The sequence below is a fragment of the Delphinus delphis genome, chromosome 4, assembly GCF_949987515.2.
Source record: "Delphinus delphis chromosome 4, mDelDel1.2, whole genome shotgun sequence".
Classification (NCBI taxonomy): domain Eukaryota; kingdom Metazoa; phylum Chordata; class Mammalia; order Artiodactyla; family Delphinidae; genus Delphinus; species Delphinus delphis.
The window spans coordinates 124,555,562-124,699,740 of NC_082686.1; the positions used below are offsets into that span (position 1 = coordinate 124,555,562).

The window sequence follows — 144,179 nt, forward strand, 5'->3', positions numbered from 1 at the left end:
GTCTGAGTTATTTGACCATCCTAGAGCCAACCAATGAGGTCACTTCACTAGGACCACATAGACTGAGATAATAACAAAGGCACTTTTTCCGAAGTAATATCAGAAAAGAAAATGACTGCCAAGTAAGTAAGAACAGAAGACTCCAAATACAACTTTGAAAAAAAAAATGTCTTTATTTATCTTGCAAGAGATGACTTTATCAGGCAATAGGCCCGTATAATCAGCTTGGTTGTGACTACAGTTGTCCTTAACGTGTAAATTTGGGATCCATCTATATCTCTGCTCCTCGCTATAAAATTCTTATCATTTAGTATATAAAGGAATAAAATTCACACACTGGAAAACCTCAAGTTCATGTGTTCCAAATCCTACGTCTTAGAAATAAAAGAGCTAAAGCACAGAGTGACTGATTCATCAAAGTCATAAACATCATGGCATGATAGAAACTAAATCCGGCTTCCTCCATGCTGGATTCTTCCAAGTGAGTTAAATGGCATTTAACGTGAATTCCAATGACTGTAATACAATGATGAAAACAACAAGCTCCATTAGAAAGGCACAAATACAGTGCTCTGAGAATTCAAATACAGTAATCATCTTTGGAAAGGAGGCAGGCCACGCATTTCATCTGGATAGCTCAAACTTACCCCTTTGGATGCTCAAACCTACTTTTTATATCATTTTATGTAAATTTTTGAAAACTTGATTAAATTCTTCCCTGCCTTTTTAAAATAGCAACTGATGGACATGATTTGGCCTTTTTGAGAACTGTGTCATCATAATGAAACACTATCACTGCATAATTCTGTAAAACACACACAGTTCTGTGTCTATGTTCTTAATTTTCTGCTTCCCCCTTCCTTATTTAACATCTGTCACTTCATTACTGCCAGTTTACTTGCCTCTAACATTCCCTCCCCCCTTTCTAATTTGTTACTTATAATCTACTTTGAGCTGGGAAGCCAGAAAACCCACTGTTATTACCACTTCGGTTAAGCAAGAATAAACAATCTCTGAGCAAAAGCACATAAGCCTTTAAGAAGGGAAGTCCATGGTTTTAGTCTGGGGATGTGGAAGCTATTTTGGGTACTCAAGGATCTTTTTGGCTTATTTCTGAGTTTGCATTCCAGAAAACAGAGGGTGCTGGGAGTCTGACCTCTGGTCAAGGAGAACTCTACCGTGGATAAACTTTGTAGAGATCTACTAACAAGGGGTTTCACAAGGATGCCAGATTACTGTGCTGCCAGGTGAGTATGGCTGGTGTGGCAACCCGCTCATGCAGAAACACCTTCCAGAACACTCCAGGAAAGCTCCTAGAATATTGGCCATGGTTTAAGCTTTTTAAACTCTGAGCCTAGAGTTGTTTTACATCCCAGTTTCTATTGGCAAGAACATAACTCTCAGTCTAGATCCCCCAAAGTGCTAAATCATTCTGACAGTTTCTGAGATTAAAATCAGGAGTCTCTTCCCTACCACGAGGGTCACCCAAAATGCCTGCAGGCCAACTTCATTGTTGTAAGCCCACAAAAACTACAAGCCAGGCCAAAATTTCCATCTCATCTTACCACAAAATATAGATTTCTGCTTAAACTCCATATTCCTGGGCTTCATCAAAGAATAGAATCACAGTAAAAATTGTAACTCACATTTCACTGGCTCTGGCCTTCGAACCTTCAACACCTTCAGTACCCTACAAAACCCCTGTCAAATATTTGTGAGGGTCCCCAAGAGTTGCCTCAAAAACAAGAATACTCCTACAGGGCACCCCAGTCTCTAACAAGCTGTGATACGGTTCTTCCATCTTTCACCAGGAACCAAACTTGCCAACTGATGTCCCCAGTTTCAAATAACCATCATCCTGAAGCACCTGAGGGCTCACAAGGTACTTGTCCCCCTTCCTGCTTCACTAAATTAGAGGCATCTCTAATGCTGTAAAAGCTGTGCTATTTGTGTTCCAACAACTTACAAAGCTTTCAGGTCACTGGGTCTCTAATCTGTATAGGACTCGCCCAAGAGTCACGGTTAGGGATGCTTGAACCAGAAGATAAAGCTGAGTGGCAATTACAGTGTTCTACTCAAAAAGACTTTCTCTCTCATTCAATGTCTAGATACAGGTGCCTTTTTCTTCAGGGCAAGGGCTTCCCAAAGGAGAATCGTCATCCACCATGAACAAAGGCTTGCTTCTGGTGAGTTTGTCCAATTTGTAACATGTTCCCAAAAAAGTCTCAGAATTTAGCTCTGGAGGTTGGAAGGAAAGAATGTATGTGAACTGAAATTCTGGTAATCAATATTTTTTTCCTTCCCCACCATTATTGTAATTGATCTTCATCCACTTGTGGTCCCTAAATTTTAACTTCAAAAGTCATTTTTTCCCTCGTGTGTCAAGTAAATCAATGATCACTGCACGCAATCACCTTGACTTTTAAAAGAATTCCTTGCTGAACTGATTTTATAAAAAGAAAAACTAATTTACTGTAGTACAATTCACCCCTTACTTTGTTTCCCGCTCAACTATTCCCATGATCCATTTTCTAAAAGTGGCAGCCCCATGCACACGATCTCTACTGCTGCTTTGAATCCCAAGTGGCAAAAATAGGTACATAGTAAATGACTAAAAGACGTATTTGTACTCTGGGGAAATGTGTAAAAGTTGCATGCTGTAAATAGTTCATATTTTCTAGAAGAGTACATTCCTATCAAAAAGATAAGTTCATTCAGATATAGCCCCCATTAATTTTCATGTTTTCAAAGCAGATACTATCGTTTTCCCTGTTCCAGCTAAGAGATAAAGCATCCTTCCAGGAAGAGGCAGGGACTAGGTAAATAAACCAGCTGTGTCAAATGGTTGGATACCAAGATATCTCAGGTACTGATATTTCCTTTATAACAGAGTTGGAAATATGTTATAGGCATCCTCAGAATTTTGGAGATTGGATAGCCAAATAGCAGAGGGGTTTGGGGGAGTGAGAAAAGACATTTTCTCAGCCTATGGGGCAAAGCCCCACAGGCCTGACAGACCTGTCCACAGTCTTCTCAGAGAATACAGAACCCAATCTGTAGGCCCCTGCCACCCTGAGGTCAGGCGCCCACTCAGCATTCTGGAAGAGGAAGCTGAGGGCTAGAATGACTGAGCAAAGATTGCATAGGCACTTTCATGGGGCCTCAGTGCACCCTCATGTACACAGAGGTGCTCGCACACATAGTATCTGACCATTGCATGCATATGATTCTAGGTGAGGATGCTTCACTTGAAAAGACAGCAGTCTTCTCCCACTGTTTCTTCTTTTATTCCTCCATTTCACTTCCCCTTTCTCCTTTTACTCCTTCTACTTCCTCCTTGCCTGCTTTCCCTTCGGGCATGCCTCCCCCTCCCCTTTCTTCCATAGTCCCTATCACATTTTCCCTCTTTAGCTTCTGACAGGGCTGTAGAGACAACGTCCTGAGTGTGTGGGAACTCTTCTCTGGACTTCCTACATTCATTCCACAGCTAATAAAGTTTCTCAAAACCAAGGATGTTGTTGGAATACAGTCCCCTCATGAACAGCACAATTACTGCCTTGAGTCAAAGGCAGAGCATAGAGGAGAAATTAGGTGTCCCGGGTCATCCATGGTCCCTTACAGACACAAAGTCATCCTGCCTCCCTCGGGCTCTCATCTCATGCTTTCCCCAGGCCTCGGACCATTCCCTGCGGATGGCACTCAAGCCTCAGGAAGTCTCCTCAGATCTTAAAATCTAATCTGGTCCCAGAGCCACACTATGATTTCACACATTTCCATTATTGCTTTATCCCTGTGTCAACACAACATATTTTTCAGCAGCCTCTTGCTGTTTTAATCGGCATTTCGAGGAAGAGAAAGATGTATAGAGGGTTCCGTTTGGAGAACAGGTAATTTAGTTCAATATTGCCAGGGGTAAGGTGAGCCTCAAATGTCCATTTGTCACTCGCATAAACTACTAAAATTATTCTACTGAAATAGCTATTCAAATGTTTGAAAAATATGTTAAAAATGAATCTATAAACACCTGAACCCTGCACCTCTTCTCACATATATAAAAGGAATGCAAGACTTTTTAAACGCCTCTTTTTGCTTTAGTTCTTTTAGGCATTGAACTGCATGTTCTTTTATAGATCATTCTTATTTCTCTTCTGAGAACAGGAAAATGGGAGACACTTTAAGAGATTTTTTTCAATTAAAATGAGTTGCAGAAAAGTAAGAAATGTAACACTTCATTAGCAAGCATTTAATTTCCTAGCTTTTTATTTTTAAGGAAATTAAAAACCGTATGCTCTCTGGTACCATTTGTGTTTTTCAACTGAAGTATACATTATAACCTAGAAAGGGAACTTTTGATAAATATGATGTATTAACAAAAGACTTCAACCAGAATTATTAACCGTGATTTCTGCCATTTAATGCTGATGAGTATAAGCTGTTTTTGCTTGAAGAAGCAAGAATGATTAAAAAGCATATATTAGAAACTGCACACACTATTGATGTAATGTTTTAGTGTGCTGCCTTAAAATGGTGGATGTCTAACTACAGTTACTTATTTAAGGTACCTCTAGGTAAGTAAAAATAAAATGCTTATTTTTAATATATTTTTAAAAGTAATATTTGTAACAATGCCCTCTATATTATAAAAGCTTACCCAATCACAAAACATTTTGCTTTTAGATAGCAGTTTTAGAGATCATAATACGATGCAGTCAGTTCTAATGCATTCAGAATGGCTGAAGATAGTTAACAATTTTTTGATAAGCTGAGAGATTTCATGTTATATACATTTCATGTTATATATTACATGTTTATATATATTCAAAATTCTTACAGGATTCAAGTCCAGTCAAAATATAAAGCCACTCAGGAACAAAATTTAATTTTTTCATGATGATGGTTCAAAAATCATTTGAAGATCTGGTAGTTTGTGGGTTATTGCTATGTACAGCCATTTTCATTGTACAATACATGCATTTCAAGTCTATCTGCTGGGGTTTTCCTGGTGGCACAGTGGTTGAGAGTCCGCCTGCCGATGCAGGGGACACGAGTTCGTGCCCCGGTCCGGGAGGATCCCACGTGCCGCGGAGCGGCTGGGCCCGTGAGCCATGGCCACTGAGCCTGCGCGTCTGGAGCCTGTGCTCCGCAACGGGAAAGGCCACAACAGCGAGAGGCCCGCATACCGCAAAACAAATAAACAAACAAACAAGTATATCAAGTCTATCTGCTGGGCATTTTACAGAGTACAATATGTTTGAATTCTGCATAAAGGGAAGTTTAACATAAATTCAAATTCTGCAACACGCTATCTCCTGGCTTTTGGATGTCAAGCCATTGTCCCAACATTAAGCATCTAAGAAACAGCCCCACAAGAAAAATAAAAACTATTAATAAATGTCAAAGATTGTAATGCAGTATCCTGGAACTAAATTAATATCTCTGCATTCTCTCCTAAAGAGAACAATATAAACTCTATCCTCTTATCCTCACTTCCTTTTCTTTCTTCTGGTCTTTATTTTTTTATTTTTTATTTTTTTCGGTACGCGGGCCTCTCACTGCCGTGGCCTCTCCCGTTGCGGAGCACAGGCTCCGGACGCGCAGGCTCAGCGGCCATGGCTCACGGGCCCAGCCGCTCCGCGGCATGTGGGATCTTCCCGGACCGGGGCACGAACCCGTGCCCCCTGCATCAGCAGGCAGACCCTCAACCACTGCGCCACCAGGGAAGCCCTCTTTCTTCTGGTCTTTAGATCAGACCAAAATTCTAGTATATTCTATCTGCATTTTGATCTTTGAATGTGACATCTAAGTATTAACAACTTTTTGTACATGGCATTACATTCACTTATAATTGCACATATAATCACCACACGTTAACCAGCATAACTCCTGATCGAAGTAAGCCACTTACACATGATCTCAAAAGCTTCCTGAACTACTTCATCGAGGCCCCTTTCAAATGAGCCTCTCAAAATTACTTTTAATTAAAAAAAAAAAAAAATCTACAGCTCCTCTCCAGGTCGTGTTAGTCACAGTTCGGCATTTTTTTTCTCTTTTTTTCTTTTTCTGTTTAATTGCCAGGAGAATGCCTATCTTCTATCAACTCATTCATAGTCTATTACCAATGCTAAAGATTTTTAAATACACATTCCTGAAAAATTCACAGGTCTCTTACTCAATGTTTCCTGCCTTTATTTCCTTTAAATAAAATATTTTCCATTTCACAAGTCTAAGCAAATATAATGAGCAATTTGTGACAAAGGGTGACAATCTAGAGACAGAGTATATGCATTTTACATGCTGACTACAAAAAAGATGGAAATTTCAGCTGAGCTCTTTATCTGCCACTTACCATTCTTAGAATAATGGCTGATAATGACAGAAATCACACTGGCTAATAGCACTATTAACATCTTCCATGTTAGCTTACACTCTTGCTATATATGAGTTCCTTTTGTAAATTTTTAAAGTTCTATCTGGATTTTCTATGGAAAAAAAAAAAAGAAACATGACAATTTGGGGAATTTAATTCATAAGCCACAAACATTCACCAGCTTGCAAGATGCCCTCCATCTTTAGTGTTCCATTGTTAAAACCAGAAGATTTGACTTTGTATTCAAACCATAATTTTGTTTTTCACAATTCTTTGAACCTGATCTATAAAAATCTCTTATGGATCTAGTGGGTCATTAAGTGGTACAATAATCATTAGATGTATTTATCTTTCTGAACCAACGTGAGGCACAGGGTGACAGTGATGCATATGTCTTTCCAGAAGGCTGCAATTTCACAGACTCTCTGGGCATTATTTTCTAGTATTGACGTGAATATACATGCATTTTTTTTTTTTTTTTTGGGGCCGCATGGCTTGTGGGATCCTAGTTCCCCAACCAGGGATTGAACCCAGCCCCTGGCAGTGAAAGCACGGAGTCCCAATCACCAGACCGCCAGGGAATTCCCCAGAGGATCCTTTTATTTATTTTTATTTTTTAGTAGATTTTTATTGGAGTATAATTGCTTCACAAGTATAATTGCTTCACAATTGTTAGTTTCTGTGGTACAACAAAGTGAAATCAGCCATATGCAGAAGGAGGGGATACACATACATTTTTATTAAAGATACAAAACCATCATGAACAAAATGTCCTAAGTAAAATGTTGTAGTTTTCGTTTACTTGTTTGCTGTGTTTTGTTTTTGTGACTTAAAAGAACACAATGAACTTATAGAAAGAACACCAACTGGAAAATCCACAATTAGTTATGTAGCTCTTTCCCCTGAGGAATCTTTGCACAATTTATTTTGGCTTGTTTCTCTTTCTTATGAATCAAAGGGCCTTTGCAGAGAGAAAAGAACAAAACACCTAGGTCTTTTGAGCTAAGATGATTACAGCGGAAAAGAGTGGATTCATTTCTTGAAGATGGGGTAAGTTAAGAACACAGTTGTCATAGCTTGACTAGAAAGGGATTTTGCTGCCTCAAAGATATGGCATGTTTGCTTTCTGTAATTGTGGACACAAATAATCCATTTGCAGCAACATTTCTCAATTTATTGTTTATAAACCAGCTTCAATTTAAATCAACAGAATAAGTTCCAACAGTGCATTTGTTAATTAGTGATTGGGAGCTCAGACTGTATTTTACCGTAGATGAAATGTTATGAATATTGTGTAGGCAGCTAAGCAAGACCACAAAACTTCTTTCATATTTTCCATCATTTTGATGTGTTTATCAAGCACCAATCAGTCACAACGTAAGAAACTGGGGATGCTGATATAATAGAGAAGGCCCACCTCCCCAAGATGCTCCGGATTTATACCAGGGAGACATACCCAGCTTTTTCAACAATGATCTATATGAACTGTCTCCCCTCTCAAAAAATATATATATTTAGGCAAATAACTCAACGTAAAGAAAATATCTCTTTAAAAGTACACAGTCAAGTATATCGACTTATCTTCTATTACTATAGAAATTGAACTAAGTTCATTTGCATGCTTCATGCAGCAGTGAAACAAGTGGAGCTGCAGGCAGATTTCCCAGTGCTGCTGGTTTTCTGGTTTGTGCTGTCTGGGTTATTCGAGCAAGCTGAGGCTCCAGGCTGCGGGGTTGCCCCCGGCCTGCACGGGAGTCAGGGTACAGTGAGACAGGAAGGGCTATATAGTTAGAGTTACCTCCCCTGGCAATCCTAGTGTTACGGGGTGCTTGAGTTTATGCAAGGAAAGCATGCATTCCTGAAGATCCCCCATAACTGCCTTATTCAAGATTAATTTCCCCTTGGGCTTCCCTGGTGGAGCAGTGGTTAAGAATCCGCCTGCCAGTGCAGAGGCACAGGTTCAATCCCTGGTCCAGGAAGATCCCACAGGCCGCGGAGCAACTAAGCCTGTGAGCCACAACTGGTGAGCCTGCGTGCTGCAACTACTGAAGCCCGTGTGCCTAGAGCCCATGCACCACAATGAAGAGTAGCCCCTGCTCGTCACAACTAGAGAAAGCCAGTGAGCAGCAACGAAGACCCAATGCAGCCAAAAATAAATAAACTAAATTTTTTTTAAAAAAGATTAATTTTCCCAATGAAATAAACAGAAAGTGTGGAAGACACATCCTGGCCTGAATAAATCTACAATCTTTAGAATGTATTTTTGTTTAAGACTGCTTTTTAAATTTTCTCAACATTATCGCAGATATTTTACAAAGCGCTCCCTCCTAAATAAGTGTGGCAGTAGTTTTCTGACATCTAACTTTGGTTCCAGAGTTACTGGCACTCAAGTGAGTTGTCCGGCACTAGCTCTATCTCCACCTCAAAGTATAATGACCATGAAGGTTAAAAGAGAGTAAAATAGCAAACGAACCCCTTCCTCCAAGAAGTACCAGTCTCTGTAAGACTGTGACGTGGTTAGCTGTCATATCTGTTTACTAGCTATAGAAATAGCCTAGTTTGCCATTTACTGGGCCTGTCAGCACCATACAGGTCTTGATTTTGTTGGTTCTGTTTTTGTTTTTAATTTGGAGCATAGGTGGAAACTCTCTGGATCTAGATTTTCAGCATAAATGCAGAACATGCAAGCAGGACCGTAGGTTCCTCCTAAACTTTTGGGTTGTGAGAAAGAGGTGTGAATTGGGAGATTGGGATTGACATATATACATTAATATGTATAAAATGGATAAGTAATAAGAACCTGCTGCATAAAAAAATGAATTAAATTAAATTAAAAAAAAAAGAAAGAGGTGCGAGAAAAGTTACCACAGTGATGTCACTCGATTTTCTAATTTGATGTAACAGTAAGATTTCATTAATATTTTAAGTCATATTTCAAATTATCATAATTCATAGTTGTATAAAATATGGTCAGTTCCAGGAGTCCTCACAGAACAAGTACCCTGTTTTTACTCTGAATGGTATGGTCTATGATATGGGGGTTACACCTTGGACTTCACACGAGGGAAGGAGTTGGTTTTGAAAGAGGAGGAAGAGGAAGTGATAGCAAGGGTCGGAGGGAAGGAAAGGTTTGTGCCCTGAAGCCTGACTGGCTTGATTCGGCAAGCGTTCTCACCTAGGCCTCTGCCCAGTAAGCTGAAACTAAGGCCAGGCTCTCATTCTGGAGAGTCCAACATGCCTGGGAAACCTGGGCCTGATGAAAGTGATAGGAAAACACGCAACAGAATGATAAACTTGTAAGTTCAGCACCACTTACATGCTTAAGAGCCTCTTTATTCAGTCAAGTTAGTTTTGTTTGGAGAGAGTCCAATGTTCAAATCAGTGTAATACAACATTGAAGAAAGGGTATTTATAAAAATAAGAGAAATTTGAAAATGTGATTTTTAAAGAGCGATCCCTAGAAAAGTACTGATTTGTGACCTAAACCTTTTCTTTAAGCCTTGATTGTGACTGGTACTCTTTTGTGTATCTCCTTTTCAGTAAATCTTAGATTTTTATCACTTTGGTATGGCATTCTGTTTTTCAAAGCTTTATCATTTCTCTACTTTAAAGTAAAAGAACGTGTATGTGGCTTTCTCTACATAATCCCAGTGACATTTAAAAAAAATCCTTTTATAATTCCCTCTACTTAAACTTGATGCTTTTATCAGTGCCTCTCGGAATTGTTCAGGGGGGTTATTGCTATGAAAACCTATGCAGAAACTTTTATGTTCTTGTCTACCAGTACCCAGAGATCCTTTTTCTCCTGAACGTTTTGCAGCACATGGCTACTGACAGCACATTCCTTTTGAATTTAGTATCTGAGATGATTACCTTACATTTCTATATATTGAATTACAGATACCACTTCTTTACATATTCCCTTTCTAGTCAGCCAATTTCCTCAGTTTTATGGCATCCTTTACACCTAGCTTCCCCCACCATCATTTCATGTCATTTGCACACTTCATCATGTCAATTCACGTTTCATTTTGCAAGTGATTGCTCCATTTATATATTTTAATTGTCTTTAATGCTTCATGTGAGGTTCTACAAGATGCTTTTATAAAGCAGAAGTTAAAATTTTAACTAGGTGAAACTTTTATTTTTTAAATCTCTTCAGTATTTTTCATTACAGTAAAAATATATACCAAGTCTCCTGAAAGTGTTAGCTTTGGGGTCTTTTAATGATTTTAATGATTTTAAATGATTACATTTTAATGATTAGGTACATTTTAAATGATTACCTTTTAATGATTAGGTACATTTTTGGCAACTAGAGTTTAGATTTTTGTCCAAGATAAAGCTGCTTTAGGGAGTAACCATTGTATTTAGAACATGGCATTTACCTAATTGTATTTGGAATCCCAAGAAAACAAATTACATTATTCACTGTAACTTTTCTGTGCAGAATTTTCTGATAAAAAGATTAGTATTCAATTTCCCCTATACTTTAAAATAGTTCTAAATTATGACATTTTCCTGGTTAAAATCAAGTATAATTCTATAGTGATATGGATTTCTTAGACTTTTATCATCTGGACATTCTAAACCAGGGCACGAAAATGTTTAAATTGCAGTTTTTCCAATTTCTAAATTCCTTTGTTCTTATGTTCTTATTTTATTCTGTGATTACATTTCTAAGTTACACAATTAAAAGGTAACACTAGGAGATCCTCATTAGACTGTGGACTCCTAGAGGGAAGAGATTCCATCTTATTTATCTTTGTAACTCTGGTACCCTTTTGGAGAATAGCCCTGCTAGCCATATAAAACAGATTTATCAAACTGATTTTTTAATGCATTAATTTTTTTCCCAAACAGTTTTAGTGCATTCTTAATTTCCTATTAAATTCACTGCCATCCTCAGGTTTTTCTCATTCTGTTCTCCTATTGCATTTTGTATCACATTCTCCATTGTAGAATCAAACATATTTTACTATTTTAAATTAAATTTTATTATACAATATATACTCAAAGTAGAAAAGTTAGGAAATACAAAACCAAAATGTCTCTGAATTCCTCACCCAGAGACAGACATCCTGATTTAAGTGAATATAATGCAAGCCTTTTCCCCCTGCATACAAATACAACAAATATATGCTGTATGCATGTACAAAAATAGGGATCATATTACCTATGCTACTCTGCAACATCTGGAGCATCTCTATAGGTCAATAAAGATGCAATTATAGCATCATTTTTAGTAATGGCATTTTGTTCCACTACAGATTTTCATATAAGTTATTTGCTAAAATGCTGTATACTGGCAGCCCATAACTCAGGGCCTACAATTACTTTGATTTTTCCTGCACATAATTAAAAAAATTGGAAAACAGCTTACAAAAATATGGATTTCCAGTTTATTTTGATAAATCAAAAACTCTGGTAAGCCTGAGCCAACACCCCTACAAGAGCAACCATCTGCTAGAGCTGCCTGCATGGTTTACCACACTCCCAATTCACCACCAATCCCTATTGTCCTACACCCAGCTTACTTCACTAATTTCAGTTACCTTTCACTGGCTAATTTCCTCTGAGTAAATAACTCCCTATCTGGGGGGATTTTTCACTACTACAAAAGCCTTATGATGAAGAACCATTTTTATACATTCATCTTTGCACATTCTTCTGATTTTTTTCCCATAGGATGAGTTCCTAGTTGTGGACCTGCTGAGCTAAAGAATGTTTTTAAGTCTTGATTCCGCTCATCAAATTAGTCTCCAAAAAGTTTTTACAGTTGTACATTCCTATCATCAGATCCTGTGAACACGTTTCAACCCACTAGCCCTCCTCTCCTCTGTTCACATGGGCCACAGTATTCTACTTATGCTTTATTGATCTAGAAAGGATAAACAAAATGATAATACTGTCTGTCCACAAGGGTGAGGCAGAGGGGGGCCATCCCATACTTGCATAAATCAGTATGTCTCTGGCAGACTGCCTGAATTATAAGTATTCACATACTTCTCCCCTATTAGAGGATAGTTGCTAAAACATTGTTAGACGTGGAATTTTCAGTCTATTCATCTTCATTAATCATAACACAAAACTACACATTTGCACAGATTCCCTGGCTGTACTTCTATTCTGTTAATCTTCTTATGTAACTGAGGAAACTTAAAGAAGAAGACTAAGCTAAGGATATTTTGCCTTTTAATCCCTTAGCTGAAACCATATGGTGAGTTTACTTTATGTGAGAAATTCAGTTTGCATGTTATTGTCCTTTGAGGGAAGACTTCCTAATTCCATGAGTCTGGTTGATTTCTACACATCCTAGGCTATTAAAATAGTTCTGACAATGAGAGAGAAAACAATGAGGAAAAACCACTGCAATGTGTTAGATTCTGATTTATTTTCATACAGATTATGGAAGCCCCATAATTAAGCCCAGTCCTAAACTGTCACTTTCTGAGGGACTGGGAACCGCAGATTTCTTCTGCATTTCACTACACACACCCCTCTCCCATACTCACCTTCTAGACTTATAGATGATGTTCAATACATATTCGTTAAATCCAACGAATTTCACAGTTAAACAAATTAGTTCTCTTAAAAGAAAAAACTTTCCTGGCGTTTTACCCAAGTTTCCCCTTAATGACAATTAGGTCCATAATTGCTCATGTGTTCAATCAATTCTGAATCTCATCACAAGAGAAAAGATTTCAGTTTTGAAATAATAGAAGAAAGGGTGTGTGAGAGATAATGTTCTTTAGTTTTAAAAAAGACTAATAATTCAAATAATTTCAAATAATTGTTCAAATAATTTCATCAGCTATATCTATACACACATATATATTTTATATACATTTACACACAACCACATATATATATAATCACTTAAGTCATAGATAGAACTATAGTATACTCCCTGCTTTTGCAGACAATACTATTTGTAAAAGATTGTCATAGTTAACAATAAATAGCTCAAAATATCACACATCCATGAAAATTCCTAAAGAGAATAAACTTTCCATGGGCAAAATATATCTTTGGGGGTGATTATATTTCTCCTTCCCCAGTAAATTCTGGAAGCCATGGCAACTTCCAAACATCAAGAGAGACATCAAGGAGACTAATTTCTTTTCTACCATAAGAAGATATTGATGGGGCTTCCCTGGTGGCGCAGTGGTTGAGAGTCCGCCTGCCGATGCAGGGGACACGGGTTCATGTCCCGGTCCGGGAAGATCCCACATGCCGCGGAGCGGCTGGGCCCGTGAGCCTGCGCGTCCGGAGCCTGTGCTCCGCAACGGGAGAGGCCACAACAGTGAGAGGCCCGCGTACCACAAAAAAAATAAATAAAAATAAATAAATAAATAAAAGAAGATATTGATGAAAGATGCTCACATCACCATACACTGCAGCACTATCACCAATGGAAGTTTTTTTCCTAAGAAATAACAGAAATAGAGATGAGCTAGGGTTGCTTTATAAATCATATTTTGAATTGTGAATTTTTTCAGGTGACTAAACTGAAGGGTAGAAGATGGGAAGCCATTTGCCATTTAATCCATTTCATTTAAAGGATCACTAGCTATATTTAATGACATCCAAAAGTAAACTCTTCAGAAGCTGAAATACTAGGCTAGGAAGGCAAGCAGTAGAACCAGGAAGGTTATTCTAGTTTTATTTCATTTTGTTGAAGGGCAAAGGAGCTTTTCATTCATAATAAGAAAGTGACCCCAAAGTGACAGAAGGTAAAAACTATTCCAGGCTCAAGGAACCCGAGTTGACAATTGATATCTATCCACAATAGCAGCAAATTGTTTCCTTCTATAAACATTCAAGACAGAGCCTCTGCCTTATGAAGATAGAAACTGTAGAGGTTATTAATTCACCTAAATAATGTGAGAGAGTTTTATGTAGCAAAATATTAGCAGACCAGGTACTTGATTTTGTGCAAACAGTTCTTAGAGATTATATAATGCACACTTTTCAAAGGACCTGGGACTCACCATGGGCCTATTTCATTGAACATTTCCAATACCCACTGTAATTGGGCCTTTTTATTCAAGAGTAGCTCAATTGCATGAGCATTGTCGAACTGCATAAGAACATCAAATTCTAAAACTTTTTCCTTGTATCTTTGTATCTTAAATTTGCATACTAGTATATTTTTTTCCTTTAATTTCAGGTGAAAAAATATACGCAGATATCAAAAAGCTGTGTTTAGTAATTAGGTAGCTATTGCACAGTTGGGTGGTTTAGCTAGCATTAGTAGGTAATATTTTTAAAACAATTCTTTATTGGGCTATAACTGTCTTTGTTACAATACTGTATGTCCTATTGCCTTTTCTTTTGTATTTCCTATTGCCTTTTCTTTTTCCTAGAGCCCTTCTTCCTAACTGCTAAGATTTCTGGCTTACTCATGTGGAACACCTTCAGTCTTACTGAGGTAGTAGCTGAATCTGAGAATCAGTCATTATCAGTGGGACACAAGACAGGGGCATGACCTGCCAAAGACCACCCTTAGTTCTTTGTCAAGCTGCATGTAGAGACATCCATCACTGGAGGTTTGGCATTGTTTCCCCTGGCAGGTGGGAATGGGAGAGAACTGCATAGCCTTCAGGTTGAAAATCAGTGCCACACAGAGCCACTGTTGTTGACCATGAATATGTGGTATCCCTCACGTACACTTGCATAGAAAAAGTTGAGAGCTACTCTTCTAAATTCCACCCACCCAGAGGTATACTTACAGCTCTATCCCTCTTCAAGAACCATGTGCAGTATGTAATGTGTTCAAGAAATACTGTTGAATAAATGAGTGAATCAGTGCACAGATGAATGCAAGCTTTTCACATCAACTTGAAACTTAAACATTTGATTGAGCCTAAAATTCATGAAATCATTGTGGGACAGGTGATTTCACAATAAACACTGCTCCTAAATAAAACAATCTGAGATCTCCATAAGTGAACTAGTAAAATGAACATTAATTCTTTGACGTCTCAATTAAATCAGGACTCAAATTAATCACAGGTTATAACCTTGTTGGGAGAACAAGATAGCTGTCCTTTCCACCCTTTCTGAAGCCCCTAATTTTTCCAGAGCAAGTGTGGATCCATTGAAGGGAAAATCAATTCAGAAGATGCATAAAAATGACCCTTCAATGGATCACCACTTGCTGTAGAAAAATTAGGGGTTTCAGGAAGGGTGGAAAGGACAACTATCCTTCTACCATCCATGATCCCTCTACCAGCTACCATACTTCTTCAGCTCTAGTTTCAGCCTTTAATTAAGCTGATCGCTGAGAAGTCAACATGGCTAAAGGCAAAAGTGGTTCCTCGTGGCTGAGACAGCTAGCTGTCACCACACTGGGTGTTCCTTCCTTCCATAATATAAGTTGTCGTTAAGAAGTGGCTGCCCAGCCAGAGACTACATTTTCTGGTTCTCCGTGCATCTAGGTGGGGGCAATGCAACTAGTTCTTGCTAATGGGCTGTCAACAGAAGTAAGCTGTGTCACTTGAGAGCTAAAATATTTGAAAAAGTAAATGTGCCTTCTCCTCCCTCCCTCCTTCCTCTTTTGCCAGCTGGACTCAAGAGTGACAGAGTCTTAGGGGATGGCAGAACCACAAGATGGAAAGAGTCTGGATCCTTGAATCATTGCATGGGCACAGAAGAAAGGCACTTCCAATCAGAAATACACTTACTGGCCCCTTAAGTGAATAAGAAACAAACCTGTGTTCTGTTAAGCCACTGAAACTTGGAGAACTACTTATTACAGCAGCAAGGATTATACTAATAAATACAGTCCCCTTCCAACTGCACTTTATGCCTCAGCAATAACAACCTATGTGCAGTCTCCCAGATGGACCATGCAGGTTCATGTTTCCCTGTGTGTATAACGTTGAACCTTCTGCTTATAATACCTCATTTTCTCCACCTACTCTTTCTCCTTTCTGGCCCTTTGTTCTTGATCAAGTTATATTAATCCTTAGAAACCCAGCTCCTATGGTTCAGTGAAGCATTATTCTGTCAATGGGCTCCATTCCTGCCATGTGCTTCCTTAGTTTGTACATAATTCCACTTTTGCACATGTCACAATACTTTAGAATTCTCTGTTTGAAGTATATCAACCATACAATATACACATTTGTCATGTTTCTACACTCTAAAGGTTCTAGTAAGGTGGTGCTACAGAAGAGCACTATATGCTAGGTTCCTATCTAATTAGAACTTTGTTTATTTTAAGTTAGTCTGATCCATGGAGGATCAGAAACAGAATCTGTTAGCCACTGGAAGATGGGGACAGCAATGAAGGGAAGGAACCCTGGTGTGTACCGCTGTTACTGAATAAGTAACACAAGCTTGCAAATAAGAAAACAAGAGATAAAGACACAGACCTACTAGAGCATGGACTTGAGGATATGGGGAGGGGGAAGGGTAAGCTGGGACAAAGTGAGAGAGTGGCATGGACATATATACACTACCAAACATAAAATAGATAGCTAGTGGGAAGCAGCCGCATAGCACAGGGAGATCAGCTCGGTGCTTTGTGACCGCCTAGAGGGGTGGGATAGGGAGGGTGGGAGGGAGGGAGACACAAGAGGGAAGAGATATGGGAACATACGTATATGTATAACTGATTCACTTTGTTATAAAGCACAAACTAACACACCATTGTAAAGCAATTATACTCCAATAAAGATGTAAAAAAAAAAGAATGAATGAAAGAATGCATATGGCTGATTCACTTCAGTGTGCAACAGAAACGAACACGGTATTGTGAAGCAATTATACTCCAATAAAGATCTATTAACAAAAAAAAAAGAAAACGAGAAAATCACATGCACTTCTACAAATTTCTAAATTTGGCAGAAGTTCAAGGGAAACAGGATCCTGATACAGCAGCAAGGTCTGATTCACATAAGGCCTTTACGGCATGCAGTATTTGTATCTTAATATGTAAATTGTTAATTTAAAAGATGTAATCTTGGCTGTTGCTGGAATTTTTTAAGGATTAAATGAGGTAATACATGTGAAAGCATCTAGAATAGGACCTGAAAGATAGTGAGTATCCAGTAAATGTTGGGTAGATGTACCTACAGAATGATGTCAATGACTAAAACAATCGCTATTTTTGAAGCCAAATCCATGTGGTTTTATAACCTAAGTGTTGTCCTGATTTTTCCTCCTCTTCATCCTTTTTAGAGGCAGGGTTGGAGGATGATACATGAGAGGAGCATAAGAAGCACTGTGGACAGTCGTAAGACATTACAAGGTGAGGGAGCCTATTTACAAACTTCTCGGCAGCCTTCATTTGGCGCAAATTTGAGACAAGTTGTTTTTCAATTTAGCAACAGAATCTCTCGTTGAATGTTTCTTTTTAAATTATATTTTATTCTAGTGACTAGTTTTACACTGGTCCCCATAAAATGTACATTATTAAAAAAATACAAAACCTCATTTGATAAGCCTATTACCTTATGCTCATGGCTGCCAGCTTTATTCTATTGAATTCAGATTTGCCTGTGGCAGTGCTTCGTATCTAATTTGTGACTTTTACAAGGTGAACCTTGCATCATTTTCCTTTGCCTCTGCTTTCATTTATCTAAATGAAAACAGTTTCTCTTAATGCATAGGTTTGCTTGATAAGCCATTAATACCACAGACGGGCCCTGAAATGCTCATAAAAAAAGCATCACGATAAATATTTATTGTTGTTTCACCCAGACGCACAAACCCCACATATCTTTAATATGGCTGGCTACTTGATTTCTCTTTTAATAGAGCTTATTTACTTGATTTCATTTTCTCAAATAATTGTTCCTCCTCTGAGGGTTATTTGAGGGGAAGGGGTGGGAGAAGGGGTGGAACAAATACTGAAACATGTGGGAGTTAGGCTAGTGGTACATTCAATTGATTAGAAGAATGAAATGAAATGAAGGCCAAGTGTTTTGAGCTTACATGGATGAACTTGTATGGAATTTATCTAACTCAGAAAAATATCTGTGTTAAACACAGCATTTCACAAACACAGCTTAGGGAAAAACAAACAGACTTCTTAGCTTACGAAATTTCACAGAGAATAATTCTCAATGGGAAAAACAAATCATGGGGAAGCTAGTGGTGTTTTCTTTAGCTTCTATATCATTTATGGTTGGTGCCCAGTGTATTTTTCAATCATATTTACATTCCAAATAACTTCTACTGTGTCACGAGCAATATTTGCACAACTTTGAAAAAAATCCTTAGGATTTATTTAAAACAATAAATTTCATTAAACAACATGAAACTACTTCAAAAATTCCGTATTTGTTGGCAGAACCCTGTGAAGGGTACCTCACTAGTCACATAGTACCTGAGGGTCCAGAGCCCATGGTTTCACAGAAAAAGCCACACATCAAAGCACCAAGAACACAAAGAGGGGGAAGTCGGTCCAGTGTGGGTATCAGAGGGGCTTTCTTGGATGAGATGGCAATTAAACTGGGCTTAAAGAATGTGGCAGTAGTGGGCAAAAAGGAACCTGGAGAAAAAGAGCTATATAAGAGGGTAAAACATGAACCAAGTTTGCCAGGTACGACAGAGCAACATGTACAAGGGAGACTACAACTAATTCTATATTGCTAGAACATGTTTTAACTTCCTTTCCTTGATGGCATTTAAAGACACTGTTTCCTGGAATTATATTTCTTTTACTACTAGTTCTTAGGCTGGAAGTTACTCGGTTAAATCATGATTTTTTTTAAGTACATATAATTTCGAGGATGAAAATATGGAAAACTCTAATGCCCCTTGTTGCAGAAGGAAGCCTAATCTATCTATCTATATATATATATATATATAAAATTATATACACATATATAACTTTAAAATATTAAATATTTGATATTAAAATATTTACTACATATACGACTGAGGCATCTGATCAATTGTGAAAGCTGTAAAAAGAAAAAGGAGCATACTGAAAAAACTAAGGTTTACTTTAAAAAAAATTAATCATCAAAACTAAGAAAACTTTTTTTTATTTGGAAGCATTTTACTGAGCTTTTTGTAATTAAGGGAGAACTTGGTGTGAGTGCAGAATCTTTATTTAAAAGGATGACTTTAAAGAAAGTTATTTGAAGACACTGTAAATAAACGTATATTTAATCTATTTAAGCTTAGATTTAAGAAATCCCTGGTGCATCATTTGAGCCAAATGAAAATTACCTCCTATAGATTCCTCTAGATATTTCCCTGGAAATAGCATCTCCTGGGAACCAAAAGAGATATGACTAATACTGGGAAAGCATACCCCTACTACAGAGAAAATTTAGTTTGTATTTCCATGGGGTTTTCCATGCTGATTGTATAATATTTACTTGTTAACAGAAGAGGTTCATTTCTTATTTCCTCATTTTTAATCCACTCAATTTCAGGAATTATATGCATTTTGCATTTATTCCAATTCTTAGCAAGTGATTTTTTTTTTTTTTTTTTTTTTTTTTTGCGGTACGCGGGCCTCTCACTGCTGTGGCCTCCCCCGTTGCGGAGCACAGGCTCCAGATGCGCAGGCTCAGCGGCCATGGCTCATGGGCCCAGCCGCTCCGCGGCATGTGGGATCTTCCTGGACCGGGGCACGAACCCGTGTCCCCTGCATCGGCAGGCGGACTCTCAACCACTGCGCCACCAGGGAAGCCCCTTAGCAAGTGATAAAAATGTGGCTCTTCTAATTAAAGCTGCCTAAACTGCAGAAGAAAATAATTTACATTTTGTCAGAGGAGTTGAGAATCTGCAAAGGATTCTAGTTTTATACATGGAACATAGTATTCATCTTGCAAAAGCAGATTTCGAAAATCTCATTTCTCTGACCAGAGTAATGTTGGGTGAGCTCAAAAGTACTCAGAAAATTCTTTTATGATGAACTGTAGCAGGCGATCTACTTAACAGACACTTCAGTAACCTTTCCTTATGTATAGATATTGATTTCATAATTGGATTGTGAACTCCTTGAAGGTAGGAATTACTGTGGTATCTACCACTCAGAAACTGACTTTTCCTCTGAAATCCATATTTCCAATTTTTGTATTGTCAACAAATGCTGGCTACTGTCCAGTTTTTTTTTTTATTAAGACTACCTTTTTAGAGCAGTTTAAGGTTTACAGCAAAACTGAGATTTCTCACATACCCCCTGCTCCCACGCATGTGCCGACTCCCCCATTATCAACATCGCCCACCAGAGGGGTATATTTCATACCAATTGATGAACCTACCTTGACACATCATAGTCACCCGAAGCATAGTTTACACTCTTGTTGTAGATTCTATGGGTTTGGACAAATTTATAATAACATGTATCCATCATTACGGTATTATACAAAGTACTTTCACTGTCCTAGAAATCCTCCGTGCTCCACCTATTTGTTTCTTCCCTTCCCATCCCCAAACACTGGCAACCACTCATCTTTTTACCATCTCCATAATTTTGCCTGAGAAGAATGTTATATAGTTGGAATCATATAGCATGCAGATGTTTCACACTGGCTTCTTTCATTTATTAATATGCTTTGAAAGTTCTTCCATGTCTTTTCATGGCTTGATAGCTCATTTCTTTTTCAGCCCTGAAAAATATTCCAGTGTCTTGATGTACCACAGTTTATTTATCCATTCACCTTCGGAAGAATATCTTAGTTGCTTCCAACTCTGGGCAATTATGAATAAAGCTGCTATAAACATCCATATGCAGGTTTTTGTGTGGACATAAGTTTTCAAATTCTTCAGGAAAATCCAAGTAGCATCATTGCTGAATCTTATGGTAAGAGTATGTTTAGTTTGGAAAGAAACTACCACACTGCCTCCCAAAGTGGCTGCACCACTTTGCATTCCCACCAGCAATGGATGAGTTCCTGCTGATCCACATCCTTGTCAGCATTTGGTGTTGTCAGTGTCTGGATTTTGGCCATTCTAAACGGCATGCAGTGGTATCACAATGTTGTCTTAATTTGCATTTCCCTGATGACATATGATGTGGAGCATTTTTTCATATGCTTACCCACCACCTATATTTCTTTTTGGGTGAGGTATCTATTACGGTCTTTGGCCCATTTTCGATACACATTTGTTTTCTTATTGTTGAGTTTTAAGAGTTTCCAATTTTTTCATTTAAAAAATAAATCTTTTTCAGAAAAAAAATATAAAAAAATCTTTAGAGTATTAGTATGAATTAGATGACTAATTCTCAAACACAGAAACTATAAACTGAAGCAAAAGCAATATCGCATAAGAAAGGAATATGCAACACTAAGCAAATATGTATAGCAGTGATTCCTCAGATTCTCCCCTGAAAGGTCTTACAGCCGCTTACTCAGGTATCCATACACTGAGGAAAGGGAATACAGATCTTCCTCGACTTATTGTTTGGATTATGTCTTGATAAACCCATCACAGGTTTAAAATATCATAAGTCAAAGACGTATTTAATACATCAAACCTATTAACGTTATAGCTTAGCCTAGCCTACCTTAAACATGCTCGGAACACTTAAATCAGTCTACAGTGGTGCAAAATCATTTAACACAAAGCCTATTTTATAATAAAGTATTGAATACCTCGTGTAATTTATTGAATATTGTACTGACAGTGAAAAGACAGAATGGTTATATGGGTACAGAATGGTTGTAAGTGTACTGGTTATTCACCCTGTGATTATGCAGGCTGACAGAGCTGAGGCTTGCTGCCTCTACCCAGCATCTTGAGAGAGTATTGTACAGCAATCACTAGGCTTGGAAGAGATCAAAATTCAAAATTTGAAGTACAGTTTCTACTGAATGTGTATCACATTCACACCATTGTAACGTGGAAAAGCCATTAAGTCAAACCACCCTAAGTTGGGAACCGTCTGTACTTGCTGATTGCAGGGTCCAAGTTAATGCTGATTTAGGCATCTAATGTACCATTATGCTTCCTCTGTTAAAGCAGGGACACGGGTGTCAAGTGATCACTAGAGTCCTGGTCTACATCTGCCTCACAGAGAGGATCCATTTTTGTGGTCATTTTACCACTTCTCAAATAAATAATTGGAATGGATATGCTAAGCATTGGTAGGATCTTTACACTGATTCTTTGACCTATAGAATCAAGAGTTATTATAGTAAGAAATCCCAAGTAGAAGCCCGCGAGACTACTCTTCTACTCCACCAAGATAGTAAAAAAAAAAACAACTTGCAGGCTTCCCTGGTGGCACAGTGGTTGAGAGTCCGCCTGCCGATGCGGGGGATACGGGTTCATGCCCCGGTCCGGGAAGATCCCACATGCTGCGGAGCGGCTGGGCCCGTGAGCCATGGCCGCTGAGCCTCCGCGTCCGAAGCCTGTGCTCCGCGACGGGAGAGGCCACAACAGTGAGAGGCCCGCGTACCGCAAAAAAACCCCAAAAACTTGCAACCCAGGGGAAGAGCAGAGATTAGTGCCATCTTCAAGAACCTAAAAGGTGTAGAGGTTGCCATCTCCGCATTATCACTACCTGCTTCACCAGTCTGGCTTTGCAGAAACCATATATATCACAATGGATGACAGTGCACTACCACAAACTTAACCAAGTTATAGCTCCAGTTGCAACTACTGTGCTGAGTATGGATGGTATCTTTATTGGAGGAGATTAACACAGCCTCAGGTACACGATATGGAGTTGCTGAAATGGCAAAAGCATGTTTCCATAACTACTGGAAAGGAGGATGAGAAGCAGTTTGAGTGCATTTGAAATGGATAGCAGTGCATATTCATGGTTTTGCCCTAGATCTATGTTAATCATCATAATAGTCCACAGGGAACTGTATGATTTGATCATGATATAGAATATCACTTTGGTCCACTCTATTGAGGAATCATGTTCATCCAGACCTAATAAGCAAGAAATAGCAAGCACTCTGGTTGCCTTGGTAAGACACACAAGTTTTAGAGGGTAAAAGAAAAATCCTATGATGATCAAGTACCTTCAATATAAGTGAGGTTTTTAGGCATCCAGTGGTCTGAAGCATGCTGGAATATACTCTTTAAAGTAATAAATACCTCCTACCACTAAGGAAAAAGGCATAATACTTGGTGAGTCTCTTTGATTTTAGGAATAGCACATTCCACACTTGGAAATACTACAATGACTCTTAACTGGATTATACAGAAAGCGAGTTACTTTGAATGGGGACCAGAGTAAAATAGAGCTTTGCAACAGATCTAGGCAATGGCAAAGGAACCATTGTAGGAAGTCTTTGGCATTCTGGCAGAGCTGCAGTGAAGACTTCTAGGTTTCTGGAGCAATGCCAGGTCACTCCATAGCAGAGAAAAATATATCATTCAAAAATATATCACTGGTCCTGCCTCCTACTGGGCCCTGATAGAAACTGAGCATATAACCATGGGACCTCAAGTGACCATGGAGACAGAACTGTCTATCATGAGCTCCTTTCTATCAAAACACTAGAGTCGTAAAACTGGGAGAGCAGTAGCAATCCATTATTAAATGGAAGAGCTAGGGTCTGGTGCTAGGGTCTGATTGTGTCTCAAAAAATGCATATGTTGAAATTGTAACCCCCAAAAAGATGGTATTAAGAAGTGGGGCCTTTGGTCATGAGAGTAGAGTCTTCATGTATGGGATCAGTGTTCTTATAAAAGAGACCCCACAGAGATCCCTTGCCCCTCCAACACTGAGCACGTGGAAAGAAGGCTCTGCCTATGATCCAGAAATCAGGCCCTTATCAAACACCGAATCTGCTGGAGCCATGACCCTGGACTTCCCAGCCTCCATACTGTGAGAAAGAAATTTCTGTTGTTTTTAAGCCACCCAGTCTATGGTATTTTGTTATAGTGGCCCAAACGGACTGGTTTTGGAATTAAGTTCAGAGGGCAAAAGACAGCTGAAATAACAGGTGTCCCACATCTCACGTCACCTACCATTGTTACACCGACATCACTTCTTTAGCTCACTCCTGTGACCAGCAGATGAAGAAGGAAAAAGCCTGAGCTTAGTTTATGAATGGATTGGCTTGGTAAATAATACAGGACAAAAGTGGACTGGTGCTGCACTACAGCCCCATTCAGGGGTGGTCCTGAAAGACAGTGGTGAGGGGAAGTCCTCCCAATGGACAACACATCTGATCTTTCACTTTGTATGGAGAGGGAAGTAGCCCAAAGTAAGAATCCACACGGATTCATGGACAGTGTAGAATGGCTTGGGTGGTTGGTCAGAGGCCTGGAAGAAATGAGACTGAAAATCTAAAATGGACCTATGAGAGTGACCACAAAGTGTGAAGATACTCTTATTGCAATTAATGCCCACCAAAGAGCATCCACTATAAAAGAGGTGCTGAACAACCAAGTGGACTCAGTCCATAGATGTCAGCCAGCCTCTGTCCATGGCTATCCCAGTGTTTGCATATTTATCTCAAGAAAAGAGTAGCCATGGTGGCAGAGCTGGAGGTGCTGCCTGGTCCCAAGAGCTTTAGTCTTGCTATCACCAAAGCTGATCTAGCTACTGCCACAAACGACCTCAGCAACAGAGACCAACCCTGAACTCCCTATCTGGGTACCATCCCTCACTGGAAACATCCAGACACTTGGTGGCAAGTTGATTACATTGAGCCCCTTGTACCCTGGTTTCATGTTGACAAAGAATAATATGTATTTTAGGTATGGGTGCCTTCCTGCCCGCAGTGCCTCAGCCAGCACCACCATCTAAGGCATCATAAAGTATCTGCTCTACCTTCATGGAATCTCACATAACAATATTTTCAACCAAGAGACTCATTTTTAAAGCAAAGGAAAGGCTGTGATGAGTAAATGAGAATGTGATTCAGTAATCCTATCACGTACCACACAATCCAGAAGCTTCCAGTCTGATCAGCAAGGATATGGCCTCCTGAAGGCACAGCTGAGTACCAGCTTGAATATGACTTCCTGTAAGGATGAGGTACCACCTTTCAGGATGTGACATGCACATTACCCAAAGCCATTATATGGTGCTGTGTCCTCGACTGTTATATACATGGGTCCAGAAACCAAGAGGTCAAAGTGGGAGTGGACTACTCACCCTTATTCCCAATGACCTCCTTGAGGAATATGTGCTTCCTGTCCCTGCGACTTTCAGCACTGTGGGACTAGAGGTCTTGATTCCCAGGAGGGGAGGTTTCCACTAGAAGCATATCCTTAAGCTTAAATCCAGCCCAGCAGAAGCGCTAACCAAAGGGAAGGGGGTTCTAGAATGAGTGATAGAGGAGGGAAATGAGAAGGATTAGTTACAGCCTGAGGATCTCCTACAGCATCAGGGCTGCCGTCCCGATAATGCTACTCTTGTACGTTTTCAGGGTGTAACCAAACAGAATCCTGGAGAAGCTGTGTCTGGAGAGAATAAAGTTAAGGTGAAGGCACGGGTTTCTGAGGGAGGTAAGAGGAAGTCTGTAGCGGACACTATTGATGACTAGCCTCGATTCCCCTTCTGTCTGGTGCACCCCTCTCCCAGCTGCTGTGGGTGTTGGCTGCTAATGGCTCACAGCTGCCCCCTTCTGGGAGCCTCCTGGTCCTGGAAACCAGTTCCCTCCCCAACATACCCAGAGTGGAAGACCTCAGCCAGTGACTGACCGGCAGGTATGTAAAAGGTCACCGCCCCCCTCACTTCAAGGTGAACCATCTCTGTAGTACAACTTGTACTTGAGAGCTTCCTTGTGGAATCAGACTGAAGCTAGTCTCTAAGGCCACATTCTTGCTTAGCTCTTCCCCTGACCCATCCCACTTCCCTCATTACCCTTCTGAAAATGTTCCCCCGGTAAATCACATGAACAAGAATTACTGTCTCTGGCTCTGCTTCCAGAGAACCCAATCTAAGACACCAGCTATATAAATTAAATATACATGTACATCAACAAGTCCACACAATTACAAGAACACACACAAATAAAAGGAAGCATATCAAACACATTAGAGTCACTGCCTTGGGGGGAAATACGTTTAAAAGTAAATGAATAAATAAACAAAAAAAAAAAGAGAGAGGGCTTTCAGGGACCAATGTAGACACTATATGACATGAATTGAAGGCTGTGATTAACTCTGCTCTATACGCCTGAAATCCAAAAATAAATAAGCAAATAAACAGACGGGTAGTTAGAAGGTCCTTTTTAGCAAATTCTATCTCAAACTATGTAAATGCATTCAGGTAAGGTCTCAAATTGTTCTTTCCTCAACGTTTATTATTTGAGTGTTCTTGTACTTCCCAAGAGGTCAACCTAAAAAGATTAAGTAAAATCCCAGATGGTTTTTATGTGTCTGGGCCAAGCTTATTTCTAGTATTCTAAACAGGAAATTTGTTAAGAGTGCTTAATTTATTACTTTAACTGGATCTTACTTTTCCTTCTCCCTGCTTGGCCCCCATCTCCCCCTGCCCATTCCCCACTTCTACCCTTTACCATGAATAATCTGAAAATCGTACCATCAACATCAAAGCTACCAGAAGCATTTCAGCCTGAGTTCTTCTGTTTTGGCAAGCCCTAAAGAGTATGTTACAACACTGCAAACACATAAGAACACAGAAACACAATTTTAGCATAGGAACTGAATAACAGCCTTCCTTCTGAATGTCTTATGTGCTTTTGATAACTCCATAATTCTACACACAACCATATGTGGCCTGCTTTACCTAATTGAATTTGCCACTATACTTTTCTCTAATTAAATTAGGTTCAACTAATAAATATTGATTAATGATCACTGCTCTTAGTTTCTACAAAAATCATTTAAGACACAGTCCATCTATTCCAGAAGTTTCTAATCAGTGTTGGAGGAGAATCTTTAAATATATTGGGTCTTTCTTCAAATTTTCAAGGGGAAGTTTTCACACTCCTAATTTCCAAAAGTATTCTCATTTCCACACTTTTAAAATTATCTCCATGCTTTGCCTGGGAAAAAGTTGAAATTATTTTCTGATACAACATTTCCTTTCAAATCTGCTTTGTAAAAGTTTTATATTATCCATAATTTCTTCCTTGCCCTGAGACAGCAATCTTTTATTTACCCATTGACTTGCTAAACTACCCAGCAAAGACCTTGACAGATTCTCAACTGTCCATAAGAACACTGCTCTTTCTCTTAATAGCAGAAGTGGGTTGAGGATGTTTGGGATGGCCAAGGGTTTCATCAGAAGAAGTCATTAGCATAAGAAGCCCTTTGGCCTCTTTGGAGACAGAAGTTACTGAATCACTGCTTGGGAATATTGGGAAGGTGTTCTGTGCTCTGCTTCTTTTTCTAGAAATCCAGAGTCTTGCCAGCTCCATAGGTATAGAAGCAACCACACTGTGATGACATCTGGTTATCTTCTTTACAAAGCATAGGCATGAAGTTCAGGGATGAAGACAGACCCCAGGACTAGACTCACAGTTGGGCTGCCAACCATCTTACTTGACTTATATTCCCAGTGTGACTTCTCTTCCCAATATTTCCAGGCGTCCCATGGTATTTCACCCCTGAATGATACTATACATACCAGTCTTCTGATGCAATGCCCTTGCCCCTTACTCTACCTGGTGAACCAGGAAAATGACTGCATGTCCACTTCCCACATCTCTTATGGTCTCAGAGCTACAAAAGTATTTGTGGGTAAGATACTGGTGTTCCAGAAAAGGTTTATTCCCACTTAGTCTACATCTGATCAACAGGACTGCCTGCACAGCCCCTCACCAAGACATCCTCAGCCCAGACAACCCAGGAAGAAATGCCCAGTGAATAAGAAACACTTTCACTTATCCCCCTCACAGCCAGGGGTACTTGTTCCTCCTCTAAATTTCAACACCAACCCCACACTCTTACCCCTCGCTCACATCATCTTTCACTTGCACATGCTTACTTCCTCCACCGTGGGAATAGAAGTGCCCACACAGGGGAATTACTGCCCTCTCAATGTTCATGTGTCATCTTCCATTCATAAGACTTACCTCTAGTCCAAGATTAACCTGCAAAGTCAATTCGCCTTTCTAAGAAATACAGAACACGGTTGAAATTCAGTCTTACAAATCAAGGGGCCTGGAATTAGCTACTTTGTCTTGCGTTCACTTTGCTTTATCTCCACAACACCCTGAAGTAAAATGTGTAAATCAAAACACTTTAACTACTAGATACAAGAGCAGTGAAGATCCTGGGATCAGCTTGATCTATACCAAGAGTTCCCAGGACAAGTGGTTCACCTCAGAAGCAGCTGACCCCTCCTGAGAGGCCTGGTCCTTCTCTCCTCTCATCAGACACCAGGAGACATCTGGGAACGCTTTGTGGAAGCAGCGAAATCCTTCATGTCTCACATCTTTCCTTTGCTAAACCCCATCGTGCACTGGGCTCCCGCCCCCACAGATCCACGCTTCCCCTCAGATCTTCCCGCTATGCCCTATGGAACATCTCTGGAATTATAAACAGAATGTCATCTGTCCTCAGATTCTTGACTGAACATCACATCTCCCGCCTCCCTGTCCAGAAACTGGCTTTTCTCATGAGACACCACGCTCTCTGTGGCTTCACAAGGGAAGACAGTGTCACCTCACTTCCCAGTGCCACCTCTACACCTCTACACCTCTAACTCGTGTAGCAAACGTCTGCCTCTTTGAGGCTCTCCCCTGCTGGCAATATCCTCCACACCACCATCACTCTGTGAAGACATTATACTATCCCTCTTGTTGCATTTCTCCACCCCTAGATCTGATGTCGTCCTGGGTGACATCAACATCCACACAAACTACTCAATACTATGTCCTTTTCCCTTGGTCTTCTCATTGCCGGGAACCCAGATATCCAGTTCACTCACAGCCACCTTGGACTCTAAATAGGCACCCCCAAAACTAAATGAAAACATCCTGCTTTGGCACCACAAACTTCACTCCCACCAGCTATCTGCTACAGTTACTCCTTCTCCAGACAGCTTAGGTTCCTTAAACTTCTGGGTTCTCCAGTCCCACAGCCCTTCCACTTTATTCCAAGCTACCAGCCCCTCCATGCTTCATCACTGTACTCTGAAGTTTAGCCTCAATATTTTGGTTCTTCAACTATCACTTGCCAATATTTTCAACACCCTTGAACATTATCTCTCCACAGCACCCAAGTGGCAAAAAATCAACTTTATTTTTACTATTTTATTCCATTTTTTAAACTTGGGATACAACATGGTATATTTATCTTACATTTGTTTAATCTGCTAGGTGTTTTACATTTTATTTTTAGATTATTTTTCCATATATTAATTATTAGAATTTTCTTATCCTTGTTCAATATGAAATGCCATGTACTTGAAAATGCTGTGCAGAGCAAAAGTCATGCTGGAGATATACAAGTAAGATAGTTCAGAGCCAGACTGCAAGTCTAACCAAAGATTCTGAACTATGCACTTCCCTTGCTTCCAGCATGGAGAAAATTAGCTTTTAACCATACATTTATAATACTGTACTTTTTAGCTTCTATAAATGAAGCAGAGGAGTTGGGGGAGAGTGCAAGGTTTGGGTGACAGTCAGCGGAAAGGGAAGTCTTCTGCTTTGTGTCCCTACACTCACCCAGTCAGCCCTCCAGGTACCTACTTCCCCCACAAGTGGTTGTGCACGTTGAAGCTCCAGTCACTCTGCCTTTACTTTCATTCACGTATCTGAAACTTTACACATAAATTCAAAGACCTTATGCATTTTTTGACATAAGGACACCTGGCAGGACGTGAGTAGGGGCTAGAACTGAGTGTGCATGCTCTGTTCTCTGACCTGTGTGCTCTGGCTTGGAGGAAGAGCGCCTTTTTCTAATTCATACAAAAAAATAATATAAACTACCCTTTCCCCATCCCTTCCAGTACTGAACCTCCAATACAAAAACATTTAAGAAAAGTTGATCCAGTCAAACTCCTGCTCACTTCACAATTCTCCCTCACTTCTCCCCTTCCCCCACTCCTTCCATTCCAGAGAAAAATTAGCAAAAGAGCCAACTATGTGTAGCGTCTGGAGTCAGACATACTTGAATTTGATCCCAGCTCAAGGACTTACAGACTAGGACCTTGGACACATTACTTGACCACTTTGAGCCTAGGTTTCCTCATTTGTTAAATGAATGGGTATTAAGTTTTTATAAAGATTAAATGAAATAAAGGTAGTGAAGCCCCTAGTACAGTGTATGGCATATGGCAGATACCCAGTAAATATTTGCAGTTAGCCAACAAACAAGCAAGATGGATGATGGATGGATGGGTGGATGGATGGAGAGATGGACAGATAAGACAAAACATAGTCTTTGGATATCTCCAGTCACTCTGCCTTTAAGAAGTGACATATGATCTACATGACTGGAGTGATAACATCGCAGGAGAGAATCCTAAGAAACTAACAAGGAAGAAATTTTCGATAAATAGCCTTTATTTCTATAATTTCCTGCATTTATTTTGCCTGGCCAAGGCAGGTTTTTATTACTGCAGGACAAGAAATGATCTGGGAAACTCTCCATCATTCAAGTATCTGAAACTTCACACGTAAATTCAAAGACCTCATGCATTTTTTGAATAAATTAAATAAATTACTAGCATTGTAGGTGGCTCAGTTTTACTGATAACTTGTTTACAGTGACATGCTAGTTCTAAGAAAACACTACTTATCCAATTTATAGACACATACTACATGCGGAAAGTATTGATAAAATGATATGACTTAATTTCAGACAGAACATATCAAAAACAAAAAAATAAATGAGTTAGTTTTTTTTTTTTAATGAGAGAAACTCTCCATGTTTATACTTGTTTCTGTGAAGGGCTTTTATAATTGCTTATTCCTTGAATTTTAAGTGCTGACTAGGTTTATATGATTAAGTTCCTAAAATCAAATACAGCAAAGGCAAGGTAGCAAAATGACTTAGCAGAAATTTGTGTTAACTATGAAATAATTATGGCTGCAGTCTCTCCTTCTCTGGTGCACATACACACACATATATACAAACATACATACACAGATGTGTACGTACATACTCAGATATACACCCACACACGGGGAACTAAAGAGAAAATGATTGAAAAAAGGGACTCCACTTTCTAAAGTAACATAATACAACGTTATTATGATTTAAAACACCTCATCAATGAAAAGAGCGTCTACTTCAATCAACAGTCTACAAAATGGCATGTTGATGCAAATAGTTATCCCTATTTAATAAAATATGCAAACGTAAATCCGTATTTAATAAAAGCAGTCAAAGACAATGTAATGCCTTAAAGGCCCTCAAAAGTTGTTAAACAGAAAAAAAGTAGACTAAATCTTTAAGGACCTTAAAATACTACAAAAACAATCAAATTTCTCTTTTTTAAAAAATTTTTGACAAGTGTATCTCACTAAGATAGTCAAAGCAGTCTCATGAAAAAAGTTATTCCACAGATACCTAGTGAGTGCACACTGTGTGCCAGGTACAGTCCTATGTCCTGGGCAAACATCAGTGAACCAGCAAGTAAAATCCCTGCTCCCATATGGCTTATATTCTAGTGGGAGGAAAATGGGCACTCTTTGTGTGGCTAACTCCTAAGCATTATGAAGAAAACACTACATAACTCTGTTAGAAAACTTTTGTTTTAATATTTTAAATGTTTTTTCAAGTTTTAAAAGAAAGAGAACCTTTTTTTTTTTAAGAAATAGGAATAAGTAAAGGCCCTTGGAGACGTACAGAAAATTAGAGGGGTTTATATAATAGTTTTATCTCATAGAAGAGAAAAGAGACAATCTGGAAGATAGTTCCCAAGGAAGACTTTCTGATTCCTCAGCCAAAACAAGTTATGCTCTATTTCCCATCTATTTATGTCCCTTGAAACAAAAATTACTTATTGAAGTCATACTATATTGGAGAAATATCGGTTGCCAAAAAGTCTAGCGTCTGGTGTGGGAGACACAGAAGTAATTGAAAATTAAAATACAGTAGGAAATGTCCATAAAAAGTACGCAAAGATCCTGGCCAATCTTAAGTGATCAAAGAAAATCAACAGAGGATTCCTGAGCTGAGTCTTAAAATTTGTAAGGAGGTGAGACATGTGATGAATTGCTAATAATTTTAGGAACATCTGGGCCTTAGGACATTTGCATGATAGTGAAGAGGGTTACAAACGGAGAGGCTTGCAGAAGACTAAATTATGAAGGTCTTTTCATGTCATGCTAAGGATGCTATAGTTCACTCTGATGTCTCCAAGGAAATACTGAAGTAGAGGAGTCTTATGAAAAAACTTGCTTTGGAAAGTTCCATTTTAGGCAATGCAAAGGATGGAATCTCATCAACTCTAGGGGTGAAAGTGGAGGCAAAGAGAGTGGTTTGGGAGCTGTGCTAGCTTCCAAGTGCTGTCAAAACAAATTACCACAAATTAGGCTTAAAAAAACAGAAATTTATTCTCTAACTGTTCTGAAGACTGAAGTCCAAAATCAGGATGTCAGAGCTACATCCTCTCTGAAGGCTCTAAGAAAGGATCCTTTCCTTGTTTCTTCCTAGCTTCCGGAGGTTGCCAGCAATCCTGCATGTCCCACGGCTTGTAAATGCATCGCTCCATTCTCTGCCTAATCTTCACACGGCGCTCTTTCTGTGTCTCTCTACCCTCACTTGGCATTCTCCTATCTATGTCTGTGTTCAGATTTCCCTCTTCTCGTAAAGACACCAGTCCTTGGATTAGGGTCTACCCTAATCTAGTATGAATTAACTTGGTTACATCCATAAAGGACCCTACTTCCAAATAAGGTTATATTCTGAGGTTCTGGGAGAGCATACATTTGGAGGGAATATTACTCATCCCAGTGCAGGAGCTATTGAAGTATAAATTTGGGGTGGGGGAACTTCCCTGGTGGCACAGTGGTTAAGAATCCTCCTGCCAACGCAGGGGACACGGGTTCGAGCCCTGGTCCGGGGAGATCCCACATGCTGCGAAGCAACTAAGCCCGTGCACCGTAGCTACTGAGCCTGCACTCTACAGCCTGCGAGCCACAACTACTGAGCCTCTGTGCCCCAACTATTGAAGCCCACACACCTAGAGCCCGTGCTCCGCAATAACAGAAGCCACTGCAATGAGAAGCCTGCGGACTGCAAGAGTAGCCCCCGCTCACCACAACTTGAGAAAGCCTGTGCGCAGCAACGAAGACCCAATGCAGCCAAAAATAAATAAATAAACAAATTTAAAAAAAAAAAAAAATTGGGGGGGAATATTATTCATCCCAGTACAGGAGCTATTGCAATATCCCAGGCAAAAGATGAGGATAGGCTAAAACTAAGGTAGTGACAGGGAACCAAAAAGGAGGAAATAGGTTCAAGAGCATTTGAGAAGGTTTAATCAATTGAGTTTAACGTCTTATTAGATATGTAGGGTGATTGATTGCATTGATGGCTCCAATTATTGGCCTTCCTGTACGTATTCTCTTTGACTTGGGCTTTTTTTTAGTCCCCTCCTACTCTGAGCTTGACTATCTTGTTACTTTTTTTTTTTTTTTTGTGGTACGCGGGCCTCTCACTGCTGTGGCCTCTCCCGTTGCGGAGCACAGGCTCCGGATGCGCAGGCTCAGCGGCCATGGCTCACGGGCCCAGCCACTCCGCGGCATGTGGGATCTTCCCGGACCGGGGCAGGAACCCGTGTCCCCTGCATCGGCAGGCGGACTCTCAACCACTGCGCCACCAGGGAAGCCCTATCTTGTTACTTTTGACAGAGAAGGAGGAATCAAAGATAATGCTCATTGGTTTTGGTGACTAGATACATAGTAGAAAATGTTAGAGAAAAACAGGAACTAGTCTGCGGCTTTACTAATGATATTCCCTCTGTTAGAATGTTATACCCCCTTGATTTTACTTCTAACTGAATGCTCAGGTACAGCTTAAATATTGCCCTTTCCGAGAAGTATTGTCCGGTGCCCACCCAAACATATGTCTCACTCTCCTTAGCATTCTTAATAAATTATTTGTGCCACACCTCACCCTCCCTGCCATCAAACCACTTCTCTGCCTCCTTTATGGAACAGAATTCTTCCAAAGAATACCATACTGTAGGTACCAAATTCTGTATTAATAAGAGTTCAATAAGAGAAGCAGAAGCACTAGAATATATATTATATGTGTGAGTTATTTTATAATTTGACCTTATGTAATTGTAGGAGTTGGTATAAAATTTTCTGTAAAGCTGTTGTCTTCACATCTGATGCTGGAGCTTAAAGTCTTCAGGGCAAGCAATTAAGAAGAAGACACATATAACATGGGGGAGAGAGAGTTATCCTCTCTTGTGGGTTACAGGGAGAGCTGTTACCCACAAGCTCAAACTGGAGCCCACAAGATAGGCTGCAACCCAATCAGACTCTCACTATCTCTGACATTGATGACATGTGTGTCTTAACCAAAAAAGGTGGTGCTCTTCATTGTGGAACTAAACACACACCTCACCTCACCCACAAGTTGAGGCAGCTGAGAGAGGATTCAGAGGAAGATGAAGCAGCTGCAGGCCTGGTTGCTGTCCCACACCAGCAACTGACAACATGAGCGAGCTGTAATAGCACCTGCACTGACCTTCTGAGCGTAAAAACAATATAGAAGCTGCTTCTTTTCCATCCTCCAAATCTTGCAAAAAACACTGCTTGTGGCCTATCCCAATTGGAAACATACAGTGAAGGAAATTCAGAGAAATGGAGTCTAGCGAGTTGACGTATGACAGGACACCATAGTCTACCCCTTGTCAACATGGCACCCATATGCCTTTAAATCATATGTAACATCCAAAAATCAAAACAATAACAAAGTCAAGCTTCTAGCTAACATGATACAACTATCCCACGTACAACTAAAATGAGGATATGAAGTCCCCTCATTATCTTTGAGGGATATTCATTCAGCTCCTGATCATGGCAGGGTAAGGTTAGACTTCCCTAGTCATTCAGCTTAAAAGTCCCCAGCCCAAGGGTTTCCTCTTAGCACTGGCAATGGCATATGATACTGCTTCGTCAGAGTCCTGGGCAACACCTCTGCAAGGGTCCCATTGCTATGAATTTCCTATAATAAATGTACCTCGCCAGGGCCCGATGTAAGCTCAGAGGGTTATTTCCCCTTGTCTGCTCGACAATGAGTTCTTTCAAAATTAACAAATGATAATGAGGCAATTAAAAATTAAAATTTCCCTAAAATTATATTGTGGATAATATTTTCATGAATGTTCACTATAAAGATCTCAAGCAATTATGAAATTTCCCCCAAACTGATACCTCTATCAATTCAAAAACTTTGCAATCTGAGTTCCTGATATTATCTTTCTGCAAACTGAATTTCTTTCTTCCTTTTCAACATATCTTTTATAGGGGAAAAAAGTTTAACTAAGTTAGTTACAGTGTTAAACTCTGGAGAGGAATTTATCCAGTGATCAAAAATCTTACCAGTCTATTTAAAATCCTATTTACCTGTTACTCATTGATTCTCATTTCCTTCTTTTTCACATGCAAAGTACAAACTACTTTACTAATCTTCACATGTTTAATTGCTCTCTCTGAAGACTAGACTCAGGCCAAAATCTGCCTGAAATTCTCTGCCAAAATCCTCTATGATTCTGGGACATGGTGCACAGCTGAGAATAAAATGAGGAATTATCATTAAGACAAATAAGGTTATAATGGTCAGTGGAGCCTAGAAATGAGAAGAATTCTAAGTAAGGATAGTTATTAGACTGATTTTTAAATAGCCATGTTCATCCTTGAGTCATCATATGTGAATGTGTTCAAGGAACTTCCTCTTTGCTTAGTTTTGACCAGTATTTCATACATTTTAATGGATGAGCTATTTTAGAATAATATTTCCTTTCTTAAAAATTACTGTTATTGTATCATTCTATTAATTATGCAATGTAACAAATATCAATTTTATAACATAAAACCATTTTGATGTCATTACCAATAGTGTTGAAAAATATATTGGTACTATGGTAGTTTCATGTAAATAACCAATTTAATCCTCACAAAATCTTTGAGGTAAGTGCTATTATTATATCTCTTCTACAGATGAGGAAAGTGGGGCCTGGAGAGGTAACTTCCCAATAAGTGGCAGAAACAGTGTAGTTCGAGTCATTCTCAACTGTTGATACTATGTTCTACCATGGAATGATAACACCTTGCATTATGTAATGCTTTGCAGTTTACAAAATGCTATCACATGATCGTCTCACCAAAGCCAAGAGAAAATATATCCATTTTCAAGCTGAAGTTGCTGAAACTCAGAAAAGTTCATCTTTCCAAAGTCAAATGGCTGAGATAAGATAAATCCAGGACAAGAACTCAAGTCTTCTCCCATTCTGTATTCTTTCTTCTCTACTCTACTTTCTATAAAATAGTTAAAAATTATCAACCTGTGAAATGCATGGCAATAGTAAAAATTCTTGTTTTCTCATCAAATCACACTGTTTCCTTTAAAATATCTAGAATTTATTTGTTACATTTAGTGCTCATTTTTGTATGTGTGTGAAAGACATTTGTACTCTAATAATGCATAGGAGTATCAATTGGGGAGTTAAAACTCCTAAGAATAGTATTTTTTTTCCTGATCTATCAAAATTCTTTTAAATTTAATTCACCATTTGATGTGTGCTAAATAACAGAGCAATGGAGAGGGAGTTAGGAAATTTGACTTGTGGTCCTAGTTTTATTAGTAACAAGTGAATTTAAATGAGTTGCTTCCATGCTCTAGGCTTCAACTTCCTCATCTATACAAGGACAGGGCACTCTGAGTTCTGTATAGCTCCCTACAGCTCTAAAAATTTGATAAATCAGTATGTCTTTACAGGAGGACACTTCCTATGTGTTTTTCTGAGTCTGTAGTGGGGAAAGAGAGAAATCTATACAAATTTCATTCAACAGGGAAGCTTTAAAGAATGTATGGGTGAATTGCAACATATCACATAGATGGGATATTATTCCAGTAAGAGAGGGGAGATGGATGTTGCTAGTAATGCATTGAGATCTCTCTATATCCCAGACTGGGATAAATGTTTTTATATGCATACTTTCTTGTTACACAGTTCTAAAGCACCCAAGAACTTTAATTAATTGATTGGGTACTGCTAAACCTGCTCCTTCTATAGTTAATGTTATTTATACTCTATTTCCACTTTGGCATCCTACCTTAGCACTGTTTTTTCTCCATGATATGAATTGGTTTCATCTTGTATTTTTCCAAGTCTTGACCACACTCAATTAAAGTAGAGCCAAGGGTCAGAAGCCAGAATCAGTAACGATGTGACTTTTAAAAAGTATATATATAAGGGCTTCCCAGGTGGCGCAGTGGTTGAGAGTCTGCCTGCCGATGCAGGGGACACGGGTTCGTGCCCCGGTCCGGGAAGATCCTACATGCCGCGGAGCGGCTGGGCCCGTGAGCCGTGGCCGCTGAGACTGCGCGTCCGGAGCCTGTGCTCCGCAACGGGAGAGGCCACAACAGTGAGAGGCCCGTGTACCGCAAAAAAAAATTAAAATTAAAATTATATATATATATATATATATACACACACACATATGTATAAATGTGTGTGTGCACACAAAACAACAGATTCATTCCAAATCCTCAGAAATTTCACTTAAGAACCTTAAGTAATTAAAAGTTAATAGAAAAGGAAAAATAATTAATTTTGAAAACTATAAAGACACTGCAGTGTCAAAGCAATGCTGAGCGTCTACCTGCATTGCAGGTAAAGCCCATTATACGCTTTTTCTTTTCCCTAGGTACAAATGTTACTGTAATGTGTTGATGCAAATTATATTTAAACTTGTTCTCTTTATTTAAAAGCCTTATGTTTTATGTCAGGAGGGGATAGTTGTAAAATTATTAACTGTACGTTAGTCTCATACTGACTTCAGAGGCTATTAAGCAATATAAACAGCATCTCCGTGGCTGGAAATTAGCCTCAAACAACAGCATATTCCATAGGAGTTCATCTCTACCATCTGTTTCATACTGCATGCAAAACACTAAACCTATAAGCAATAGAAGTGTTAGAATATCAAATGAGGCTTATATGATAATAAATATGTGGCAGGTATGAGGAATCAGAATGGATCTCTTCAGTAAATGGATAATATTTGGCTTTCTCAACAACAACATATGATCTTTATTGAGCATCTACATTGTGCCAGGCATTGTTCTGAGCTATAGGAATATCGTTGGCCATTTTATACCCTCCTTTTCCTTAGAAATAAAATACCAAGATGTCTTATATTATTTTAGATACATACTAAAGTTTATGTATTCACAAGTAGCTAACTAAAATATTTCAACAAATAAAATCTTCACCACTTCTACCTATCCAAGAGTACCATAGCATATCTGGGGCCAACTGAATAGGTAGCTTGTTATTTTTTATTTTTCTTCCCTCTGTAGGTGTGGAGCCCTTGGGTGTTTGGGTATTTGTGCTTAAACAGTCCACGCTTTTACATTCAGAAATAACATAAATGGTGCTAGAGAAAGACTTTTTATATTATGTTCAAATTAAACTATAACTTTTCTTTAAAATAACTCCTTTAGTCATTAAGGCTGGAGTTGGATAAAATCAAAATATCCAAGACAAAAACAGGTTACCAAACATAGGTGTTTGCTCAGTGTAGATTAGGAATCGGTGCCAACCTTAGAGACAGCATTAGCAACAATGCCTATAAAAGCTAAACTAGGATTATGCACTGTACTGAGCTCAACAGAGCAGGAATTCTGGAAAGGTTGTGCCTATTTTCTTCTTCTAAGATTCGGTATTGGAAAATGGAGGTATAACCTGTAGCCAGCTGAAATGTTGAAATTCCCTATTCTTTCAAAGATCCAGCCTTGTTACCATACTTGTGAGTATGACATTCTCTCTGCAGAGACCAGAACAAAAGGAAGTCAGATATAATGCAGGAGAATAGCTTAGTTGATCTTAAAGAAGAGCCTCTTGAACATACTTATAAAAGTGGGGTAAATTAGAAATCCTTGAGTATTAGAGATTTAGAAAACCAGGAATAATTTGACTAGTCACCAACTTGCAGACAGGCACATGGGCTCCAATTTGCGATCCTGGGTTAGTTCACATGCTGGATATTTCAATTCACTTTGAGGCATACCACCTGTTATTCAATTACACTAGTCAGTCTCCGGTATCTCTTTTTATATTTGGATTGTGGTTTTCAGTTTTAGCAATACTTTTCTTCTTAAACCTGAATAAAATGTGACAAATACTCAGAAAATTTGAACAGACACTGTACCTGAAGAGACACTTGCAATTTCTACTTAATTGAAATTCAAAATTCAGGTATCAGACAGGGTCCCAGTTTGAAACAGAATTCAGCCCGGGAGGATCAGTAAAGACTTTCAAAAGCCTTATAGGGGCTTCCCTGGTGGCGCAGTGGTTGAGAGTCCACCTGCCGATGCAGGGAACACGGGTTCGTGCCCCGGTCCGGGAAGATCCCACATGTCGCGGAGCGGCTGGGCCCATGAGCCATGGCCGCTGAGCCTGCGCGTCCGGAGCCTGTGCTCCGCAATGGGAGAGGCCCGCGTACTGCAAAAAAAAAAAAGAAAAAAAAAGCCTCATAGAAGGCAGGGAAGGGCTAAGGAACCAAATACAGTAGAGTAAGGTGTTCAGACACAAGCAATAGTGAGAGGCCATTACCAATCCTAGGACTAAGAAGACCGGGGGAGGAAATGGTGGTCCTGGAACTCAGCGAAAACAGGAGCCAAGAAGAATGAGCCTCCCAGAAGGAACTAGACGCAAGAAGGAGTGGAAATACTGCTAGAGACTCAATATCAAAGCTGGGAAGGAGCCAGGAAGAAATATCCCAACCTTTCACCCCTCAGATCTCCTGCCTTTGCTTCCTGTTAGCCAAACCCAACAAGATGCCTGAACCAGAATCTAAACCCAATCTCCTATAGTTCAAACCCAACCAGAAGCCAACCAGCAAGAAGACCAGGTAAAGCCCTCAGTAGGAGTCAATCCTCCAAGGAATAGAGCAGGATAGAGAAGGAGAGAGAATGGGTTTAGGAAGGAGAGGGGTGTAGATTAATCAACATACCAGAATAGCTAAGTGCCCTTTAGATTTAAGATAGGAATTGGAAAAGTAAATAGGATACTCCTTGGGTTCACCAAGTGAAAACAGCATGAAAAGAATAAAAAACTTAAATTTATTTCCTAAGAGAGTGGTTGTTTCAAAGCTATCCCAAGATGGCCAATTGAAAGCTTATGCTCCTACTACTGGGACTTTTTCTCTGCAACGAGGCATGATCCTGTCTTTTGGAGTGAAGAACAGAAGCACAAAGTTACATTTCTAAAATAATTTATACTTGAAAATTATTATTTTAACAGAGTCTGTAACGCAGTTATATACCCTTGAGAAATGTATATGTAAGTGGAGCCATGTACAAGGATGTTCATTCCAACAATACCCATGATAGCCAAAGTGTCAACCCAAATGTCTACCCACAATAGAATTCATGTGGTAGGTATATTCATACAATGAAATACTCTATCATAATGAAAATGAACAGACTAGAGCTATGCATAGCAACACAGAAACTTCTTACCAACAAGTTGACCAAAAGTAGCAAGATAGAGACAAATACATTAACAGTATGGGTCTATCTATATGAAGCTTAACATCTATATTGTCTAGAAATACATTCATATGCGGAAAAGGTATAAAGATAAACAAGGAAATGACTACCATAAAGGTCAGCATAGTGGTGACCTGTAAAAGGAATGTGATAGAAAAGAGACACACGGGGCCTTCTGACATTCTGGCCATGTTCTATTTTTTGCTTTAGATGGTATATTAATCTACTAGGGCTGCTATAACAAAATACCACAGTCTCAGTGGCTTAAACAGCAGACATCTATTTTCTCACAGTTCTGGAGGCTGGAAGTACAAGATCAAGGTGCCATCATTGATTGAGGCCTTGCTTCCTGGCTTTTAGAGGGCTGGCTTCTCAATGTGTCCTCATATGACCTTTCTTCTCTGTGCTTGTGGAATAGGAGAGAGTTCTCTTGTGTCTCTTCCTTTTCTCATAAGGATACCAGTCCAATAAGATTCAGGTCCACTCTCATGATCTCATTTAACCTTTATCACCTCCTTATAGGCCCTATCTCCAAATACAATCACATTGGGTTTAGGCTTTCAACATATGAATTTTGGGAGGACACAATTCAGTCATAACAGATGGTGTTTACATGGATGTTTGCTTTATAGTGGTTTGCCACAGTGTATGTTTATTCTTTATATTCTTCTGTATAACATTTCACAATAAAAATGTTTTCTAAATTATTACCTGAGTTTCTTTTACTTGAAAATTTTGAATTTTGCAATGAGCAGCTTCTTAGTAATTAGATAATTCCTTTCCAGGAAACTTTGAGCTTTGAAATAATTTCCTTTGGTTCCTGATCTTTAATTATAGCACTCACCAAATATAATAAATTAGAAGGCAAAATCCAAAACATTTTGTTTCTGAAACCTCTTTGGAAAAGACATCTTAGGTGTTTCTCTATTGATGAAGACAATTTGTCCCAGAACACATGTCAAGCGTCTGCCTTTAGCAGGAAATACAGCATAGAAAATATAACTGCAGGATTTGAGCTCAAAAGAGAAAAATTAGTGTATGGAAACATCATTAAATAATAATTAAAATAATATTAGTGTGCCAAAAATATATATAAAGTTGGATTCTGGGTGACTTTGGACTCAGGGATTTATCAGGGTAAGGGTCAAGGTTAGTGATTAGAAAGTGATGTCCTCAGGGATGCAGCTGCAGAAGTAGAAAGAAAGCAAGTCTAGGGCAGGAGGGAACAGGCCTAATGAAATTAAATGTAACTTAAAATAGAATCCTAATTAGAACTGAGAAATAATTCAGTCAAAGGATAATCCAGTCTTAATATAACATATTTGATTTCTATTACTTGAAATTTAGAAAAGTTCCATTATACCTTGGCATTATTTTTCTTTCATATGCAAGCACGTCAGAGACGTCACTTATCTTAAGTAATGAGAAATATTTAAAGCTTAGTGGGTTTGAGTATTATCCTTTTCTGCCAATTTTCTTTAACTTTTTTCTATTTTTAAATGAAAATGTGTTCTGAAGCTATACGAAGACTTCCTTTCTCTGTCAAACTCCTTTTCCCAACATATTTTTCTCATGACCTAAAACGTTTCCACATGCATTGTTTTTATGCTTGTTCATTTTTCCTTTTAAATGACTTTCCCTGGAGCCTCCTTGCCCTTCCTGGTTAGCACACATTAAGGACTCATAGAGGTGAAGGGTTTAGGAATTGTTCCATTGGTGGGGAAGGGGGGGAGGGGCTAGCCAAAGGAAACAGTTACTTCTTTGTCAGGTGAGGTAGCATTGTCTCCAAACTGCTGTGATCTATGGAGGCCCTAGCAAAATTCAAACTGCAGGTAGAATTTAGTGTTTAAACATCCCTGCTTGTGCTCCCTCACTATTTTTAGATTATATCTCCACAACATTCCTCAATTATTTTGAAAGTAAAGGAAAAAAGGATGGAAAAAAGAATGTGGTGAATATTAAAATTATTTCAGCATAGGTTAAATTGTCTCCATTATTTTTCAACTATTTACAAACATCCCTAAGTTTTTGGCAAATTTTTTTCACCCTCAGGAATTATCCATTTGCCTGCTATCTGTCTCATGGCTAGAAAGAACTGAGGGATAGCCATGCCAAGTTAACTGTCCTCCAAATGATGTCAGCAGAGCAGGTCCCTATGCATATATATAGGAATTACCTAATTACAGTTATGTAGCTATGAGTTATAATTCAAGTTTCCTAAAAGATCTTAACAACTAGAATCCAAAACTAAAACTCTAATCTTAAAAGAAATCAATATTCATTTACGTCAGACTTCCAGAATAGAAAACTACAGGTATATGACTCCATTTTAACATAAGCCCTTAAATCAAAAGACCTCTAAATACCGGCAAATAGATGAATGTTTCATTCAAATCTTATTTAAAATACCACCACTAAACTCTCTTGTAGGTTGCAAATTCGCTTAGAAGCCGGAAAGGAAGCAGAATACAATGGAAAGAGAATTGGAGGAAGAATTAGCATGTCTAGGTTCTAATCAGCCATCTGTGAGCTAGATGTCTCTGGATACATTTACCTCCCGATCCTTGGGTTCTTCATGTGTAAAATGTGGAATGTAACGCCAGATTTATATGTCAGACAGGATTATTTTAAGGATCAAACAGAATTCCTCTTAGCCTTCGTAGAAGCTGTTTTAAAAACACCATTCAGAACAGGGATCACAGAAACGGATATGATGGCTTAGTCCAACTTCAACCGGAGGTAATCTTCCACCTGTGCACAGAACCCTATGTCCTCCTGTCTTCCACAGGATGTTTTTCTGCCAGTGATCTCTTCTCTCCTAAACCAATAATCTCTCTTCTTTTTCACCTGGCTCCTTTACATTCAAAAAATGATCAAAGTTCCTAAATCCTAAAATAAGGAAACAAAACAAAAAAAACCTCTCTAGACATTGCATTTCCCTTTAAAAATCACCTTAATTCTATCTTTTCTTGCCAAATTTTTAAAACAGTCTCTATACTTACTCAATCAACCTCCTAATTATTCCCCCACCTATTTCAATAGGGTTTTTGCCCCTCCACCCTACTAAAACCATTTCTGCTGGGTCATCAACTACCCCGCTCTTCGCAAGATTCAGTGGTATTTTTAGGGCTTATATGTCTACATCTGACACTTAACACCCTCTTTTTCTTTAAACCAAGGGATGGCAAACCACAGCCCACTCCCTGTTTTTAATATAAACCATGAGCTTAGATTAGTTTTCCAACTTTTAAATGGTTAAAAAAGTCAAAAAAGAATATTTTTGACACACAAAAATTATATGAAATTCAAATGTCAGTGTCCATAAATAAAGGTTTGTTAGAACATAGCCACATCTATTTGCTTGTCTATGGCTGTTTTTTGGCCTCAGAGGCAGAGTTGAGTAGTTACCACAGAGACAGTATAGCCCTAAAAGCCTAAAATATTTACTACCTGGCCCTTTACAGAAAAACTTCACACATACCTACTTAAACGCCCTCCAGTCAAGGTTTCAGGATGCCTTTCCTGGAAAAGCTCCTTCTTCTCCAATAAGGCCCCCCAAGAGTTGTTGTGAAGATCACACACAAGACAACATACTCAGAGTACCTAAGACAGCATCTCTCACAGTCTGTGTTCGAATCAGTGTGAACTGTCTTGTCTGCTGACTCCTTCCCCTCTATCTATCCCTTAGATGTGTGTTCCTCAAGATTCATCTTTACTTTTTGCCTCTCTTTTCTCTTCACGCTCTTTCTTATAAACCTCATTTCCTTCCATGGCCTCAGGCATCATCTCCATACTCATGACTCCCAAAACTACAAATCCCAGCCAGCTCTTGCTTCACTTGGATGCCCTTCAAGAAAGCAAGCTGAGTACATCCAAAATTAAGTTCACCCTTCCTCTGAAAATATCTTCCCTTTTTGTATTCCTAAACTCAGTTAATAGCACTGCCATCTACCCAGTCTCCCAACCCAGAAATCTCATCCTTTCCTTTCTATTTCTCTCTCAGCCTTTATTTCCAACTAGTCAATGAATCCTTTCCACTGCATTTCAGAAGCTTGTCCCACCATTCACAGATCCATCACTTTAGTTTAAGTCCTCTTTCTTCATTTCTTATCTGGAATTTCTAACTCAAATCAGCTTGCAGTCTGGTCCCATTTGGATTTATCCTGTACATTTCCACCAGAATCACTTTTCATCTTCTTACATAACAAATGGGATCCCTGCTCAATGATGCCTGTAGCTCTTATTACTTACAGGATGAATCCAAACACTTGAACTTGGCCTTTCACAATCTTGCCCTTACCTCCATTCATTCCTTCTACAAATATTCATTGAGTTTATACTATGTCCCAAGTGTTATGCCAGACTATGGACACAGCAGTGAATAAGATCAGCATGGTCTCTGCTTGCTGGGGGATTCCAATCCAGCAAAAGAAATCAAAATTAAACAAAGTACCACTGCCATGTCTCTTATACCGATATTGGAAAAGGCACACTGTCATAGTGTCGTGACCTCTGTTTAGAATACCCTAACTTTCAAGGCAAGGCTCAACTACCTTCTCTGAGATGGGAACTTTCGGCAACTTGTGGCTCTCAGATTAATTCTGTCCTTCTTTTTATTATCTGAGCATATCTCTCTTATTTAAACACAATATTATACATCCCTGCTACTCTTACCTCATTGGATTGTGGACATCTTATATTCAGGGGTTGTGTCTTATTGATGTCCCCATTCCTAATTCAGTAGTCATTATCGGTGATTTGATTAGTTAGTTGTCTCTCTTCTGTGACTCAAGGCCAAAAACTGGCTTATATCTACACTATAATAATAAGCAATATTTGAAAAAGTTAAATAGTAAAAAATATTTAAAGACACAACATATGTTGCTCATGTATAAATAATATGAATAAAATAGTACTTTATTTGCATATTTGAGTTATAAATTTTTAACATTTGACTTTTATGCTTTGTTCATTCAGGAAAAGCCAATTTGCCAACAAAGCCATACTTAGTTGTTAATGCTTATTTTATCCTCTAAATTGTTTCTTATTTTAGTGTGTTTGAAGTATATTTTAGTGAAATAGAAATCTCTTTGCTAAGAAATATTTGAGAATATTATCCTCACAATAAGATATTTGCTTTATATGAATAATGTATGTACAGCCTGTAAACCTTCAAGTCATAAACAATGCAGAAAATAGAAAATGATGGATGGGCTGCAAAAGATTCAAGAAAACAATTATAATAATAACTATTCTAATCTTTAAGATGTGCCAAAGGGGAGATCCAGGAAATTACCAAGAAGTTAACATCAATACTGGGAAAGAAAAGAACAAATAATAATAAAATTGATCAGGAAGTACTTAGGCTAGAACAATTTAATGAGCAACTGGCAGCATGAGTTCATGTAGAAAGATCGTGGAATACAAAACCAAACAGAAAGTGACTACAAGCAGAGTCAGCCAAAGAAACCTGAATTTGTCTATTTAAAATTATACCAATAGCCACGTGAAAAACTGGTTTCAATTAAAATAATCCTATAAGAATTAGTATAAAATTAACTTTTGACTGATATATTAGAAAAGACAGCACTTAATTTAAAAAACTTGCTGTTCAGAAGATCTCTTTAACTCAACCACGCCCCCACCACTGAACTCCAAATGATGCACAGGATTACCAGTGGCATTACTTCAACATTCACACTTCATCTCCCAAAAAACAATTGATCAAACCTTGCTTATAAGTGGTTTGCAAGCCAGCCAAATATGGACGACTTCGTGAATGCCTCCAGCATGAAAACTAGTGTAGATGAAATCCTGACAAGATGACAGCTGTTAGCAATCAAGGGGTTGCATGTGAGTGTAGACAGTTTGACTTTTTTAAACATAATTTACTTATGTATAAGGAAGTATTTGGACTGCAGGGTTAACCTGAAGATTCTAAATGGGCCAGGAGAAGCTTTATACATTAGTTGCCTCTAACCAAAGGAGCTCAGATCAGCTATAAACATCTCCCCTCTGTCAAAGACATGCCTTTCACTGATCAGGGAGGAGCCTTCTGCCTGGACCAGGAATCACGCAGCTCAATCAGCAGGGCAGGAGTCTGCCCTCAGCCAGCAGGGGTGTTCTCAAGGTGGCCAGGTGCCAGAGAAGCGTCAGCCAAAGTGGACAGCTTGTTATCATGACCTCTGTAGTGAGTAAAGGACTGCCAGCATGATTGTGTGAATGAACTACTTGACAGTAAAGAAGGGACCACCCACCAAAATTGAACCAAAATAAGAAATATGGTGGAAAATATTTGAATTGTATTCTGAAGACAATGGGAATTTAAATAAAACTGGGACAACCTCATCTCCTTATCTTTCCTCAGCCAGTTAAATTCAAACACAATTTTGCAAATGTCACCCATTTTTCTAGACTTTTTAATCTGAAAGTCGGCTGAGTTCTTTATATGGGTCAAAATATACCCCTTTGCCATCCTAAATACCTACCCTTGTTCTTCCCAGATACTTTATTTCTCAGCACCTCCATTTTTTAGCATTTACCATATAAAACTTCCTTCTCTTAAAGTTAAATGTTTATGAAATTATACAACTCTTAGTATATCAGTCCCTATATAGAGCATGATGTATTTATTCAATGTTTATTAACAATGATGTTCACAGATTTGAAACACTCACATATTACAACTTTCCAGTTGGGAATTATATTTGTGTGGTAAATAAAATGTTTCATTCTTTCCTATTATCTATCAACATTTTATTGGTGAATACAGTAACCTTGCTTTTTTTAGAAAGTGAAATTAATTCTCTATGAAATTGACCCATCTTCATTTACTACATCTGACTTCATTTCTATCGTTAACAATAGCTTTATTCCTACTAGTTTTCTCCTCTTTCCTCATAAGCATTGAAGTAATATTAAAATATATAACTCATAGTTAAAGCAAAATATAACTTGAATAAATGTTTTATTCTTTTAGAGTCTTCCAAGCCTCTACAAATTTTATCACATTCACCAGCTTATTGGACAATATCTATTGAATAATATCCTTATGCTCTGGTGAGTTACAGAACCTTGCAAATATTCATTCTCCATCTTTATAAATGGGGTGATAAGAAATAGTAGAAATCCTGTCTGATTAATGATCTATGAAGTTTAGAACTGTTTTTTAAAAATCAGTTAGGTTTGTAAGACAGAAAATAAGAGGGGTAAAGCAGCTGTTTATTCACTCTACATATTAGTTTCTGCAGTATACTATATGGACAACTGAAATAAATCACCTGAGATATAGGCCCTCATTATAATACATGGCATTGTAAAACTCAGTTACACTTAATGAGGCGATGTACATGCCCCAGTCAAGAATGCTCGACAATTGTTGTTTGGTTGTCATATTCATCTCTTTATATTCCTGTAAAACTATTTAAAGCAGGGATACCAATTTTGGTAAAGTATATTGAGTAAGAAAATCCCTGTCTTATTAAAAGCATTTCTTAGAATAGTGACTGTATTTGAATATTTTGACATCATACATATGTAGAATTATTAGGGTTAATTTTTTTTAAAAAAAAGATAAAATGTATTGAGTACTAACTACAGACCAGACACTGTTCTGTTTGCTTTACATTAATTAGTTTAACCCTCACCTACACTGAATTAAGTGCTATTCATATCCACATTTAGCTGATAAGTAAGCTAAAAGATAGGAGATTAAATAACTTGCCCAAATTCACACAGCTAGTAAACAGGATATTGGAAAACCCTTATTTTAAGGAAAGATCTAGATGTCAGCTGTCTTGGCCAAGCTCCACTGATGTCTCTAGAGATAATGGAAAATGGGCTCCGGTCTCTGAATTCCTAGTTAACATATCTTCCCATAAAATCATGCTACTTTATATATTCAAAAACAGTACAGGTATAGGTGCACTCACAGTGTTGAAGCCATGGGGACTTCAAGTTTAGTGTCAGCAAAAACTGTCCACAAATGGTGCCCCCTGATGTTCCTTGATCTCCAAACAGTTCCTGTGCTAAGTTCCCCGCCTTCTTGTTCATTCTGCTAACTTTTTAATGGTGATTTAATTGTTATGTAAAATTTGGATAATACAGACAAACATAAAAATAAAATATAATTTAAAAGTATCCATAATCACTACATTCTTTTTTTTTTTTTGCGTACGCGGGCCTCTCACTGTTGTGGCCTCTCCCGTTGCGGAGCACAGGCTCCAGACACGCAGGCACAGCAGCCATGGCTCACGGGCCTAGCTGCTCCACGACACGTGGGATCTTCCCGGACCGGGGCAAGAACCCATGTCCCCTGCATCAGCAGGCGGACTCTCAACCACTGCGCCACCAGTGAAGCCCCAACATTCTTCATTCAGAAGAAACCACTGTATACATTTTGGTGAATATACATCTAATTTTTTTTCTACGCATATGCATGTGAATGTGTGTGTATACATGTGTGTGTATGTGTGTGTGTATGTTTTAGTTAATTTGGATAATAGTGTACATATTGTTCAATAAGCTGATTTTCACTAATTTACATGCCATGAATATTTTCTATATCACTAAATATCCTTGCGCATTACTTTCAATGGCTAAGTTCTATTCTAGATGTGCCATAATTTATTTAACTAACCCTTTATTTAGGGGACATTAAGATTTTTTCCAATTATGTACTATCATGCTTAACAATGTAAATAACATCCTTGTACATAAAGCTTTGAATATATCCACGATTATTACTTAGAATAAATTCCTGGTTGATGATGGTACGCAACAATCCTACAGTATCAAATATATACTTTTTTCTGCTTCTGAGAGTACCAACTTACCTACTACCTTGCAAAAATTGAATTCCGGTGTTATCTTTTTTCTTTACTCTCTGGTGATATTATAGGTGAAAAATTGCACCTTGTTGCTTTAAATTTCATTTTTCTTACTTTGAAGACTAAACATTTGTTTCATGTTTATTGGGCACTGCACTTCTTTTGCATGTCCTGTCAAATTTTTATTCCAGACTGATATTCAGAGTTGAGTCTTTCTTAGATGATCTAGAATCCGACATGAGCCAAGCCCTGGCCTCAGCAGCAGTGAGGCTCTGCATTCCGCCTTTGCTCACCTAGCATTTCAACAGCCCACTGCCCTTTCCTTCTGTGTTCCCACTTCCAGCTTCATGGTGATGGCTCACTCTGATTCTGCCTCACATGACGCATACAGAGAGGAAAGAGAGAAAAAAAGCCTACACCTTGGTCCGCTGTATCAGAAGACTTCATTTATATCAAAATTTCAAATTTTAAGTACCAGAGACAAATTTAATCCTTAGAAAGATATCAAGGAGTTTATCTCTTTTTTCAAAGCATCAAAAAGCCAATACATCCCTGACCAGTATGGAAAACTGCCAGTTCCTCACTAAAAATGACTGCCAATTACTAAGCACTTTACTATGTACCAGGCACAGTACCTGAAGCTTTTACATATATATATATATATGCTCTTTCCCTTAATCCTGACAAGAGTGTAGAGAACATTATTACCCTATATATTAAAAAATCCATATCAGAGGGTAAATTTGGGTATGAGGCTAACAAGCAGCAAAGCTGAGTTCAGCTTAAGTGTTGGGCGTTGAAACCATACTATTACTCAGCTGATTCAACACAATAATAATGATGCCATTAATTTCTTGGAAACTTGTCCTCATCTGATTGTGTCTGATGATGTAACATCCCAAGGAATGAACCCCACCCTTTTGAGAAATTTCACCCAAAACAACTGACTTTGTAACAAACTTCCAGTCTTCAAAACTATTATCATTTCTAAAATCAAGGTGAAATTTAGTACAGGTGTGACTATGGTTAATGATTTCTAGCACTAAATAGGTTTAAAAATATAAAACTCTCCTGATTCTTAAATAATAATCACAGGAGCATTTCCTAATATCACTCACAGACTCTGGAATTTGTCACCTACTTTTGGCTTTTCTACACAAAGTCTTGTGATAAATGATTCCAAATATCTGATACTATGAGGCAAGTCTTCCAACTTTGTTCTTTTTCAAGACTGTTTTGGCTCTTCTGGGTCCCTTGCACTTCCACATGAATTTTAGGATCACCTTGTTAATTTTTTCAAAAGCAGCTTGTTGGGATTTTGATACGGACTGTGTTTGCTCTGTATAATACTTGGAGATTATTGCAATACTAAATACTAAATCTTCCAATCCATGAACATGGAATGTCATTCCATTTGTTTAGGTCTAACTTAATTTCTTTCAACAATGTCTTCTGTTGTCAGAGTACAAGTTTTGCACCCTTTTGTTAAATTTATTCCCAAGTATTTTAATATTTTTGATCTATGGTAAATGCAGTTTTTTCTTAATTTCATTTTTGGATTGCTCATTGCTGATGTATAGAAATACAACTGATTTTGTATACTCTTCTTGTATCATGAAGACTTTCTGAACTCATTTATTAGCGCTAATAGCTTTTTATTGATTTCTCAGGATTTTCTAAATACAAGATCATGTCATCTGCACATAAAAATAGTTTCACTTCCTTTCTAATCTGGATGCCTTTCATTTCTTTTTCTTGCCCAATTGCCCCAGCTAGAACCTCTAGTACAATGTTTGATAGATGCGTTGAAAGCAAATAACTTTGTCTTTTTCCTGATCTTAGATGCAAACACATTATCTTTCAACATTAAGTATGATGTTAGTGAGTTTTCATAGATAGACTTCACAGTTTGAAGAAGTTCCTTTCTATTCCTAGTTTGCTGAATGATTTTATCATGAAAAAGTGTCAGATTTTGTCAAATCCTTTTCTGATTTATTAAGATGATCCTGTGGGTTTTGTCCTTTATGAATATGGTATATTACATCAATTGATTTTTGGTAAACTAATCTTGCATTACTTGGATAAATCTCACTTGGTCATAGTGTATTATCCTTTTAATATGTTACTGGATTTGATTTGTTAATATTTTGCTGAGAATTTTTATCTACACTCATATGGAAGATTTGTAGTTTTCTTTTCTCCTGACATCTCATCTGGTTTTGGAATAAGGGTGATACTGGCTTCATAGTGTGTGTTGGAAAGTGATACTTCCTCCTTTGTTTTTTTGGAAGAATTTATATTAATTCTTCCTTAAATATTTGGTCATACTTTGTTTTTTAACTTTTTCTATTTTTACATTTTAAAAAAAAATGTAACTCCAATAGCATGTCCGATAGGAGGAAATGAATGTCCACCCATTCACTCTGTAACAACCCTGAGATTAATCTATGGATCTATGATCCACAATGGTATTGTCAAAGTTTGAGTTACTCCCAGGGAAGAGAAAGAAGTCCCCTAATTAGTCCTTAGAAGTTTCCCAAGTTTAAAAAAAAAAAAAAGTAGAGGAATGATCTCGGTGTGAAAAGCTGCTCCTGCAACCGCTGCTCTCTTCCATTTCTCCACTCCTTCCCCCGATGCCGGGCTCTGGGCCTGGTACTCAGATCTAATAAGTGACAGTGGGGTGACTGTGGCATCATCCCGCTTCCGTCAGCATCTGGAGAGGAAAGGGGGTTGGGCCGAGAGGGTCTCCCGGGCGGGGCGGAGGAGGAGGGAGTTCAAAACACAGCCTCGCCCCTGGAACCCTCGAAGCAGCAACGCCCCTCGCTATAAATTTGTAGCTGCCTTCGTAGTGAATGATTCCAGCGCCTGTCAGCCAAGGGCCCCAGGCAGTGGGCGACTGAGCGCCTGGGCGGACGCAAGACTAGCAGCTCTGCCGGCCCGAGGCGGCGATCCACGGGGAGGAACCCGAGCGGACCCCGAGAGTGAGGTCGCACCCCGCACCAGCGCCACCAGCTCGGCCGGACGTGGGCGCAGCGTCCCGAGTGGCGGTGAGTGGCGCGGACTGCCCTGCCAGGCTTGGGGGCTGGGGGCGAGGGTAGTCAGTTTCCTGCCGAGGTGTGAACTGCGGGCGCTGTGCCGGGAGGCTCCCGGGGACGAAGACGAGAGCGAGCTTAGTTCCAACCGGCGCCCACCCCGAGCTGGAGGCCCTTCCCCAAATCAGAGGAGGGGCGTCTGAGTTGGGAAGAAACAATTTGAGCTTGTTTGCCGCATGCCCCAGAAATTTCATTCCGATTTGACACAACTCTATCGAGTACAAGCAAGGAATCTGCAGAAATGGGATGCAGCCAAGTAAAGTTTCTTCCCCACGCTTTTAGCTAACTCTTGTCTTTTAAATGTGACCTGTATGTGTATGACTCCGCGGGGCGTCCATTTAAAAGTTGTGCCACTTCTAAAAGTGAAGTTGAGCGTCCGTCCCCTGCCTTCCCAGGCCTCGCACCAACACAGCTCACCTCCCCCATACCCCTCTCTGCAAACCATATCGGTGGGTCCTTGGCACAGGATGCCGTGCCCACATCGAATTAATTGGGGAGGGGAAAACCCGGGGCTTCTCCACACCCCAATCCCCACAGCTTTGGCCAGGGCACGTTTGTAACTGAGGGGGATTCTAGGAGAAGCTCTTCTGCTTCCAAGACTGAACAGAACGTCTTGCTGGCCCCTTCCCTTCATCCACCTCTCTACCTAGCACCCCATTCTCCAATTCTCTTAAATATCCAGCCCAATCTCTCCAAAGTGCCAGATGCTTCGTCTCCAGAAGCATCTCCTGCCCTGACTTTGGGCGCCCATTAGAGACCTGGCTATTGAACCCATCTGGGGCCTCTGTACCTAATCTTTGTTTGCTGATGGCTTCATTAAGAATCAAACACTCACTAGTGGCCCTCTGGAGCCCTCTCTTCCTGGTGAACGTTTGGGTGCTCACTTTCCGCTGGGATCACATTTTCGACCTGCTGCGTTTACTCCCAGTGTCATTCCTGGAGGAGAAAGTAACAATGAGGCAGGGAGGAAATCTGGCGCCCTGCTTCTCTGTTTTATAACTTTTTTGAGCAACTTGTATCTCCTCTTAAAGGTGCCTCATCCCCACCATGATTCTCTTGGTAGTTACCACCCAAGGATCCTGGGTCTCCACGGTTTATTCTCCTTAGCATAAGCAGTAACACCTTTATAAGTCTTCTCAAAAAAGGAATCTGTTTCCCTTGTCCCCTGCAGTGTTTCCCTAGCTCTAAAGGCCCCACCGTGTGGATAATCTTTCCTCAGGCTGTGGTGGAGTCCACCACCCTTTTGGAAGACAGTGCAGGAGCAGGGAAGCACAGAGAGCTGGGAACGGAGACTCCCACTTAACTGGCCATGTGCTGTTAGAGTTATTTCACAACTCTGAACCTCAAGCCCCCGCCTGTAAGTTTCCCTCCAGTGATAAAATTCCTTGATTCCTTTTGTTTCCTAGTTATTGCTTAAAAAAAATAAAAGCCTAAAATAATTACCCTTTTATAGCCCATGTCTGTGGTCCTCAAAACTGTCTAAATAGCTCTCCTGGTAAATTGTCTGGAAAGTCATTAGGTCCAAGTGTCCATCCCCCAAATTAGAGTTGGCAATTCCTACAACCTGGCTTAAGGCTCAGGGAGTGGCCCCAAGTTGCTAGATCTCAACATTTGTTAAAGTTTCATGATTGTTAGTGTCAAGTCTGTTATCTACTCTTTTTCTCCCTTTTTTCCCCCTGACTTCATTGTTCTTTGTGCCCATCATGAGGCCTTGATTTCTAGCTCAGTTCTTCTTTGATCTTAAACTGAATAAACTGCTCCATCATCCAGCTCGGAAGAAAACTGGTTTTCTTCCACTGATGCCAAAGGAAGACTTGTCTTCCTTGAGTTTTATAAAGTGTCTTTCAGTCACTGTTGCTTTGGCAACGCTCTGCATCCCAAGAGCTCTGAGCTTCAATCTCTCCTATCACTCTCTCACCCTGCTTCAGTGTTCAAATTGTGACTTTGTGAATTGTTCAGGTTTCTTACTTCTTCGTTTTTTCTTTTCCTACTTTGGGTAAGAACTGTGTGGGTACACCTGTATATAATTTGGGGTGATTTTACTGCTGCTGCTGCTGCTGTTTATAACTGTTGTTGTTGTTACTATGACTAATTGCTTGCCCTATGCTAGAGGGAAAATAATGAAAGAAAATTTAATCTGCTCCTTACCCAAAGCCCAGGTAAAATACTTAGCTGAGAAGGAGTTTGAAACTCACAGTTAAAATGCGTGGTGCACGTCTCCCATAGTTTTATCTGTGCTGTCACACTGTCCTTTTCATGCAGCTGATAGTTGCTGTATTTTGCTCTCAAGTTTGTTACAGGGACCAAGATCAAGTCCCATCACACTTAGATGTTTTCGCTGCCTGACACAGGCTCCTGGTCTTCAGCCCCAAGCCGACTAGTTTACTTGGTCCTTTTCCTGCTCAGTCATGACTGAGCAATGCCAGAGATTCTCCCAAGTGGGCTAGCAAATTAAGAAATTTATTTAGAAGTTTGATGTAAATCCAAGTGTTGTGAAAATTAAAAAGCTGTCTTGAAGACAGCCTGTGGCAATAAACAAATATAGAGCCAGAGCAACAAAATATGACAAAGTATCCAAGGCTGGGTTAGGAACACTCTTCTCCCATGTTATCTAGCAAATTGGAAAAATCAGCTTTCCAACTCATCACCACTGGAACGTACTATTATTTTCTTCAAAATGCTTATAAGCTTTCTCTTTCAAAATTGCCTGAAGTCATTGGATTACATGTGTTTCTCTTCATGTAAGTGTTTATTAAAACAGTATGCTAAAGCTCCCATAAGCAAGAGTAAATTTTGTTCCATTTCCAGCCTTAATTTAGCTATCACTTTACATTTTCTATTCTTCATCATGATATGAATTTTAGCTACTAAGACTCAACTTTTCAGTGGCTTAATACACAAAGCCATCTTAAATCTAGGAGTATCTATAGGGATTTAAGGTACTATTCAAATGATGTGGCAAATGACTACCATTATCCTATTAAAGCTCTAAAATACATCTAAAATAAATCACAGCAAAAAAATTATCTAAAGAGCTATAAATTTGCCAGATGTTTTGTTCGTTGGTAGTTAATGACAAATTTGATGATTAGAAAATGAAATATATATCTATAACAATCATAAAAATGATAAGTGAATCTTAACTGTGGTTGTATTAACATTGAAAGTTTTTCTATCTGATTTTGATTCTTTCTCTTGATAGTAGATGATCACAGAGGGAAAAAAATTCCCTTGAATATGAAAACCAAAATTTCTTTCAAAATATTTTACTAACGAAGAATGCACTATATACTGTAAATGCTGTACAGTTGCTTTATACTATTGGTACATTATTTTTATAGCTCAATTTAGAAGAGTTTATTTTTGTTTGTCTGGTTCCTAAATAGGTGTATCATCTAAATGTCTTAAGTAGAAATAAGTGTCTAGAATCTGCCCATTATGGTTTGATTTTTCTTCCCATACTCAAAAATATTTTAAATTGTGTTGCCAATCTCGTATTTAATTACTTTTCTAACACAAGTTGGAAAAATGGGTAAGAAATAGACATGCTTTATTTTTCATAATCTCATTGTGCCTTCACATTCCAAGTCCCAATTCTAGGTGTCCTTAAAACTTAAAATCATAGAATTAATAATCATTCAGTTTGGGTCAACTTTTATGGGATTTCTTGTTCATTTTATATACATACACGCTGCTTTGTTCTTCAAATGATGTTAAAATCTCATTTAGATCAATGAATTAAAGTACTTTGACTAGTGAACTTCAGACTAAGAATAGTAGAGAATACACATTTGGTTCTGCACTTTTAAAGAGAGTTAATGATTGCTAATTTCCCCTCTAAGTTTTCTTTGGCTATTTCCCATTTTATATTAATCAGAGCTCCTCTTATCTACCTTGGAAAATGAAGAATTATATCTACGAAATATATCAACAGTAGTAGAAGATACTTAGAGGGAATTCAATGGATCTGAGTGATACTAGGCCCTGAGGACACACCAAAGTATAAAAATGGTCTTTGCCCTAGAGAGATGTTGGTCAAGCTAAGTACATATTTAGATATGGGTCTCTCTAATCATCTCAATGCCGCTGGGGTGGGAAGCCATTTAGAAACAACCCTCCTCCCTCCTACCTTTCAGACTAGGTGGAATGTCTAATGTGGTTACATTGTTTGGTTCTAGCCACTTCCATAATAACCACTACAACTTTCCTTTCCCCATGGGGTTATAACTCCTTTGATTGTATGCACCACACCCAATTGCATCCTTGTATTCTCTTACTAAATGCTCCACAAGTCACTTTCTTGCCTGTTTGTTTTTGGCTAAAGCTATGGAAAACATAAAATACATTTTCAGATCCCTATATTGTAGAAGAGAAATGTTAGAGAGAAACCACTTCCTATTACACACAATAAAATGACTTAAAATTGATGCTGTAGTCTTACTAATTGAGGAACTAAGTATTAATACCATTTTTTTAGTCTAAAGCTGTAATGGCAAGGGCAAGGTAGAGGAAAGAGTATGAAAAGGAGAAATGAAAAAGAATAAAAGGTTGAAATATCAAATCAGTGGTTCTTCAGGCTTTAGAGAGCAGGTAAGGCAAGCATATGACAATCACCTGGGGAGCATTTTAAATCTGTACATATTGTCTACACTTCCCTTTTTCCTCCTTTCCCCATTTCCCCCTATTGAGAACCACCACATCTATTACAAATTAGAACCAATCTTCCATAATTACCTCAAGTGTCCAGGTCCAGAGACTAGCATCATGGGCATCACCTGGAAGCTTATTAGAAATGCACACTTTCAGACCCCACCCAGACTCACTGAATTAGAATCTGCATTTTAACAAGATCCCCACGTGATTCAAATGCACATTAAAGCTAGAGAAGCACAAGTGGACAGTACCTCTGGCTTGTTCAGAATGATTACCTAGAGATTCTTTCCTTGGCTTTTTAATAAACAATTTTAATAAAGCTAACATTTATTGAGCACATACAATGTGCCAAACAATATTCAGCCTTTAAATACTGTGTTTTATTTAATCCTCACAACATCCCTATATAATAGTCACTGCCTTATCCCCATCTTATAGATTGGGATACTGAGTAATAATGAGATAAGTAACTTACCCAGATGTGGTAACTGGTAGAGTCAAGATTTAAACACAAATGTTGATTACTGTGCTCTGAGCCACCACCCACACTGTCTGCTCTACACTAGGCTGCCTGCTTTTGAAGGCCAATTAATTATTTGATAATTTATTTAAAGTTATAACTGGAAATCAAGTTCTGTTTCCCTCATAGCAAAAAACAAGATGTCCTCCATTTTGGTTAACATTTGCCTGTCATCTTACCTTTAACTGCAATAATGAAGAATTCTAGAAATTCCTTCTTTAGTTGGGAAAAAAATATGAAAACTATGATAGCCCATTATTTAAAACTTAAGGTTTGATATCTCTATTTTCCCATAACTTACCTGAAATTTACTTTTTTTCCTTACCGTTTTGTGTTCTGATGAACTTTTTTTTTTTTAAAGTACTTGAATTAAACAAGCCATTTCCTACATATATAAACTGTTCATCTTTCCAACTCAAATTATATATCACTCTTTCAGCTTTTAATATAAACACTTATTTACCTATAGGCATAGTTTACAAAACTTTAGCTGAATATAGTTACTAATCAGTCAGTCTGCAAACAAGGGTGACTTATTTCAAGCCAACGACTCCCCAGATGATTTAGTCTCTGAAAGATTTCTCCCAATGCATATAGATTGAGAGTTGTCAGTTAGATCTGGTCAAATGTCTGTTGCTTTGACAGGGCCTCACTGATGTTGGTCAAAAGTTTGAGGTGATGGGCTTCCCTGGTGGTGCAGTGGTTGAGAGTCCGCCTGCCGATGCAGGGGACACGGGTTCGTGCCCCGGTCGGGGAAGATCCCACATGCCGCAGAGCGGCTGGGCCCGTGAGCTCTGGCCGCTGAGCCTGCGCGTCCGGAGCCTGTGCTCCACAACGGGAGAGGCCACAACAGTGAGAGGCCCGCGTACCGAAAAAAAAAAAAAAAAAAAAAAAAAAGATTGAGGTGAGTCTGGGCTCCCTGTGATCATGTTTGAGTGGAGAGGTGTGTCAACGGGACTGAGCAGCCATGATTTTCTCCGTGATAAAGGGACATCCTTAGGAGACAGAATTTCACCAGCTGCTGCTTAGATCGAGAACTTCCGGCAGTGCTAACAGTACAGCGTCTCCCTTGTAAGTTATGGCTGAGGGCGAAATCAACCCAGTGGTGCCATAAAGCCAAGGAGCAAGGGAACTCGTGCCCAGGAGACATCCTGCATGTTAGCAGGCAGAGTTTCTTAGTGCTAATAAATGATAACGTCCTAGTGATTCTCTTATGACCCTTTAGAGTCCCGCTTGTCTCACTAACCCCAAATATCTGTGACTGTGGCTGAATATAATCTGCACCAGGTTTTTTCCTAAATAAATTGAAAAAAAAAATCTCACAGCATTTCTTCTAGTAAACTTCATTCATTTACAATTTTATTATCACACACACTTTTCTTCACTTTTTGACCCAAACTCTTCTTGTTATACAATTCAAGTGCATCTTACATGCTTCTGAATTATGTGGGATGCCGCTAGAACAAGAATGGTCCATTAACCCAGCTTTAATAATCTAATTCTCTTTCCATTCAAATGATGTCATGTCACATAAAACACACTGTACCATGATGTCTTCCAGCACTTAACCTTCACACAGTTAATTACTGCCACTTTATCAGGAATGGAAAAGAATCTGATGTGATTCCTACGTACTGATTTCCTGAATGTGTCCTAGTGTTTGATCTACTGGGTTAACAGAATGGATTTTTGAGAGAAATACAAAGCTACTCTTTTAAATTCCCATTACATTAAGCCATATGATGAAACATTATATAGTCATTATATATTTTTATATATTTTAAAACATTTAGTGACAAGGAAAGATAATCACAAGTAAATATAGCAACATATAAAACATAAATCGAGTGAGAGCCTGTGTCTGTGTATGTGTTTGATAGATTCCTGTCAAGGTGCCATTAAGGTCTTACTTGGGTCACTGGTATTCTAATGAAAATAGTTTAGTTATATCAGCACTGATTTGTGAGTAAATCACTGATATATTTTTTAAACGCCTGCATATTTGCGGAACAGATAAAAAATACTAGGAAAAATATATAACAAATCTTAAATGCTTTTGAGGATTATTAAGATCAAGGCTAAGATCAAAGGTGACTTTTTTCTTTCCCCCTTTTTTTTTTGCATGGGCTTTCAAAATTTCCTATAATGAACCTCTATTATACTTCATACTTGCTGTTTATCTTGGAATTTCTTTTCCTTTCCTTCCAACTCACTCTAGATTTCAGATTGTAGACGCTACTGTTAACCCTCTGGAGAATGATACTGGCAAGTCAGCCCTGTCTCTGTTTTTTTTTTTGTCCCTAAGGTACACTAGAGCCTTACAAGAATCCACAGATTTTACACCAGAGTGGTATTTTATAGGAAGAATCATCTAATGGGAAAATCTTTGCTATAACAACAAAATCACCAAAAAATTGGGATAAAAATAGATACTTCCAATGCCAAAATTCTCCTATATCTCCTGTTATCACAATGTGATAGTAAAGCTGGTGTACATTGTTGTTTAAAAAAAAAAAAAGCAACCTCTACACAGTCTTCTTGAATAACTCTTTAACTTTAAAAAATTTCCTACTTAAAAAAGTCCCCAAATCTATAATGAAAAATATTGATGAATTTGGCTACATTAAAAAAAATTGAAATGGTTGTATATTAAAAAGCACCATAAACAAAGTCAAAAGATAAACAAGAACTTGGGAAAGCTATTTGCCACACATTACATGTAAAACGCCCATTTTCAACATGAGCTCTTTAAAATGAGAAACAATGAACAACCCAATGGAAAAATGAGCAAAGGCCAAGACTGGGCAAACTAGTAGAAAAATGACTACAAAAAATAAGAAAACAAAAAGAAGCTCAACCTCATTCATAACTAAAATAATGCAAACCAAAACAAACATATACTTTTCACTTATCAGACAGAAAAAAATTTAAGATTTGATACAAGCCAGATTTTTGGTATCATAAATTCATGTAACCTTTATAGAGGACATTTTGTAAGTATCTTTCAAAAACTTAGAGTGTATAAACAATTTGCATCAACAACTATACTTGGAACTTATTCTAATGATATAATCATATAAGTACAAAAATGCATATGTATAAATATGATCATTGGGCTTTTTTTTAAGCATCCAAAAAGGGAAATTGGAAAAAAAAAAAACAACCTTACAGCCCATAATAGGGGCTGGTTAAATAAATTATCATATTTCAGTGCAATGAATGGAATACTATATAGCTATTAAGATGAATGAGTTAGATTTATGTATACTGATGTAGAAAGTTCTGCTAGCATATTATTAAGTTTAAAAAAAAAGGAAGCAAGGCACAGAACATATAATGTATAAAATGAAAAAACATGGATATACACATTTATATGCATGTATATACATTTTTTAAATTCCTAGAGGGGTACATAAGAAACTAGTAGTAGTAAGTATCTCTGGGAAGTGGATCTGGAGAGACAGAGTTAAGAGACGTGTACTTTTGTTTTATATGTTTCTGTAAGTTGACACTTATATCACATGCATCTATTACTGCAATGAAAGATTAAAACTGAAAACATCTTTTTAAAAGATTCTTTTTCAAAATTATGGTACAATAACACTTGTATAAGCTCTAGAATCATAGCAAAGTTTAAATGTAAATTCACAAGTAAAAATCTAATCTATTAGGATATTTCTTATATTTAGTAGTTATGTCTACAGAAATGCCTTAGAAGACTGCACTGTTTTTGACCCAGAAACAGTCTTTTTCTCCTTCTCTAGCGTTCATGTAAAAGGGTGTGAGGGAAGATGTCGACTATAAGCAGGAACAGGACCAGGTCAGCCACTCAGCAGAGCCCTAGTCTATATAAGGAAGAATATGTTCTTGATGTCAACCAGATGGCTTCATTACCTTCAAAAACTTTCTTAAGATGTAGTGTTAATGCTTATTTTATAAATTAGAAAATTAAAATCTGACCATATTCAGTGAATCTCATTAATCTTTTTTTTCTTTCCAGATTTAATACATGATAAATTGGTCTAAAATGGCTGAGGTTTTATCTGAATAAGCCACTGAAGCCATCCCAGAAGGTCTGCATCCAGGTAAATGTCTTACACCTATAATGCTGTGTCTGTCAGTAGTTTTCTCTAACGTGTCAACAGTGAAGGTAGCACAAAAAGTCACATATGCCATTGTCAGGTGACAGAAACAGAGGTGGCAGAAAAGAATGAAGTTCCAGTCTTACCCCATCCCTTCCAATATACAGCTTAAGAACATATATATTAATATGATTTTCAATATAAACAGTCTCAGAATTACCAAGATATTCATGTATTGATGATAAACCATGTGAGAGATGTGCAAACCCTTGGCGAGGATCTCCTCATGGTCATAGGCGATTGCTCTGAGCAGTGCGTTCCATGCTACGTAGGGCTTTAGTAGGGCCAGGAGGAAAATGACTGTGCTCTCTCATCGGCCACCAAATGGGGAATCGGGGCTCTGTGATGCCCCAGCACTCACTTCTAGAGGCGGGCATATGTCTAAACACCATAAACCTTGAAACTACCTGCTCACCTTCAGAAAACCCAAATGTCTCAGAGTCTTATTCTTACAAAAGTCTCCCTTACTCCAGTAAGATATAGGAAAAGGGGCTCTGAAATTGGATATAGAGGTACCCTTTAATTCCCATGCAGGTTAGCCCCCTGGTAGATGTGAGTCCTGTGCAGTCACACGGCGGGGCATTACACTCAGAACCTCAGAGGGCAGCTAGAGACTGCTCTGTTGGTCCAACTCCTATCACATAGGCCTGAATGATATTTTTCATAAAAAGACTCCTGGATTTACCCAGCTAGCAGGACTTTTTTCTCCTGATGTAAATTCAGCTCAAAGAACAAGCCCTCAGCTTCCCAAACTAACAGGGGAGACACTCCCTAGTTCCTCCAAGGAGAAGGAAAAGAGTAGCTTGTCCCATTCTGAATATGTTGCGATTGCATTTTATCAGAGTAGAAGGTAGATAAGATAGGTGGTGGGTTACATATGTCAGAGGCGACTAGTCTTTTTGATTGACAAGTAGGAAACACTTGCTGGAAGGCACTCCACAGTGGTGTTAGGAAACTATTTAGGACCGCTTTAATCTTGGAGACAAAACTAGTAACATTCTACAGAGTTCTGCCACTGGAAATCTTTAGGGGTTTTTTTGTGAGGTGTAGTTAAACCTAGGAAGCTGAGCTGTGCATGTTTTCAGCAAAAATCCAGCTCTGGAAAACGTACATTAAAATCTATTGAATCAGTTAGGAAGACACCAAGGCAGGAAGCTTTCTTTTGCATCCTAAGAGTACGGATCAGAAGGAACTCTTTGTCTGTAACACCCCATCAGCCTTAGGGCAGAAGAATCGGGACAGCAATATGGGGGGCTCCTACTGGAAATGATTCTTAGACCATCCTCTCTTCTCCTGTATTTTGGAAGCCCCATCGGTTTCTGATTAACATTCCCATATTTGTAGCAAAATTTTCCAAATAACTGTGACATTTTGCTTACAAATAAGAAAACACTGAACAAAAACATTGTGTAAAATTTTAAACTTTTTCAAAACTTTAAGGTTCAAATGAATGAGCAAAACATACTTAATTCTAAGACTTTTTTTTTTGTTGTTAAAGAACTAATGCCATACCAATTCTGCCACTACCTAGCAACTTTGCCTTTGGTTTCCTGTGAAAGAATCTTCAAGGCCCCATCCCAATCCATGGTCACTATATTGAAATACAAAAAGTGTTTTCCAAGGGCCTTCTGAACTTTGTATTGTCACTTTAAAACTTTCACCAACTTACAACTACAGAACTTTGATCTCTTATTGATTTAAACCAGTAATGTGTAAACAGCATTTCAGAGCTTGTTTTATTGAACCAAAAATATTTAGGTTGAAATCTACTTATGAAAAATGGGAAAACCTGGTTCGGACATAGAATAAAGAACATGTTCAGTAGCTTAAAATCTTTGGTAACCATTTGCCCCATGTGGCTATTTAAATTAATTATAACAAATGAAATTAAAAACCGAGTTCCTCAGTTGTACTAGCCACATTTCAAGTTCTCAATAGACACATGTAGTTAGTGGCTACTGTATTGAATGGCACAGATATAGAACATTTCTATCACTATGGAAAGTTCTATTAGACAATACTATCATAAACAAACTATTAATAATGCAGTGGACTTCCACTGCTACTTGGCAAGAAAGTTTTGTGCTCTTTTATACTTATTTGGAAATTTTAAAATATTTTTTAAATTCCAGTTTTCTCAGTTGTAGGTTATCTGGTGTATAGTTAGTTCTCACAAGCCCCTTTTCCTTTTTCCTATTTATTTGACTGTTAAAATATGTGGAATTAAATGTTTTACTTAAATATTTATTTAAATATTTTATGTACTCTTCTAAAGTTAGAGGTTTTCATTTCCTTAAAAATTGTGAAAAGTGGTACACACAATTATGTTGAGCTAATACATGGTTGTTGGCTTTTTTACCTGAATCATTGACATCTCCAAGTAAGAAAAAACTAGAAAAGATGTAGGATCATTTTTAAGGCCAATATTTTTTCTTTATTGTTGATATTCTGTAAGATTTTATTTTTCCTACAATGATAGATGTGTCTCAATGATACTGACTTTAAACTAAAGTTGATTTACATTTTTTCAGCAATTGGAGAGCCAAGCAAAATAACTATTAGATCATTTATTTCTTTTTATCTTTTTTTATGGAAATGTGTAGTATTTTGATTTCAAAATTGTATGTATCACAGATAACAATATTTTGTTTATCATTTTAATTAATATAATCACCCCCTTTTACAGTGTATTCTTAAACTTCTTAGTCACGATTTTTCCACTAATACGATCCTGTTATTTAACATCAGTCTCAATTACTTTCCAGTCACTTATACCTAGTAATTCAATTAAATTTGGTTCCTGGACTAACGGCTGTGCATTACACAAGGCAAGAAATTAAAAACAAGTTTATCTTTGAGTTACTGAAGTATCAAGGATTTGAGATAGCTATATAACTAGCTGTGAAAAAGGCATATAAATATCCAGCCAATATTCCCTTTACAGATTTAATAGTATCATTTTGCAGTGAAAGCATAAATAATAGAAGTTTGGACCCAGTTTGGAACTGTTAAATATGAATCCGAGTCTTACCAATGAAAAAAAGGCAAAGTAAAGGTTAGCCACTTGTGGGGCTTTTTTTTTTCTTCAATAAACCAAAAAATAGCTTTCTTTATAGAATAACAGGTTTACTCCAAGTAACCTGTTATTCACACAGTTTATCTACAGTAACATTGTTCCTAGGTTTAAATAATATAGCTAGATATGCTCAACATACAACTATTAATACTTTTAACGATTAAAAGAGCTCAGAGAATTAGCCTCTAAATTTAGAGGTTCTGTTTTGCCGGCAGGAAGAACTTTTCACTAGTACCAAAAGTGCTGTCCTCCTCTCCCTTCAACTAGCTAGTCATTCCTTTTAAGAATCTTGAGATGATTTGGATATACAGGAGTCATTTTTTTTTTAATTCTAAGAAGATCTAAGATATCTCAGAAATGTAATAGTACAGTGCAGACCTGGCAGAAGGTAACCAGTTATCTGGAACTAGGTCTTTGGCATCTTTCCAGATTTGGAACAAAATACTGGACTCTCCCTGGGCATCCGTGAGACAACAGGAGCAATGTCATACCGCAAGTCCAAAATCCAATCAGGAGCAGACTTCCTTCTCCTCTTATCCAGGCGAAGCCAAAATACTTCTGCACACGGCATGGGCCACCATAAAAAGCAAACAAAGCCACTGTAGATAAAACCAAGCAGTGGGTAAGGCTGTCTTTTGACCTAGAGTCTGAACCCTGGCTCCTCAGTGATGCTCCAGGCCAACGAACAAGAACACGATGGGCATTTTGCTGCCTCTTGGTCCCTCCAGTGCGGTCAGTGTACAGAGCAGGAGGATAAACCAACTCAGTATCTTCCTTAACAATGCAGAGAAGGAAATCCAACCTGCTTCGGCAGTGTGAAAGCAATGCAAATTTGAGTCATTGATGACCATAGCTTCTTATGTAATATAGAAGTTTATTCTGTAACACTAATGGCCCAGCCATATTTTATTCAATTCTAAACCATTAATGAATGCTCATCTTCATTTTACATAGAACATATTTATCTATACACAACTGAACAAATAGGGAATGTTGGAAATGGCCCTGTGAGAAGTACTGGCCCACAATGCATCTGCTTGGTTTGGGGCATTTGAAGTAGTTAGTGTAGGCTCCCTCTGGATTTCTGCTAAAATGTTGATTTAACTAGATCAATGAACTAGACACATAGCATCTGAATTAAAGAGTGAGAAATACAATATGAACCAATTAAGTGAAGGAAAAATTTACTATGAATAAAGTAATAAATGTCAATAAATTTAATAATTGACTTCAGTTTCCTTTATATGACAAATGTAACAGATCTAATTTGACATCTTAAAATGAAGAGATCTATGTGTAATCTATTTTGTGATTTTTATCTTCTTAGGAGTATGTTTTGATATCTTTAACCTTCATATTTAATTTTTTTTCTTTTATCAGTTTCTATGGTGTAAACATCCATCAATCCATATTGGTTGACACACACACACACACACACACACACACACACACACACACACACACACACACACACACATATATCTCAAGAGAAAGTAATGCTGCAATCCTTCTCAGCAATTTATTCTAACAATTAAGAACCCTTGGGGCTTCCCTGGTGGCGCAGTGGTTGAGAGTCCGCCTGCTGATGCGGAGGACACGGGTTCATGCCCCTGTCTGGGAAGATCCCACATGCCGCGGAGCGGCTGGGCCCATGAGCCATGGCTGCTGAGCCTGCGCGTCCGGAGCCTGTGCTCTGCAACGGGAGAGGCCACGACAGTGAGAGGCCCACATACCGCAAAAAAAAAAAAAAAAAAAGAACCCTTAAGCTAAATAGAATAATTCATTTCACAGGAAACTCTTATTCAATATGTATAATTAGTTTTAGTTAACTTTATTAATGAAATGCTGCAAATCAATTAGGTTTGCAATAATCAGCTCCCAAGGACCCAAGAGGGGCCGTTTCCCTCGCAAGAGGGGAAGGTGATATACAATTTAGTTGGGAAGCAAATGTAATTAGATTTGATCAGTTGAATATTCCTGTCCTGATGTGGAATTAGGCACATACCCAAGCCTGAGTTTATAGTTGGAAAGAGGTAGAAAAAGCAGCATGACTTAGAAAATGTCTTCATGGTCCTACTGACCACAAACTAATAGCCAAAGTGGGCCTTTGAAACCACAGGTAGACAGGTTTTCTTCCAACAGGGCTATGTTTACATTTGTTTTTCGAATCTGAATGTCTTTAAGTAGACGAGCACATGAACTCAACTATTTGTCACTCCTTAATGGCACTTCACGCATTTATCTAACTGCCTAAATCCTGATGGCATTTCAGTTTGCAACTATTGTGACCTAGAAGTTTATTATTGAACAGGGGTGGGGTAACCCTAAAGTTCCTTTCTTCTGACTCTAAAATAAGAATATCAAAGAAATGTCATGACAGTAAAAAAGTCTTCTGAATGAAAGTTATATTAAACACAAGGTATTCCTATTTAGGGCTGCAGTTTGCAACAGATTCTGCTGTTATTCACTCAATAAGTATTTTTATTGGACACCTACATGCCAGTCACTATTTTCAGCATTAAGGACAAAGTGTGAGCAAAGCAGACAAAAATCCCTACCCTCATAGAACTTACATTCTAGTGCATGTAGACAGGAAAACAAGTAAAGTATATATGTTGGATGGCATGAATAAAGGAAATAGAATGTGGAAGCAGTGAGGGAGAAGGGTGCAGTTTGTCAAGGGAGTTTAGGGAAAGCCTGCTTAGTAAGAAGGAAGGAACTATGTGGACATCTGGAGGAAGATGGCTGTATGGAGAGAGCAGAGCAAATGCAAAGGCCCTGAGGCAGCACTATACTGGCGTATTCGAGGCACAGCAAATAGGCCAGTATCCAAAAAGCCAGTATTGAAGGGTATAAACTGACAGGTAGACTAGAGACATATTTAGAATGGATGCTAGAAGAGGGGAACAAATGAAATTTTTAAACTGAAATGGTTTAAATATTGAAAATGCTTTGAAATATAGTGAAATATTTTCACACAAGAGATTTTAAAAAGAAGTCAGGTCCATGATTCAATCCCCAATGACTGGTTCAGTAGCCATCATGGTCAGGGGCTACATCTAGAACTCTAATCACTAAAAACCTGCATTTGATGTCAGTTCCTCCTGGACAACCAAATGACTTGTTTGGCACCTTTGGTATACCCCCAAAACACTTTGCCTATCACTGACCTGTAATCCCATGTCTCTGGGCCTGAAAATAAAACTCCCTGTAACAGAGTTAGTGGTGCATGACATTGCCATTAGATTATTTTTAGTGAAAGCTTTGCCTCCTGACACAAATGCACTGATGAACTTAATAATTCCTGGGGCTACCACTGAATGCAAAATGACTTCATATACTGGTTATTCCATTTAAATTATTTCATCTTCAAGTCCAACAAAAAGAAAATTCTAAATAAAAAGATACATTTGGGATTGTACATGTGGCATCCATCCACATATAACTGAAATAAAATTATTCAATGGAAAATTTCAAATTCAGCCACCTCTAAATATGTAAGATAGTCTGAATGAGAAGGAACAATTCTGACTTTGTATTATTTTTTAGTGGTAGTGTTTTCTCATAATCCCATGCCTTTTTCCTGTCCTGCTATTCTTCAAGATTTCCTAATGAGAATTAGAGAACAGGCATATTTAACAATCTGTATTTGCAGGTTGTAAACAAGAAAATGAAGACTAATAGTTTCTCTCCTGCTAATTTGATTTTCGACAGCTCCTCTCCTACCAGCTTAGGCAAAGGACTTAGTTACTATTTCCAGCAGATGGGGCCAAGGAAAAGACAATCATCTGTGATGTCATGCTTCCCCCAAATAGGCCAGCTGTCTTTCAGGCCTCGGTTAGAGACTTCTAACCGAAGAAATGAGAAGTGATCATGAACAGAACGAGGAAAAAATGCAATTTCCTTTATTCTAGAAAAACAATACTCAGTGGCTGGTTCACAATGCTACAGTAAAACATTTTCATACATTTCTCCTGTACATGTGGAGAGTTATAAGGTATGCACTTAGAAGTAGAAATGCTGATTTGATTTCCAAAGTGGTGGTGATAGAAGGAGGCTTCTAGAAACGGGGTTGTGCTGAGTTGACAGAAAGATAAAGGATTCAGTCCTTAACTGGTAATATATGACTGGCTCTCTAAACTGAAATATAACCCCAAAAGAACTTCTGGTACAATTCCAGGTCCCAGGGCTAGTTAATGGTACAAATAGTTATTTATACAGAATGTATTTCCCAGGACCCCTCTTATCATTGACATCTCATAAAATCAGCCCTGCAAAAGAACTAGAACATTCTGAGAACATACAACACGTAACTTTAAATGAGGAAATTTCCTTTTCTCATGCAAAAGCATGAAAGTTGGTTTGAATTGACATGGACTTCTGTCCAGGCCAGGGCCTGTGATTTCAGGAAGCATGTATCTCTTTTGAAACTCTAGTGTGTCCTTGGAAATGGCTGCGTAAAGGCCAAACTGCCAAAGTCTATTCCTTCTCCTCTGAGTAAAATCTTTTAGTTGTATGTCAGTAGCTGGTCTTTGTTCTCCTCAGTGCTTGTTGCAAAATACCACAATTTTCATTCTAAACCCAGTAGTATTAGGAAGACAAGTTGAGTTAAAATAATGCCTGTAATTTAATAAGTGTTCTGTCCCTAATAAAAAGCTAGTTAGTCACAGCTTCGTTCAAATCCCTCTCCCCCAGATTTTTCTCCTGGAAGGAGATACTAAACAGCATTTTAGGGAAAACAAACTTTTGTCAATCGCTAAGGATAAGGTAATAAAAGGGTTGAAAATAGCATTTTAAGCATCATGTTTTTTCTTTAAATTCCCTGAGGTTGAACAGATTCTTAAACTTCATTTTTTTAACTGCCCTGAAAATAGTTTGTCTCTCGTTGACTCTTATTCAGGGCAATGTTATATCTTCTTAATCTAGTAGAGTCACAAATTTAAGTCATCAACCTGAGCAAGTAATTGAAATGGTACAATCTTCTCACTCAAAAAAAATAAAAAATAAAAAATCCAGGAGTGAATCATCCTTAAAACTCTCCCAACTTGCAGTCTAGTTTCATGGGTGAAAACTTTGGGAGACCAGTTTGGGAAGCAACCAGAGCCTGGTAGTTTCATACACTTGATCTTATCACCTTCTCACAACAACACTTAAAAGTAACTAGGATTTAAAAAATAAACTTGTTATTTAATATGGTAATAAAGTGTTTTTATGTGGAAAAATAAATAAATAAAATAAAGTATACCTCAGTAGCCCTGAAAAAAAAAAGTAACTAGGACTATTGCCATTGTATTATATTGCTATTTTTTTTAATGCAGACACAAAGAGAATGTAATAGTTAACATCTATTAATTGGACACTTAGTTGGTCAAGAACTGGGTTAGTCACTTTATCTCCATTTTCTTAATTCACAAAAACAAAACAAAACAAAGCTGCAAGCTAGGTTTTCTTATTGGCTTCATTTTTTCACAGACAGTGAGTCTAAGGGGCCCATCTTGCTAACCAATACCAGGGCAAGAACTGGAATTTTGGACTGACTCCAAAGCCCTAGTTCTCATTTCTCTCCCAGATGTCATCCATCAAATTCTTCAAAGCCTGAGATCTTCCTTTTTTTCAATTAACTGCTACACTAGCAGCATTTTTTTTACGTATATGTATACAAGCGAACACTGTGCTAATATTTAATTATAGGTTTATACTGATGTTGGATGCAAGTATAAGCTAGCATCATCTTGAATAATAGTAGAAGAGTCAGGAGCTCTGAAAGTAATGTTCAGGATTGGGTAAAGCAGGTATTTTTCTGTCACATTTCAGTGAGAAAATTAATTCATATGCCACCAGCCATATGCAGAAATGCAACAGGAAATGACAAACTTAACTACTTTAAATAATCTGGTCTGCAATACAGACCAGATTATTCGTGTCCTTCTGCTGTAGAACTGATCATTTGGATTATATAGGCAAGTGGTGTAAGACATTACTAAAATTATCCTTGAATCCTAGCTTTGAGATCTATATAAAACACTAGGCAGTTTGCCTGAGAACACATAGAAAACACTTTTTTAAAGGATTGGGATGGGTTATTTTCCCTTCTGTTAAATATTAGCCTTTGAAATGAACTCAGCTGATCTGCTAAATAACATTTGCAAATTGTTGTGTTTTAATAAAGTGACAGACTGAGAGAGAAGCCACACTAGACCTGCTTATGCTTCTGGAGGCGTTACAGACCAGGAACATTATGCAATAATGCCTTTTAAAAGAAAGGAGCCACTTAGCTTTACACCTTGCCTGGCAACAAATGTAGACACTTACTCCAAACTCGGGGGTAATTAGAATCTATGAAAATCCAGCATCTAAATCCCAAACCCCTGGTGCAATACATACTCAGTAAATTACCGTTTTTTACCTCTAGTATTTTCAACAATTTCATTTAAGTGTGTGAATATATGAGTGTGTGGTGTTTTAGGAGGCCTGCTCTATAATGCTATGGAAAGGTTTCATCACTATTAATCAGGTATGCAGTAAATGGGACACCTCATTTTTTCCATTTCTGGAAGGCTCAGAGCCTTTGCTGCTGCTGGCAGAAGGCAGACCCCAATGCACTATGCTAGAGAAAAATCCCCGGCAAACGTGGAACCCAGTGAAAACGTGGGAGACGCAACTTGCAGTCGCTAGCACTGGCAATCATCGCCACTATTACAGCTTTAATCAGGCAAGCCCAGGCTCATGCATTGGTTTATAAAGTTGCAGCAAAGCCTTATAAATTAAGCCTGAAAGAACATTAAGTTTTAGTCTAATCTTGGACCAACAAGAAATTCTTATTTAAAAACCTTCATAAAAGTAGTCAGATTGGTGTTTTAAGAACTAAACCGAATTACACTGCTTTAACTTTTCTTTTGTTGCAATAGGAAAATAAATGCTTTAAGAATTAAAGTTAAAACACAGAAATCTTAAAATATGTTGGAGGAAAAACTACTTTACAGAAGATAAATTTGTTCCCTGGACTTGTAACTGGCTGTTGATTTCCGGGTTTCTGAGTGTGAAGGTGTACTGTCTCCTAGACAGAGCAGGGAAGACTTGGTACCCTTCTGAATGAAAGGGTGCCTATTAGCTTTTCTCCTTCATTTCCTAAAGTGTTGTGATTTTTATTCCCTGGTGTTATGTTTTTAAAAGATTTTAAATCTTAAAACATAGAAATAGGTGTTGAAATTGAGAGCTGAAAGTCTCAACCAGTTGGGTATGATTTTTTTAAATAGGTAATACAGACCTCTAGTGGTTGAACAGTTTGAAAGCCTCTGCAAGAAGAGGAAATTGTGCATCAGGTGCTTGCATTTTTTTTTTTTTTTTTTTTTTGAATTTTTGCAGTACGCGGGCCTCTCACTGTTGTGGCCTCGCCCATTGCAGAGCACAGGCTCCGGATGCGCAGGCTCAGCAGCCATGGCTCACGGGCCCAGCCGCTCCGTGGCATGTGGGATCTTCCCGGACCGGGGCACGAACCCGTGTCCCCTGCATCGGCAGGCAGACTCTCAACCACTGCGCCACCAGGGGAGCCCAGGTGCTTGCATTTTAAAGAGGAAAAACTGTTGCTAGTTACAATTACAATGCAAAATTCACATAGTTCATACAAATCAAAAAAAGGTAATACTGTGCAGCAAGGGAAGATGGAGCACTTCCCATCCTTTTAGGTGCTCTCAATTCTCCCAAGACAAGCAAGGACCCCTCCCATCAAAGTCCCAGTGAGAAGTCTGGATCTGTATTGGTTTTCCTCTGAAAGATTAATGTCCAATTCACTTGTTATATGAATGGAGCTGGCAGATATCTGCGTTATGTAAAAATAGATTTCATTTTCCTTGGCACACAGTTTTGCCTCCATGAGACTCTTCTTCCTCTAAACTCCAAGGGCTCCCCGTGAAAATGCAAGAGAATCTCACACAGCCACTGCTTGCCTGTCCTTTCCCAGGTTCTCTCCAAGGGGACAGCCACATTCCACTGGACTGGGGCTCAGTGTCTGGGGTGTTTCTCCATCTCTATGAGGTGCAAACTATTGGATCCGTGCACAAGCTTCGGTGATTATTAAATGTCTCTCTAGACCAGCGCTTCTCAAACATGAATAGCTACACGAACTACCTGGAGAATCTTGTTGACATTCAGATTCTGACTCAGTAGGTGTGGAATGGGGCCTGAGATGGCTTTACTAGAAAGCTCCCAGGTGATGCTGACGCTGGCATCCAGGACCACAGCCGGGAGGAGCGAGGAGACGCTCTAACATCTCTAATTTTTTATTACACTTTGTGTTTCACTGATTTCTTCATCTTTCTCTTCTTTTTTTACTTCAATGGCATCTCAAAATTTAATTTTTGACTTTATATAACTTTTAAAGTTCTCTTTCACTTGACTATGTACAAAAATCTCCAGGAACCTGTTATTCAAGTATTGTAAAGTTGACCTTACATTTTAAGAATGGATTCAGTGTCATCTGTTTAGTTTGGTGAGTTCATGGTGGTTGTGAGCACCTCTCTAGCACTTGAAGTAATTAGGCATTTGTAACCACAATTAAATACCTGATTAGCCATACTGGGAGAGTGCCTGAGATCGGATTTGTGCATGCTGAAAAACTACTAAGGGCCCAAGGTAACATCCACATCGTAAAATCAGGCAGAATAAAAAGCACGAGCTGAAACCCTTAAGAGTCAACAGATCAGAGTAAAATATGGGAAAAACATTTCTCAGACAAAATCCATCATCCAAATAAGTTCCCATCATGGCATGTTATCAAGCTTAATTTTGAAATCCATAATTTTAGAACTTATGTCATGGGGTAGTCTTGAAAGCCTCCTACAAACTTTTAACATCCAGTTTCAATCAAAAATAGTATATTAACAGGCTGTAGCATGGAGGGAGTACATAAATTATCATCGTTGCCCTGCACGAACAGTAATTCACAGATCTGGCTCAGACACGACTTAGATGAAATAATTAACCATGTATAGTACTTAACAGTATAAAAGTAATTAATCTAGCTGCCTCATACTGGTTTGGCCTAAATAAACATGTAATAAAAAAAGCCATAGATTTTATTATTTTTTCACTTAACGTTACTACTTTAGTAAGTTGGAATTTTAATATGGCAGAAGAAAGATATCTTTCCCTTAAAAAAATAACACTTTCTTTTCAAATGTTTAAGTACTAACTATAAGCTGAATGAGTTCTGTTTATAATTGTGCACAGATGTTCTCAATTAATAGTATTATGCATTCTGCTTCACAGGAATTTGGCGAACATGATTATTTTGAATTATGGTGTAAATAAGAAAAAAAATCGATTTTTTTAACCACAAGTCACATAGACTCTGTTGAGGTACTACAGTTGTGTGGCGGTATAGCTTTGGCAAAATGTTTCAGATAAACTTGTTTTTTGCCCCATGGGTTCTGAGAGGAGACAACTGGTCTTTGGCTTATAGACCCTTCATCAGCAGGTCCACAAGGTAAAGGGCAGGGTCATTAGTTGGTATGAGGGCAAAAAATAAGGCAAGTATCCCTTTTGGGCAAGAGAAAAGAGCTCGGGTGATTTCTGCGAGGGAGAAAGAGGTGCACCCCATGCAGGTCTTTTTTTAAAGTCCACTCTCAACGTATGGCTGCTCCTTTGCCTAATTTTTTTTTTTAATATTTATCTATTTATTTGGCTGCTCTGGGTCTTAGTTGCAGCACACGGGATCTTCATTGTGGCATATGGGATCTTTAGTTGCCGCATGTGAACTCTTAGCTGCAGCATGTGGGATCTAGTTCCCTGACCAGGGATAGAGCCCAGGTCCCCTGCATTGGGAGTGCAGAGTCTTAGCCACTGGACCACCAAGAAAGTCCCTCCTTTGCCTAATCTTATAGACTATAACATGTTCTATATGACCCCATTGCCTAATCATTAAATTATTATCCCTATTTCATAAATAGACAAAGAAGAGGAGGAAGCTAAGTAATTCTTCCAAAATTAAATAGCACACAAGATGTAGGTCAAACTCAAACCCAGAGACTTCTACTTCCAGGCAAGATGGAGTGAGAGAGATTTACTGTCTCGCCAAAAACAACTACTAAAATATTATATATATATGAATATAGAGATTTACTGTCTCGCCAAAAACAACTACTAAAATATTATATATATATGAATATATATGAATATATATATGAATATATATATATGAGAAACAATGATTTTCAAGACAGTGGACACCAGGCAACAAAGGACAGACAGTAGTCTCTGAGGGAGAAAAGACAAATGAAGTGAGCCCCAGATCACTGCCTGGAGAAAGCTCCAAGTCAGGGCTCAGAAAGGATAATCCAGAAGGAGCTCCCAGGTGTCCCTGAGCTGTGGAGACGGAGCTGGGGTCCAGAGACACAAGGAGCTAGAGATCACAGAACAGAGTACCAGGCGCTAGAGAGCTTTACAAAGAAAGAGCGTGGAAATCTGAAAGGTCCTCCCTGTGTTTCAGTGCATGTGAGTGAGTAATCACCCAGAAGGATTAGAGGGCACACTCCACAGAGATTATCCAGAGCCAGAAAATAGTTGTTGTTCCCACGAGCCTGAGGGGTAAAACTCATGATTCATGGGACATCAGGTAGCATGTTCACAAGGGTTTTGCCTCAAGAACAGGAAAAAATTAGACTAAATGCTTCTCTGGCCCCACCTAACAAAGCTTAAAAGCCAGATCTGAAGGAATCCAACTGTTTGCAAGTAATGTAACTGCTTCCCAGAACAAAGCTGGAGACTTTATATGGGAATACAAGAACATCCAATATCCAACAAGGTGAAGTTCACAGTGCTTAGCATCCATTCAAAAATTACCAGGCATGCAAAGAAGCAGGAAAATAAAATCCATAAAAAGAAAAAAAATCAATTAATAGAAACAGACCTAGTAATGACACAGATGATAGAATTCCATATGTTCAAGAAGCTAGGGGAAAGTCTGAACATATTGAAGAGACATGGACAATATTCAAATGTCTGAAATAGAATTTCTGGAGCTGAAAACTCAAACCAAGACTTCAGACACTATGACCATGTTCCTTCCACTGCCCCCACCATATTCTTCCCTGGATCATGAGTGTGATCCCAGTGGCCTCATACTTACTACCTGCTTAATACTGAAATTCCCAGATAAATACTTCCTTTCAAGAGGGGTTTAGCAGCTGAAGACAACAGACTTCCCGAAGGCGCTCCACATGGGCCCTTTCCCAACCCACTCTGACTCCCCCACCCCCGAGGCCCTTCTCTGGCTCATGGAGCAGATGGCATCACTGTCCATGGACTGACATTCCTCTCTGGCATGGACTCCTCAGTAGAGTAGCTACTGGCAGTCCTCAACGTGGCACCTTCCGAATTATAAGAAAGTTTACATCATCAGACCACCATGTTCCATCTTGATTTTCCATCTCACATGAAAACTCTATAGTTTGAAACAGCATGAAATTTGTTCTCTTCACCCAAAATACAATTAAAATGGAAGTTAGTATTGATACTTTTGAAGCTCCCCACCCTTCCCATCCAAGGCACTATGTATAAAACCATGAACTGTGTTCTTCCAGCCAATGAGGCAATTAACCAAAATGTACATGTTGTCCTTTTACAGAATTCAAAATATGCTCATGAGAATTAAACTATTTTTCCAACCAAGCTAAAAAAAAAAAATCAATTTACTTGTCTAGGAAGTTTTATTAGGGCTAGAATTCCAAGAAATGTACATGCTAGCCAAATATTACTGTTCATCAGACATGCTCCATATGCATCCAGTATTAATCCTGTGTGATTCCCTCAGTCAATGTACCCACTTAACAGCAGATATATTCTCTCTATGTATTGTGTGTGTTCCTAAACCTGCAGTGAATGAATTTAGAAAAAAAGTATCAAAAACACAAACGTAGCCTTGCAACACAAATATGTAGATAATTTCATGCTTGGAGCATCACAGTTCACTTTAGAAACACTTTACTTGACAATGAAGCTTTCAAGAATAAGTATTTTTCAGCACTTACTGAAAATATTTTAAAATCTCACCTCATCACCAGTTATATAACCAGGGCCATGTGGTCATTGTGGCTCTATGAAATGGCATCAGGCCCTTTCACTGCTGATCGTCTTTGGGGCACTAGATGACACCTTTTGAATAGATGTTAAAATAATGTGCAAGAACCGAATATCACAGATTGTGTGCTGTATTCACCCGCGTGGAGACATCACTTTAGTGAAATGCAACAACAGCTCTAGAAAACATAAGTCTCTTTACCAAAATATAAAAAGGAAAAAGGAAAGGTAAGTTGCTGGCAAGATCAAAGAAGCGGGGAGGTGCAGTACCAGCTGCCATTCTGAGACAGTTCTCAGACTCTGCACCAGGCTAGTCTCATGAGAGCAGGGGTGGGTAATACCTCATCCCATCATATCTCTTTGTTTTCCCACTACCTGCTACTCCTTGGTCATGGATTATTGTTGAATGTGGAAATGGAATGGGGGATTACTAACAACAGCACACTTCAAGTATTTAGTGTATTATAAAAACACTGGAATGGGGGTTTGCAGCATCTTGCTGGGGCTTGAAGTCTGTTTTCTATTTTTTTTTTTTTTTTTGCGATACGCGGGCCTCTCATTGTTGTGGCCTCCCCCGTTGCGGAGCACAGGCTCCGGACGCGCAGGCTCAGCGGCCATGGCTCACGGGCCCAGACGCTCGGACCGGGGCACAAACCCATGTCCCCTGCATCGGCAGGTGGACTCTCAACCACTGTGCCACTAGGGAAGCCCGAAGTCTGTTTTCTTAATTGTAAAATTAGGCCTGGATCCTGAGTTGTAAATTGGCAGCCCTTGGACCAAATTTGGTCTGCAAAAGAGTTCTGTTTACTTCCACGCAGTGTTGATTTTTTCTCATTTGCTTTAGTTGAAAATATTTCAAAATAGGATACTCCATGTAAAATTTGAAATTTCCAGCTTATCTTAAAAAATCAGCCTGTATCTTCCCCTGATCACGACTGGCACAATTAAGAATCCCCGTCCCCACCTCCTCTGAGAAAGGGGAAGTGTCCACCACCATGGTCCACCACCATACCCACTTCACCCATCTCTGTTGCTCCCAGCCCCTATTAGTATTTAAATATGTGAACCCTGAAGCATGTAATTTCTAGGGCCCATTCCAGCAGTAAAATGTTATGAATCTCTGACTCAAGTTGTCTCAATAAAAGCAAAAGACTATAGAGAATAATATTTCAACTACATTCTAGGTTAAAACAGACTTTGCTTGGGTAGCCTGACAACCAAGACCCCATTTAGAATATCGTAATTGTGTATGTTTACAGGGACAAAGGGCATACATATAGTTTGTAGGTCACCCACCCGGCGGGTATGGAATTTGATTGTATCGCGAATGTGCCCCTCCTACAGTCTCGCTGTGGCTTCTTCTTTGTCTTTGGATGTAGAATATCTTTTTTGGTAGGTTCCAGTCTTTTTTGTCAATGGTTGTTCAGCAGTTTGTTGTGATCTTGGTGCTTTCGTGAGAAGAGGTGGGCTCAAGTTCTTCCTGTCCACCATCTTGTCTCTGCCTCCCCTGGTGTCTCTAAGGGCGTACATATATATTCCTGTATTTCTCTCAAGAAGAAAAGCAATAAATATGACCCCTAAATTTCCTTCTATAGCAGAAATTTCTGTGACTTCCTGATCTACACTGAGACAAAACTACACTCCAAACCTAAATCGAAAGTCCATAGTTACAGAATGACTTTTTCTGTAAAGAGAACATCTTAATTTGTTGATGTAACATGAAGCATGTTATTTATCTAGAGAATGGCTTTTAAGCGGATCGTTGGCATGCATAGAACAATGCCTACTGAAACAGACTGATTCCTAGACATATTTTCTCTGTATCAGAACCTCTTCATATCCAAAATTATTAGCATACTATGTTATTCTCACAAAGTTCTAATGAACTGCACAAATCTGCCTGCTCTATTCTGAGTACAAAAATATTTAGCCTAACTTGTTTTTCCATTATTTTATATAGTAATAAAGTAATATCAAAAATGTTATTACCAGGGGCTTCCCTGGTGGCACAGTGGTTGGGAGTCCACCTGCCGATGCAGGGGACACGGGTTCGTGCCCCGGTCCGGGAAGATCCCACATGCCGCGGAGCGGCTGGACCCGTGAGCCATGGCCGCTGAGCCTGCGCGTCCGGAGCCTGTGCTCCACAACGGGAGAGGCCACAACAGTGAGAGGCCCGCATACAGCAAAAAAAAAAAAAATGTTATTACCAGAAATAATACAGTGTTTTATAATTATTAGAAAGTGAATCTCATGAAGTCATATTAAAAAACAACAATTACCACATGTTAAGTCAGATAATTCAAGGAAGAGACATATGAATACTAGGGGGGCTCTTGGCAAAGATATTTTTTTCTCTCAATCCTACGCTTTGAAGGAAATTTTTGCCATTTAATTAGTATAAGTAAGCTTCATCAACCAAAGGTCTATAGTATGGTATTTTCCCCCCTCCAGCTTAAAGTACTCTTAAAATCATCTACACTTCAGGTGTTCATACTTTCACTTCTTTTAAAAATGGATCCTTCCTGGATCCTTTACATTGCTTTATGGGATTAACAACAAATTGTATCACCATACTGTATTGTATTGACAGAGCTCTAACATCATGCCAATCTGTTTCTTAGCCATGTGTAATAATGTGACAACTTATACATATATATAAATTTATGGGGTAATTCACTTAGTATTTGGTGGGGACATATGAATATATATTGAGAATATATAAAATGATAGTAAAAATAGATATTTATTGAGTGTTTAATATATGGCAATCTTTTTTCCCCCATATTGTATTTAACCCTCATGTTAACAGCAAGTTTTTATCCTGTTTTAAAAGATGAGGACACTAAGGCTCAATGAGGATGAGTAAATTAGCCAGTTACAAGATTAGTCAGAGGTTGAGCCAGGATCTTACCTTTGTGACTGCAAAGCTTACGGTTTGTTTCCCATGATGCCTGCCAGCCACCAGACTCTGCTAACGTTAATTAAATTAATGTTCCCTTTTAAAATTCTAAGTACTGAATATATACCTCTTGATATATAGATTAACTTTCCACTTCAGCCATATATTAAACTTGTTTTATGGTATATAGTCTGTTCACACTGAATGAGTACAATAAATTATCTTTTGAGGAAATTATTTTAAACATAGAATCTTACAACATTCTTACAAGGGCGAGGTCGAGGCTTTATCATCTCATTCCCATTGGTCAGAGCAAGGTCCAATGAAGGTTTAATGATTTGCCTAAGGTCTCAATTTCTAGAATGGCAAAGAAAAAGCCACCAAGTCCTCCACCCCCCAGCTCCAGACTACTGTTTGTTCTCAGTCTTTTTTTTCCCTCTGTTAAACCCTGCAATCAACAGATTTCTACTCTTCAGCTTCTTAAATTATGTTGCTTTTTTACTTACCACTATTGGTTTTATATATTAAGATTCAGCATCAGCATTTACCATATCTTTTAACTTCCTAATTCTGAGTGCTTCCATCTGATTGCTTATTTTTGAACCTTATGGGCTTTTTCTTTATTTCAGTTTTATCCCAATTATCCAGGAAAGGCTGCCTGAGTCTTCTGAAAGCTCTGATGTTCTCAATGAAAAGACCTTCTGAATGACCTTGTTTGTCTCCCATGGAGTTGCATGTCACAACTTCAAATGTCCCACTAAAATGTTACCCATTTGGCATCAGTATACAGAAAAGGCTGCATTCTGTGATAAGAAGTACAGCAGTGTTTTCCTAGTGAGAGAACAGAGTCCTCAATGGTTTCGGGGAAGTATAATTTCCTCAGATTTAGCTGGTATTTCAAACACAATGGTGCTTTTCTTCTAGAACTAGTCAGTAAGAAATTTGTAGGGAAAAATACCACAGGAACCAATAAACAATTAAAATTTTGGTCATAGAACTCTATTAATATTGGTCCTTTAGAAACACTTTTTTTTTTTCAGAAATGTTCTTCGGCTACAAAAACAACTACTCATTGCCCTTATGGATCAGTAAAGCAGTTGGGCAGAAGAGACAAGTAGCAGAGACTCAAACTAAGTAACTGAAACTCTTTGGTTGACAACTGGGAGAGATTATCATTTGTAACTAGGTATGTTTATCCCTCTCTAACTAGGTATGCTTATCCCTCTCTTACTTTTCTCTACTTGGTTTAATTCTCATTAGAGCCTTGATGACAGGCTACATTCAATGTGTAGAGGAAAAAAAAGCCTAATGTGAATGCAAAGGTGAATTTACATTCAAATATTGTACAGTCAGTTTAGACACTAATGACTCAGATTGACACAGCAGTTGCCTATGGCAGTGACGCCACCAGAGGGCAGGGTTTGACTTCCGGACCTGGTGGCTGCCTTCCTCCAGAGGCAACCTTGGAGTTACTATAAGAGCCATCAAATCCTTAGAAGCCCTTATAATGAATCTAAGCTCAAATTCTCTCTTCCATTGTTCTTGTACAGAATCCTAGAATTCTGGAAAATACTTAGAGAGGATAATTTCTAGAATGAGCTGACACAACAGATATTTAGTCAACTCACAATTTTAGAGCCCCTACTAAGTATTCAGCATGACCTTGAACATTTAAAGGCTACCTGACAGAATTTTATCTTTTGAGGGATCTATAGTTTCCCTGGGAAGATATGAATATAATACCACCAATAAAACAGACTGTATAGTTAACTTACTCCACGAAAGATAAGAACTACACGTCATCAAGAATTGAAAGGGGAAAAAACAAAGTCCAGACCAGAAAGATTTCTCAACATCAGTACCACTGACATCTTAGACTAGATAATTCTTTGCTGCAGGGGTCTATCCTGTGCCTTGTAAGATGATTAGCAGTATCTTTGGTCTCTACCCACTAGATGCTAGTAACACTCCCTCCTCCCTTTCCCCCTGTTATCAGAACCAAAAATGTCTCCAGACATTGCAAAATGTCCCTGGAGGGCAAAATTACCTGATAGAGAAGCACTTAACCAGAGTATATAGAGATGACCTTACAAAAAAAAAAAAAAAAAAGAACTGAACCTCGAAACTTTAGAATGTCAGAAATGTAAGGACCTGCTCTCTAAGCCTCAGTTTCCTCATATGAAGAGTGGGAATAATGGTGCCTTCCCTCATAGGTCTTGTATTAGTTTGCTAGGACTGCCATAACAAAATAACAATAGAAATTTATTTTCTCCCAGTTCTGGAGGCTAGAAGTTCAAGATCAAGTTGCCAGCAGGGTTAGTGTCTGGTGAGACCTTTCTTTTTCACTCGAAGACAGCCACCTTCTCACTGTCTTCACATGTTTTTTTCCTCTGTGCAAGCACATTCCTGGTGTGTCTTCCTTTAATAAGGACACCAATCCTACTGGATTAGGGCCCCAACCCTGTGACCTCATTTAACCTTAATTACCTCTTTAAAGGCCCTATCTCCAAATATAGTCACATTGAGGATTTAGGCTTCAATGTATGAATTTGGGGTTGGGGGGACACAATTCAGTTCATAACAGGGCTCTTACAGAGATGAAAGCAATTAGCACAATACTTGGCATATAGTAAGCATTCAATTAATCATAAATGTTCCTATTGTTAATATTAAGCCACTATTATTATAAGTCCCCCATGTGAATCAGATACCAGCTGAAGCACTGAAGAGTATAAAACAATAAGTTTATTTGAACACTTGTGTGTAACTTTGTGCTGAAGTTGTGCAGCTAAAAAGTTTAAACTGACATTTTCCCCATTGACGTAGCTAATTATTTCAAAGATGTTCTGGCTTCCTTGATGCGAAGGTCAAAGGGCAGTAGATCCTGCATCCCCAGCATCTGATGAGTAGTAAATGACCCAGAAATAAGCTTTTAAGTGCTTTGGGGAATTTCTTTGTGTAAAGAAATTCTGTGTAAATATTTCTTGGGAGTGAGGGTGATTAAGTTCACCCTCTTAATTTGATTTATGTTTCACCTATCTCACAGGAGATAAGAACAAAAATAAACTAGGGAGGAAAAGAAATAAACAGTTTTGAACAGTTGTGGTCTTTAGTTGGAACCAAAAAACCGTGGAGATTTTGAAATTGCAAAGGAACATGGGCCTTCTTCTGCCAAAAAACTTGTTTATAAAAACTAGAGAGTGTTAGATATTTCTACCACTGGCTTATCATTTGAAATTTCTGCTGGCTCAAGTGAAAGTGTGCTGTCCGATATCCTACTGTGGGATTTCCTCCTTAACCACAGTTGCTTTCCGATCAGAGGCTTGTGACTTTGAGGACCAGAACGCAGTCGGCTTAGCCAGCCAGAAGAACAAGAGGAGAGGTTTCATATCTCATGATAAAAAGGAAGCACTAACGGGGGAAAAAATGGAGTCAACGCTGACAGTTGCTGAGTTGAACAGTTTTATTGTTGGTAATAAAAGCAGAAATTGCTTGCTGAAAGTGAAGGTGACAAAAGACAGAAATTGCTACGGCAAAGTTAAAAACAAGAGGAGATGGTGGTCTTGGTGTGGTACAGAATGTTTGAAAACATTCACCTTGTCCTTAAAGAGCTGCTGCTGTATGAGTAATGTGCCACTTCACTGCATAACCTTGTATGCAGAAATGCTATATTTCCCCTGTACAAACCAAGGGATGCATTTATTCTACGTTTAGAGGAGAAACAAACAATCGAAGGCAAAGAGGTGCATTATCTTATGCAGTTCTCTTGGAAACAGTTCATTTTTTTGTCCTGCTCAGACTGCACACAAATACTGGGAATATATTTTAATTTCAAATCTGATAGGTGACATCTGGTAACTCATTTATTGCTAATGAAGTTTTCACAGGAAGCAGCAGTCACCGGTATCTCATCGTATTTTTCAGTTGGCAAAGTGTTGTTTACCTTTTATTGGCCCAGCATCCGTGCCTCTTATCACAGGGTGATTAATTAGAGAACACAAGTAGCCCCACATAGAAATGAATGGAGAGGTAAATAATGGGAGATAGAATGGTCTAAACTTTTTTTTATTAAAATCAGTGGTGTAGTATCACTGTAATTTATATTTTAAAATTATATAGGTATTCAAGAACATGATTAGAGCTGGAAAAACTGGTCAAGAAGCTCATTAGCAGTGCCTTCAAGCCCCTCTCTGAGCCTTTCCACCCCTTTCTGGTCCTTTAGCTTCTTCTCCTTCCAGAATCACATGCAGTTTTCCAATCCTTCTTATCCATATTTGCTTGCAAGGGAAAAATTGGTCATTTATACCACAGTGGATTATAATAATACTAACAAAAGTCTTAAAGCTACAGGATCTCATAGCATCTCCACATACATGATCTCATTTGATGTTCACAATGGTATTGTGAGCCAGACTGGACAGATATTTTTTCACTTCATCATTATCATGAACTTCATTATCATTATTTTCCAGATGAATAAGATGAGTCGTAGGTTTGGTGAAAAGCTAAAAACTTCATAGCTCGTAAGAGGTAAATCGTGTACTTGATTCAGGTCTTTGGTTCCCAGCACCACGCTCTTCCACGGCCTTAACTCTGGCTCTCACCTGAGTCAGCATGTCTTCTCCTGCAGGTAGATCTTGGTTCTAATGGGGGTATAGATGTGGGTATCATCCACCCCACCCCAGTTAAAGAAATTCCAGACATCTAGGAGTAGGTGCAAGGGTTATTTGACTAGATGGCTCCTGTTCGGCTCCCCTTAGCTACTCCAATCCTGAAATACACAGTTCAATGTGTAATTCTCAAGCTGCATTTAGGAATTTGTCCTATTTCTTCAGGTTTTAATGCCTCAAAGGGGCCAAATGAAAACATTTCAGCTGATGGCACTTTTGTTGTTTGTTGTATTTGGTTTTGCCTATGAGTCATGACAGGCACAGAGCACATAAGCAAGGGTTACAGATGAAGATGCCAGTAGGGCAGTGGTTTTTAAATGTTAGCATGCATCAGAATCACCTGGAGGGCTCATTAAAATTTTGTGGGACCTCACCCACAGGGTTTCTAATTCAGTAGGTCTGTGGTGAGGCCTAAGATTTGCATTCCCAAGGGATTCCCAGGTGATGGTGACGCCGCTGTTCCAGGGACCACATTTTCAGGACCATTGCTAGAAGGGCTAGGTAGGTGACTTACATGAGGGAAGCACATGTGCTGTGCTGTCCAGTTCAGTGGCCTGCCCCAAGTGGTGACTGAGCACTCGAAGTGTGGCCAGTTTCAACTAAGATGTGCTGGAAACAAACTATACTCTGGCTTTTGAAGACTTGGTACAAAAAAAAAAAAAAAAGGACACTATCTCAATAATTGTTATATTGATTACATGTTGAAATGACAATATTTTGGGTATATTGGGTTAAATAAAATATATTACCAAAATTAATGTCACTTGTTCCTTTTTATTTTTTAATGTGGCTACTAGAAAATGTTTAATTACATATGTGGCTCACATTGTATTTCTTTTGAACAGCACTGACCTAAAGAATCAGAAAATAGAGAATGGTGGGGATTAGTGAACCACAGAGTATTCAAATCCCAAAAGCTATAAGCACTTTGGGGGCCAAAGAAAATATATCTGTCAATCAGATTTAGCCTGAGGGTCCCACGTTGTACACAAACATTTGCTGCTACAACGTAAATGTAGAAGCTATACAATATCTTATCATTTTACCTTTCAGCATTAATCAAGTACCTTGTTACAATTCTTGAAGCAAAAGCATTAGATTACAATAATCAAAAATATTTCTGCTGAATTTCTGAATGAAAAAATTCCATTAATCTTTTGAAGTTCTGAGTTTTCTTTCATGAAGTTCATTTCATTTAGCCTTGCATTATAGAAAGCTTATATTTTCAAAGTGTCTCCATACCTTCCAAAGACCTCACTTTTTAACTTTAACAATCTATGAAATAGAGGTGAGAACAGGTATTGGTATTCCCATTCCAAATACTTTGTAATATTTAAGGGATAACAAAGTAAGAGATTAAGTTACCTATGTATGATTTTAGTGACAAAACAAGCCATTGGACAGGACTCTATTCCAGTGCTTTCTCTGTCAAACCATTCTAATCTCTCTCCATTTTTATGACATTTTAATGTAAAAAGTAAAATTAAAAGTAGTATACAAAACTGTATTTGAAAAAAAATGTAACTCTGTGATAAAAATCAAATGGACATAACCCTTACAGAATTCATTTTCTTGGCACAAAAGTCCATTTAGCTCATCAAAACACTGACAATATGATACTTTGAAGTATTATTCTAAATAGTATATTACTGTGAGGTTCCTCTGCCCTCACCTCTATGTTTTATCTGGGCAACTGAACCACTCTGAGTATATGCTAAACTTTAAAAAGTTGTATTTTCCCCACAGAGAATCTGAGAATAGGTTCATTTTGAATAAGTTATTTTAACAATAACATATTGTGCCACCTTTTTCATAGGATGATATAATCTTGACTCCCTAACTGCAGGGCATACTTTTAATTTTGACTTGCAGCCATGAATCAATCTGTCTTTACCCTTTCACCTGGAATTGCCAGTGAATAACACAAGGGATGTCTGAGAGGCTCATAGTCTTTGACCATAAATGGAGTGAAAACAGCTAGTCTAGATGGCGTCCAAACCTATAATCTTGACCTCATCAACCTGGAGTCACAACCAGCTATCCAAATGCTCTGCTGGGGAAACATTTCTTTGGGTTAATAGTTAATCTAAAAAATGGGGTGGGGGGGGAACGCACTGTCACTATAACATAATGAGCTTAAGTAGAGTTTCTTTATTCATCTTCAGTAAAAGGTAAAATTCTTTTCATTTCATTTTAAATAAAAAAGAGTTTTTATATTTAATTACAGAATGTTATTAACTCATTGTGATACTAATAATATCTGTATCAATAGACAAACAAATAGCTGGCTGATTTAATGATTTATTGGGTAATTTCTACTTGTCGAGCCATTATTGTATACCTTTTGTATACCTACCTAATATATATCTTTTGTAGATTGTATACAAAAGATGTATACCTATTCAGAAGAGAGATTATGAAATTTCAGTGTTTCAGGAGATTTTCTGAAGCATGTACCAGCTCCCCGACGATACAGAAACCTAGAGAAGCTAAGTGACTGGTTCAAGGTCACCTTGCTAGTGAGTGGGAAAGCCAAAATTAGAACCCAAGTCTCCTTACACATTGTGCAGGACCAATTTGTAGACTATCATCCAAAGAATATTTCTGCTTCAATTAGGACACTGGGTAATTTGGGGAAACATGTACAATATACTGAATATTTAATCCTTCTAGCTTCATTTAAAATTTATGGTTATCTGATTTGCATAACAGTAAAAACTTTAATCTGAAATGAATTGCCATGTCATATACCATATATGGTTATATGCCATAACCTCTAACATAAAACTCATAATACATAATTCTATACTATTATCATCATTTCTTAAGGGTATAAATTAATTAGTGCATCCTTTCCTTCCCAATAACTTTTCTCATACCTCTTAAAGTGGAATTTGAAAAGAAATAAGCAGTGTCTGCTCCCGATTTAAAGTCTCAAAGAGGCAAATGTGGAGTGGCTTCACAGATGAAATCTGGGCTTTTGTTCACAAGTTGGATAAAGCAGCTGTTGTTGACTGAGATGCCCACCTAGGAGCTGCGTTTTTCATCTTTAGAAAAAGAAAAGCTTGTAAACAGTCTCCGAAAGCCATATATTTAAAATGAGGGGGCTTCCCTGGTGGCGCAGTGGTTGAGAGTCTGCCTGCCAATGCAGGGGACACGGGTTCGTGCCCCAGTCCGGGAAGATCCCACATGCCGCGGAGCGGCTGGACCCGTGAGCCATGGCCGCTGAGCCTGCGTGTCTGGAGCCTGTGCTCCGCAACGGGAGAGGCCACAACAGTGAGAGGCCCGCGTACCGCAAAAAAAAAAATAAATAAATAAAATGAGGTTTCCTCCACCTTGATGGCCAAGATACTGATCTTTCGAAATGTGGTTATGATTCCCTCAGGGAGATTCTATGAGTCCATAAATTTGAGGAAGTTGGAAGTAGTAAAGGACAGGGGTTCATGTATGTACAAGCTTTCTTCCAAGTTAGATGTTATTTTCCTTTTCTCCTAGTCTCTGGAACACTACTCTTTCTAAACTCACTGAAGAACCTTCCATTGCCTTCTATATTTAACATAAAAAGAATATTTTCTACTAACACCAGTGCGTCAAAGGAAGATTATTAAGCACCTGGTTAGACTTAATCACATATCTTTCATCCCTATCTTTCCTTTCTGAAATTTAAAAAAAAATCATACTACAGAAATAGCCAAGAGTTTAGGATAGCCATGAGTGGGAGGAAATAGCATAGGAATGAAGAGAGTTGTTTGGCGAGCTTGGGATATTCATCACAACTGACTTGTTTAAACTATAATCTATGATAAATTGGAGCTTCTCGAGTGGAGAGAAATTTAATTGTAGTTTAGTGTTATATTATTAGATATTAAAGTACTGAATAATTTCCAAGAAGCAAAAATTTAGGATTAATATTTTACTTTCCTTGAAATTTATACCCTGACTTGGAAGGAATTTCTGAATTTCCTTTCTTAAAGCTGAGTTCTTTAGGTTCTTGGGCTGTTTTGGACAAAGCAAAGGGGAGGACTGGTTGAGAATGACAGAATATTTAACCACCGTCACTACAGTTGGTTACATATGGTATGAGCAGAAATAAAAAAGTAGCTTGCGCTGTTTTCATTTCTTGTGAGGGCAGGCCACGGTGGATGACATTGACTTAGGAAGAGGGCCAGACACCACTACTTACCACGTAGACATACCACACTTGCATTCATTAAGTTTGAAGAGATTGAATCTTAAGTATGTAATTAGTATGGCATTAATAATTTTAATAAAATATCTTTTGTGTTAAGAGAAAGATTAATCTGGGAATTGCAGAGGCAAACAAAATCATCTCCAAGAAAAGTACTTAACGTAGAGAAGTTAGGCGGGAATTGCTGACCAAAAGCACTGCATTCTCCTGTGGATCTGACTTGAGAGTAATTCTGGTCACCTGCCTTATGATGCAGGCTCTTTGCCATGCTCCCTTCGTCATGGCTGCCAGCATTACGGGCCTGGAGGAAAGTGTCACCCAGAAAGGCCTGGATGCTTCATCAAAGGTCAGGATGGGGCAGGGAGCGCAAGAAGAGGGACAAGACTATACTTCAAAGCTTATTGGATCCAAGAAACTTAACCATTATCACCAAATAATGTGTAGGGCAACTTCCAGTCAAGATGAAGATAATGGATTAAGCAATCATGGATATTACCTTTTTTCTCTAAATACATAAAATTCCCATTACAGCTCCATATAAGAATTGAGACCACAGGGGCCAGAGAAGAACCAACACCAGATACACAGCTGAGATAGAGTTCTAATGACTTTACCAGAATGGAAGTAAAGGCCATTAAGCTCATGTACTGAAGGCCACGGACACTGGGTTTCCTGGTTAAAGCCAGGACTGGAAAATTACTTCCCATTGTGACCAAAGGCTAAAATCTGTAGACGGGCAAAAATTTGAGAATGGGTAGAGGGCCTAATCTGCAGTATCTGCAAAGTAAGGGGTTGGAAACTAGGCTGAGAATTGGCATTAAAACTTTTCCAGATCAAGTGAGTGTTGTATGCCCAAGCAGAAATTTTACCACCACTGCCATCCACTCAGGCCTACTAAAGAAGTTAATTCCTACTAGAGATTAACTCGCAAAGATTATGAAACCTAAAATGAAGGCAAATGCCAAGTAACAGCGTCTATAGATGAAACAAATAGAATTTATACCTGAAGAACTACAAATAGTAAAGCAATTGGATAGGGGCTTTTCACACACAGATGTTCAGAACGGTTAAGGAGATAAGGGTAGAAATAGACCCATAAAATAAGAACAGAAGGTTAAGAAATAAGAACAAGTGGATTTGAAAAAGAAACAAGTAGAAACCCTAAAAATTTGAATGCCAACTTCTATGATTCAGTGAATTCACAAATGGATACTAACAGTTGTTCCCTGTAGAATGCCTCATTCATTACTAGGGGAAGAACACACAGGAGCAGAAACAGTTGCTTTCTAATGTCTGAATTATAAGATAGGAGCAATAAAGAGAATGCCTTTTGAACAGGATGGTGTATTGAGCTGTCCAGCACTACAGGCAAATAACAAACACTGGCCTACTCTTTTTGATATTTAAGAAAGATATTTTGGGGCACAGTGGTTAAGACTCCATGCTCCCAATGCAGGGGGCCTGGGTTCGATCCCTGGGCAGGGAACTAGATCCCACGTGCATGCCGCAACTGAGAGTTCACATGCCACAACTAAGGAGCCCCAGAGCACAACTAAGGAGCCCGCCTGCTGCAACTAAGACCCAGTGCAACCAAATAAATAAATATTTTTAAAAATAAATAAAAGGAGATAATAAAATTAAAGAGAATTTTTTAAAAAAGAAAGATACTTTGATAGATTATCCTAAAATATAATTATTTGGTTGTTTAGTTCTCTCTTTATTATCATAGGAAACTTCGGGGTATTTTTTTTTCTTCAGATTGCAAACTCATTAAAAAAGGAGCTTGTAATGAACAATTTAATTAGATTGGTTTTGGCTTGCCTAAAAGCTTAAGGAGGTATTAATATTCTAATCAAAAGTCTTGGGGAAATATTCTTAGAATTAAAAAAGAAAGAAAAAAGAAAATCTTCTTTCTTAGGTTCGTTTTTAAGAACCAGGGAAGCTGTCACGGAATGAAAGGTAACTCCTACTAAAGCAAGCAGTAGATAAATGTGGTGTGGCCACCGTGAACCAACCTTGTGTTTGTAGCAGACTGAAAGTTCCCACCTGACTCATGGCATATTTATTCATCTGCTTAAGATTATTTTTTACTCATACTTTGAAAGAAAAACAGCTTGGTATTTTTAGCCTTTTAATGGCAAAAGCTTACCAATGATAAACCTTTTTTTTAAATTTCTCATGCTTTTTTGATCCACGGCTGAGTCAGCACTTGCCTTGCATTCAAAAAAATAATAGTAAAGATTCAAATAAAACACATTTATTAAACACTTACTATTTGAAAGATAGGCCCAGTACTTTCAAGTTATTGCATTTAATTACTACAATAATTAAGTGCAGTAAGAATCATTGCTCCCATTTCTTACAGATGAGGAAACTGAGGCTTATGTTCAGAGAAAAATTGGGTGACTTATCCAGAGCCACACACATTTGTACGTGGTAAAGGAAGATTCCATTACAAGCATTTTGACTCCAAATTCCATCTTGTTTACCTCAAGAGGAAATGATGTTGTGGAATTCATGTAAACCACAGAGCCTGAGTAAAAGCTACAGTGAGACCCAGAAATAGAGAGAGGTGGATCCTCCTGTGTTTCTAATCAGTATCCTACCTGCTTATAACCCTACTGGAAGAAGAAGCAGGATGAAACAGAAAAGTAGCTGCTTTCTGGGACTCAAAAGTTTGGTGTCCTAGGAGATCACATCTCTCTCTCCTTCAGCTGCTCACCAAAATAGCATACTTTCAAGCTTCAAAGAGAAAAACACCCTACTCTTTACCACTTGTTTATCATCAATCTAAGGTGACTCCAATCATAAGCGTTCCATTTTCTCTCTTTCTCAAGAACCAGGTTTCTCTAGGGAAGCCTATGAGTGGCAACAGTGCAGACTGAGAGAACAATATTTCTTACCTACCAGCATGGCCTGTGTCACCCTCCCATCCAGTACACATTCAGACCCCACACCCCTGCCTGGAAGGTTGTACAATATCTGTAAATTTACAAGAGCAGTTTCCCATAGATGAAGCTTCAGACATTTATAAGGAGGGAAAAGTTCAAGCAATAACGAAATCTCTATTCCACCTTAGCTGGCCAGGTGGTTGCCTTTAACTTCTAACCACTCTGTTTCCCATACATCCTCCAAAGTCCAAGTGCCATCTCTGGGAAATGTGCCTGATAACTCCTGGACATTCCCACCATCAAGCTGGGTCAGTGAAAAATACAGAACATTCCACATGCCTCTGGTATGGTATAGTATTCAACACAGTGGAGATAATTTTGGCTTTAAGGCTCCTGTTCCCCCAGCTAGACTCAAATCATCCAAAGCAGGAGAAGGACTGTGACTTTATTCACTTTGCATCCCTGACCCCAGCACATAGTAGGTGTTTAGTGAATATGGAACGAATGGATGACTGCCTGCTGAATACACTATTTGCATTTCTGCTTTCTTGTACTTGCTCCTGCTATTTTCATTCCCTGAAATTCCTCTCCCCGACGCCTTACTAGATAGACAGTTTTGGTCATTACTTATAGAAACATTTATATAAAATGTCCTTCCAGTTAGTATATTCAACGCTATGCCCAGAGTTTCTCAAATAATATACTCATTAAAATAATATATACCTCATTCAAACTTCCAGGGATGTTTCCCTAGGTGTTCAGAGCAACCTTTTACATTTTAAATATTAGTCAATATGGATCGATGGAAACTTAAGAAAAGGCTGACCTCAGAATGTGAAGGAACTGGAGTCCAAAACCATGTTTATAAATTGGTCCTTTCAAATGCAAATTTTTCCACTGAAATTCTTTTATAAATGATGGTTATAGTTCCAGCCTAGTCAATAAAGTTCTACCCCCTCTAGACAAAAAATGGGACCAGCAAGAGTTGTGTGCCCTCAAAGTGAGGTCAAGAGAGGAAATAGAGTTTCCTCCCTACTCTTGTGCACCCAAGCTCAGGGCACCCAAGGAATCCTAATGGATCCGGTTTATTCCTTCCTAACATTTAGTGCCCTTATGCCCAAACTGAAACAAATATTTAACTCTGCCCTATTTTCAGTTCAACCCAGGCTACTTTTAATCTTTGAGATTCTTTAACCTTGACATTTCCAATTTTTTCCTAGGCAAAATCCAACTTATCACAACTAGATGTTAGAAGGAGAGCAAATAAGTAAATTAATCCACTTTAAGGTATAAATGCCTGCTAGCTCATAGGCTTTTTAAGAAGCATTTAATTTTTAATAGAGAATATTTGTTTACCTAAATGAATTTATACTTTTAAATTGGCATGATTTCAGTAATTATGACTTTTTTAAAAACTGAAAAAATCAGGAAAGTGTAGAGAAATCCTTTTGGGTAAGGAAGAAGTAGGTCAAACCTTCCTGAGAGCCTAGCCCTAGTTTCTACTAAGTAATTCCTTATTTTTATCTTCTTCTGTTTTGTAAACTACAGATTTCTAAAAGTGCCAAGGTTTTTTTTTGGGTTTTTTTTGGTCAGTTTGGTTGGGTTTGGTTCGGGATTAGATTTGGGTTTGGGTTTTGGCTTGTTATCCAAGGTGAAGCCCAGGTTGACACTGAGTATTTTCTGTCAAATTTTCTGTCAGAATGTAAATTGATTTCATTAGCCCCTAGAAATTAGTCTCAATACTCTCTACTTGTAGCTTTAAGTTATATAATATTCACTCATTCAATTTGTCCACTTGCTCTCTTATTTACCAGACATTTATCATCTGCTTCCAGGAAGGTGTCAGGGCCTATACTAATGAACAAGATGCTTCGAACAGGCCTTACCCTCAAGCCACGGACAAACCAGTGGAGAAGACAGATATGTCAACATACCATTGTAATATATAGGTCAAAACCTACATCGAGAGTGCCAGAGCAGCACAAGAAATGGAACAGCCAGTTGCCCAGACAAGTCAGGAAGGCTCCACAGATGATGTGACATCTGCCTGTTGGCGGATGCTGATGCCCCCATGAATGGAAAGAGAAGAAAGGGATTTAGATTATATAGTCTTGAGTACAAGACGAGGGCATAGAGCCAAAAACTTGGGTAGGGAGAATAACTGCCTCCTTGGGGGAGGCAAAGAGGCCGCTTAAGAACCTCTCTTTCCCAGTGTTACCTCTTAAAATCTGGCTACTTGAGACTCATCCTTTTCATAGCACCACTTTGCACGAAGATGGACACCACCTTAAGTGCGCGAGTTCATCCAGCTCTCCTGGATGCCAAGTGCAGCTATCCTGGGCAGACTATTCACGTCTTATTCCTGCTCCTCTCCTTACCCAGGATCATCTGCTACAAGTGGAAAGCACGCCCATGCTCATTAGGGACCCACTCCTGGAGGAGCAATAGGGTCTTTACCCAACACCACTACCCTGCCTGGCCAGCCTCGCCTGTGCCTAGGGCTGGCCTTCACCTCGGAGCCTGCCTGTGCCACACACTGCCATGTTATCCTCACAGCATCTTCAGCTTCCCTTCCAAGGGTTTTTTGTTAGACTCTTGTCTAGGGCAGAATATGATGCTTTTCTAAATCACATAAATGAATGGCTTGATTGTTGATTATGTAAAATATTGGAGCCAATATTTGCAAAAGTCTCTGTGGAGCTCATTCCTGAGCATCTGATTCTTCCTAAAATCCTAAAGAACTGCTGCTATCTTGAGCCCCCCCAAAACACATGTTTTATTGATAATCCTGACCTAATCTATTTATTTGACATCCTTGTTAGACAACCGGTTAACCTCAGAGTTAACTCCAGAAATGGACTGTGGGCACAAAAGTTAGGAGATTCAGGCCCTTTTGCTAGACTGGGGTGGAAGTTAAAGAATAAGTGGTAACTGCCTGTAGTGACATGGAAAACCATAGAAAGAATGCTGTTCCCCAAAGCCTTGAGCCCTCCCTTTTATCCCCTCTTAAATCAATTCCTCAGAACCTAGAGGCAGCTATTCAGACCACTTAAGGGAGGATGCTAATAATTTTTTTACCTAAGATTGTGATATGAAAGAAATGGTTCAAAGAATAAGATATGGATGTGTCACATTTCTGAGGTTAAAGACAAATTAATTAGCCTCAGGAAAAACTCAAGTCTTTCTGAATAACTAATTTAATTCAGTAGTATTTTCTGAAATTTAGATTATGTTTTTCTAATCAATTTGGAAGCTAGGATTTACTCCTAGAAAAAAGGCAAAGGACCTAGATAAGTATTCACATAGGACCCCACGTCTACTTGTCTGAAGGATCTTTATCATTTCCTAGAAAAGCAATATGTTCTAAAACTTAATTTAAATGTACAATCTTAGGTTTTATCAGTTCACAGCTTTTCTCCAGAAAATATGATCTATTTTTTTTCCTAAAAACTAAAGTTGAGTTACTGTATTAATGATTGAGAAATAAACCTATTCATTTACAACTGGAAGTTAAAAATTTTTTACCTTTTCATTTGTATTTTTTCTAGGTGCATTTGGCATACTGTCTGAGACCCAGGAGATCAAAATGATCCTCAACTCTTCCACCGAATATGGTATTAAAAGAATCCAAGAGGACTGTCCCAAAGCTGGAAGGCACAATTACATATTTGTCATGATCCCCACTTTATATAGTATTATCTTTGTGGTGGGAATATTTGGAAACAGCTTGGTGGTGATTGTCATTTACTTTTACATGAAACTGAAGACTGTGGCCAGTGTTTTTCTTTTGAATTTAGCACTGGCTGACTTATGCTTTTTACTGACTTTGCCACTATGGGCTGTCTACACTGCTATGGAATACCACTGGCCCTTTGGCAATTACCTATGTAAGATCGCTTCAGCCAGCGTCAGCTTCAACCTCTATGCCAGTGTGTTTCTACTCACATGTCTAAGCATTGATCGCTACCTGGCTATCGTGCACCCAATGAAGTCCCGCCTTCGGCGCACAATGCTTGTGGCCAAAGTCACCTGCATCATTATTTGGCTGCTGGCTGGCTTGGCCAGTTTGCCAACTATAATCCACCGCAATGTATTTTTCATCGAGAATATCAATATCACGGTTTGTGCTTTCCATTACGAATCCCAAAATTCAACCCTCCCCGTAGGACTGGGCCTAACCAAGAATATACTGGGTTTCTTGTTTCCTTTTCTGATCATTCTTACAAGTTATACTCTTATTTGGAAGACCCTAAAGAAGGCTTATGAAATTCAGAAGAACAAACCAAGAAAAGATGATATTTTCAAGATAATTATGGCAATTGTGCTTTTCTTTTTCTTTTCCTGGGTTCCCCACCAAATATTCACTTTTCTGGATGTATTGATTCAGTTGGGCATCATACATGACTGTAAAATTTCAGATATTGTCGACACCGCCATGCCCATCACTATTTGCTTAGCTTATTTTAACAATTGCCTGAATCCTCTCTTTTATGGCTTTCTGGGGAAAAAATTTAAAAAACATTTTCTCCAGCTTCTGAAATACATTCCCCCAAAGGCCAAATCCCACTCAACCCTGTCCACAAAAATGAGCACACTTTCCTACCGCCCCTCAGAAAATGGAAGCTCATCTACCAAGAAGCCTGTCCCGTGTATTGAGGTTGAGTGACACACTTGAAACCTGTCTGTGAAGTCATCTTGTTGAAGATGGAGCAAGAGAAACATTCCTCTACAACACTTCACTACCAAATGAGCATGAGCTACTTCTCAGAATTAAGAAAGTCGATTATGTGTACTGAACTGACTTTTCTAAACAAAAGCTGAACAAAAGCTTCCCTCTCCCTTTGCAACTAAACAAAGCAAAGCCACATTTTGCATCAGATAGACGATGTCCACTCAAAGAATGATGTCGGAAACTGGATGAGTGTGTTGATTTGGAAAATTTTACTGGTAGAAATGCCATCTCCCCAGTCTGCTCTTGTTCCATTATTTTTGATTTCCACATAAAGGTACTTAGAATATGTTAAAACTTGAGAGGAGCAACAGGAGATCAGAGCTCAAGATTGCTCTGCCCAACTTCCAAAGGGCAGCAAAGCTTTTGTGCCTATTTACCTATTAGCAACTGGGGCCCACTTGTACCTGCTACTGCACACTTTATACAAAGACTTGCTAAGCAGTAGTTGTCAGGTTGCAGAAGTTTATGTGAAATTCAACCAGTGTCTTATAGATTCACACTGCCAAAACATGCCTGCTAAATGGCTTATTTGTATAATGATGTTACTAAAGTCATGTATAAAAATTAAACTACTTGTAAAGGTGTTATTCTGGTCCCAGGTAGTAGTGTCTTCCTAGTCATATTAGTTTTATTTCGTATCTGAGAAGCATATGTATTTTGTGGTAAAAAGATTATATATCATAAAATATGCCTTACTATTTTAAAAAGTATATATTCTACCTATATATGTGTATCTCTAAACTGTTGTTATTTTATTAAAATCTGGCAAAGTTATATTCACATTAAAATAATGTTACTGTAATGTATTTAATCTTCATTACTTAAAATAGATGCTGATTTATTTTTAAAACAACTGTGAATAAGTACAAACATATTTCTATTTAAATTTTGATACAACTGATAGGTTAACACTGTTGGTTTTAGATTTTATATCCTGCCATGAAAAGATAAAGAACACACTTTATTCCACTGCACAACACGGAGTAAATACACCATGTTGAATTTTCCAAAGTTTTTCATGCAACAAAGAAAAAACTCATTCCTTTTAACACTAAAATAATGTATTATTTTACACAGAATTTTTTAATAATAGGATTTTTCTATTCACATACATGATTATTGTAAGAAATACAGGAAAGCAGTTAAAAAAAATGTCATATTTAGTTCTCCTGCTCAAAAATTACCATTTTTAACACTTAGGTGCAATGTTCTACTTTTGTCTTACTAATTATACACATGTACATGTATAAATCATGATACTGGAGTCATAAAGTACGTAGTATTTTGTATACACATTTTTCACTTAATGTCATAGCACAGTAGTTTGCTACTCCATTAAATGTTTTTCTAAACATTTTAATAATTGTATAACATTACAAAATACAGACACATCATGATACAGTTAGCTAATATTCAAATTGGAACATTTAGCTTTTTTCTGATTTTTCAGTATCATAGATTGCATTGTACATGAATATTCAAGTGCATGAATCTGATAAATCCCTCATGATACACTCCTAGAAGTGGTACAAGTGCATATACAGATATGAATGTTTTTAATATTCTTAATACGTATTGCCAAATATTTTCCAGAAAACGTAACAATTTACAATACTACCAACTATGTATGACATCTCACCACAGCCTCAGCAGCATGAACTATATACTAGATTTAAGCAAAAAAGGAAAATTTACTGTACGAATTCAGGGGCCACATGCAGGAGCAAGGATGCAACTGCACTGAAGAAAGTGCTGTTGCGTTCCTGCTCCCCTCGGAGCATCCTAGATGCCTCTACTGCTTTGCTCCGCACAGGGCAGGCAGAGGTACTCATCTGACTCCATAAACAGTGGCCAAGGATTGGGGTGATGTATAAAGGAGCTGATGGGAGGCGTGAGGGAGGGGGAGCATTCAGAGAGGCCTTGGTCCACTCAAAGAATGATGTCAGACAGAATGCTGGACAGAATCTCCACAAAGCAGCCTACTATCGTTCACATTTCCAAGGATAGAGTTATTTTGTGAATAAATGTGGTTACATGTGCCTCGTTTTCCTTTTATATTATTTTGAATTCCACTGACATAAAATGCCAGCCACTAACTCCAAAGGTCCTTTACTATTTTCACAATCACCTCCAAAAAATAAATTCTAGCTTGTCTCAAATTATAGTGTAAACTTACCCTATTTGAAATCCCTCCGAGTCAGCTGTGTAACAATTCGTTTTTTTATTCAGTAATCATCTTAAGCCAAGTGATTACAAGTACTTCAAACTTGCTGAAACAATAAGTTATAGCTGATAAGATTTCTGGTAGACAATTGTACTTAGATACCCTCTATCTCATGTATTTGTTAACTGGTATGAATAACGAGCTCCAAGCCTCGTTTTCATTTGAATTTCATCAAATTATACTGTGATATTTCCCCATCCCATTTTGTGAAATAGATACTGATAACTTCATGATTAATCTTGCTTTATCAGTGAGACCAACTTAATACTGAAGTTGAGACTCTACTTACCAAAATGTTAGGATGGTATGCCATGATTTATTTGTTATTCTGTTATTCTGTTATGTTATTCTTCATGAACATATTTAGAGGTTAGGTGGATTCCTTATTTTTTGGAATATTTTTAAAATTAATCAGAAAGGAATATTTACCATGAGGATCTAGGTGCCCAACAGAACTCAAGGTCCATATATATATATATATATATATATATATATATATATATATATAATTTTTTTGATATTCCAATCCTTGTTTCCCCCATGAAAGATTCATCTTTTCAGTCAATAATTCATTAATTCATGGATTCAATAAATTTTGTATTGCTTACCCATTCTGTGCTGGAGGACTAGAGTTATGTAACATACAGCTTAAAATGCACAGTAAACTTTTCAACCAGCTGCTGTGGAGAGTATGAAAGCAAACCAAGTGAGAAATAGCTTGGCTGCCAATCCACGGAAAGGCTCACAAAGGTCTGACGCCACAGGTTCTCAGTTTTATAACTCTGTATACCAGGCCAATTTTTTTCCAACAATACATGCCAACCTGGAGGACCAAAGGTGGGAAAGTAGGTTCAGACAGGTCACAAAAGTGAGGCGAAGTGAGTGAAGAAAAGGAGTCCCAGGGAATTTTGAATACTGGTATGAAGGGTGATTTCCCTGAGAGCAGTGAAGAAAATAAATCAGGAGCAGATGAGATACAGAAGACTGAGGAGTGGTAGAGGCTGGGGGACAGCCACACACTGCCTCAAATGTCAGGGTGCAAACCCCCAGGAGAGCTGCATACAGATGTTTAGGCCCCCAGGGCCATGTTGGATCCACTAGACCCAGACCAACCAGAGGAAGAAAGAACCTAAATCCCAGGAAGAGAAGCAAGTAATAAACAGTAGACAATGGTATGTGGCAAAACTCAGCAATTTTTATATATTTCAGGTTGCATTTTGGGAAAGAAAAAGTCCTCTGAAGAACTGTCCATACTGGAGGTTTTGATGAGACTGCGCCACCAGGGAAGCCCGACCATCCTTTTTTCACATGTCTCCTTATCAAAGGGCGAGGACCAAGACATCTAGGATTGTGTGTGGTAGAGCGGAAGAGGTGTGCTGATAGCAAAGGACCCATATTTAGATGAGACTGAAGGTACTACAGTACCTACGACTGTAAATTATTACAAACTGAGAACTTCCCCTGAGGTGGTACACTGGTAAAACACTCTTCTGTTGCCCAGGAAATGATGATAAGTGTTATCTGAACCATTAAATATAAGTAAAGAGAGGTAATGAGCACCCTGCACACCCTGAGAGTTCAAATACATGGTCCACATGCTGTCTGGACCCTCCCCTCTCTCCATGACCTGGATGTTCTCTAGATCTCACAGACCTTGTGAACACTGCATCCTACCCTGCCCAAATACAACAGAAAAGGCCTTCATTCAACAAGTCCATCCACCTTACTTGAGAAATGAGATAAATGAATTTTCACAATCAGAAAGAGTCAGAATTGGATTATTGTCGTTTTTTTCAAAAGACAGTAACTTAGAATGAGAGAATTTAGCTTTATTATTATTTAATTCTGTCACTCATATACAAAGAAACTTTGTATAATAACCTCTAAGAGCTTAAATACACTGAGGTTTGCCCTTCAAACAGCATGATAGGAAAATATTTATCTATGTGCACAAGAGATGTAAATTTGATAAATAAATGATGTTAATTTTGAAACTATTAAAAACCAGTTTGCTATTATGATTACTTTGCTTCAAATATCAAAATGATGATGAGCCATATATGTCCTGGGGCCCATTTTTGGATTCGTTTCATGTATTACAAAGGTTCTTTTGAAAAACTAAACAAGAGAAATAGGAGTCCTGGCTGAACATCCCAGTGAGTTGGGCTATACCTCACAGAACTTCTTTTCCAAGCCTGATAAAGTTCTGCTATGCCATATTGGCACACAGAGTTGCTAAACGATAACTTGCAGAAAATAAGATGCACCTCAATTTCAGTCTCTGGAGATATGCAACAACAACAAAAAGAGAGAGAGAGAAAGGATTCCCAAGCACATAATCTGATGCCCTTGCAAATAAGTAACCGTTATTTTCATTCATTCATGTAGTAAATGGATAGTAGGAAAAAAAACCTTTTCACTGATATCACCTTTATAGTTGTTCCTTGAGTACCCATATCTGTTTCATCTTCCTACAGAAATAGCCCCCTGTTTCCATTTCGGTGCCCTCTCTGTCCCACATTTAGTGTAGAGTCTGGATAGGGCTCTACCCCTATTCCAAACACATGCAATGAGGGATGTGAGGAGACCTAAGCAAATGAGCCCATATATTCCCCTGACTGCAATGCAGTAGGCACATAACCTAAAAGGACCCAATCAAGGTGAATTTCCTAATTTTGCCAGGAGCCACCAGACAAAATGCTTATTCTTTCTCATCACACAGAACTTAAATGTGAGAAGCAGATGCAGCATTTGGTCACTCCAAAGGCAGAGGCAGAAATTTCCTGGTGTTTTCACAGAAAGCATAAGAGTAAAGTCAACATATGAAACTAAAATAATGAAAGGGTAGACCAAGAATTGGAGAGGAACCAAGCCTTTATGATATCATTCAAGAATTGACTTTCCGTGCCAGACTTCTCTTTTTTCTTAAGCTGGCTGAGGATGAGTTTCCTGTCAAAATTATCCACTAAAGGGAAGGCTTCCCTGGTGGCGCAGTGGTTGAGAGTCCGCCTGCCGATGCAGGGGACACGGGTTCGTGCCCCCGTCCGGGAAGATCCCACATGCCGCGGAGCGGCTAGGCCTGTGAGCCGTGGCCGCTGAGCCTGCGCGTCCAGAGCCTGTGCTCCGCATGGGAGAGGCCACAACAGTGAGAGGCCCGCATACCGAAAAAAAAAAAAAAATTATCCACTAAAATCCAATCTTCAGCAAAATCATTAGAGCCACCATTTATCAAATTCCTAATATAGGACAGAGTTCTATGCTTATATGCATTATATTATGTAATCCTCACAACAACCAATCTTATCAGTTCTATTATTATCCAATGAGACAAAATGAGGCTTAGAGATGTTGTATAACTGGTCCAAGGCAACGTGACTGACAAATGCTAGAGCTGAAATCTGAACCCAGACGTTTTGAATCCAGAATCTGTGCTCTAAGTTACTAAACCATGTTGCCCCCTTCCAAAACAACAGCATCACAAAATGTGAATCAGGGGCTTCCCTGGTGGTGCAGTGGTTAAGAATCTGCCTGCCAATGCAGGCGACACAGGTTCGAGTCCTGGTCCAGGAAGATCCCACATGCCACGGAGCAACTAAGCCCATGTGCCACAACTACTGAGCCTGTGCTCTAGATCCTGCAAGCCACGACTACTGAGCCTGCGTGCCACAACTACTGAAGCCCACGCCCCTAGAGCCTGTGCTCCGCAGCAAGAGAAGCCACCACAATGAGAAGCCCGCACAATGCAATGAAGAGTAGCCCTGGCTCACCGCAACTAGAGAAAGCCCACACACAGCAACGAAGACCCAACGCAGACAAAAATAAAATAAATTAATTTTAAAAAAAGAGAGAACCCCATTAAAAAATATATATATGAATCATGTAGGTACCTTCCAAAATACTGCCCAAGTCTATTTATTCAAAATCAACATGACTATTACTTTGGATGAGCTTATATTGGGTCTAGCAAATAAACAGGCTATGACTGCTAACTATCACAGTAATTAGTTCAATGCTCTGGTCTTTTCTGCAGCCAAGAATTTAGATAGTATTTACTAAATGGGAGAGGGAAAGAAATTCCTAAATTAATTTTTTTCATGTCAAATTGTCTTCTTACAACTTAATGGAATGATGTTCTTTTGAGAAAACACTGTGGAGAAACTATATTACATTTGAGAGATTTCCTTTTAAGTTATACAGTTCAGATTTGGCAATAAATTTAGTTGAAGAATATACCTAGAATAATGAAAACAAAAGTGTGATTTATCTCAACTGTGTCCAGCGGCCAAGAGAATAAAGGCAATAAGATCACAGCCACGAGTCCTGAGGAAAGTTCTAGCAGCATCATTGAAAATCACCTTAAAATGGATACTATTTGAAACAGTGAGAGCTAAGAAGAGAGTTGCAACAGATCAGGCAAAACATGCTCACCGCTTCACCTTTGCTTCAGGGTGCAGAAGACGTAGAAAGGAGTGGTTACACAGGAAACACTTAAAAACAAGGTGATTCAGCCATGGGCTGAGAGGATGACCATGACATGATGGAAATTCCAACAACTAATGTGAATCAGAAAGTAGTAATGGAGGAGATCGATAGAGATGGCAGAGTAGGAGGACATGGAACTCATCTCCCCCCCCTCCAATGAACACATCAAAAATACATCTACATATGGAACAATTCTCACTGAAAACTAAATAGAAACTAGCAGAAAGACTCCTGTACAGCCAAGGCTGTAAGAAAGGTCCACAAGGAACTGGGCAGGAAGGGAAGAGAAACAATCAGGTCGGGACCTGTGCCCCTGAGAGGGGACTCAGAGAAAAAAGGGAAGTTATCAATACATGGGCAAAGACGCACCCTGGGGAGTAAGCAGTTTTAGCCACAGACTGGGCGCCCCAGTTCTGGGGTCCTACACAGGGAGACGAGCCCCCTTGGCTGATTTAAGGACTGCTGAGACTAACAGGAGGGCTAAGAGAATCCTGGACTCCACTTATGTGGAGTGCCCACACACTGGTGTGGCCCCAAGGCAGGGCAGAGACAGCAGACAGGAGATGGCTCCAATGGCTGCCGGGTTTACCACAACCGACTCAGGGAGCACCGCAGCTCAAGCTGAGGGTTTGCTCCAGCCCCGCTTACTCTATGTCACAACGTGGCAATGGATCTATGGCTGCCACCACCAGGAAGAAAGCTCAGATGTCAGACACAGAGGCGACTCGGTCCTGGGGCGGCACTTGAGTAGGGCAATGGTAGCCACTGCTGGCGCTTACTCAAGCAGCACGTCGGAAGCAGCCCAGGGCTCTGACAGCTACCAGTCCAAGACTCCATGCAGGACCCCTGCCCTGCAGTGTGGCTCCACAACAAGGCAGGGGTGTCAGAGGCTGGGGGAGTGATTGGCTATGAGGGACAAAGGGGCTTGGACTCGAAGCTACAATTCAGCAGAGTGAGGTAAACAATTGCAGGCACCAGCACAGGCAGTGTACTGGAGACAGCTTTGACCTCTGTCTGTTACCAACACGAGCTGAGAGCCCACACAGCCTCCCCTTGTGTCAGCACTCTGCCACTCTGGAGCAAGGGTCTCAGTGCTTGGTGAAGGGAAAGCACACACTCAGAGGGAACAAAGCCAGCTAGCGCCCGACCCTCAGGGCTTCTCCTCCATCAACTTGGGATCAGACCCCACTCCTGATAGGGCAGTGATGTCCACTGAGCAGAGGGGAAGCCCTGCCTCGCACCTGGCTCCAGCTCTAGCCCCTCCATCTCCAGTCCCACCTCCTACCAAGATGATAGCTGAGTACAACCTGAGGAAAGACATGTCTTGTGTCAAATCCGTCTCTCCCACCAAAGGCACTGGGCTCACACAGTCTGTATAGGGACACTCCCACATAAGGTCACACCTTCAAGACCACAATAGGTAAATGTTTCACCTAAATTCATAGAGGCAGAAAAAGTTAAGCAAAATAAAAAGGCAGAAGAACTGGTCTCAACTGAAACACAGCAAAAGAAAACTCCTGAAGAAATAAATAATGAAAAAGAAATAAACAACTTACCAGATCAATAATTTAAAGCATTAGTAATAAGAATGATCACTGAATTAGGGATAGCAATAGATAAACACAGTGAGAATTTTAACAAGGAACTAGAAAATATAAAAAAGACCTAATCAGAAATGAAGAATTCAGTAACTGAAATAAAAATCACACTAGAGGGAGTGAATAGCAGACTAACTGATATAAAAGAATGAATAAGTGATCTGGAAGATAGAATAATGGAAAATCACTCAATCAGAACAGCAAAAAGAAAAACAAATTGTAAAAAATGAAGTGTTCATGAGATCTCTAGAATAACATTAAGCATACCAACACTGATATAACATGGATCCCAGCAGGAGAAAAAAGACAGAAGGGGATCAAAAATGTATTTGATGAAATTAGAGCTGTTCTAATTTAGGGATTGTTCTAATTTCATTCTTTTCCATGTAGCTGTTCAGTTTTCCCAGCACCACTTATTGAAGAGGCTGTCTTTTCTCCATTGTATATTCTTGCCTCCTCATTCAAAAATAAGGTGACCATATGTGCATGGGTTTATCTCTGGGCTTTCTATCCTGTTCCATTGATCTATATTTCTGTTTTTGTGCCAGTACCATACTGTCTTGATTACTGTAGTTTTGTGGTATAGACTGAAGTCAGGGAGCCTAATTCCTCCAGCTCCATTTTTCTTTCTCAAGATTGCTTTGGTTATTCAGGGTCTTTTAAGTCTCCATGCAAATTTTAAGATTTTTTGTTCTAGTTCTGTGAAAAATGCCATTGGTAGTTTGATAGGGACTGCATTGAATCTGTAGATTGCTTTGGGGTAGTATAGTCATTTTCACAATGTTGATTCTTCCAATCCAAGAACATGGTGTATCTTTCCATCTGTTTGAATCATCTTTAATTTCTTTCATCAGTGTCTTACAGTTTTCGGCATACAGGTCTTTTGTCTCTGTAGGTAGATTTATTCCTAGGTACTTTATTCTTTTTGTTGCAATGGAAAAATGCGAGTGTTTCCTTAATTTCTCTTTTGGATTTTTCATCATTAGTGTATAGGAATGCAAGAGATTTCTGTCCATTAATTTTGCATCCTGCTACTTTACCAAATTCATTGATTAGCTCTAGTAGTTTTCTGGTAGCATCTTTAGGATTTTCTATGTATAGTATGATGTCACCTGCAAACAGTGACAGCTTTGCTTCTTCTTTTCTGATTTGGATTCCTTTTATTTCCTTTTCTTCTCTGATTCCTGTGGCTAAATCCAAAACTATGTTGAATAATAGTGCTGAGAGTGGACAACCTTGTCTTGTTCCTGATCTTAGAGGAAATGCTTTCAGTTTTTCAACATTGAGGATGATGCTGGCTGTGGGTTTGTCATATATGGCCTTTATTATGCTGAGGTAAGTTTGCTCTATGCCTATTTTCTGGAGGGTTTTTATCATAAATGGATGTTGAATTTTGTCAAAAGCTTTTTCTGCATCTATTGAGATAATCATATGGTTTTTCTCCTTCAATTGGTTAATATGGTGTTATCACATTGATTGATTTCTGTATATTGATGAATCCTTTCATCCCTGGGATAAGTCTCACTTGGTCATGGTGTATGAACTTCTTAATGTGTTGTTGGATTCTGTTTGCTAGTATTTTGTTGAGGATTTTTAAATCTATGTTCATCAATGATACTGGCCTGTAGTTTTCTTTCTTTGTGACACGTTTGTCTGGTTATGGTATCAGGGTGATGGTGGCCTCGTAGAATGAGTTTGGGAGTGTTCCTCCCTCTGTTATATTTTGGAAGAGTTTCAGAAGGATAGGTGTTAGCTCTTCTCCAAATGTTTGATAGAATTTGCCTGTGAAGCCATCTTGTCCTGGGCTTTTGTTTCCTAGAAGATTTTTAGTCACAGTCTCAATTTCAGTGCTTGTGATTGGTCTGTTTATATTTTCTATTTCTTCCTGGTTCAGTCTCAGAAGGTTTTGCTTTTCTAAGAATTTGTCCATTTCTTCCAGGTCGTCCATTTTATTGGCATATAGTTGCTTGTAGTAATCTCTCGTGATCCTTTGTATTTCTGCAGTGTCAGTTGTTACTTCTCCTTTTTCATTTCTAATTTTGATGATTTGAGTCTTCTCCCTTTTTTTCTTGATGAGTCTGACTAATGGTTTACCAATTTTGTTTATCTTCTCAAAGAACCAGCTTTTAGTTTTATTGATCTTTGCTATTGTTTCTTTTCTTTTTCATTTATTTCTGACCTGATCTGTATGATTTCTTTCCTTCTGCTAACTTTGGGGTTTTCTATTCTTCTTTCTCTAATTGCTTTATGTGTAAGGTTAGGTTGTTTCTTTGAGATGTTTCTTGTTTCTTGAGGTAGGATTTTATTGCTATAAATTTCCCTCTTAGAACTGCTTTTGCTGCATCCCATACGTTTTGGGTCATCGTGTTTTCATTGTCATTTGTTTCTAGGTATTTTTTTGATTTCCTCTTTGATTTCTTCAGTGATCTGTTGGTTATTAAGTTGTGTATTGTTTAGTGTTCTTGTGTTTGTGTTCTTAACAGATTATTTTCTGTAACTGATATCTAGTCTCATAGCATTGTGATTGGAAAAGATACTTGATACGATTTCAATTTTCCTAAATTTACCAAGGCTTGATTTGTGACCCAAGATATGATCTATCCTGGAGAATGTTCCATGAGCACTTCAGAAGAAAGTGCATTCTGTTGTCTTTGGATGGAATGTCCTATAAATATCAATTAAGTACATCCTGTTTAATGTATCATTTAAAGCTTGTGTTTCCTTATTTATTTTCATTTTGGATGATCTGTCCATTGGTGAAAGTGGGGTGTTAAAGTCCTCTACTATGATTGCGTTACTGTCGATTTCCCCTTTTATGGCTGTTAGCATTTGCTTTATGTATTGAGGTGCTCCTATGTTGGGTGTATAAATATTTACAATTGTTATATCTTCTTCTTGATCATTATGTAGTGTCCTTCTTTGTCTCTTGTAATAGGGTTTATTTTAAAGTCTATTTTGTATGATATGAGAATTGCTACTCCAGCTTTCTTTCAATTTCCATTTGCATGGAATATCCTTTTCCATCCCCTCACTTTCTGTCTGTATGTGTCCCTAGGTCTGAAGTGGTTCTCTTGTAGACAGCATATATATGGGTCTTTTTTGTGTGTGCATTCAGCCAGTCTATGTCTTTTGGTGGGAGCATTTAATCCATTTACACTTATGGTAATTATCGATATGTATGTTCCTATTACCATTTTCTTAATTGTTCTGGGTTTGTTATTGTAGGTCAAAGGAGACCATAAACAAGACGAAAAGACAACCCTCAGAATGGGAGAAAATATTTGCAAACGAAGCAACTGGCAAAGGATTAATCTCCAAAATATAGAGGCAGCTCATGCAGCTTAGTATCACAAAAAGAAACAACTGGAAACTGTTAAGACTGAAGACACAAGGAAAGGTGCATAAATACTGTACTTAGATTGATAAAGTTGTTTCCTGTGGAGGTTAACAATTCTGAAAGTACTCTACATATATACTGAGATTGAGCAAATAAGTAAAGGCAGGACAGGTGGTGTGGTGGGAGCCAGTTTTCTCCCTGTTGGGAAAGGCGGCTACAGGCTAACAAGAGGGGCAGGCTAGAATAAACCGTGTGGGCTTGGATTAAATTTGGCGACATCAGCATGAACTCATGTCTAGCTTAATATAGATACAGACTGATAGATACATGAATAACTACAGATATGTGTGTATACATATGTGTACATGTATGTTAATACACATACATATATTTCCTATCTCTGTGCACTGAAAATGCTTAGGAGCAATGACACTCCCATAGCAACCGGTACAGCAAGGGCCCACCTGTTGCTTTCTGTACCATTCTCCAATTAAAGAACCAGTGTTCTCTGGAGAAATGGCTGATTCTAGGGCTGGGGCAGGGAATATACCAGATGAACCTGGAGTGTTTTGTAGTGCCAGAAAATAAGGAAACGCTGAAAAAATAAACGACATGTGGTCATGTCAGAGGGACACAGGAGCCAATCTGAATAGCTTCCAATGGCCAAAGCTGAAATAATTCAAGTAATAAAATAAATAATATGGTATTGGGTTATATCCCAAAATATAAAATAAATATTCAAGAGTCTGTGCTGATATAAATGAATGATTGAATAAATAAATAAATGGGAGCCCAATATCACAAAAACAAACAACCCAATCCAAAAATGGACAGAAGACCTAAATAGACATTTCTCCAAAGAAGATATACAGATTGCCAGCAAACACATGAAAGGATGCTCAACCTCACTAATCATTAGAGAAATGCAAATCAAAGCTACAATGAGGTATCTCCTCACACCAGTCAGAATAGCCATCAACAAAAAATCTACCAAAACAAATGCTGGAGAGGGTGTGGAGAAAAGGAAACCCTCTTGCACTGTTGGTGGGAATGTAAATTGATACAGCCACTGTGGAGACCAGTATGGAGGTTCCTTAAAAAACTAAAAATAGAACTACCATATGACCCAGCAATCCCACTACTGGGCATATACCCTGAGGAAACCATAATTCAAAAAGAGTCATGTACCACAATGTTCATGCAGCACTATTTACAATAACCAGGACATAGAAGCAACGGATGTGTCCATCGACAGATGAATGGATAAAGAAGATGTGGCACATATATACAATAGAATATTACTCAGCCATAAAAAGAAATGAAATTGAGTTATTTGTAGTGAGGTGGATAGACCTAGAGTCTGTCATACAGAGTGAGGTAGGTCAGAAAGAGAAAAACAAATAATGTATGCTAACACATACGTATGGAATCTAAAAAAAAAAAAAAATTGTTCTGAAGAACCTAGGGGCAGGACAGGAATAAAGACACAGATGTAGAGAATGGACTTGAGGGCACGGGGAGGGGAAGGGTAAGCTGGGACGAAGTGAGAGAATGGTATTGACATATATACACTACCAAATGTAAAACAGATAGCTAGTGGGAAACAGCTGCATAGCACAGGGAGATCAGCTCGGTGCTTTGTGACTGCACAGAGGGGTGGGATAGCGAGGGTGCGAGGGAGGCTCCAGAGGGAGGGGATATGGGGATATATGTATATGTATAGCTGATTCACTTTGTTATACAGCAGAAACTAACACAACAATGTAAAGCAATTATACTCCAATAACGTGGTTAAAAAAAAAAGAAACACACAGACTGAAAATGAGGTGATAGGAAAAGATATTTAATGCAAAAGGAAACAACAAAAAAGCAGGGGTAGCAATACTCATAACAGACAAAATACACTGTAAAACAAAGGCTCTAACAAAAGACAAGATAGTGCATTATATAATGATAAAAGTATCAATAAAAGAAGAGGATATTTCACTGATTAACATATACGCACCAAATACAGGAGCACCTGTATACAGGTGCAAATATTAACAGAAATAAAGGGAGAAATTTATGATAATACAATAATAGTAGGGGACTTTAACACCACACTTAACATCAATGGACAGATCACCAAGACAGAATATCAATAGGCAACAGTTGTAGGAAATGACACAATAGACCAGTTAGACTTAAGAGATATCTACAGGACATTCCTTCCAAAAACAGCAGAATACACATTCTTTTCAAGTGCACATGGAAATTCTCCAGGATACATCACATGCTAGGCCACAATACAAGTCTCAACAAATTTAAGAAGATAGAAATGATATCAAGCATTTTTTCTGACCCCAACAGTATGAAACTAGAAATCAACTACAGAAAGAAAAATGGGAAAAGCACAAACACGTGGTGTTTAAACAACATGCCACGGAAAAACAAATGCATCAATGAAGTAACCAAAGGGGAAATCTTAAAGTACCTTGAGACAAATAAAAATGAAAACACAATACTCCAAAATCTATGTGATACAGCAAAAGCAGTTCTAAGAGGGAAATGTATAGCAATACAGGCCTTCCTTAAGAAACAAGAAAAATCTCAAACAACCTAATATACTGTCTAAAAAAATTAGGAAAAGAAGAACAAAGAAAGCCCAAAGTCAGCAGAAGGAAGGAAATAATAAATATCAGAGAATAAATAAATAAAATAGAGACCCAAGGAAAAAAAACAATTGAAAAAATAAATAAAGCCAAGAGCTGGTTTTTTGAATAGATAAAAAAAATTGAAAAACCTTTAGCCAGGCTCACCAAAAAAAAAAAAAGACGACGACGCAAATCAACAAAATAAGAAATGAAAAAGGAGAAATAACAACTGATACCACAAAGACACAAAAAAAATCATGAGAATATAACAACCTAAAAGAAATGTACAAATTTCTAGAAACATACAACCTGCCAAGATTGAATCAAAAAGAAACAGACAATTTGAACAGACTGATCATTGATAGTGAAACTGAATTTGCAATTAAAAAAAAAAAAACTGCAAACAGAAGTCCAGGACCAGATGGCCTCACAGGAGAATTCTACTAAACATGTAAAGAAGAGCTAATACCTATCCTTCTCAAACTACTCCAAAAAAAAATGAAGAGGATGAAATACTCCCAAATTAATTCTACAAGGTCACCATTACCCTCATACCAAAACCAGACAAAGACACTAAAAAAAGAGAAAATTACAGGACAATATCTTTGATAATTGTAGGTACAAAAATCCTCAACAAAACATTAGCAAATGAAATAGAACAATACATAAAAAGGAGCATACACCATGATCAAGTTGGATTCATTCCAGGGTCACAAGGATGATTCAACACATGCAAATCTAATCAATGTGATACACCACACTAACAAAAGGAAAGACAAAACCCACATGGTCATCTCTATAGATGCAGAAAAAACACTTGACAAAATTCAACATCCATTCATGATAAAAACTCTCATTAAAGTACAGAAGGACATACCCCAACATAATAAAGGCCATTTTCTACAAGCCCATAGCCAATAAAATACTCAACGGTGAAAAGCTAAAAGCCTTCTTGCTGAATTCAGGAACAAGACAAGGATGCCCACTCTCACCATTTCTATTCCACATAGTATTGGAAGTCCTACCCACAGCAATCAGACAAGAAAAAGAAATAAAATTTATCCAAATTGGAAGGGAAGTGGTAAAATTGTCATTATATGCAGATGACATGATACTCTATATAGAAAAACCTAAAGACTACACACAAAAATGATTAGAACTAGTAAATGAATTCGGAAAGATAGCAGGATACAAGATTCATACACAGAAATCTGCTGCTTTTCTTTACACTAACAATGAAATATCCAAAAGAGAAGGTAAAAAAAAATCCCATTTAAAATCACATCAAAAAAATTTAAATACTTAGAAATAAACCTAACCAACAACGTGAAAGACCTATACACTGAGAACTATAAAACACTGATAAAGGAGACTGAAGACAATTCAAAGAAATGGAAAGATATCCCAGGCTCTTGGATTGGAAGAATTAATATTGTTAAAATGCCCATACTACCTAAAGCAATCTATAGACTTAATGTGATCCCTATCAAAATACCCATGACATCTTTTACAAAACTAGAACAAATAATCCTAAAATTTATATGGACCTTCAAAAGACCCTTAATTGCCAAAGCAATCTTGAGAAAAAAGAACAAAAGTTGGAGGTATCACAATCCCTATCTTCAGACTATACTACAAAGCTACAGTAACGAAAATAGCAGAGTACTGGCACATAAACAGACACAAAGATCAATGGAACAGAATAAAGAGCCCAGGAATAAACCCACTCACCTATGGTCAATAATCTGTGACAAAGGAGGCAAGAATATACGATGGAAAAAAGATAGTCTCAGCAATAAGTGGTGCTGGGAAAACTGGACAGTTATGTGTAAAATAATGAAATTAGAACATTTCCGCACACCACATACAAAATAAACTCAAAATTGGTTAATGACCTAAATGTAAGACCTGAAACCATAAAACGCATAGAAGACAACACAAGCAGGACACCATTTGACATAAATCGTAGCAACACATTTTAGATCTATCCCCTAAGACAAAGTAAATGAAAGCAAAAATAAACAAGTGGGACCTAATTAAACTTAAAAACTTTTGCACAGCAAAGGAAACCATCAAAAAAACAAAAAGACAACCAACTGAATGGAAGAAAATATTTGCAAATGAATTGATCAACAAGGGGTTAATATCTAAAATATATAAACAGCTCAAACAACTCAATATTATTAAAAAAAAAAAAAAACCTTAAAGTGGGCAGAAGACCTGAATAGACATTTTTCCAAAGAAGACATACAGATGGCTAACAGGCACATAAAAAGATGCTCAACATCACTAATTATTAGAGAAATGCAAATCAAAACCACAACAATGAGATATCACCTCACATTTGTCAGAATGACTATCATTAAAAAATCTTTAAATAACAAATGTTGGCAAGGACGTGGAGAAAAGGAAACCCTTGTACACTGTTGGTGGGAATGTAAATTGATGCAGCCACTATGGAAAACATTATGCAGGATCCTCAAGAAACTGAAAATAGAACTACCATATGACCCAGCAATTCCACTCCTGGGTATATATCTGGAAAAAATGAAAACAGTAATTCAAAAAGATACATGCATTCCAATGTTCATAACAGCATTATTTACAACAGTCAAGACATGGAAGCAACCTAAGTGTCCATCAATAGTGGAATGGATAAAGAAGATATTGTGTGTGTACATATGTGTGCATACACACACACGTGCGTGCACACACACACACACACAATGGACTATTAGCCACAAAAAAGAATGAAATTCTGCAATTAAAGCACCATGGATGGACCTAGAGAATATTAAGCTTAGTGAAATGTCAGACAAAAAAAGACAAATACTGTATGATATGACTTATTTGTGGAATCTAAAAAAATAAAACAAATGAATGTATATAGCAAAACAGAAACAGACTCACAGAGATAGAAAACAAACTAGGGGTTACCTACCAGTGGGAAGAGGGAAGGAGGAGGGGAAATATAGGCATATAGTATTAAGAGATACAAACTACTATGTATAAAATAGATAAGCAACAAGAATATACTGTACAGTACAGGGAATTATAGCCATTATTTTGTAATAACTTTTAATGGCATATTATCTATAGAAATACTGAATCACGATGCTGTTTATCTGAAACTACTATAATATTGTAAATCAACTGTACTTCAATAAATAAATAGACAGAACTTGTAAATACCAAAAAAAAAAAAGGTAGTCATGAAGACAGTAGTAATGTAGCATAGGAAAGTTGGGCATAGAGGTAGATCAGTGATTCTCAACTGGGAATGATATGCTCCCCAGGGATATTTGGCAATATCTGGAGACAGTTCTGAATGTCACAACCTGGGGGAGGAAAGTGCTACTGCCACCCAGTGGGTAGAGACCAGAGAAGCTGCTAACCATCCTATAATGCACAGGATAGTCCCACACAGCAAAACATTTTCTAGTTCAACATGTCATTAGAGTCAAAGTTGAGAATCTCTGGGGTCCACAAGGAAGGGAGGAGCGCCTTTTAAGCAGTGTGAATTAGCTGCCATGTATGGTGGTAAATAAGAAAGTGCTGGTCTCCTGATTTTTATTACCCATAAAGTGCCTTTTCCCCCCCTCTCTTTTCTGTGCTCCCAGTCACCTTCTCAAATGTCACTGCATGTGAACTTCATCCAAATAATATATTTCATGGAAAACTGCATTAAAAAGAGCATTGTCATTTGGGGTGGGGGGTAAATAGGCAAATCTATCAGAATTGTACAACAAGCTGTATATTTTAAATTCACTCATGAATGTTAGCAACAAAGACAGCTGGTAGCATGACGTAAAGCCAAATGGTTACACCCCCACTGCCATGGAAAACAAAATGAAGGTGTGGGTTCCACCGAGCAGCTAATCCTCAGAGAAGACACTAAATGCAGAAATGAAACACTCAGGCATGGCGGTGCAGCTGGCAGCTCCACCAGGACACTCTATAGTATTTCTAGCAGTTCCTGTGATTCTAACGGAAATGTTTATTGAACAAAATCAAAGGTCTCCTTTATTTTTGCTCTAAATATTTCCATAGAGGATTTGAGCGGCTTCCAATGAAGAACACTTTAAAACAGAAATAAAGACCGCAGGAAGGAAGAAGCAAAACCACTGATAATGCAGGTTAACAGAGCAGTTGTGACTGAGAAAAATATTGAGTTCTGACCTTCTTGGGATGAACATCACAACATCTCCAGCAACTTTTATCAAAGCAACAACGGACCAGGTTCCCAAATGGAGCAGAGTCTTCTTGACACTGAATTCCTAAGGGAGTTTCTCACAAAGAATTGTGGGGGTATAGAGCAACCTAATAGATCACTTTTACGCAACACTTTTCATTTAGGTCTGATTCTTACATCGTTGTTCTTGTAATGTTCTTCTATAAAAGCCAAGAGCATGACAATTCAATGAAGGTGATGATGTGAGGGTACCCAGTACTGTGATATGAGAGTCATCCAATGGTGTACTTGACAGGAGTAGCGATGTACTTGTGATGTCAATGGAACCTCTAGGTCCATTAAAATCTTAGATGAGATTGACTCAGACTCCCTGAGAAAGTCCAAGGTGTTCAGAAATTTTTGCCAAAGCCTGAGAAGTTTATATTTCCATGGTCTAATTATAACCATCTGCTTCCCCCAGTTCACTTTAGACATCATCTCACTATTCTACACAGACTGTAGGATGTCCCTGTTCCATAGGATATAGAGGTGAAACAGCTCCAATTACTTATACACACACACACACACACACACACACACACACACACGCACACACACAAACACACACACATCTATAAGCACTGAGGGATACCCTTGAATCAAAAAGGCCTCCATCACTCTGGACATTTCTCCCTAGACCCCATGCAGTCCCCACCTTCACCCTATCTCACACATCATCCCCTTCCTTCTCTGCACTCTTTGCTCTTTTATCACCCCCTCGCTTGGGGGAAGCAAATCCAGTTTCTCTTATTTTCTCACATAAAACAACCTAGTCATTCATTTCATTAGCTCCCCAGTGCTGAATATCAACCATGCCCGAGGCAGAGACTCATCTTCTCCCCAAAGCAGACTGTCAGAATATGTCCTTAGAGAAATTCCAGCACACACCTCTAAGATAAAGAATTGTTCACCCAGTTACTGACAGTCCAATGGTCCTCAAATAGTAGTAGTAGTATCAATCCTATTGCTGGAAAACAGAAAAATTTCTCATGGAATGGAGGATCCCATAATTTTATTTATTCAGGATTCATGCTCCATCAATCCTCATGTTTTTCTGCCATTCTGATACATCACTTCCTGCTGTTCCTACTTGCCAGGGATTACCCACTGCTTTGTATATGGAAGGATCCCCGTGATTTATGTGGACATCCACTCAAGAAGACACACTCATGGACTTCTTTCAATAAATTTTTAAGTGGTACCACCTTTTCAACCTTTTTTCCCTTTATATCCATTTAACGTATCATTGGGCTTAGTTTTTAAGAAGTTCCCATATTCCACAGTTATTTGAAAACTTTTAAACAATATCATCTTTATTTTAAAATATAAATCATTATGTAACTAATACCTAGAAGTACACATTCTAAGTAAACATTTTCTCCATTTACCACATGCAGGCATAAAAATTAGTGATATTGCTAATATAATCGCACATTTTTAAAAATCCTGGGGTGGGTGTGATTAATTTACTGAAGTTAAAGATTAATTTTTGACAGAGGAAGGTTGCCAAAATAACAGCACAAACAGTGGACTAAAGGTCTTAGTCATTTCTTGAGTCAGAAGTTTAGTAGTGCCTGCTATTGCTGTGACCATGGCTCTCCTCTCAGGGCCGAAAGTGTTGTTGCCTGACATTCAGCAAGTGCTTAATGTTGGTTAAACAGAATTAAATAAATGTCCCTTGTACAGGAATCACTGTTGCTATAGCTAGATGGAATGGTTGAGGTTTCCAATCCAGCTGCCTCATTTTGCAGAGAAAGAAATAGGAACTCAATAGGTTAGGTCTCAAATCATATAGGCAGGCAATAGCAGAGTTTAGACTCCAAATAAATCTTCTGATTCCCAGTTCTATGATGTTTCACCATGGCATGCATTATCTTTAGCAAATACTGGACTCTATTTTGGAGTCTATTAATAGAAATAGCCTCTCCACTGTCTCTGCATTTGTAAAATAATGAAAATAACACTGACTTACTTAATAGATCTTGTACAAAGGACTGTAAAATAATGATGTCAATAAAGTACTTCATAAATTTCACAAAAAAAGATTATTTTTTTCCCTTGAACTATATGTTCTTTTCATAACCTTCTTGACTAATCTCTTACTTACCAAATACCTTACTTTTATAAATTTTTCTTCCCCTGCCCTTTATCAAGGCAAGTTTCAGTTCCATCAGAAAGACTAATAAAGTTTCATACGTTATCAATTATAGGAAAGGAAAACTTGTTGGATATGATCTTCTGTAACCTCCTCATTTTAAGGACAATGACACCACAGCCCTGGAAGGTGAACCTAGCCCTCCCAGAGGCTTTTTGCTTTAACACAGGACAATGGCTTACAAGGAGGTGAACTTCAGAAGTAGAATTCCAACTCTTAAATATCAGACAGAGGGGAGAGAACTTTGGAGCAGAAGATGTTTCTAGGACTCTTAAAATCACACCATAGGTCAATCCTGATCATAGAAAAAGGCAATTAGAAGAAATGACAAGTCACCCCCAGGGAATCTGGGAAAGGGGAGAAGGGGAAGGTAGGTTTGCAGGTAATTAGTAAAAAGAAACCTAGTTCCATGCAGAAGCGGCTCTAATAAGTGGAACCCAGTTCAGTAGCAGCTTGTTCTTGTTCATTCTTCATAGTGACAACTTCCACATGCCCCCAGGGTCATGACTCCTAGCTCCTAAGACACTGAACCCACAAAGCAAAGGGCCTGTCTCAGGGAGAAACCCAAAGCAGTGCTTCTCAAACGTTAAAGTGAGGATCCAGTACGAGAGTCAGAGTTCAGCCAGAGTCGGAACTCAAATCTCCTACTTCCTAGATATGTAAGCCACATGCTCTCACCCAGGAAGCATTTCCTATATATAAAAGTTGTACTAAAATGAAATTTGGGGAGCTTCTTCTCGAAACTTAATTTTTGTTACTTCTGACATGGTAACTATGAAATATCATTTAGGCTGCTTGAGAACAATAATAACTGAAACTTAAAAGACTAAAAGCATTCAAACCAGAAAGCACTTCCAAACCACAAACCAAGGTTACGACAGCTGCTCCCACAGCAGCTTCTGAGTCCTCAAACATCAAACATCTGAGTCAGCAAACATCTCGGAAGTGTCTATGGCTCTGTCCTTGCCACTTAATTTGGTACTGCTTTGAGGAATCGGTTGCAATTTCTTGCCTGTTAAATGACAATGCTCAGACTTCATGTAGATTCTAAGACTCAGTCTGCGTAGCCATGTACAATCTGAGGCTGACTGTCTATTTAAAGATGCTGGGAGGGAGCCATTATATCTCTTTCAGAGTTTTATATTCTCTCAAATGCATATGGATACACAGCAAGCAAACAGCAATACCGTACTTCCTGGTCATTGACTATCCCACAGTGTACTTCTTAATTAAAACCAGCATCACAACTATGATTGCTTAAGTGCCAAAAACCTGGCCCGCTTAATGGCCAATCAGAGAACTACATGATCATTAAATCCATTTGAAACTACTTTTTTTTTCCCTGTGGTGAATATAGCTCTAAATACTCTTATCGTTTTCCATCCAGTGTACTTTTTAAAATACTGCTTCTTTTTTTAGCATCACAACTCCCATTTCACTTTTCTCATCATATTTAACCCTATGTTACAATAGCTTATAGTTTTTTTGTCTTTTTTAGCTACAATTTGTAGCAATGCCGGGGATTAAGGAATAATTTGAGTGAACGACATATATGATGTTGCTTAGTAACACAGGCTGATCTGTACAAAGCCATAAATTGCAAAATTTCATAGCAGCGTAAAATCTTTTACTGGCACTTAAGCATATTTTTCCCTGATTGAAGCAGAATTCATGCAACAATTACAACCACATGACAAAAACTGGTAAAGATTAGCCTTCAAAAGCTGCTGTTATTTCCTAACAGTTCCAAAGCTGTTTTTGTTTGTGTCAGGAAAGAAAGCATCAAATCCTTTATGGACTAGCCACACTGACAAGGCAAAATTGAGCCTATTAATTAGCCAGTGCCAGCATTTTAACTACAGCTCCCAGTGAAGAATGGAAGAGTTTTTTTACGTAACAACTTACAATTCTAATTAATTTGTGCCAACCAAAACCAGCTCTGAGTATACCCATACACACTATAGAGGGCAGCCCTCTTCGTATGTAATATAAAGGTGGAAACACATAACCCCATAATGGCAAAAACAGGCCTGAGACTATCCCTGAGAAAAGAGCTTTATGAAGATGAAAGCTGGAAGCCAGGAAGGTTGTTTTCATTAATTGTAACAAATATCTTATACAGCTATCTTAAGATATCTTCAATATTTACAGTTATTAAGAATTGCAAAATAGTTGTTAAATTATCCAGGAGAATTTACTTTCACGATGAATTCAAGGTAGCTTATTGAGTAATATCCCATCACCAGTCCGAAGAAAGTATGGGTTTGTGGAAATAATAACTTATCTCACACACACACACACAAAATAAATGAATGTTTCACTGACTCGATTGGATACTGGTGACTTCTTTTTCTCTGAAAGATACATGTTTCTATGAATAGATTCACCAGTGTCAAGGGATCTGAGGAACAAATGCTTTGATCCTTTCATGAACTTTTCATTCTTCTAGCTCTTCTATAAAAAATGGTTATAAAAATTTAACAGGTAATGCAGGCACAAAAGAATGCATCATGAAACACATGGGAAGAAGTGTGTGTTCAGGCTTAGTTTTTCCATCAATTTTGTGGCTGAGCTTCCTGGTATACATTGTGATAAGTCCAAATTTACTTTCACTCGAGCCCCATAATGTCAAATTTCTGGTTTGCTTTCTCAGAATACCCAATCCCAACATAGATAGATACTTTGGAACTGTTAGGAAATAACAGCTAGATACAGCAAGATACTTGCTAAGATCCAGATGTCACCAAAGGAAATGGAACAAGATGGCGTGAAAGCAAAGGTGGATGTCTAAAAATAAAATAAAATAAGGGAATCCATCTAATCCAAAGATCCTAGACCTAAGAAAGTCCATCCACACTCCACAGAAATAACACTTGGAATACATGAAAATGGTCCAGAACTATGATAAGCTCACAACTTAGTGACTGTGGTACCTTGAGAAAGTTGCTTAACCTTCCTGCATTCCAGTTTCCTCCTCCATAAAATTAGGGAATTAGATTATATGAGCTCTAAAATCCCTAACATCTCCAAGATCCTATAACTAAATCCGATGATCTGTAAGAAAGTCCCCATGGCTTCCTACTCTATCATTTTACTATGAGCAGCAATAAAGAAACCAGCCGTCAGAGCTGAGAAACTACGTATGAGCCACAGTAGTCAAGGTGTGATATGCTTTCCAAACATACAAGTTCACATCTCAGAAATGAGACCTGTGTAATCACTTAGCATGCTCAGTGCATAGTGGACACTCAGCAACAATCCCCACACCCCACTTCTGCCCCTGCTGTACACACACAAACCTCCAAACAAGCTTTGCTGTTTGCCCTCCTTTATGGAATGACGCTTCTGTGATTATGAGCGTCAATGTGAAAATAACAAAATCTGAAAATTTTGAAATAAATTTTGAAAACAAAATTGAAAATAACAAATCTGAAAAACTTAGAGAGTGGCAGTATATTGCCTGGATTATGTGTAGACTGAGTGACAATTTAGTCACTAATTTCTGATTAAATTGTTAAGGCTGATCCATTTAGATATTTTGAAAATAAGTTGATATTTGTCAAATCAATTCTAATGATAAATGAAACATGTCTTTTACACTGTGTTAGAAGGCAATAGAAACAGCAAATTCTTGAATGATCATTAAATGAATTAGATGAGTTATGAATATTTTGTTTCATTAAAACTAATAATTTATTCTGCAAAGAGGCAACAGAACATGGATTCAATACCCTATTGAAGCTAAGAGAAGCATGAGAGTAACAGAACCTCTGAACATGTTTCTACCATCAGCACAAGAAGAAAACAGATTTATCAAATTACTACTCATTTGTTGCTAGTCAGAATAAAATAAAGCATACAAATTCCTTTATATGTTTTCTAAAATATATTACTTAAAATTTCCGAAGACTTCTTAAATATGAATATTGTATAATCTTTAATAACTAAGGTAAAAATTCTATGGGTTATCATAGTCATATATAAATTTTGCAGTTTATTGAGTTTAATGGGCATTACTGAAGTGCTTTAGACACTGCATTACACACATGTGAAACACTTTTATTAAAAATCTGTCACAAATTGACAGGTAGAAAATTTTCAAAATCTGTTTTTATTATTTAAAAAAAACGTATTCTATCTCTTAATCTCATAACTTAGGAGTAAAGTCTAATGTAGCCAAATTGGGGGAGTTAGGTTCCTAACCCACTAAAGGGGAAGTTTAGAATTAAATTTTTTGTCTTATCTACAACGTCATTTCATTTCCAAAGTAATGGAGTATTTATGCTTTTTTTTTTTTTTTTTTTTTTTTTTTGTGGTACACGGGTCTCTCACTGTTGTGGCCTCTCCCGTTGCGGAGCACAGGCTCCGGACACATAGGCTCAGTGGCCATGGCTCACGGGCCCAGCCGCTCCGCGTCATGTGGGATCTTCCCGGACCGGGGCACGAACCCGTGTCCCCTGCATCGGCAGGCGGACTCTCAACCACTGCGCCACCAGGGAAGCCCACTTATGCTTTTTATTATGTTCAAAACAGTTTTATTTTAACTATCATTAGTGTTCTGTTTGGGGCTTTTTCCATTTACATGAATGATGCGGACACACAAATTGCCTAATGTAAGACATCTGAAGGTTTGAAGCGAACCAGCTTTCTTAAATCTAAACTTTAAAGCAGAAACCTTCAAGATGGCGGAGGAGTAAGACATGAAGATAACCTTCCTCCCCACAAATACATCAGAAATACATCTACACATGGAACAACTCCTATAGAACACCTACTGAACGCTGGCAGAAGACCTCAGACTTCCCAAAAGGCAAGAAACTCCCCACGTACCTGGGTAGGGCAAAAGAAAAAAGAATAAACAGAGACAAAAGAATAGGGACGGGACCTGCACCAGTGGGAGGGAGCTGTGAAGGAGGAAAGGTTTCCACACACTAGGAAGCCCCTTTGTGGGCAGAGACTGCAGGTGGTGGAGGGGGGATGCTTCGGAGCCGTGGAGGAGAGCACAGCAACAGGGGTGTGGAGGACAAAGCGGAGAGATTCCCGCACAGAGGATCGGTGCTGACCAGCACTCACCAGCCCCAGAGGCTTGTCTGCTCACCCACTGGGACGGGCGGGGCTGGGAGCTGAGGCTCGGGCTTCAGTCAGATCGCAGGGAGAGGACTAGGGCTGGCTGTGTGAACACAGCCGAAGAGGGCAACTACGCCACAGCTAGCCGAGAGGGAGTCCAGGAAAAAGTCTGGACCTGCCTAAGAGGAAAAAGACCATTGTTTCGGGTTGTGCAAGGAAAGGGGATTCAGAGCACCACCTAAACAAGCTCCAGAGTCAGTCACTAGCCGTGGCTATCAGCAGGGACCCCAGAGATGGGCATGAGACGCTAAGGCTGCTTCTGCCGCCACCAAGAAGAAGCCTGTGTGCGAGCACAGGTCACTCCCCACACCTCCCCTCCCAGGAGCCTGTGCAGCCCGCCACTGCCAGGGTCCCGGGATCCAGGGACAACTTACCCAGGAGAACGCATGGCGCACCTCAGACTGCTGCAACGTCATGCTAGCCTCTGCTGCCAAAGGCTCACCTGCATCCCTACCCCTCCCTCCCCTCGGCCTGAGTGAGGAGCCCCGCAATCAGCTGCTACTTTAACCCCGTCCTGTGGGAGTGAAGAACAGATGCCCTCAGGCTACCAACATGCAGAGGTGGGGCCAAATCCAAAGCAGAAACCCAGGAGCTGTGCAAACAAAGAAGAGAAAGGGAAATTTCTCCCAGCAGCCTCAGGAGCAGCGGATTAAATCTCCACAATCAACATAATGTACCCTGCATCTGTATAAACAATGAATCATCCCAAAATTGAGGCAGTGGACATTGGGAGCAACTGTAGACTTGGGGTTTGCTGTATGCAACTGACTGGTTTCTGGTTTTATGTTTATCTTAGTTTAGTATTTAGAGTTTATTATCATTGGTAGGTTTGTTTATTGATTTGGTTGCTCTCTTCCTTTTTTTTTATATATAGATATATATTTCTTTTCCTTTTTCTCTTTTTGTGAATGTGTATGTGTATCCTTCTTTGTGTGATTTTGTCTGTATACCTTTGCTTTTACCATTTGTCCTAGGGGTCTGTCTGCCCATTTTGTTTTTTTTTTTAAATATAGTTTTTAGCGCTTGTTATCATAGGTGGATTTCTTTTTTGGTTTGATTGCTCTCTTGTTTTCTTTCTTTTTCCTTTATTTTATTATTTTTTAATTTTCTATATTTTAATAATTTAAAAAAATATTTTAACAATTTTATTTCTTTTTATTTTATTTTTTTCTTGCTTGCTTGCTTGCTTTTTCTCCCTTTTCTTCTGAGCCGTGTGGCTGACAGGGTCTTGGTGCTCCACCCGGGTGTCAGGCCTGCGCCTCTGAGGTGGGAGAGCTGAGTTCAGGACACTGGTCCACCAGAGACCTCCCAGCTCCACCTAATATCAAACGGCAAAAGCTCTCCCTGAGATCTCCATCTCAATGCTAAGACGCAGCTCCACTCAACAACCAGCAAGCTACAGTGCTGGACACCCTATGCCAAACAACTAGCAAGACAGGAACACAACCCGACCCATTAGCAGAGAGGCTGCCTAAAATCATAATAAGGTCACAGAGACCCCAAAACACACCACCAGACACAGTCCTGCCCACCAGAAAGACAAGATCCAGCCTCATCCACCAGGACACAGGCACTAGTCCCCTCCAACAAGAAGCCGAAACAACACACTGAACTAACCTTAGCCACTGGGGGCAGACACCAAAAATAACAGGAACTATGAACTGTAGCCTATGAAAAGGAGACCCCAAACACAGTAAGTTAAGGAAAATGAGAAGACAGAGAAACAAACAGCAGATGAAGGAGCAAGGTAAAAATCCAACAACCAAACAAATGAAGAGGAAGTAGGCAGTCTACCTGAAAAAGAATTCAGAGTAATGAGAGTAAAGATGAACGAAAATCGTGGAAATAGAATGGAGAAAATACAAGAGACATTTAACAAGTACCTAGAAGAACTAAACAGCAAACAAACAATGATGGACAACACAATAAATGAAATTTAAAATTCTCTAGAAGGAATCCATAGCAGAATAACTGAGGCAGAAGAACAGATAAGTGACCTGGAAGATAAGACAGTGGAAATAACTACTGTAGAGCAGAATAAAGAAAAAAGAATGAAAAGAATTGAGGACAGTCTTATAGACCTCTGGGACATTAAACGTACCACCATTCGAATTACAGAGATCCCAGAAGAAGAAGACAAAAAGAAAGGGACTGAGAAAATTTTGAAAAGATTATAGTTGAAAACTTCCCTAATATGGGAAAGGAAAGAGTCAATCAAGTCCAAGAAGCACAGAGAGTCCCATACAGGATAAACCCAAGGAGAAACACACCAAGACACATATTAATCAAACTATCAAAAATTAATTAAAAGAAAAAATATTAACAGAAGCAAGGGAAAAACAACAAATAATATACAAGGGAACCCCATAATGTTAACAGCTGATCTTTCAGCAGAAACTCTGCAGGCCAGGAGGGAGTGACAAGACATATTTAAAGTGATGAAAGGGAAAAACCTACAACCAAGATGACTATTCCAGCAAGCATCTCATTCAGACTCAATGGAGAAATAAAAACCCATACAAACAAGCGAAACTAAGGGAATTCAGCACCACCAAATCAGTTTTACAACAAATGCTAAAGGAATTTCTCTAGGCGGAAACACAAGAGAAGGAAAAGACCTACAATAACAAACTTAAAACAATTAAGAAAATGGTAATGGGAACATACATATCGATAATTACCTTAAATGTAAATGGATTAAATGCTCCCACCAAAAGACGTAGACTGGCTGAATGGATACAAAAACAAGACCCATATATATGCTGTCTACAAGAGACCCACTTCAGACCTACGGACACATACACACTGAAAGTGAGGGGATGAAAAAAGATATTCCACGCAAATGGAAATCAAAAGAAAGCTGGAGTAGCAATGCTCATATCAGACAAAATAGACTTTAAAATAAAGACTATAACAGGAGACAAAGAAGGACACTACTTAATATCAAGGGATCAATCCAAGAAGAAGATATAACAATTGTAAATATTTATGCACCTAACATAGGAGCACCTCAATACATAAGGGAAATATTTTCCCCATAAAAGGGGAAATTGACAGTAACACAATCATAGTACGGGACTTTAACACCCCACTTTCACCAATGGACAGATCATCCAAAATGAAAATAAATAAGGAAACACAAGCTTTAAATGATACATTAAAGAAGATGGACTTAATTGATATTTATAGGACATTCCGTCCAAAAACAGCAGAATAAACTTTCTTCTCAACTACTCATGGAACATTCTCCAGGATAGATCACATGTGGGTGAGAAACCAAGCCTTCGTAAATTTAAGAAAACTGAAATCATATCAAGTATCTTTTCCAATCACAATGCTATAAGACTAGATATCAATTACAGGAAATAATCTGTTAAAAAGACAAACACATGGAGGCTAAACAACACTACTTAATAACCAAGAGATCACTGAATAAATCAAAGAGGAAATCAAAAAATACCTAGAAACAAATGACAATGAGAAAACGAAGACTCAAAACGTATGAGATGCGGCAAAATCAGTTCTAAGACAGAACTTTATAGCAATAAAATCCTACCTCAAGAAACAAGAAACATCTCAAAGAAACAACCTAACCTTACACATAAAGCAATTAGAAAAAGAAGAACAGAAAACCCCAAAGTTAGCTGAAAGAAAGAAATCATAAAGATCAGGTCAGAAATAAATGAAAAAGAAACAATAGCAAAGATCAATAAAACTAAAAGCTGGTTCTTAGAGAAGACAAACAAAATTGATAAACCATTAGCCAGACTCACCAAGAAACAAAGGGAGAAGACTCAAATCAACAAAATTAGAAAGGAAAAAGGAGAAGTAACAACTGATGCTGCAGAAATACAAAGGATCATGAGAGATTACTACAAGCAACTATATGCCAATAAAATGGACGACCTGGAAGAAATGGACAAATTCTTAGAAAAGCACAATGTTCTGAGACTAAACCAGGAAGAAATAGAAAATATAAACAGACCAATCACAAGCACTGAAATTGAGACTGTGATTAAAAATCTTCCAACAGGGCTTCCCTGGTGGCGCAGTGGTTAAGAGTCCGCCTGCTGATGCAGGGGACGCGGGTTCGTGCCCTGGTCGGGGAAGATCCCACATGCCGCAGAGGGACTGGGCCCGTGAGCCATGGCCGCTGAGTCTGCGCATCCGGAGCCTGCACTCTGCAACGGGAGAGGCCACAGCAGTGAGAGGCCCGCATACCGCAAAAAAAAAAAAATCTTCCAACAAACAAAAGCCCAGGACAAAATGGCTTCACAGGCGAATTCTATCAAACATTTAGAGAAGAGCTAACACCTATGCTTCTCAAACTCCTCCAAAATATAGCAGAGGGAGGAACACTCCCAAACTCATTCTACGAGGCCACCATCACCATGATACCAAAACCAGACAAACCTGTCACAAAGAAAGAAAACTACAGGCCAATATCACTGATGACCATAGATGCAAAAATCCTCAACAAAATACTAGCAAACAGAATCCAACAGCACATTAAAAGGATCATACACCATGATCAAGTGAGGTTTATCCCAGGAATGCAAGGATTCATCAATATACACAAATCAATCAATGTGATACACCATATTAACCAACTGAAGGAGAAAAACCTTATGATCATCTCAATAGATGCAGAAAAAGCTTTTGACAAAATTCAACACCCATTTATGATAAAAACCCTCCAGAAAGTAGGCATAGAGCAAACTTACCTCAGCATAATAAAGGCCATATATGACAAACCCACAGCCAGCATCATCCTCAATGTTGAAAAACTGAAAGCATTTCCTCTAAGATCAGGAACAAGACAAGGTTGTCCACTCTCACCACTATTATTCAACATAGTTTTGGATTTAGCCACAGGAATCAGAGAAGAAAAGGAAATAAAAGGAATCCAAATCAGAAAAGAAGAAGTAAAGCTGTCACTGTTTGGAGATGACATCATACTATACATAGAGAATCCTAAAGACGCAACCAGAAAACTACTAGAGCTAATCAACGCATTTGGTAAAGTAGCAGGATGCAAAATTAATGCACAGAAATCTCTTGCATTTCTATACACTAATGATGTAAAATCTGAAAGAGAAAATAAGGGAACACACCCATTTACCATTGCAACAAAAAGTATAAAATACCTAGGAATAAACCTACCTACAGAGCCAAAAGACCTGTATGCCAAAAACTATAAGACACCAATGAAAGAAATTAAAGATGACACAAACAGATGGAGGGATACACCATGTTCTTGGATTGGAAGAATCAATACTGTGAAAATGACTATACTAGCCAAAGCAATCTACAGATTCAATGCAATCCCTATCAAACTACCAATGGCATTTTTCACAGAACTAGAATAAAAAGTCTTAAAATTTGCATGGAGACGTAAAGGACCCTGAATAACCAAAGCAATCTTGATAAAGAAAAATGGAGCTGGAGGAATCAGGCTCCCAGACTTCAGTCTATACTACAAAGCTACAGTAATCAAGACAGTATGGTACTGGCACAAAAACCGACATATAGATGAGTGGGACAGGATAGAAAACCCAGAGATAAACCCACACACATATGGTCACTTTATTTTTGACAAAGGAGGCAAGAATATACAATGGAGAAAAGACAACCTCTTCGGTAAGTGGTGCTGGGAAAACTGAACAGCTACATGGAAAAGAATGAAATTAGAACACTCCCTAACACCATACACAAAAATAAACTCACAATGGATTAAAGACCTAAATATAAGGCCAGTTACTATAAAACTGTTAGAGGGAAACATAGGCAGAACACTCTATTACATAAATCACAGCAGGGTCCTTTTTGACCCACCTCCTAGAGGAATGGAAAGATAAACATAAAGAAACAAATGGGGCCTAATGAAATGTAAAAGCTTTTGCACAGCAAAGGAAACCATAAACAAGATGAAAAGACAACCCTCAGAATGGGAGAAAATATTTGCAAATGAAGCAATTGACAAAGGATTAATCTCCAAAATTTACAAGCAGCTCACGCAGCTCAATATCAAAAAAACAAACAACCCAATCCAAAAATGGACAGAAGACCTAAATAGACATTTCTCCAAAGAAGATATACAGATTGCCAACAAACATATGAAAGGATGCTCGACATCACTAATCATTAGAGAAATGCAAATCAAAACTACAATGAGGTATCACCTCACAGCAGTTAGAATGGCCATCATCAAAAAATCTACAAACAATAAATGCTGGAGAGGGTGTGGCAAAAAGAGAACCCTCTTGCACTGTTAATGGGAATGTAAATTGAAACAGCCACTATGGAGAACAGTATGGAGGTTCCTCAAAAAACTAAAAATAGAATTACCATATGACCCAGCAATCCCACTACTGGGCATATACCCTGAGAAAACCATAATTCAGAAAGAGTCATGTACCACAATGTTCATTGCAGCTGTATTTACAATAGCCAGGACATGGAAGCAACCTAAGTGTCCATCGATAGATGAATGGATTAAGAAGATGTGGCACATATATACAATGAAATATTACTCAGCCATAAAAAGAAACGAAATTGAGTTATTTGTAGTGAGGTGGATGAACCTAGAGTCTGTCATACAGAGTGAGGTAGGTCAGAAAGAGAAAAACAAATAACGTATGCTAACACATATATATGGAATCTAAAAAAAATAAAAAATGGTTCTGAAGAACCTAGGGGCAGGACAGGAATAAAGACGAAGACCTAGAGAATGGACTTGTGGACACGGGGCAGGGGAAGGGTAAGCTGGGACAAAGTGAGAGAGTGGCAAGGACTTATATACACTACCAAATGTAAAAGATCGCTAGTGGGAAGCAGCCACATAGCACAGGGAGATCAGCTCGGTGCTTTGTGACCACCTAGAGGGCTGGGATAGGGAGGGTGGGAGGGAGACACAAGAGGGAGGAGATATGGGGATATATGTATATGTATAGCTGATTCACTTTGTTATAACGCAGAAACTAACACACCATTGTAAAGCAATTATACTCCAATAAAGATGTTAAAAAAAATGAATAAAATAAATAAACTTTAAAGCAAAAAACTGTTCAAACAATGTAATTCTCTTAGAGGAGTGCATTAAACATGTTCTACCTTTTAAAGAAGGTGCAACAGATAATAACATTTTCACCCTTTATTCTAGGATTTGTATTGGTAGGACCATTAAAAGGTAGCAGTGAAGAATGGGAAAAAAATGAAGCATGAGTTTTGTTTTATTTTTTACTTTTACTTGAAATAGTGGTTTCCTGAAACCTCATGGAAGACTAAAAAGTTGTTTTCAACTTGGAGACACAGAAGGTAAAATAGGTCAAAGTCCACTGCATCTATTTTCAATTATTGAGACATACAGTCCTCAAGCAGCCAGAGTCAGCCAGAATTGCCTGAGACCTGGCGATCATAATGAAAATATCTTATAGTAAAATGTATTCCCCATAAGTTTAAATTCAAAATGAGAAACCAACTTTTTATTACTCGTTAAATGAAATGTGCAGTCTTTTACCCTTTTAAGGTCAAGTATGCAGTATTTTGGAAAACAAACCATAAAAACATGATTAGAGAGAACAGAGGAAGTCATTATTTTCTCCAGTCATAAAGAATGCAGCATCATTCTATCAATCTAATGTATCTCTGTAACAGCAGTGGCAGCATGTGGCAGTGCTCAAATTGCAAATACAGTATTTAAGAAAAAGCTTCGATTAAAAGATCACCAAGAGGAGCTAGAAAATATCTACATGGATTAGATTATTTTTATACATTCGATTTTCTTCCCAAAGACCCACTTAACGTTATATATTGCCATATTATCTACCTACCTGGAAATAATATATTCATCAGGCCAAAAATCATAAGTTAAATCCAAATGTACATAGTTAATATCTATTGAGAATACAGTCCTTGTTGTGATATATGGTGTAGGAAACAAAAATATCTAGGAAATCAGTGCAGAAAATGCTGAACCTGAACTGATAAATGTATATAACATCTCTTGGTTTACTTTGCTTTCTTGGAAAGATTTATAATTCAAAAACTGAATATAGCAGATACATCTTCTCAGTGTTACCATCAGGAGAGACCTCGTGCAAAAGCTTATCACAAAGACAAACATTTCAGAGCATGCGGTCTTTGCAAAGCACAACTTTGCTGTTGAGACAGTTCCAACGCAGCATCAGTTTCTCAACAACAGCTGCTAGCTATCTGTCATATTTAGGGCAGTTATGCTTTCGATATACTCTGCTAGAGGCAGCTGGATCAACTTGAAACCAATTTGAAAAACATGTTTAGAAAAGTAAAGGAAATGACCTTTAATATTATAAACACAGCATATTGTACTTGAGATTCTCACCAGTCTAGCTTTATCGAGTCAGGTTATCTAAGAGAGGATGAATTTTTAAGCCATCGTTCAGGCTCAGGATTTCATGTTTCAGGGCTTAGTGATGGCTTCTATTTCCAACCTGTCTTCTTTCAAACGATGTAGGACATTTTCTACAGGACCTCGTTCTCCATAAAATAAAAAAGACAAGAAGGTAAATCCTACTGAAGCTTCACTGTCTGCAATGCATGAAGAGCAAAACCGTTCTGACTGAAGGGGAGCGTAAGACAAGTTGGAGATTCTGCAAAATCCATAAAAGAGGACTTTTTGTTTGCTTGGTTGGTTGGTTTGGAGCTTCTTTGTTTTGCTTTTTGTTTTTTTGGAAAGAGTGGCAATGTTGCAACCTTGTCTCATATGCTAACATGAATTAGGAAGGTTGCCTCTGTCCAGACCAGTTTGTTTCTCATTCCAACGTTTGTTAACGTAATGAATGAGATAGTCTGTGCAACAAATAAAACTGACCTTCTGGATAGGCTAAGGAAATGTCAGGCCCCACTTGTTACAGAAAACTCAGCAGAAACCTACACAGACCCAGAATAATTGGAAGGAAGCTAAAGGTGCAGCCCCAAGCTTCAGGTTCTTTATCTTTTCTACACGTCTCATAGTAAGATTTGGCTAAGCACTGCTAAGTAAGAATGCTGAGCTCATCAGAAAGACTGGCATAAAAGAAATCAAGATTCATTATTTTTTAAAGCAGTCTTTTTTCCTACACTCTTAAAATAGATGTTCACCAGACTCAAATTTGGTGGTCAGACTGAAAATTTGAACATTTATATCTTCAAACAAAATGTTCCTTTCTAGTTGGCATTTCAGAATTATTAACAATAGGATTAATCCCTCTTCAAAGCACATTAAGATGATAGTTCCAGCTCTCCCTTTGAGCCATTCCTGGCTCACAGATCAGTAATTCATTTCTAAGGGGAGATGCAAATGAGAAGATAGGACACCAGCTAAGGTATCTGGGTCCATAAAAATGCCTGTGCGAAATACGTGCTGAGAAAGACTCAGCACACCCACCCACACCTCCAGCCATAGCTCAGCATCTGCATTTAGCAAAGTAGTCTAGGGCTGAAATAGCCACATAAATGAGCTGGTCTTGATAACAATACTATGTGCTGCAGGAATCAGTGTTTTCATTTTGCATGAGATCATACTCCAACACATAAAATCTTGGTAACTTCGGTAGACAGCTCTAATGTTGTGCATTTTGTTGGCTTAAATATTGTTCTCCTGTGTTCCAAGTGCTATTGGAATCTGATTCCTCAAGTTAATTTGATACCGAAGTTAAATAAAATGCACCTTCGGAAGCCTCGTTCAATGTGCTGGGTGACTAATATATGCAAACAAAGCTCAAGGCTGATGAAAACAAGGATCTAAGGACTTCAACCATTCCTCTCTCTTTGTTAATGTCAATGACAAAATAGATTCACAACTAGACGTGAAGTTAAGGTTCATTCAACAAATATATTGGAGCACCTGGTACTCTTAAAATTTTTGGATATATAGCACTTAAGAAACATTAAAAAAAATAACCTCTGCAATCCTAGAAATTACATTCTAGAAGAAGGAAGAATATAATGATAAGTAAAATAAGTAAAATATAAGTAATAAATAAAATATATAGACTATAAAGGTGGTAAGTGTTTAGGAGAAGAATAAAGCAGGAAAAAGGACAGTGATTTTCAGGTTTAGGGAAGGGGGCAGGGATTCAGTTGAAAATAGGGTAGTATCAGAGAAGACCTCAATGTGACGGGTGACCTTGAGCAAAGGTGATGAGAAGTCAGCCACAGTAATATCTCGGAGAAAAGCATTACAGGCAGAGGGAATGGCAAACACAAAGTGGGGAGGATGTGCAGGTTTTGCAGTGATTAGATAGGTTATTGTAAGACTTTGTTAATGTAATGAATGAGACAAATAGTCTGTGAACAAATAAAACTGGCCTCCTAGATAGGCTAAGGGAATTGATTCAGAGACAAGATTTACACTTGTCTGGATTCATTCAGAGACAAGATTTATGCTTCTACACAAATAAGAAAAATCCTATAGACAATACATCCGTTTTCATGTCTCTTATCTTCACAGAATATTAGAAATAGCAGTGAGTTTGGGATGCTCACCAAACTCCCTTATTTTTAAGTCAGAGAAATTAGATGGTTTCTCAAGGTCACAGCCTTACCTGGTGGCAGAGCCAGGGCTAGGTCCAGAACACCAGTGCTCGTCATACCAGAATTTTTTCTTACTTGAATTTTCATAGTAGACACTCAGTATTCATTCTGAATTGTGGTAGGAAATCATTGAAGTATTTTAGGGAGAAGAGTTCATGATTTGCTTTACTTTTACAAAGGCTCGTTTTGGCTACCATGTGGAGAATAAACGTTAAGGAGGGCACAGGTGGACACAGAAAGACCAGTTAGGAAGCCACTGAGGTGTCCTCCACACCTAGAAAAACATCTGTCAAATGAACGGATGAGTGCAGATAAGTGCCTCACAAGAGATCAAATATTGTTTCCTAAAAAGTGCTTGGTACTTTGTATACGCATTTGGAACAGTTAGAGATACCAAAGGAATAATAAAAATAGAGCCCCTGGGGATTTCCACTTCTGTAAAGAGAGAGCAGAGGCACTTTTTCATATTCCCCCCACTGAGTACAACTAAAACCCTGAACATTATATATAAAATAAAAATAAGAAGACTCTGAAAGATGGCGAGAAGGTGGCAAACTAGCTAGGGACCTTAGGACCCTAGGACAGACAATGGTGAGTTTCTGGGTTTTCTTTCTGCTTCATACATACGCATCTCGGAGTTAAATAATATGACAACCCCAGGACTTCTCCAGTGGTCCAGTGGTTAGGGCTCCATTCTTCTGCTACAGGGGCACAGGTTCGATCCCTGGTCGGGGAACTAAGATCCTACATGCCACACGGCACAGTCAAAACATAAGAAGAATATGACAACCTAGAAACACCAATGGTCACAAACAAAACTAAGCCCCAACAGAAGTCTGCTCTCTCTAGCCAAAGGACAAGGGAAGGTGCAACCTAAAAAGACAGAATGCTTTTAGATAATAACTGCTCCACTGTAGACAAATACCACAGAAAAAATTGTGGCCTCACCCATACCCACACCCACACCAGCAAAAGCCAAGAGTGGAGCCTAGATTTCTACCCTCATGAGGCTGTAATGAGGTGCCCCAACACCTCTGCCGGGGTGGTGTCAGACAGTATCAAGTAGTGAGCTGGGACTTTCATCTCCTCTGGCCGGGAAAAAGCTTCTCCTGCAGTGTCGATGAAGACCACTGGGTGCTTGGAATTCCACCCCCTCCCAGCAATAACGAGGCACCCCTCCTCCTTTCCACTGCAGTAATATCAGAGGGGGCCTGGTAGAAGGTCAGGAGTTTCACTATATCAAGACCGCCCCTACTGTGGTCTCAATAGAGATGACACAGTAAGCCAAAACTCCCACCCCTGCCTAGCAATAAGAAAGAGTCTCCCCACTCAGGTGTCAAAAGAGCCTTAAGAGGAACCTGAACTTCTAACTCCATCTGGTAGCAATTGGTGCAATCCCTTCCCCTGCCACAGCAGTGTCAAAGAAAGCCAGATAAAACAGAAGGCTTAAATAAGAGCCAGAGTTTCATAATAAAAAATGCAAAATGTCCAGATTCCAATTAAAAAAATCACTCATCACACAGAGAATAAAAACATTTGAAACTGAATTTTAAAAACTAGTTGCTAACACTGAGATGATAAAGATAACAGAATTATCTGACAATGGTTTTAAAGCAGCCTTGATAGAAAATGCTTCAATGAGCAGTATTCAGAGGGAATGGCCAAGATGGTGGAGTAGGAAGATACTGAGCTCACCCTCTCCCATAAACACCAAAATTACAAATATTTACGAAGCAACTGTCAGTGAGGACAATCTGAAGACTAGCAGAAAAGACCTTCTATAACTAAAGATATAGAAAAAGGAACCACAAAGAGATGGGTAAGAGGGACAGAGATGTGATATAGTCAAGACCCATACTACAGGGTAAGCAACCTACAAATGGGAAAATGATTACAATTGCAAAGGTTCTCCCCAAAGAGCAAGTGGTCCAAGCCCCACATAGGGTACCCAGCCTAGGGGTCCTGCACCAGAAAGACAAGTCCCCAGAATGCTTGGCTTTGAAGGCCAGTGGGGTTTACTTTCAGGAGAGCCAGACGGCTGTGGGAAATGGAGACTTCACTCTTAACAGATGCACACAAAATTTCATACACTCCAGGACCCAGGGCAGATGCACACAAAATTTCACACACTCCATGACCCTGGCTCAGGCTCACTTGCTGATCTTCGAGATCCTCCCAGAAAGGCAGGAGGCAGCTGGGACTCAGAATGGGGATACAAACACAAGTAGCAGCCATTTTGGAAAGCTCATCTCATCAGGAGGACACAGAGGAAAGAACCAGAGAAATGGAAGGTAGAATAATAGAACTTGCCCAGTATGAAAAACAGTGAGAAGTTAGACTGAAAAAAATATTAAATAAACAGAACCTCAGGGGGCTGGGAGACTAGTACAAAAGATCTAACATCTGTGTCACCAGAGCCTCAGAAGGACACAGGAGAGAGAGGGCAGAGCTGAAAATGTACTCAAAGAAATCATGGCTGAAAACTTTCCATATTTGGCAAGAGTTATAAACTTATGGGTTCAAGAAGCTGAGCAAACCCTAAACAGGATAAACCTAAATAAATCTATGCCAAAAAGCATCATTAAACTTCTGAAAATTAAAGACAAAGAAAAATCCTTGGAAGTAGCCATAGGGGGGAATAAAACCATACCTACGGGAAAAACAATTTGAATGACAGCAGATTTCTCATCAAAACCCACAGAGGCCAGAAGGAAGAGGTACAACATTTTTCAAGTGCTGACGGGAAAAAACTGTCAGCCTAGAACCCTATGCCTATTGAAAATATCCTTCAGAAATGAAAGGGAAATCAAGGCATTGCCAGGTGAAGGTAAACTAAGAGAATTTGTCACCAGCAAAAAACCTACTCTAAAAGAATGGCTACAGGAGTTTCTCTAAACATAGAGGAAACATAAAAGGAGGAAACTTTGGAACCTCATGATAGAAGAAAAGACACAATAAGCAAAAATATGGTAAATACAATAGCTTTTCTTTCTCCTCTTAAGTTTTCTAAATTATGATTGACTGTTTAACGTAAAAGTGTAACACTATCTGACGTGATTCTAAATTTATGTAGAGGAAATATTTAAGACAATTATAAATGGAAGAGGGTAAAATGACAACAGCAGTAGACTGAGAAGTAAGGTATACATAGTAAAATGCTTAGAGCAATCACTAAAAATGGCTATCTAACGTGATACTCTCAAAAACACTTTATACAAATAAAATGCAATTCGTAAAAAGTATTCAAATAACCCACAGAAGTCAGGTAAAGAAAACAGAGAAATGAAAACAAAGAGAGCGAACAGAAGACAAAAAAAAAAAAGAAACAAGCCCTAATATACCAATAATAACAAGTAAGTGTTGGATTGGTTTTCCATTGCCACTGTAACATATCATCACAAACTTGGCAACTTTAAAACACAAATTTATTACGTTACAGTTCTATAGACTAAAAGTCTGACACAAGTCTCACTGGGATAAAATCAAGGAGTTACCAAGTCTGAATTCTTTTATGAAGGCTATATAGAATCTGTTTCCTTGCCTTTTCCAGCTTCTAGAGGCTGCTTGCATTTCTTGACTTGTGGCTCTTTCCTCCAACTTCTAAGCTAGCAAAGATGAGTTGAATCTTCTGACATTATATCACTCTAACCTCCTCTTCTGCCTTTCTTTTCCACTTTTAAGGACCCATGTGATCACACTATGCACACCCAGATAATTCAGGTATCCTCATGTCAAAGACAGCTGATTAACAACTTTAATTCCAGCTGCTACTGTAATTCCCCTTTGCCATATAAGATGACATATTCACAGGTTCAAGGGATTAGGATGTGGACATCTTTGTGGGGCCATTATTCTGCCTACTGTAAATGTAAATGGTCTAAATACACCAATTAAAAGAAATAGCAGAGTGATTTTTTTTTAAATATGACCCAACTATATACTGTGTACAAGAAACTCACTTCAAATGTGATATAGGCAAGTTGAAAGTAAAAGGATAGAAAAGGATCTATCATACAAACACTAATCAATAGAAAGCAAGAGTGGCTATGTTAATATCAAATAAAGTAGACTTCAGAGCATAGAAAATTACGAGACAGAGGGGGACATTATATAATGAGAAAAGGATCAATCCACCAAGAAGATGTAGCAATCCTAATTCTGTATACACCAAACAACAGAGCTACAAAATATGTAAAGCAAAAACTAATAGAACTGAAAGCAGAAATAGATAAGTTCATAATTATAATTGTAAACTCCAATACCCCTCTCTCAACAACTGATAGAAAAAATAGGCAGAAAATCAGTAAGGATAGAACTCAACACCATCAATCAAAAGAATCTGACATTTACAGAACACTCCAACAGCAGAAAGCACACATTCTTTTCAAGTGCCCACAAAATATTTATCAAGATAGACCATATCCTAGGCCAGAAAATAAAACTCAACAAATTTAGAAGAACTGAAATCATATACAGTATGTATTATGGACTGAAATGTATATCTAAAAATTCATATGTTGAAGTCCTAACCCCCAATGTGACTGTATGTGGAGACGGGGCGTTTAAAGAGGTAATTAAGGTTACATGAGTGGGGCCCTAATCCAGGTCATAAGAATGGGGCCCTAATCCAATATGACTGGTGTCCTATGGAAAGAGGGAGAGATGCCAGGAATGTGTGTGCACAGAGGAAAAACCATGTGAGGGCACAGTAAGAGGTAAGCCAAGGAGACAGGCCTTGGGAGAAACTAAACGTTCCAGGACCTTGATGTTGGACTTGTAGCCTCCAGAACTGTGAAACAATAAATTTCTGTTGTTTAAGCCCCCAGCCTGTGGCAGTTTTTTTTAAGGCACTGCTAGTAAACCAATAGGGTGTGTTCTTTGACCACAATGGAACCACACTAGAAATCAATAACATTAAGATAACAGGAAAATCTCCAAATGCATGCACGTTTGGAAACTAAATATACTTCTAAGTAATCTATGGGTCAAAGAGGAAGTCTCAAAGGAAAGTAAAAAACACACTGAACTGAGTGATAATGAAAATATAATATCAACAGGATATAGGTAGCATCAAGAGGGAAATGTATAGCACTAAATACATACATTAGTAAAAAGGAAAACTCTCAAATCAATAATCTAAGCTCCCATTTCAAGAACCTATAAAAAGAATAATTAAAAAAAGCAAATATAAGGAAGGAAATAGAAGTAACTAAAAAAATTACCCCAGCTTTCTAGAAGTTTATAGCTTATATTTAGAGATAACATTTATATACAACACAAAACAAGGAAGAACCAGAGCCTGTAAAATTCAAGAAGATCAAGGCCACTTCTATTTTTAAAAGTCCCAATGTACTAAAAAATAAAGAATGCCAAAACAGAGTTTTTTGGTATTGTGGTATATTTTAAAGCTCTACATTTAGTAAATGGATCCTTATAAGACCAGAGAGATCCAGTAACTGTATTATTCACAAGATAATGACATAATCTATAAACATATGAATTTAGAGTGTACTTCAAAAGTCTAGTAATGGTACACAAGGTAAACCTGTATAATAAATGTATTCTTCATTAAGCCCGTCTTAGTACACATGACTATACCTATAGTCATATTAAGAAATAATATCACAAACCTGCATTAGAGAACTTACAGATCAGAAAACATAAGATGAACCACCAATTACTCTATTCTAATATTTCTGTGGAAGATGTCTCAACCAATAATAAGCCACTGAAGGTCACATTTTTTTTCCTTTGCTGCTAATTAAGTATTTGCAAAACTCTGCACACAGCCAAAAGGGCTTACCATTTGTGGTATTATCATAAAGCCATCTTCTGAAATTGCATCAGTCTTCTTGAGTATGACAGTCACGTCTGTTACACATAAAAATGTCAGGATGTCTATTATGCAAATTGAGCAGCTAAACACTCAATTACCCAATACACATGCACAAAATGCAGGCTCTGCATGTGAAAACAGTATCAAAAGTGTACTGTGGTAGAAGCTAATAGAATTGTCCTGGAGGGAAACCCAAGGCATCTGAATATATAAATCAGAGATTTATAACCTCTACTTCTACTGTCTCATTTGCCACTGGTTACCTTGGAAACATGCAGCCCCCATGGAGACTTTTGCCAGTGGTCCAGTCTGTTCCAGAACCACATGGAAACAGTTTCTAAGTGGGTCAAGGTAAAAACCTGCCATCAGATCAGGGGTCTGCCTCTGCAAATCTGCCATCTTAGCTAAATACCCAAGATCACACGGCAGCAAGGCCAGAATTTAAACCAGGGCTTTGCTGATACTATAACAGCAGCAATATTTCTGGGGAGTCTACCAGATGCCAGGCACTGAACTAGGTACCTGCTATCTCAGAACAACTAAACTGGTATAATTTTCTTATTTTCACAGATAAAATTTGAGTCGATAGTTATGGCAATTACATGAGGCCAGGTCACTAGTAAACTGGCAATTCAGGATTTGAATCCATGTCTTTCTGTCTCCAAAGTCCACGCTCTTTAGAAACACCCCAGATGATTCCCTTGAGCCTCCGTCTACTATTGTTCTCTCCACTATTCTACAGTTTCTTGCTTTTACCCAAGTAGAATTTGTTTCCCAAGATCTCATTTCGCAACTAGAGTTTACAGATCTCAAGATGGAACAAAGACATTCCAAGGAACAAAAATTGTATCTAAGATTTTCTCCTTTATCCAAGTATATCTAGTATTACTTGTTGTAAGTTATTATATTTTTCCCTCAGAGAAAAACGCTCCCACAGATCTTAGAGTTTGTGAAATGCTCATGAAGAGCCAAAACCTTATATTAGGTGTTCTCTAGCTCGAAGAGGAACTATCTCACAAAAATGCAAATTTGGTGAGTATTTGTATTAAGATATAAGGAACTGGAGAAATCATTCTCAATTTGAAAGATGAGAAGAGAGAATTTTGAATATCTGGTAACTTTTTATAGTCTCACTATAAAGTAACAGAATATTCCTGCTCCAAAGGTACCTTCAAGATAATCTATTCCAGTCCTCATTGTATTTATTCAGCCTTGCTTATTTAGAAAAAAAGATTTGAAGGAACATTTAATTAAAAGACATATGAACTGGAACATTTAAAGTAAAAAGATAAATAACCATATAAAAGAAGGAAACAGATCATTCCATCTGGAAACTAAAGGGAGATCATATTGTACTTGGGTATCAATTCCATTTGCAGCTTGCTGGCAGCAAAGGCAAAAATGGAAAATGTTATTTGTCTATAACAATTTATACTATGTAATAATGTTAATAGCTAATATATATAAGAAAGGATGAGGTAGTACCTAGCACAACGTAAGTTGCTCACTAAGTGTTCCTGCCTCCCCTTTTTTAAAAGAGCCATTTTTCTTTATTTCACATAAATTCCAGTTAGAGAGTAGCATCCCTTTCTGAAATAACATGGTTTTGAAATTACTTTCTCCTGGGCACAGTTCTTTCCTTATTAAATAAATAAACAACTCCTATATTGTAAGATAAAATTCAACAAATAAGTGATAAATTCTTCATAACCTTAAATTGCTCAAAGGACTAGATTTGAAGAGAAAGAGGAAAGGAAGAGAAGGGAAGGGGAGGGGAGGGATGGGGGAGAAGAAGACTGGAGAGAGGAGAGGAGGGGGGAGGGGATAAAACCGGCATCTAATATGTATGCATGTTTATAAAAGTTTAAGTAAATTTCCTCTAGATCTCAAGATTCAGCTGACAATATTTTCCCTTAATCACTCAAGGCAATTCACCCACCAGCACCCAGTGATTCCAGGAAAGCCACACCCGTTCATTTATAAATGTTGATGAGAACTACTGACAGGTAGGTGATGGCCATTCTTAAGAGCTATATGCATTTGAGGGTTTGATTACTTAATCAAATAATTTTATACATTTTAAGTGTTGGTTCACTTATTCAAAAGTGTTAACTTTTAGTAAGTGCAAAAATGGCTAAAGCATATGAGAACTTTGAGACCCCATAGACAAACTCCTAATAAAATAGAGACAACATGGAATAATCCAAGGCTTTCCAATTGGCAGGCCACTGCCAAGGGTACAGGTGTGCTAAGAGGAAACAGGTGATCTGAGATAGTGCGCGCGCGTGCGCGCGCTCACTCTCTCTCTCTCTCTCTCTCTCTCTCTCTCTCTCTCTCTCTCTCAGCCTTGGGGGGCTCCGGGAGCAAGTAACCTTGCCTGTTTACCCCAGTGTGTAAAAATAGTATTATTTTCTATGCATAAAAAGAAGGGGAAAGCACCAAAAGAGACTATGAAACAACAGCAATGAATATGGAGAGAGAATGTTGATGAGAAGAATGATCTGAAACGGAAGAGGAAAATAAAGGCATTGAAAAACAGGTCACAAATGGTTATAGAGATGTAGTCAATTCAAAAGAACATAATAATTAGAAATAAGAGTTACAGTTGTGAGCATTTCCAGGCAAGATACTATGGTTAAGAGTTAAACAGGCAAAGAAATACATTAAATGCTCTAACGATGGTAGTGACTGAAACAACCACTTTATTATAAAGTCTGCTTCTGGGATACCACAGGAGAGTAAATAAATATTTTGTTTTGTTTTGTTGTATTTTTCTTAAAGCTATACAACTCAAAATTGCATTCCCTTCAGTGTACACTAAAATGAAATATCCCATTGAACACAGTCACTCAGGTTTTAAATACACAACTGGTTTTAAAATGCATAACTTTTCATTGGTAACTATAAAAATCTGAGTACAAATATATGTGCTATTCCACGAACTAATAATTAGTAGTATTTTCTGTTTCAGTGAGTTTAAAATTCAAAATTTTGTACTTGGTGCACTAAGAAAAACAAAGATTGGCTAAGTTACAAAGTTTTATTTAAACTTAACTTAGATAATCATATGAAGATTGTTTCTTATTAATATTCAATTCAAACTCAAGTGATAAAATCCCTTTGAGAATGCTCACAATGGTTTGAAATCAAAGTACCTTATTCACTCTCAAAACTTTTTATTCAATCCCAAATGTAGGGAAAATTACAACTAAACCTCCTAGAAATTATTTTTACTTTTAAGGCACAGCTAGTCAAGACATATTGTTATTATAATTATTTGAGAAATTCTATGGTTTAGGAATGTTTGTCAAAGTTACTTTTCTGTTATCTCTACAGAAGATAAAATTAATTCAATAATAATCCCACAAACCAGAGACAATTACTCCTAACATTCTAATATAGTCTTATAGACATTTTTCTTACACGTTATTTTTATTTTTTTACATAATCCTATAGTTTTGTATCATGCTTCCTAATCTAATATTACATTTTAAGCATTTCTTATCTACCTGATATTTCAATCACATTATTTGTAACAGTTACATACTACTCCATCGTATAACTACATTATAATTTATTCCAGCAGTGTTAACTATTGTTAAGCATTTAAGTCATTTGCAAAATTTTATTACTAGAAACAATACAGACTTCCCTGGTCAAACATTAAAATGTGCAACAATGTACAACCAAAAAAATCAAAATAAAAAACGATTTTAATATATAGCCAAGTAAGAGAAAACTAAAAGTCTTAAGGATAAATAAGAGATTAAACCACTCATCAGCAGTATTAGAATCAGATAGGCCATAGGTGCTGGAGGCTGCAATTTAACCAAGTTAGGAAACAGGAGACGAGATGTCATACCCATGAGAGTCAGTCTGCATAAAACTGGGAGTGTGAAGGACTGTGCATTCTATTTTACAAGCTCTAGTTGCCAGCCTTGGAAAGCTATAAAGAAACTGAGCATGTACATAGGGATAAGGTTGAAAAAGAATCACCTGTAGGAAAACAGAGCACCAAACCAGTGCCATGGGTTAGAGGGTCATATTCCCTGGGTATGGAATCCCAACATGAGAAACTAATAGAACTGTTTGTCAAAATCAGTAAAACTCATAAATCCCTGGAAGAGGCAAGTACAAAATCATTCCACAGGAATGACTCCACAGAGACAATTCCAAAACCCAGGACACTGGGACTTCTGTGGTAAACAACCCCTACTGAAGAACTGCTCACAGTAAAAACTTGTAAGCCCTACACAAAAGTGAGCTACACTGAAGCAGAGTGAGTAGATGCAACTAATGGAATCATTTGAACCCTAAGAACTGAAGATAACGGAGCAGTCCAAAAGAAACCTGCAAATAAATATGAAAGTAAATTTCAAATGATCAAAGAAATAAAGAACAGAATCTCAATGTCAAGAATAGAGAACAGAATCCCAATGTCAAGATTAGCTGTACAAATGTGATTTTAAAAGAAGAAATTCTATAAATAAAAATATGTGGTCAACATAATTTTTAAAATTTAAATGTTTTAATTCAAAAGCCATTAAGTGGAGTTGAGTATGATGGTGTCCATGCAAGCTCAATAAGTGGGGGACAAAGATGCAATGAGAAATGGGCCACATACAGGTAGGACTGATGCAATAAATATATCTAGAATAATGGAAGTCAGTTTCCTCATGTTAGAGAAAGGAGTGGCAAATACAAAAAGATCAAAAATAAAGTGGATTGGAATTGAAGGTATTAGGGGAACTCATGGGTATCAATATAGATGGTTTGGGAAGTAAATACAGAAGTATATATATGTTTATGTATTTATATGTATGTATCTAGATAGATACATACAGAAGGAGAGACAGATAATGTGAGAGCGATTTGAGCATAACAGCAATGATTCCACCTAACACTCAGGTCTTACTTTCGAAATAACCACTCTCCGCTAAAAGGAACCACAGGGCTCCTTGGAGAAAGGCTGCTTCCTGAGCTAGGGTAAGGAAAGTATAAGGTGAGCCTGAAACATCTTTGGGCCAAAAAGTAATAAAATGCTCAGGGAATCATGGCTAAATATCAAAGACACAGACATCAGTGTAAAGGGAGTCCCAGCCAATTTTTGGAAAATTTGAGCATCAAAATAATTATTTCAGTGGATTATAATCCACTGAATAAAACAGAAATTCATGAGTCCATACTGACATAAATAAATAAGTGAATATCTAAACATGGAGAAAAGAAAGCTTTTCCTTACAGCAGACTACAAGTGAATAAATGGAAACAGAATAAAGAAATCAGGAAATCACAATCTGACAACCATCAGAGAAATAATTAATTC

General features: G+C 38.3%; 1 protein-coding gene across 1 annotated transcript; it reads left to right on the plus strand.

The window, feature by feature from the left end:
• The first annotated feature begins 52,558 nt into the window (after positions 1-52,558).
• On the plus strand, positions 52,559-97,489 carry AGTR1 (angiotensin II receptor type 1). The gene is made up of 4 exons (XM_060011392.1): positions 52,559-52,784; positions 62,003-62,087; positions 81,235-81,380; positions 95,493-97,489. The coding sequence occupies exon 4, from the start codon at positions 95,531-95,533 to the stop codon at positions 96,608-96,610; it is 1,080 nt and encodes a 359-aa protein (XP_059867375.1). The 5' UTR covers positions 52,559-52,784; positions 62,003-62,087; positions 81,235-81,380; positions 95,493-95,530; the 3' UTR covers positions 96,611-97,489.
• The last annotated feature ends 46,690 nt before the right edge of the window (positions 97,490-144,179 follow it).

Bases quoted from the DNA above. Each gene is read 5' to 3' on its own strand.
- AGTR1 (XM_060011392.1), top strand. From the start codon at position 95,531: ATGATCCTCAACTCTTCCACCGAATATGGTATTAAAAGAATCCAAGAG.